This window comes from Python bivittatus, unplaced genomic scaffold, assembly GCF_059951505.1.
Source record: "Python bivittatus isolate LINGU-HERP-01145 unplaced genomic scaffold, Pbiv_v1 ctg000780_np1212, whole genome shotgun sequence".
Classification (NCBI taxonomy): Eukaryota; Metazoa; Chordata; class Lepidosauria; order Squamata; family Pythonidae; genus Python; species Python bivittatus.
The window spans coordinates 3,323,616-3,467,794 of NW_028277108.1; the positions used below are offsets into that span (position 1 = coordinate 3,323,616).

The 144,179-nt window shown below is 40.0% G+C and overlaps 1 protein-coding gene across 1 annotated transcript; it reads left to right on the forward strand.

Annotated features, from left to right (window-relative positions):
• Positions 1-15,814: 15,814 nt before the first annotated feature.
• Positions 15,815-78,249, forward strand: HTR7 (5-hydroxytryptamine receptor 7). Its single transcript, XM_007425013.3, has 3 exons — positions 15,815-17,283; positions 68,091-68,840; positions 76,138-78,249. Exons 1-3 carry the CDS (start codon positions 16,658-16,660, stop codon positions 76,178-76,180), a joined length of 1,419 nt encoding a protein of 472 aa, XP_007425075.2. The 5' UTR covers positions 15,815-16,657; the 3' UTR covers positions 76,181-78,249.
• Positions 78,250-144,179: the final 65,930 nt, after the last annotated feature.

Genomic DNA, 144,179 nt, shown 5'->3' on the forward strand with positions numbered 1-144,179 from the left:
AAGTTATTTTTCTGCTGTTATATTTGCCAGTCACCCTAGCAGCACTCCTTAAGGTGATCCATTTCTTGGTGGGGAAGAACAAGCCGCAGGACCATCTGTAGGGCTGTTGGAAAGAATGTCTTAGACTGTCCTCCGGAAGTTGCTCAGATTTGTTCAGAATTGGACTCTGATTGGCAAATTGTACTGAGATGTTGGAAGCATGGTCATGTATGTTTACCTGGGATGAATTTGAGTCTGTAAGTCCTGAAGAAGTGGGCCTTCTCTGTCATGGTGCATGCCTTTTGGAACAGCATCCCCCAGAGATTCATGTGGCCCTTTGCTTAATCTCATTCAGATGAGCCCTTAAAATCTAGCTGTACAAGCAGGATCTGGTTAGGTTAGGTGGCGGGTCCTTGTGGGAATGCTGTAAGGTGAGAAGATGTTGGTTTTACTTCTTCCAGATGTTTCACTATCTTCTTCTTTATTGTAGTTGTTAATTAGTCTTTAATACTGTACACCACCAGAGTTGCTATGGAGTTGGGTTGCATTACAAAATTGATAAATAAATAATAAATAAATGTGAGTCAAAGAGCCCTCAAATTTTTGTAATACCTGATGATTTCATTTTAAGTAAGCCTGCTCAGGGTGAGTTCCAGTCTTAGGATTAAAACACCGTAGAGGAAACACAAAGTGGTGAGAGAATGTAGCACATTCAGCAGTTTGAAGCAAAAGGCTGAATGCTAATTGAGTGACCTTTTTCAATACCCACCTTTCCCCCTTTTTGGAGTCCTGGAAACAAGTAGGTCCTAATGCAAAATACAGTAGTCATTTGAGAGAGGGACAGGATGGAAACTATCAGGAGACAAAGAGGTCAGCAACGCAAATTGTCTTGAAACTGACACAAATTCTACTCCGAGTTGGTAAGTGCTGATTGCCAAGATAACGTATGGCCAAGCATCTGCTTGTATGAGGATTAAAACAGTTAATTTACAGAAATCATACATTTTCTTCCTCAGTTTTGGGTACAGGAGAAGATATCAGTTAATACCTGTCCATGTGGAAAAGACTTACTTCTTGTTTGAGTTAAGCCCAACCAAATAAATTAAGCCCTTAATTTAACTCCCTTTTGTTTTCTAGGGAAAACATTGGATGCTTTGGGCAATTTTTTTTGCGGGCTAGAAAGGCCTGTCCTCCATTATTGCCATGACTGCTTTGGTCTTCTGGGGGAAGACAAGTTTGGCTTTGTTTTCAATTCCCATCCTTTGCTAGAAATACAGAAGGAATGTTTTGGTATGATCCCATGTTAGAAGGAAATGGAATCCTTTGAAGACCAAGCTGCCCATATATGGGGCTATACAAAAAGTTATGGGCCCTGATCTTTTTGCAGTCAGACATAAAATGGATACCTCTCAAAGTCTTTGCTCTTAACCAAAGTCAATGAACTGCCCATGACCTGCTCTTCTTCCTCATATTATCGTTAGCTGTGGTTTTCCTACATTCCAGATGTCAAAGAATAGCTTTAACTGATACTTCAAATCCTCCTCACCAGTTCTTGAAGGCTATTGTTTATTTATTTATTTATTTTAAAAATGGTGAATCATTTGAGCTGTTAGTAATGCGCGCAGGATCATACATGTCACACACACCGAAGCTCTTGGACACAGATATGTGTTTTCCTTCAGTATTTTCCCCTTTCTTCTGTTAAGGGCTAGGGTTTTGAGTGGCTAAACTTGGGTTAGGTGGCCTGCAGTAATCAGCAGTAGGGATCTGTGAACCAGTATAAATCTGACTTGTTCTACGGTCCACATTAGTAGGATAGAATTCCAGTCTGTTGTGCTTATGTATTAAAAACCAGGCCTCAAAAGATTCACATTTCCTAGCATATGGGACATCTGTAAGCAGCTTCCCTGCATTTTTTTTAATGTAAGTTCCCTCGGAAACTCTTTTGATCCAAATTTCCAATCATTCTTTTAACGCATATTTACATGCTGTGACTTTTTAACATACATTTCCCCAATGTAATCCCTCCCTCCCTTCCTTCCTTTGTTAACATAAATATCTTTTGTATGGACTTTCGATTGGCAACAGATGCTAGCTGATTTCATTTAGTGCTGCTTCCTCTCTTGCCGTAAGATTTCACTTTGGTGACTCTGACAGAAGAAGGAGAAGTCATAGATCCAAGGGTATCAGGGGTTACCAGAGTGCGAGAAGACCTTGAGTCTCAAGCAAGGCTTAATAAGAATAAGATGTTTTTCCTGTTGAGGAGTAACTCATAGACAGGCCAGCCTAAGTGAAAGGGATCATCTATTAAGCTCCCAAAACAGATGCTGAAACATGCAGTTCATTGGTTTACTGCCTGGAGCAGCTGCAAACAACTCCAGTTGGTACATCTGTTGATCAGGCAAAAGCAGGACAGGCTGCTAGCATTTATACCAGCTTTCAGAGAGATGAAGTTCCTTCTTTTTCCTCCCCTGTGCTTAACAGGGATTGGGAAATCTGAGCACAACTCATCTCACAAAACTAAACTCAAGCTCAGAACTCATGCCCAGTTAAGAAATAGTAGCAGAGAATCCTTTATAGGAAAACCATTACTTTCCTTCCAGGCAGATAAACAATGGCTCAATGGTACCATGAATGGAGCAATCCTGGTCTTCTGTCTGGGCAACAGGATGCTGGCTAGAGCATCACTCCATGCTGCATCTGCAGTGGTGTGTGCAGCACACGCTCAGAGAATGGGAACACCAAGATGAGGGCCTCTAAAAAACATCTCAGGACAGTGGGTGTTCATCTCAACTTCTAAAGGTACATATACCTGCCACACTATGAGCCATCCTATCCCCACAGCTTCCCCAGAACTTGCGAAGCTCTGTGCAATTTTTCTTCACCTTGTCCTCTTCCAGGATATCGTGCAATTATGGTAATTGTGGTCTCAGCTGACTGATCTCTGATTTGAGGGTTGGAGGCTGTTTTGTGACCCTTTGGAGAAAGAAGGGAGCCTGGGTCATTGCCAGAATGGTTGCATTTCCCCATTTTCTCTCTGTGTGGAAAAGAATGCAACCTAGGAGTAGGGTTGGTTGGCACCTCAATGCTCTGGCATTCCCAGCTGCACCATAGGCATGGCAAATACTGACAGCTGATTCTTCCAGGGAGAAAAGGGCCCAGCTCTCTTGCCTGCTTTTAAAGTGTCGGGAACAAATGGGCGACACTATCTAAATGTGCAGGGGGGGAAAGTAGAAAGTGATAGTAAGATTGGGTGCTGAGGCTAGATAGAATTTTACTATTACTATTATTGCTGTTTTTTTACTAGCAGGATCTAACTGTTGTCAAAAAATAATATGATAGAGAGGATATTGTCCAGTTACCCCATGCTGCAAATTATACTTCTGGAGTGGCTTTCTGTGATAATCCCAGAAGCTGATCGTTTTGGAAGGTAATCCCATATATAACATGTTGAATAATCCAACCTGGAGGTGATGAGGCATGGGTAACTGTAACTAGATATCTGCCTAGGAGGAGTTACAGCTAACAAACCAATAACAGTAAGGAAAAATACTCCAAGCTCATGAAGCCACCTGGGACTTCAAGTAAATGTCCAGGTAAATGCATGAACTTCAAACAGAGTAGAGAACAAGGTCAAGCGTGCGGCACTGTCTCTTATTCTCCTTGATCTCCACACATTCTCTGAAGATTTGAACGGCAGGCTAAGAACATCAGCAAACCTAATGGAACTGGAGGTCAGAGTACCTGGCAAATTGTACTTACTGTACATTCAGGTAAATGAGAGTTCAGTTCCCCCCAGGGGCATATATGGAGATTGTCAAAAGAAAACGGTGGAGCCAGCATTGTGTACCTCACTTTCTACCAATTTGAGCCATTTGAATTTTCAGCATAGTCTATGACATCCTAAAGTCAACCTAGGACCCAGGTTGTAGTTCACTCCACGGTTTCTGAAGGACCATTAAAGGAGCTTTCACTGGATTTTGCAACCTTAAGTTTCCATGAGGCTAGAAGGATGGCACTCTGCTGGAGGAGGAGAGGAAAGTGGGCTTTTCCAAGGGGAAGGGCCTAAACATGGGACTTAGTGACCTTCTCCAGGGACTCTTCATCAGCATCTTCTGCCACGTGTTGCAAAGTCCAAGGGCGGGCGCTTATGGCAGTACTTCTGAGAGTTCTCAATACTAAAAAATGGGGCCATGTGTCTACCATATAGAGAGAGTTAGAAGGTCTGTGGATGACTGCCATCACCACGGCCATGGAGTAACCATTCTTGGCTGGGTAAGTGTGTGACTAAAAAGAATTGCTGTCTTTGGAACTCTTTTCTGTCCTGTCTCATCAGAATCTTGCTTTGCTAATCTTCATCAAACTGACTTTTGTATCTGGCATAAGCTGTTATGTAAAGCTTGAGTGCCTGTAGATTTTAATGTAACCCTGGGGCTTCATTCCCTTTCTGCTCCGTGCTGAGCTTGTGTTAATAATTTATTTTTCCTTTTTATTATGCATATGTGCACAGAAACCTTTGCTATTGTGTCTTTTTTTTTTTTTTTTTAGAATTATGAGCTAAAACTTTAAATGGCTATTCTTTCTTAATAGCCATTCATGGGAAAATTAAATCTTCCCTTGACAAAATATTTAGCTTTTTGTTTCCCGTGGTGTGCTAAACTGGAATGCTTCAATGGAGAAAAAGTTCAGTTAACTGCTTTTGAGAAACAACATTTTCAACACTTTGTGGCAAAAATGGCAAGTATCTGTTTCACCCCAGATATCGGCTGTTTTCATAATTTCCTTGCCTATAAACACTTATTTTCATGGCTTGTCCTGTTTTCCAGCAAAAAAAAAAAGGAGACTGCCCAGATCCAGAAGAAGGTTTTGATTTCACATTCCAATAAAGTGAGTCAGAATGTGTTTATATCAGTAAAACCCTTATTCCTCAGCCATTTGTCAAGTTGTTACAATTTATTTTGACAGAGCTGGATAAATGAGTTGTATCACCCTCCTTCTGTTACAGAGCGACATTAAGATTTATTTGCACCAAACTCAGACATGGCAGAGGAGGAGGCAGCTGTAACAGCTCTACTACAAGTCAAACAAAAATTCTCTATGTTGAGAATCAATATCATACTAAAATGTGACATAACTTTGGAATTTACTTAAGATTTTCATAACAATGGTAAATATTTAGACACTACTGCACCCATAAATAGTACAGGCTTGTGAGTTTTGAGTTGTCTGGAGTGCTTATTGCTCAAAATGGAATGAATTTACATAATTTCAAAAGATACTGTAACAATCAGGCCTATCCTTTAAAAATGAAAACTTGAGGGGAGGAGAACACTATTAAAAGGGAAAAATGAAACATAGGAACTAATAGGCCTTCATGAACACAGAGAAGAAGAATATAAAATGATGTGGCTGGATGCTGAGATAAGAGCATAAAATATGTTAATATCACACATCAATATGATGGAGAGAAGACTATTCACCTGTCTAATGCTGAAAACTGGGAATCAGTTAAATACAGCATGGATTATGTTGATACAAATGCTATCTAAGTTCTTGATCTTCCCACATTCGTGTGCCTGCCAAGTAAGCTAATTGTTCAGAGTTCCTTAAGAAAGTTATCAGTGGCTGTGTAGTACCTGAAACCAATAGTTAAGTTTCAACTATTTGTATACTGCATATCACGGAAACCATGATGCCCCATCCTTTTGTACTTGTGAACCTATCTGACCATAAGGTCATGGTGTCAGACCCAGCCCAAGAACAATGGTGAAACAGTCCAGCTGAGTATAGTTCCTTTATTTGCTTACACCTTATAGACAGAATCTTGCTAAACTAAATCTATACTACAGCAACTAGTGGATATACCCTGGGAGATTCTAGGGAGTGGCTATCCTGAAGTTCTTTCGCTTCTCACACTCTCCCTGTGGACTGCATTGTCTCTTGTCTCCTTTCCCCTCCTGGAACGCACCCCCTCCTTGATCTCCCACATCAGTCTCCTCCTCGTAGATACATTCCATCATACATGGTAAGAGAGAGATGAGGGGAAGAGTCTTCACAGGCTGTCCTTGCATCTGTTTGTCATGTAGCCTATTAGTTCAGTGAATCTCCAGGGTGTCTGCTGGGTGTGATCAACAAAACCAAGATGGTGGCCATGAAAGTGTGATGGAAGCTCCACCTGGTTTTATGTGCTTCAACCACACTGTCATGGCCACCATCTTTATTTTTTTGACTACACCTGGCAGACACCCCTGTGAGTCTCTTGCTTAAATGAGAAGGTGTCTTTCTCTCTCTTTCTCCCCATGTTTCAAACTTCATTGCAATCTTCCCTTCTTTCAAGATGTAGTTTAGATAGAAATGAGGCTTTCCTAACTTTAAGTATTTCTTAATAAATCCAGCTGTTCCCCCAAGTACAAAATGAAGTAGCCTGCTAGCATTCATCAATAGCTGGCTAAACCCATACTCTGAACCCCAAATAACTATACTCTTTTGGTTATGAGCATTTTTTCCCAATGCGATGTTCTGCTGGTTAATTACATAATATTCTTTCAGCACTCTGCTTAGTTCAGGCACATATCTTCTACTTAGGGCTCCTGCTGAATTCAAATCCTCTATAGTGTGTGCATATGCTGTAGACCCAGGGTGCTGTAGCATTTTACACCAGGAATGGGTAACCTATTGCATGTATTATCTACAGACCTTCAGATGTTGTTGAACTACAATTCCTAGCTGTCTCAATTATTTGACCAGTGGTAAGGGCCATCTGGATGATTGCTGATTTAACACATCTTAAGTATACTGAATTAGCCATTTTGAGCCTCACTGCTGCCCTTCATGAACTGGAGTGTTCACAGAATATATCTATGCTATTTCTAATAATCTACGCTATTTCGGAGCACAATTGCAGCAGAAAAGGAACAGTGGTTGGCAAATTAGCTTTTAGGTAAACTCTGATATTACTGATCTATTTATTGGACAGTGATATGGGATGGGGTGGGGAGTTTGTGGAATGTAAACCTGAATCATTTGAAGTCCCCATAGACTGTCATAGTGCGCATTCAAGCATGGGGATAACCAGCAAGGAGTAATGCTCACACAGTCTCTCCAAAAGCCATGACAAAATCTGTCTTGCAATTTCTTAGGAGTTTTCTTCTCCTGAAAAAAAACTAAAACAAAACAAAAATTTTACTTTTACAGTGCTTGAGAATTTATTCTGAACTTTTCTTGATGGTGTTTTGGAGGTTACTTTATAGTTGGAAGTGGGAGGACACTGCGGCTGGTTATGATGGTATCTTCTGTTACATATTTTTCCATCATTTTGAAAGACTCCCTGGCTGCTTATATTTCACTATCTAAAATAATCCAGAGAGTTTCCCCATGTTCTTCTCTTGAGATTTAATGGAGATGTGGGAAGTCAGGGAGGCTGCAGATTGATGAATAGATGATTGAACCATGAAAGATGCAACATTCATGCACTCACAGGGCACCTGATAACCATGTAAGTGCAAGAACTCCACATTCCATCCTTGAGACTTTCATCAAGATTTTCTTCTCCTTTGATACTAATTTTGAAAGCAAATTATTATTCATTAAGTTGAATGAGAACTGAAAGGAAAAAAAAAAAGAGGTAGGGTCATTTTTGTACATGACAGTTGCCTCTATAAACAGCTTTGTAATTGGAAATGGGGGAACTATTGTGTATCATTCTCAGTCCTCCCCTGCTAGTCAGTTTTGCAGTCTGGCCAAGTGTTCTGCTTTGTGCAGAACTGTAAAAACTAGCAAAGCAAAACTGTGTTCTGCTGAATTTTTTTTATTTAGAACAAATGACATCAAACTGGGAATTGAGAAAAAAGATACTTCAAATGAATTGATGGAAGTTGGTTTTCGTACTTAAATGCCAAAAACAACTTATAAGGGGAAGAAGTTAAATTGTTTCCAGTTTTACTGAAAACCATACACTCAAATACCAAGCCACTGAATTTAGGGAGGCCCTCTAAAACTGTAAGAAAGCAGGTTCAAGCAAGACACCAGCAGAAACTTTCTGACTATATGAGTTCCCAGCCTTTGGAACAGGCCACCACATTCACTGCTGAGTTCTGTGCTAGAGAGTCTTTAAACAGAAGCTGAATAGTCATCTGTCAGAGATTCTTTAGCGCAGTGTTGTGCTGGCTGGGGACTTCTGGGAGTTGAAGTCCACACATCTTCGAGCTGCCAAGGTTGAGAAACACTGTTCTAGTGGATCCTGTGCTGAGCAATGAGTTGGAGTAGATTACTTCTAAGCTACCTTCCACCTCTGTGATTCCCTTCAACTTGGTGCTCTTGGTTTCCTTCAGCTTGCCAACCCGCAAGGCGATCTCTGATGATGCTTGCTAATTTGAAATGCAAGCAACTCAGTTCTTCTCCTTGGGTGAAGCTCACTGAAATTATAATTCTTGTTTATAAATCCTTCAACTATAATCATGCTCAGACAACTCATTTGGACACAGTAGTAGGGACCTTCAATTCATGCCTATTCACAAGGAGTTGGAAAGCTTCCTTCTATAGGAAGAGGCAGATCGTTTGTATTGGTTCTCCTTTCTGACCCTCCCTGTGTATTCTAGAATACCAAGGAATGGAGGTAGGGATTGAAAGGAGTGAAAGAAATCTTAAAATTTCCTCCCATCTCTTCCAACAACAGCACCCCCTGCTCAATCTTCATCTTGCCCATGAAGAGAAGGAGGTTTTCTAACTGAGGAAGCCTACTTAGCATCCAAGAAAATACAGAATTTAAATCCAAGTAAACATTAGATAGGGCTGCACTTTTACAGGGCTTCTAATGGACTTGCCTTGTTCAAGACCAATATAGTCCACACATATTTTTGGTACCATATCATCTCAATTCTAATCTGCCAAGTTCATCTGAAAATATGCAATGTGAAAAGTTAACTAAGTTTAACCTTGCATCAACAGAATTGAAAGATTCAGAGATTTGGTTATTATTTTATTCTTGGGTTTAATTATTCATTACCCCTCACATATCCAAAGAGACATCACCCAGAGAAAGAGGACATGCCTCTTTCCATTTTCTCTGTCATTTTCAGTGGCTACTAGACATCATTTTTGCTGCTTTATTGAGAACTGCCTCAGTGAAGATAAAGGAGGGAACATAAGTCCAGTGGCTGACTCCAGCTCTTAATTCCAGTCTGTCTATAGTGATTATATTTTGTAGAATTTGATTTGATGTGAGAAAGAACAGGAGATGGTAAATGTTTTCACTCCTGGGAGCCACATTTGGCATGAGAAAGAGAACAGCTTTCTGGGGGGAAAAAAATGACATTTTGTTCAAAAAAATTGAACAAAGTGTCATTTTCCCCCCCATACCGTGATCTATTTTCTTCTCCAGCATCGTAAAGTGCAACTGAATTTATATGCTAAGAGCCAGCACTGGAAAATCATTTCATAAACTTGCAGGATTAATTAACTAATTATTTTGTTTCAAAAGCCTTGCAAAACTTGAGGCTTGCAGTGATAGGGTTACATATTTTGGAAACAGGGTGGGGAAGGGGCTGAGTTGTTACTTGGAAGGGAGCAAAGGAGATTTTTGGTTTTATGGGCATTTAATGTTTAACTTTTACATGACATCTTCAAGACAAGGCCAGCAAATCATCATCTGGGGATGGTCTGTAGTTCTGGATGTCTTGTATCAACCAGGGATTTGGATTAGATAGCCTGTCAGGCTGTCTCCCCTCTATGACTGGGACTCATAGTGTGCTAAGCTATGGTTTGCTTAACCATGTTTATTTAATGAACCTTAATTGGTGGGTTCACACAACATATTAAACCAGGAGTCAGCAATGTGGTACCTATGGTTGTAATGGCATCCAAGATAGATAGATTCAAAGAACTCCCAGATTGCTACTTTTTTAATGACTCAAATCTCATAAGTACCAAATCTCCATTATCAATTAAATAGCCGAAATCTTATAATGGTGGTGATGATGATGATGCCTCCAGGATAGCACGAAACTATGCAATGGACTCATCTTGAAAAGGTTGCCAAGCCCTGTGTCAAACCCTTAATTATGCCTTACAAATCACAGAGGATGGGTTCATACAGCGTATCAAGTACCAACAAGCCACCGTCTGATATATTTCAATGTATGAGCCCATGACAACTTGGCATCCATAACTGTCTGGTTTATGGAAGGTTATTCAGTTTTCCTTTGCACAAAAAGGACTAGCTAAGAATGATTCATGGCCTCTGTATGCCAGCTTTGAGGGAATAAATGTGTAGCTTAAACATTTTCAGAGAGAGACAAAGTTTTTGGTCTGGCTAGAAAACATGCAGAAAGCTGCCTGCTTAGATTTGCTGGGACTGGAGTCAGTGACTAATGAATGCTCTTTTGCTATCTGCCTCCATCTTAATTTCTTACTCATCTGTACAACCTGTAGGCTTCTACAGAAACAGATAAGCATGACCTCTTAGAAAATAGGACCAGCCTTACATTACATGGAGTCCAGCTGTGGGGGGCCAAAAAAGGCTTAGTTACTTAGGTACAATTGTTGCATTGTTATTCCCAGGATAGGAGATCTTAGAATTAGGAAGGAGACATATTGGCCATTGAGCCAAACTCTCTGCTCAGGGTCAGGGTCCAAATCAAAGCACCAGTTTTTGCTGTGCAAAGAAAAGAAGCCTTCTTAATTCATTGGTATCTTTAGTTGTAGGATTTTGGGTTTTAGATATCAAACTTGACCAGCCTTGGGAACTATGCACCTTGATGGTGGGGGACGACTTATACCAAATTGGTGGATCACGTTTGCTAATAACAACATAGCACAACTGCAGGCGAAATTTTTAGGATCTCTTTTAAGAGTCCCAAGCTGTGTTGCAAATTTTGTTATTCTCTTGGAAACTGGACAGTGCCCTTTGGAAACACTTGGTTGGTTAAGAACTATGAAGTTTTGGTTGCAAATGTATGTTTTTAAAAACAAGGAAGGATTGCTTCAGGAAATCCCAGATGAATCCTTTGTAGATATGTGGTTTAAACAGGTGACTCAAAAGATTAGTCAGATCAGCATTGATCTTGATTATTTATTCTCCAGGGGTGTATCAACAGCATTTCATTGTATCAAACAAACACTATGGGATAATTCAGTACAGGAATTAATGGCTAAGGCCAAAGTTTCATGTTCACCTGTAACCTTTGGAATTAACTACAGATATACTTTTCAACTGCCTAAATATCTGAATAGCTTATATTTAAGTAAATACATGATAGCCTTTTCAAAAGCCATCAAATGTGTTGCCAGCAAATATGCTATATGGTAGATTTAAAAAAATTCCCATCTCTCAAAAATTCTGTCTGTGTAATGGTACTGATCTTGAAACAGTGGATCACATTTTATTGTACTGTGAATTTTATAAGAGTCTTCGGCAGGGAGTTATCTGGCCTATTTTAAAATCCAAACCAGAAAAGATACTTCTGGGTATGTAAAAATTTTACTTGGAGATGAAAGTCCTGAAGTAACAATGGCAGCAGCCAGATTTTTAACTATGGCTATAAAAACAAGGTTTTTAGTAACAAATCAATGAGTTGGGGCTTTGGGTGTATTACGTAATACTTACTAAACATTTTGTTAAACTGTTTTATCTAATGCCAAGTTCAGATTATATTTTTAACTTGCTTTTGAGCCTTTTGGCTGTAAATAAAATTGATACTAAATTGGGAAGCACAGACTCCTACTTGGTGTATATGCATTGAAATAACAACTCCCAGAATTGGTCATGCGTTGCTGAAACACCTAGCAAGACCCAAACTGAGAAAGATGGGTTTAGCTAGAACGTATTTGTTCCCCTTTTTATTCTGGCTTTTGACCTCTCTGCTCCATCCCTTAGCTCCCCTGATTACAGTTAGATTGTCAAGAGGATTCAATTAATGAACACGAAGAGCTGAGCAATGGCCAAGGAAGATGAGTCTGCAGCCCCGCGCAAGATGCAAATGACAACGTGTTGATCTTTAGCTTGGTTATTTTCTGTGACTGATGGGTATTTGGAACTGGGGCATAAATGGAAGGGGAAGAGGTTAAAGGGATGCATAAATCAATCCTTGAGTACCTCCAGTGCAGAATAAATGAAATATGAAGCTTTCAACAGTAAGTCAGACCCATTAGCCAATGCTGTGTTAATAAGATGGCAAGAAATCCGCAGGGCTTATCTGCACTCCAACCTAGTATAGCGCACTAGGATGGAAAGCAAACTCCATATTGATGTAGCAGTGGGGTAGTCAGTGCCTATTCTGTCATTTCCTGGCTTTCTTCCAGGACTTCAGGCATTGGCTAATTCTTTAAAAGGCCCAGAACAAGTTGAATGCTCATTTGAGTAGAAAGCCCTTTCCTTCAAATTCAGATTAAATGTATTTAATATGGTCAATGACCAGCAAGGTAAAAAAGAAAAAGAAACAATTAAACAATGGAACAGTCATACAAAATCTAAAAAAACTCAAAAAATACTCAGTCCTAGCCCCGCTGAAAGGAAATATGGAAAGATGTGTTTCTAAAAACACTCTTCCAGCCCACCCAGAAGAAGGGTTCTTGTTACCAATGGACTCAGCACTTCTCCAACATGTTCATTTCCTTATGGACTTGAATCACCAGTTTTTGATCTTTTTCCTCCAGTTAGTACTATAGTAGTAATTTTTTTAGTTCTTCACTGTACAGATCCTGGTGTTGGTTGAGACACATCAGTAAGTCACATTCTGATGTGAACAGGGTGCAGTAATAATATTGTCACAATGTCTTACTGTTACTTAACTTTATGGAAATTCATCAATGATAACTAAGTCCTGGTCACCACCATGCTCCAAGGCACTTGGTATGGTGAAGCCTACTATCTAATCTGCCAACTTTTAAACAGCCGGATTACATATGACTATCTTCTGTACACCGACGTTTCTCAACTTCAGCGAGTTTAAGATGTGTGGACTTCAAATTCCCAGAACGTTGGCTGGGGAATTCTGGGAATTGAAGTCCATACATCTTAAAGTTGCTGGGGTTGAGAAACACTGATCTACACTCAGTGAAGTACTTATATTAGATGGTGCAGTCATCTGACCCCACAAGGGGCACCGTTTGTCTAATGGAAATGGGACATGTTCTGAGTTCAAACGAAACTGCTTAGGACTTCAAAAGGTATAGATCCTGGTTAAAGAATTTCATGGGATGGGATAAAGGTAAGATGGTGGCATACACATTTCCATTAACCACTCAGAATGGCTTGATAGGACAGATACAAAAGCAGGAGTGTTTGCAGGAGGAGTCAGAACAGTCAAGATGGCTGCCACAACCATGCAGTTGAAGCCCTGACCCTTTTTAATGTGTACAACATATGCTTAAAAGGCTGGACTCTGATCACATGGTTGTGGCCATCTTGACTTTTGACCCCCCTTCCTGTGAACACTACTACAGGCAACCATTAAGAGCTTAAAATAATTGTGCTCTTAAGGTAATTTCAAAATGTTTTCAGGAAACCTAAATTCCTTATTCTACGCAACTAACAGAACATCTTTTAACAAAATGTTCACATTACTTTCTTTCCTTGACTAGGGCACCAAACTTTTTAAAATCATTTTTTAAAAAATTCTACACACGATCTTAGCCAAAAGGCTGAGAAGCTATGTTACGTTGTTACTACCTCAACTGCTAAAATCAGTGCTGGACTGAGGCACAAATTAGGGTCCTAGTAGAGCAGGATGACGTGATTGAAGATTTGCCTGGTTTTTACAATATGTGCAAATCACACAGTAGATGGAGCCATCTTGACTTTTTTATCACGCTCTGTGGACACCCCAGTGCAGCAAATCTGGCATATCACATTGTAAAAAAGTTGAAGTATGTTGCATTACCTTTTACAGAGTCTGCCCCCCACCCTCCCAGTTTAATAAAATATCTAAGGGTCACTGAATCTTAAACAGCACAGGTAAGGTTTGATCAGCACAGCTTAATCCTGAATTGTGGTCCTGTAGCTGAGAAAACCCCAAAATGATGAAATGAAATGAAACAGGCAACCCTATCGCTAATCCAGTTTCCTGGGCCTAACAAGCAAATCCCGTAGGAAACCTAGAAGTCACATCTTCCAATTTCAATCTCCTTTGGCCTAATCTTTGGAGCTCTTTCATTAACTTCTTTTCCTGCTGGTCTCTTGACAAACTCTGTAATCAGTAAAAGGAAGTGAAGGTTTTTGCTCACAGAAAGATTTGGAATCGTCCCCGATGAGGCTTTTACTGTGTAATCATCGACCTTACTTGTATTTGCCCACTAATTCTCTGTGGGGTTTTTGGGATGGAACAGATAGAATCAGTGCACAATGTCTTTTGGTTGATAGCACTTGGGTTCTCTTCCTATGAATAGCCACATCCACTGGATTTCTGCCTGCTATGGAACTGAAGAAGGTATTGGAGATCTGCCGTATAGTGTGTGCACATCAGGTGAGATTTCTGTGATGTTATACACATTAGAAATTTATCATGTACAAATAGAAAGCCTATCAGCATCAGTGATATACAATGACCAGAGAGGTGACTGGACAATGCACTGGTTGTATGGACTCCGCTGTGTGTCTATTGGATGTTGTGGTCAACAATCCTTCAGTGTGAGCTTGTAAGGCTGACCCACCTTTCGTGAGGGAGAAAAAACTCTTCAGCACAAAGTATCATCAGCACCCATCTCGAATCTTATCAGGCTCTCCAGTCAGGTAATTTCCACACTACAGAATATATAGTGGCATCCAGCCATCTGTTGTGGTGGTTATCAGTCATGCAGAAAACCTTCACAGTCCAGCGATGGCTGGGTGATGGGCACATCCTCACTGTAGCACAACGGCACTTCGCTCACCGTTTTGGGGGGACCCATCCCACTGCAGAGGCAGTCCAATGTTGCTTCTCGTTGTCCTGCTGTTCAAGTGGTGTTTTCCTTCTTTTGACACAAATCCTGCTATACAGACAATCTACAAGGCTTCACTGATGTTGTGGTCACTGACCAGCTCCCACTGGCTGCTTCAGAGCACTGTGGGATCGCCCTTTCCATGCTAAGCACTGCCCTTACATCCATTTTGGCTGGGGACCAGATACCTACCATGAATAGAGTGGGCCCGTCAGCCAGGATATTTCTTTTCATTTTTCCTCTTTTTTTAAATTTAGGACTTTCGATCTCCTATGATAATCCTACGACAATCCCTCCCCCATCCCAATTTTTCTGGTCAATGGGGAATGGGAAGGGGAGATGGATGAAGCAGGGCTGGATAAAGCAAGACATATATTGCAAACTCCATTTGGACTATGTATTTTTCTCTGATTTCCTTTTTTTTCTTTTAACATGGGTCCAGCTATCTCCTGAAACACCAGCTTAAGGGTTTTTAATCATTATTCTAACATCAATCTGTCAATCTCCTAAAAGACCAGTCTTTTTAAACTTCAACCAGACTGCTGTTTTTCCAAATCAAGTCAATCCATCTTTTCAACTCCTCTCCTTAAAAACTTTTTTTAAAAAGCCCAGCATCTCTGCACTGCGCGGCTCCAGGAATGGGGAAGAGCCGGAAGAAGGGACTGGAGACCCTATTAGGAGATCGCTTCTTTTCTGTAATTACAATTTAGAGAAACCCATCCTAGTGACCGCATTGGAGGGCAGCAGGCGGGGGTGGGAGAGCGCGCCCAACGATGGCCAACCCCGCCCTGCCTAACGTGACGAGCAACGGGGGCTGCTTTGCCCACCCGTAGGTGTTGCTGGGTGGGAGGAGAAATGAATCCGGGAAACCCTCAAATCGCCGGGTTGAAACTCCCGCATTCAGACTGCGAGATCGCACCGCTCTCCTGCCGCGCCTGCCTCCAGAAAGCTCGGCTGTGCGCACCGCACGATTTGCTAAGGGAAAGAAAAACCGGCTAGACATCACTGGGAAGACCGCGACTCCCGAAGGCGGCTGCAGAAATCTGCACGACTAGCGGGGGGCGACAAAGAAAGGCAGGTTTCTGGTCTGTTTGCAGCCCTCTAGTGGTGCTCCGGAGTTTTGGAGCGCAGCTCGCTACGTCCAAGAGCAAAACGGCCGCCGACGCTGAGATACGCTCGAGCGCCTCCGACTAGTCCGGCGCTGCTCTCCATCCGCGGGCGCTGAGAGGGACAGCGCCCCGCCGAACACCTGCGCCGACGGGCTCCCCGCAGGAGCGCTCCTGCGCTCTGCCAAACTTCCCGGCCTCCGGCGCGACTTCAGATTCCGGCCGTCACCGTCGAGTTAAGCGGCGCGAGCGCCGGTGCCGGCTGCGCGGGGGTCCTGCTGGGGCCGAGCCTGGCCGCCGGCGCCTGGGCAAGGAAGCTGGGCTGACGCCGAGCTCGCACTGCCCCCTGTGGAGGCGGATCTCCTCGCCGAGCGCCCCGCTCTGCGCCCGCGCCGCCGCCCGCCGGAGGGAGCCCCGCAGACTATGCCAGAGCCCTCGGCGGCGGGGAAGCGGCGCTGGCCTCTGCGCGCGGCTCGCTCTCCGGCCGCAGGTGAAGCGGACAGAGGCGCAGCTTCGGCGGCTGGGCGAGCGGCTCCCTGCGTGGGCGGGAGCAGCCCGGGGACGCCGGAGCGCTGGGAGCCGCCGCCGCCGCCGCCGCCGCGTGGAGAGGCGGGCATGCAGGGTGGCGGCAGTGGGCTTCCTGGGTAGCCCTCCTCAATATGGTCTTCGCCTGCAACGGCACCAGCAGCTGCCCCGTCTTGGCCAGGAGCACCGTGGGCTCCTCAGCGCCGGAGCCTCCCCGGCCGTGGGGCGTCAGCGGCGGCGGCGCGAGGATGATTTCTGGCTCGCTGAATCCGCCCCGTTTAGGGATAGGCGGGAAACTTCTGCAAGGGGTCACCGCCGGCCCCGGAGGGGGAGGCGGCGGTGGCGGCGGCGGCGGTGGCGGGAGCAGCACCGGCGGCCCCAGCGCGCTCGGCCCGGGCTTCGGCGACGTCGGGAACGACACGCAGTGCGGCGAGCAGATCCTGAGCTACGGCAACGTGGAGAAAGTGGTGATCGGAGCCGCCCTGACGCTCATCACGCTGCTGACCATCGCGGGCAACTGTCTGGTGGTGATCTCGGTCTGCTTCGTGAAGAAGCTCCGGCAGCCGTCCAATTATCTCATCGTCTCGCTGGCCTTGGCCGACCTGTCGGTGGCCGTGGCCGTCATGCCCTTCGTCAGCGTGACCGACCTAATCGGCGGCGAGTGGATTTTCGGCAGCGTCTTCTGCAACGTCTTCATCGCCATGGACGTGATGTGCTGTACCGCCTCGATTATGACCCTGTGCGTGATCAGCATCGACAGGTGAGGGGTGAACGCAGCCCCGGCGGGGCAGGGTGGCCGGGCGCGGCCGGGGCACGTGGAAGCTTGGCTCGCGGGAAGGCGCGCGGCCGGGGTGGGTGAAGCGCTCTCGGGTTGAGCCGCGCTGCTCCGAAGGTCGCCCTTTGCTGTTCGTAAAATCCCTTGGAGATTGCGGTTCTCGGGAGCTGGGGGGACATCACGAGGAGTAATATAAAAGGGTAAAGGAGCGAGATAAATCTTGACCCTTGGCCAGGCAGTTCAGTGCAGAGGATTGGGGACGATGCCCATTTAGGGTTCCTTAAAGGGACTAACTGTAGTCTCCCCACTTTGTACCACTTGATAAATTACGGTGTATTTATGATTGGTGCGATGTTAACATTTTTTTTAAAAAATTCCACACACAGAGGCACAGCCAGCTGATTGTGAGTGATCTAAGAATTACCTAGAATTGTATTCCGGGTAAACTATGGCCAAAACAAACAAAAAAATAAAAAAACAACAACCCTGCTTTAAATACACTTAGAAGCCAGATGCCTGTAAAACGGGCTTTGAACCTCTTTCCGGCTGTGTGAAATGCTCAGGAGCTGTCCTAAGGAGTGATGGAAAAGAGAAAAATTGTTCTGAATTCACAGGCATTAAAGATAGGCTGGCTTTGATCACCTGTAGAGGCAAAAACAAGTTTGAACAGGAAATGTCTGAGTTGGTAGAAACTGTAGAAGGCTAACTTATCTGAAGAGCTTCAACTCTTTCTAGAGGTTCCACCTAAGGAACCATTCCTGAAATCTAAGGGTGTCTTTGATGAATGGTTTTTCTTACCCTCAAATAAAGGTCTCCTCCCTCTCCCAAAACTTCTGGACTTTTTTTTTGCCACTGAGGTCAACTTTATTTTAGTTTTCTTTACCTGCCTGTAAAGGTAGAACGTGAACTTATGGTGAGGTTGGGGAGTTCAGAGAGTTTATCTGAGAAAGGTGCGAAAAGTTTGAATGGAAGTGTAAATTGTTTTGACTGGAGTTGAGAATAGATTTTGTACGCCGTCAGCAGGGGTCTCTTTTGAGTTGCTTTCTCTTTCCTTGAAAAGAATAGATACTGTTCTGTAAAAGTCAGCAGAAGAATGGATATTTGACGTGAAGAAAAAAGGAAGGAGGGAAACCCATAGTAGTTATAGTAGCTATGTTCACTTGGGATTCTTATCCATGACCACCTGAACCACCTTTACTTCATTAACCCAGTTTTCTGGCTGCGTATGACACTCAGAATCCACCGGCTGACAAGGCATTCAGATGAAATGGGGTTGGCTGATTTGTGGCTCAGTCTGTGCTATGAGCACAGCCACTTCCTGGGGTAAACTATCTCATGAATATCAAACTGTATTGTTGCAAACAGCATATCTGCCCAGTGATATGCTATAATGTAAACAGAACCCTTCTTCTCATGTAGATAGGTCCATTAGCTTGGTTCTGCACCTCCAAAGGCTGGGTGATCAACAGGTTTTCTTCTGCCTGTCCTGAAGAGCGCAACCTTGAGCTTCTTATTCTTTTGGTGTTTCTATATAGGCCACACCAAAAAATAAAATCCCATTTAAATAACATTAACATCTTTGAGTGTTTTTGACATCCACACTTGTTCAGAAGGTTTTTTTTTTAATCTTGGAGATTTGTGTTGACTTGGGGAAGGGTGTAATGCAGTAGTTCTGAGAATTATGTGAAAGGAGCTATCTGTTTTAGCCATTTATGACTGGTTAATAGAAATTGTTTCACTGTCCCACAACATTGTAAAATCAGCTGTTTGTAATTCTTGCACATATCCTGAGAGTTTTGATAACATAATAAAATAGGATAGACTTGTGTATTATCCAACATATTGCATACTATTAAACCTAATTTACAATTTATAGTGTGGGATTCGATATACCAGTCTTTCTCATCCTGGTATTTTCCCTAATTGGAGAAACTCATTGTGGCTGAGAATTAGGGTAGCTGTATCTGGAGGACATCAAGCTAGGGAAAACTTCCATCTGGATTGGGATAGAAGTGGGAAATCATGCTTCATTGTTATCCAATGAACCAAACCAAAGGATGCTTTATAGTCTCTTGAGCAAACAAACCAAAAGGGGGTTCTTTTCTTGCAAAAAAATTTCAGTCTAAGTTTTGACAGTGAGGAAAACAATAGAGGTAGGAAAGAAGGAGAGATCTGGGTAGTGAAAAGATCCCTGATGCCTTAAAAAATGAAGGAATGGGTGCCTCAACATAGGAAAATGTCTGCACCAGGGGTGTCCTTGGGATATGGTAAAAAAAAAAAAAAAAAGTCAAGATGCCGGCCACAGCGTTGCCATGAGTCTGCACATTGGCTCTTTTGAGTATTAAACTTCCCATCTGAATCAAATTCAGCTGATTTCTCATCATTTTAAGGACAGAAGATTTTTAACTGCTTCTGTTATTACTTTGGCTGTATGCACAATGAGCTGCTTGCAACCCTGTGGAGGCATTCCTTGCATGCTCATCTCTTTGTGCAAATTTCTCTCTTACATTGAAACTGAACACACAGCTGCTGTGGACACATCTGTTGGGCATACCGGAAGGGGGAACATATGGCCGCTTTTGGCTTCCATCAGTTAGTGAAGGTTACAGGTTATATATCCTCAGAAATGTTGCATAAGATTCACAAAGCCAATGTAAATTATAGCATGACCTTTGGGTAGCAATTCAGAATCCCTCACAGCGATCATGTATGTAAGGATAGAATATTATTAACCCCACAGGGCAGAACCTTATTATCTAGAAGGATTTCTCAGAGCAAGAGGCTTCACAGATGGAAGCTAAGCAGAGTCAGGCTTGATTAGAAATTGGATGGGAGACTGCCAAGGAATCCCATGTATATAGATTGGGATCATTCTGAGAGAAGGCAATACACTTCTGTATGGTTACTAAGAAAACTGTATGGATGGGTCCATGAAATAATTAGCTTGAAAGAGACTTTACTTACTGGACCTAGGAAGAATGATAATGAACAAACTGACTCATTATCCTGAAATTGGATTTTTAATATTGTAACTGGCCTCTGTATATTTTGGATTGCAATGGTGACTTTTCAGAAAATCTTGTAATTAAATAGAATTAAAATGTCATCAAAAGCTGGCATTGAAATAGGCATTTTCACTAACTGAAAGTTACTCTCATTTCTGTAAATAAGAAATGGTAAATAAGTTTTCTTTCTTAGAAGATAAAAGGGTTGCTTTAAAAGGTCACTTTTGGTTTATGGATGGTCAGCTTTTCCTCCGTCTCTTGTAGATGGAAGAAAAGCTCAGTAGATCTCAGCTCCACAGTCTTGGGCAAATTCTGTTCTGGGATATGAAGCCAGTCTCAGACACGTTCGCAGGTTTTGAACAATGATGACACGTTTTTGTTTTGATGATCTATGCAAAACAAGGACATTTTAGAACTCTAGAAACCAGGTCAGCAGAATTTTGGAGGGCAAGAAAGAGCACAGGAGTAAATAGGGAATGAGGCAGGCAGATATGAGCCAGGAGACTTGAAAGCACATTACTGCAGACGTAGCTTAGTTTCTCATATTGGAGTTGTTCCATAGTAAATCAGGTTGCAGTTACTTGATAAGGAACAACTTCAGTGAAAAAACAGGCCTAGAAAAGTACAATCCAGCCCAAGAATGTGGTTAGGATATGTCTTTCTTCAAACCCTGTCTATTCTTCCACAACAGTTCTTTCTATAATTCCTGATTCCTCCAGGAAACACCCATATTGCTACTCCTCTCTCTCATAAGAATATAAAAATCATGCTGCGTGATATTAAAGGCCCATCCGGTCCACTATTCTGGGGACAGAGGTGCTAATGCAATGTATCCTGAAAGCTTCCAAGTAGGAGACAAGGGGAAGAGCCCTTTTCTCCTATTATCCCACAGCTGCTATTATTTAAGATAAATTGTCTTTCAAGATGAGGTTCTCTTTCAGAATCACCTGAATGGGTGGCCTTTGTTGGTACCTGCTGGCAATCAGTTCCATAGTTTATGCATTGGGTGAATAAGTATTTATTTTTATTGGTCCCAAATTTCCTGGGTATTGAGATTCAGTGGGGATCTTAAGTCCTCAATGCTGTGTAAGAAAGAGGATGAAGGAACTGTCTCTTTCTTCATATTTTCCCCACTGGATGTCATATATCCTATTATGTTTTTCTTTCCAAGCTATACAGTGTCAAATGCTGTGGACATTCACGTATATTAGAGTTGCACTAGCCTCCAAATAATTTTAGTTGCCTGCTTCTGCACCTTTTTGGGCTTTACAATACTTTTTTGCATTGCAGTAATTAGAACTGTACATAGTGTACTGTTCTATGAACCCCCCCCAATCTTTAATCTTCAAAGAGTCCTGTACATTCAAATATAGTAGATTGTGTTAATAGCAGCTTCTTCAACGCTGTCATATAGCCAAGTCAAAAACATGGCAAGTCTCGGATTGTTGTTCTTAATCATCCTGCTGATTTGCTGAATGTCCTTTTGGAAATTTGCCCTGGAATTATGAGGAGCTCTGAGCCACAAATTGACCACTTCCATCTCAGTAACCCACAAAGATCAGCTACTATAACCTTCCTGGCTTTTCATTCTCTTAATTTCAGTGTGCCTTAGTGCAGTCTCTGAATGATCAGCTTCACATTCTCTGCTGCTGTCATGATTACAAATGCTGTCACATGTCTAAAATTGGAGAATTTTAGATGATCAAACTTATTTAGTCTTGTAATTTATAGCACTGTACTATAAATGCCACATGCCTGGCCTGTACAGAATTGTTGTAAATTTAAATACTACACTGCTGTCACCTGTGGGCACAACCTGGCTGCTTGTCTTTTTTCATCATTTCAGAATGTGAGATGTGTATTTGAGCAAGTCTCCTTCCAGGAGATCCATAAATGTAGACCATGCTTCTTAGCTGGCAGAGATTTTTTTAGTCTATATTGAAAGCCTATACCTTCCTCATGAAGTGAAAGCTTGGGAAGAGGGACTGGATGACCTGGGTATTTCTCTTACCACAAAGGAGAGCATGGCATGTGTTTTAGGCTGCACCCTCAGATAATTCAGCAGAAAAAAGATGGATATCTGTTGGAGCCCTGAGGAATTTTGTGTGTTGCTCAGATTAGAATACCTGTGAAATATAGTTGATGGCAAACAGGCTAGGGCGCCTGCCAAAAGTAGAATTTGAAACTCCTGATAGAGTATCTGAAAACTACTGCCTTGATTTTTGTAGAAACATGGGATTAGGTAGTTAGACCCTGCTACCTCACCTCCAGATTGGAGGAGGATGTGCTCTAGAGCAGGACTAGTTTCCTCCAGGTACCTGGGGGCTTTCTGGGGTTGAATGTACTCAAACTATCTGATAGGAACCAACCCCCTTTTTAGAAATAAGAGATCTACACTCCCTGGACAATTCTGTCATGCAATATTTATTAGATTTATATCCCACCTCTATTTTCTAAAGTCAGGGTGGTATACATAAAGCTCCCACCTCTAATTTTTCCTACAGCAATCACCCTTTAGGTGGACTGGGCTGAGAGAGAGGGACTGGCCCAAAGTTACCCAGCTGGTTTTCATGCCTAAGGGAGGACTAGAACTCACAGCCTCCTGGTTTCTTGTCCAGCATCTTAATCACTACACCAAATTGGCTTGTTACTCAGAAGAAGTTGATTGTCTGAACCATAACCTTCAACATCTGGTTGTTGTTTTTTCCCACTTTGTCCTATGTGTATACTATTGAGACAACAAATCATAGACTGACAATTCTGCTCAGTGCAGAAATACAAATTAAGGTCTTCCTAAGAATAGGATGTCCTTGCCTTTGCTTCAACATATCAAGCAATGTAGATCCCATTCCCATTCAGGAATTGGTTCCATTGTTGGGTTTTTTTTGTTCAATCGGAATCTGCCTTCCTATGACTTAAGTTCATTATTCCATGCCCTGCCCTCTGCGATAGTAGATAAAAAGTTAGACCTTCTTTTGTAGGTTCCCTTGCTGATATTTGGAAGAGGGGCATCGTGTACCCTTTACCCAACAAAATATTGAACAGAAATTATGGAAAGGGCTTGCCTGTTCATGCATTTATCTATCCATCAGCAGGATAACTCTAAAAACAGAACAAAATGGAACCAAATTTGGAACGTGAAGAGAAGCTGACAAAAGAACAATTGAGTTTGAAAAAGGGCTGGATAGGTCTGGGAGTTGGGGAGGAAAAAATACAGGGAAAAAAAATCCTCCAATGTACCCCTGTGGGAGAGGTGGTTGGGCAACAATTCAGAATGTTGCTGATTGCTTCATTCTAACACCCCCCCCCCCGTGACCCAGAATAGTGGATACTCAGCCCATCCTGTGCTTTTGTGGAATATGTGCACAGAAAAACATGCAGATGCCATATGATGGGAGAATACACGCCCACACATACAGAGATACACAGGCAATCAGAAGAAAACACTGAATACTCCTATGACTGCTGCTGATAAAAGGGTTGGGAAGAATTAAGCCATGTTCTGCATGACTTCTCCATCTTGTTATACTTTCCAACCCAACAGAATGTTGAAAATAAATTATACAAAGAGGATTGGGTAACTTTCCAAAGAATAAAGACCGTGGGGCCAAATTTAGTCTAGGGGGAGAAACTGTCAAACGAAAGATCAAGTTGAAAAATAGGCCAGAGCCGGCTTGAAGCTGTGAGAAAAAAAGATCCATAAACATTTCCTGATGCGCTTTTGCGGCTTGGAATGTTGCTGGTTTCTCCATTCTAAGCTCCCCTCCTGGTCAAGAGGCCTAGAGATGGACAAGTTTTAAGTGTCAGGTTCGGTCAGCACGAGGTTTCAGGGAAGCACGGGGCTGCAGGGAAGCTCGCAACCAGACCACGCGGAATCCACCGGCGGTAGCTAGCGGGGAAAAGAGGAACCGAAAGCGCCGCTAATTAACGAGCCACCTGCGGCCAGCTAAACAGGAAAACCGCAGCGGAAGCTTTTAATTACGAACTGATAACGGCGCGAGCAAGCAAGGAACGGGGCCGCAGGGCAGCGAAACAAGATCGCAACGCAGCACAGAACCCGCGGGTCTGCACGTAGCAGGGAGGGGCCAACCCAGCCGGAGGGGGACTGGCAATCAAGGACAATGGACTCTGACCGACCCTGCCATCATGAACGATCAGGGGGGACATTGGTGGGCCTAATTGCCCACAGCCGCAACGCGATCACGAGGCGGGAAAAAGCGCGGGAAGGGGGGAATATAACAAGTGATGCAATTGTACCAAGCCAGTCCTGGCTTTGCTTGTGACTACTACGTTACGCATGAGTAAACCTTCTTTGTGAACCACACGTGTCACGAGAGTTTCTCTGTCGAACGGGGCAAATCTCACATAAAGCCAGGACTCACCGTCAGCGCTACCCGGTACCACCGAGGAGCGTTTTCTTTCTCAATACAGGCATGACCAGCGACGAGGAATCCGTGGGTCAGCTGGAGCGCGAGGGATCCAGGCTCGCGGAAGGGCGGTCGGAGCCGCCCGGGAGCGACGGGGCAGCGGCCAGGGCCGGGCGCACTCCATCCGAGCGGTGGTCGATGGGCGTGAATCAAGGACCAGACGATTCGGGCGTTACGATGACCCGGGGTTCGGGGTTCCGGGACCGTGAGTGGAGCGAGAAATTCGCCCGACTAGAGGAGAGAGTCGAGCGACGCCTAGACGCCGTGGAGGCGATGCTCCAGACCCTACTGCAGAGAGTGGGGCCACCGGCGGTAAACGAGGAGGCGAGCGACAGGGGTGTCGGTCCGACACCCCCGCCGGCACCACCCACGGCGCCCCGGTCGGAGGACCAACGGGCGGCAGACGCCCTGAGACTTCGAGGTATCACTGGGAAGTTCTCAGGGGACCCCGAACAGCTGCCGCACTTTCTGACGCACGTCAGGGGGTTCATGCAGAGGGGTGGTCACCTATTCGCTAGAGACGAGGACAGGGTATCCTACGTGGCCGAGCTGCTAGATGGCCAAGCCGCCAGCTGGGTGATCGGGCTGTACGATGCCAACGCGGCGGAACTACGGAGTTTCCCGGACTTCATGCAGGCGCTCCGGGACAGATTCGAGGACACATTGAGCGCCAAGCGGGCGGAGGACGACATCCTACAATTCAGGCAGCGGGGCAAATCGGTATTGGAATATGCCCTGGAGTTCCGGAGGTTGGCCGAGAAGCTCGCGGACTGGCCGGAGTCCCTGAAGGTGAAGTATTTTAAGAGGGGACTCAACCCAGAGATCCTGGAACGGGCACTGGGGCGGGACGACCCGGCCACAGTGAAGGATTGGATCTGGCTGGCCGGAACGGCGGAATCGGCGTGGCGGCAGATCCAACAGAGCACAAGACGACGGGACCAGACGAGGGACCGGCCGAGGGAGAGGACCCCGAGGAGAGACGGAGCGGTCGACGGCAGTCCACCGGGAGGCGAGAGGCGACCAGAGCCCCGAATCTGTGTTTCCGATGCGGAGGCAGAGGCCACCGAGCGGCGCAGTGCCCGACGGAGCGGGAAGGCGCCCCACCATGGCCCGAAGTCAAAACCCCGCGTGCGAACGGGAAAAGGACCGGTGACCGACCGCGGAAGGGGGCAGTGGCGGCGGTGACCGAGAAAGGACGCGGGGGTGGTCGACCCCGGAGACAGCATCCTCCGGAGAGGACTCGGAGCCGGCGGGAAACGAGGCGCGCTCGCACTGAACGGCGTCCCAGTGCGAGCAGGGGAGTCGAGGCGCGCGGACCCAATAGGAGACGAGGACTGCCCACCGTTCCGGGTGAGGATACACGTCCGGGGGTGAGATCCGGAGGGAGGCGCAGCTACGGGCGCTACTGGACTCGGGCTGCACCCACTGCTTGATGCACCCAGCGGTGGTCTCGGGGCTCGGGCTACAGCTGAGGCGCCTCCGGGAGCCCATTTCATTCAGCCAGTTAGATGGCACGCTGGCAGGGGGGGGACCAGCTCAGTATTACACCGAGCCGGTCCAGAGGACGATCGGGAGTCACCGGGAAGAACTGAGGTTCGTGGTGGTCCCGGTGGCCGACTACGCGGTGGTACTCGGCTTGGCGTGGCTGCGGCGGCGGAACCCACGAGTCGACTGGACGGCGGAGGCAGTGCGGTTCGGGGTCGACAGACCGGCGAGGGGCGAGAGCAGAGGGGACCGAGCCGTGGAGACGGAGGCAGCCGCAACCACCGGCGGACAAGCGGAGGGTCCGGGACACCGGGAGACGGGGCGAGAGCAGATGGGGCCCGAGACCCGGGCGGCGACAGCAACAGCAGCAGCAGCAGCAGCAGCGCCGGGACCCCGGAGACCCGCCACGATCCCGAGGCGAGGGAGGCAGCGGCGACTGGCGAGGCAACCGCAAAGCGAGGGGCCGGACCCGGGGAACCCCGACGGGCGGCGGAATCCCGAGGCAGTATCGAGACCTGGCGGCAGCGTTCGGGGAGAAGGAGTCTGACCAGCTCCCACCACACCGGCCCAGTGATTGCGCCATCGAGCTAGAGCCAGGAGCGACCCTGCCTAAGCCAAAAATGTACTCCCTGTCGAGGAGGGAGATGGGAGCCCTGCGCGAGTTCATAGACAAGAACCTAGCACGGGGATTCATCCAACCCGCGAAGTCACCATTAGCGGCCCCGGTGTTATTCCGGGAGAAGAAGGACGGCTCGCTCCGTATGTGCGTAGACTACCGGGGGCTGAACGCAATCAGCACGGAGTACAAATACCCCCTCCCCTTGATGAAGGACTTGATGTCGCATCTGTCGAAGGGGAGGGTGTTCACAAAACTGGACTTGCGCGAAGCCTACTTCAGAGTTAGGATCCGCGCAAAAGATGAGTGGAAGACGGCGTTCAACACCCCGCTCGGAAGCTACCAGTTTTCCGTGATGCCGTTCGGATTAAAAGGGGCCCCGGGGGTATTTATGCAGCTAATTAATGAGGTGCTGCACGACCTACTCTACCGGGGCGTCCTGGTCTACCTGGACGACATCCTCATCTACACCGAGACCCTGGCGGAGCACGTGAGCCTGGTGCGCACGGTGCTCCAGAGACTGCTGAAGGCACAGCTGTACGCAAAGCTCTCGAAATGCGAGTTCCATCGAGAGCAACTAGACTACCTCGGCTACCGAATATCCAGCCGGGGAATTGAGATGGACCCGGCGAAAGTAAGGGATGTCCTGGGCTGGGAAGCGCCGCGAACCCGGAGGCAACTCCAAAGCTTCCTAGGGTTTGCGAACTTCTATCGTCAGTTCATCCCGAACTTCGCCCAAATCGCCCTTCCCCTAACCGACCTGCTAAAAACCAAGGGCACTGGGAAACCCCCAAGCCCAGCATGGCACTCGCGTGGACTGCAGAATGCCAGGGGGCGTTTGAGGAACTAAAACAGCGGTTCACCGCGGAGCCGATCCTGCGCCATCCCGACCCAGACCGGCGGTTTATAATCCAAGTGGATGCATCAGACGTGGCAACGGGAGCAGTCCTGCTCCAACCCAGCCCGGAGGGGCCATCCACCCGTGCGCCTACGCCTCCCGCAAATTCACCGAGACGGAGAGGAGGTGGATGGTGTGGGAGAAAGAGGCGTACGCGGTCAAGTGGGCGCTGGCCACGTGGAGGCATCTACTGGAGGGGGCAACTGAACCGTTCGAGGTGTGGACGGACCATAAGAACCTCGAGGCCCTGAAGACCCCGCGTAAGCTATCCCCCAAACAGGCACGGTGGTCCCAATACTTCGGGAGGTTCAGGTTCACACTGAAACACATCCCCGGGAAGCGCAACTTCTTAGCGGATGGACTGTCTCGCATGCCCCAACACGCCAGCCTACGGGAGGAGATCGTGGACTCCGTCATCCCCGCCAGCAGGCTGGCTGCAAAGGCGGTGACCCGAAGCCAGACCAAGGGGGAGCAACGGGACGCGGCGTCTGAAGTAAGGCAAGGGTTCGCGGAGGCAGCGGAGCGGGACGGTTGGCTCAAGCAGAACCGAGAGGCGCTAACCGGCCAAGAGGGGTTGTGGTGGCACGAAGGAAAGCTGTACGTGCCCGAGGGTTGCCGACGGGAGGTCATGGAGAGAGCCCACGACAGCCGGAGCGCGGGGCATTACGGCTTCGTAAAGACACTCCACTTAATCCGGCGGCAGTTTTGGTGGCCCACGCTCCGGAAGGACGTGGAGGCGTACTCGGGGGGTTGCCCGGTGTGCGCAACGGCGAAAGGAGCCAAAGGCAAACCTAGAGGCCTACTCCAGCCGGTAGCGGAACCCGACGGCCCTTGGCAAGAGGTCGCCATGGACTTCATAGTGGAGCTCCCGGAGAGTAAGGGGAAGACCGCCATTTGGGTGGTCACGGACTTATTCTCCAAACAAGCGCACTTTGTAGCGTGCCGGCGAGTCCCCACGGCCGAGGGGCTGGCGAAACTGTTCGTGCAACATGTCTACCGACTCCACGGCGCACCTCGACGTATCGTCAGCGATCGGGGCGGCAACTTCATCGCGCGGTTCTGGCGGGAGTTCCTGAAGCGGGTGGGGACGAAACAAGCCCTATCCTCCGCGGCGCACCCGCAGACGGACGGAGCCACGGAACGCCTGAACGGTGGGCTCGAACAGTACCTGCGCTGCTACGTGGGGCACCAACAGGACGATTGGGCGGAGCTACTACCATTCGCGGAGGTGGCATACAACAACGCCGTCCACAAGAGCACCGGGTTCTCTCCGTTCAAAGTAGCCACCGGGAGAGAATTCGTCCCCATGCCGGAGCTGCCTCAGCCGGAATCCCAGATCAACTCCCTGGACGCCTGGTTCGCCCAAATCGACGAGACCCGGCGAGCGGCGCACGCGGCATTGCAAAGAGCCAAAGCCGACTACAAGAAGCACGCGGACCGCAAGAGGCTCCCCGAGGAAAAGTGGAAAGTGGGGGACCAGGTGTATCTGTCAACCAAAAACCTAAAGACGCACCAGGCATCGAAAAAACTCAGCCCGAGGTTTGTGGGGCCGTTCCCCATTTCGGAGATCATCAATCCGGTGACCGTCAGGCTGACGCTCCCGAAAAGCCTCGGGAAGATCCACCCGGTGTTCCATTGCAGCCTGCTAAAGTTGCACCAGCCGGGGAACGCCTGGCACAAGGCGGAGGGAGTACCACCACCCATCATGGTCGGGGGGGAGCAGCATTTCGAAATCAACCGGATACTGGACGCCCGGAGGCACAAGGGGCAGACCCAGCTCCTAGTGCAATGGAAACATTTCCCCAAGTCCCACAGCGAATGGGTGAGTAAAGCCCACATAAGGGCGCCGGACCTAGTGCGGGACTTTTACAGTAAATACCCCGGGAAGCCGAAATAGGACCGAGGGGGGGAGTTGTCGTCAGGGGGGCGGCATGTCAGGTTCGGTCAGCACGAGGTTTCAGGGAAGCACGGGGCTGCAGGGAAGCTCGCAACCAGACCACGCGGAATCCACCGGCGGTAGCTAGCGGGGAAAAGAGGAACCGAAAGCGCCGCTAATTAACGAGCCACCTGCGGCCAGCTAAACAGGAAAACCGCAGCGGAAGCTTTTAATTACGAACTGATAACGGCGCGAGCAAGCAAGGAACGGGGCCGCAGGGCAGCGAAACAAGATCGCAACGCAGCACAGAACCCGCGGGTCTGCACGTAGCAGGGAGGGGCCAACCCAGCCGGAGGGGGACTGGCAATCAAGGACAATGGACTCTGACCGACCCTGCCATCATGAACGATCAGGGGGGACATTGGGGGGCCTAATTGCCCACAGCCGCAACGCGATCACGAGGCGGGAAAAAGCGCGGGAAGGGGGGAATATAACAAGTGATGCAATTGTACCAAGCCAGTCCTGGCTTTGCTTGTGACTACTACGTTACGCATGAGTAAACCTTCTTTGTGAACCACACGTGTCACGAGAGTTTCTCTGTCGAACGGGGCAAATCTCACATTAAGGAGGTTGGAAAGAATTCAAAAAGCCACATTCTGCACATTTTACTTTCTTAAGAGAGTCCTCATATCATCCTTGTTGATCACTTTGCTGACCTCCTTTATTCCTTTTGTCTGAATCCTTTTAAGTGTCATGTCCAGAATTGGACCTAGTACTCAAAGTGGGGGCTGGCTGGTACAGAATGGAATGGAGCAACTGCTTCTTATGATTTGCAAATTTTGGTTTCCATTGAGGCAGCCTAAAATTATATTTTTTCAGCCATGGTATGTAGCTGATTCATATTCAGTTTATGATTCATGTTCACTACAGTAGGAGAGTCCCAATACTTCTCAGGCATTTACCTTAGCCATGAATTTCTTAAGTGTGAGCTAAGATGGGAATCCATGGAATATATCTCTTGTCCCCTACTTGAAAGCATCAGTAAAACACAGTGATCATCAAATTAGATGAACTTTTGGGACCGATGTCAGGAGGGAGCCATGCTTCCTGTGTGCTACCAGTCAGCCAAACATATGTTCAGTTTCCTGTGATTAGTCTTTCTAATGCAAGTCTAAAATACATTAGTCTTTATTTAATTATTTATTTAAAATACATTAAATAAAGGTATTAATTGCATTATTTTAGGGTTCTTTTAACAGTGCTTGGATGGGTGAGGCAGGACTGAATTTGGCAAAATGAAAAACTATCATGCCCTCATTCTAGTGTACAAAAAAACCCCAAGGACAGATGCGTGCTCTCCCCTCAAAAGCTGCTTCTTAGTTAAAAAAAAAAAAAAGGAGAATGAAACACTCAGCTGTGTGCAACATAGAGTTTTAAATACAGCTAATTTCAAAAATAACCAATTTAGTTTAATTTTTGTATTTCCACTAAAAGATAAATAATGAAATGAGATAGCATAAGTGAGAAATAGATTGTTTGGAATGAGAAAATACCAAGATATGAAATGTGGGATGAAATTCTTAGTACATTACCACATCACTATGCTGCCTAGAAGTAGTTAAGGACTCCTAATGTATGGCTAGAAGTTTATTAGATTTGAGTAATGATTTCTGAACTGCAATACTGCCCCACTCGTTACAGAAATAGATGTTGAAACTTCAAATCTTTCAAGATCTTTAAATAGATGTTGAAACAAAAGGAGTTCTGATAGGTTGGCAAGATTGCTTTCTTTGGATTGATGTTTAATTTTAAGCCATAAATATGAAGTCGTTTGAAATCAAATGGAACCTGAGAAAACCTGTTGAGGTTTTTGATGTGTGAAGAATTGATGCTGGGATTCTGGGTCTTCATTTCAATTGCAAGTACAGTACTTGTTTAGGTTTTTCTAAAACTGCCAAGGAATAAGGGACCACTGAAGATTATATACTAAAGCTTTGGATCTAAATAGCTCTACATCCTTAACACCAGGCACACATCTCACATCTATAGAAAATGAAAGAGGTGATAGAAAGGCTGTGTGTTTGGGGACCAGCACCACTGCAGTTGTCAATTCCAGCTGCTGATAGTTCTGCCTTTAAATCTCCAGTCAGTTAAAAAAAAAAAAGATGCATTTTTTTTAAACATATCAAATATTATACTTCAACTCCCTATACATTTCATTTAGGATTTCTTTAAAGAAAAGAAATCCATCTGTTTTTGTCAGTGCCACATTAAGACCCACGAGGGCCTTAGTTGCGTTTATCTTTGTAGGCTTGTGGTAATAATATTTAGGGTTATAAAGGGATTTCTTGAACCTATATTCTTCAATGAGTCACAGGGAATAAGTAAAGGCTTAAGGTAATAATAAAGAAAAATAATAATATCTTAAATATGTTTAATTTTAAGATGTGCTAATTTCTGTTAATATTATGTGCTAATTTTACTGTTACTTTTCGTATTTTCATACATATGGCTTAAATCATTTTTGTAGGTCTTAGGCAGCACATATGGTTTTTATTGACTGGGGATCCCCTACTCTCTCTCCTTGTCTTACTACTTGATGGATTCACTAATCAATTTCACAACCGGATTTCATGAACTCAGGCTAGTCAGATTCATAATCCTTTAGTCAATTTTATGATGGAGAGCCATTGGCATTTGTAGGGAGACAAATGACAAAGCATATGTTGCAGTACTGCAACACAAACTCCCACTCCTTATGTTCTTCCACGCAATGTTGGGATGAGAATACAAAAGGTAGCCAAATTTATTGTTAAGATGAGGCACCAGTTAACATAAAACATCTGACTGTTTTTTTTTTAACTGTTTGATTTTATTTGGTTGTTTGTATTGCTGATGTTAAATCGTAAATAAGGAGGGAGAAATAAGCTCCGCTGAGTTCAATATAATTTTGAGTATTAAATTTTATGAGTATTAAATTTTATGAGTATTAAACAAATTTAGGAGAGGCAAAATACGCACATTCTTAGTTTTTAGATGAACATCGAAGGCTTGCTATTTGCATTTTTACAACTACAATTATTAAAATGTGTTTTTAAATCTGATGTCCAGTTGATCATCAAGCATTTTAAAACAGTAAATCTGATGGATTGAGTATGCAGTTCTCTGCCTGCCTACACAGAAGCCAGTCCTGCTGAGTTCATTTTATATAATACTTTTATTAAACATTACAATTAAAAAACTAAGACAAACTAAAAAAAGAAAAGAATAAAAAGAAAAAATAGAAAATGCAGAAAATGCAGAAAAGAAAAAAGAAATATAGAAAAGAAAGAAAAAATAAGAATATAGTAAAGAAAAAGAAAAGACATATATAGAGAAGTGACTTTCCCCTTCATCACAGCAAGTATAAACAATTTTAGTAACTTATCACCTTCTCTTAAAATACAACAAATGATCTCTTCTTCCCATATCCCATCTCTATAAACAAATCCTTAAAACCTCATCATTTCAATCCTGATCAGCAAAAATCCATTAAGGGTTACCAGAGATAACAATATATCTATTTTAACATTTTGATCAAATAAACCAATTTTATATTCCTTTCTTTTACTTTGAACAATCTTGATTTTTAGTCCCTTCAAATAATGTCCTAGAACTTGATTTCTTTTCATATTTTCTTTATCCCTTCTCACAAAATTCTTCAAAACTTTAACAAGCCTCTTTTGTAAATCCCATATAAGAAAGTTATCCAGGTCACTCTTTTGGTTTGTTATTTGTATATCCCTTTCAATTATTAAGACATCAGCCAGTTTCATTTGTATATCCAGTGTAGCATCTTTTTCCATATCATTCTTGTAGCCTGTCATTTTTAAATCCACTTTCAGATCAGTCTCAATCTTGTCCAGTAAAACTTGTTCCTCTTCCATAACAATTTTAAAACACAATCTATCTGTAATGGCAGACACTCGTAAAATTAACTTCTGGGTCCATTATTCACAAATATCCTTCAGTATGTCCAATGTTAAAATATTTTGCTCCATTCTGTATTAGTAAGTCAAATTTAAGTGTTCTTCTCCTTTAATTGTAATCTTTAGTTCCTTCTAGTTCCCTCTAGTGTCCAACCTTCAAAGTCCCATCCTATCATTTTTTTTAAAAAAAAATTCAAAACAACAGCCTTTTCCCATGGGAAGGGTCCTTATTATTAAGTTCAAAATTTTATTTCAAATCTATCTGGACCTTTAATCTATTTGTAACTTTCCAAAATCAACGTTCTAATCACCCTTTTGCTGTTTAATTTTTTTAAAAAATGAAGTCCTTAAACTTGTATTGAAAACTTTTTTTGCTAAGTATTGAAGGAAACTCACTGTAAAACCTTTCATTCCAAAGGTTCCTAATAACTGACAAGCAGTTAACAAACAATTTCCAAAAGTGATTAGAAAAGGAAATAGGCAAACCCTGTGTCTATAAAGGCACCAACTACAGTTTGGGCGAAGATGGCATTCCTCGTCTTCCAGAGCTCTAAACCTGCTGGAGACTGCTATCTTGCAGTCTCCTCGCAAGGAACAACTGTTTGGAGCACTTGTGGGCAATTCCAAGTCCTCTTCGTGTCTGGAAAGGAATCACGAAGAGCTGGTCCACTTGCCAGTTCTTCATTCTGCCATGGTCATCAGTTCTACTCTTAGCAGAGCTGCCTTCAGTTCACCATTTCTTCCCTGGAAGTTCAGTCCTGCTGAGTTCAATGGAACTTACTCCCAGGGTTCAGCCATAAATGGTTTAATTGAAATAGATAGGGCCAGTTTATTTGAGGTATTGCCTATCTCCCATGATTTCTGTGCTGGCAGAGTAGGTGCATGTAGAGACTAAGGAAGATGACCTTGATGGGAATATGCAGAAGCTGCTGCCTAGGCAAAAGGGGCTGAAGCATTTTTAAAGTCCAGAATGTGCAGATATCATTCGGAAGAAGCTCAGACAGATATCTCCCTAATTCACTGAATGATGAGGAGGAGGTACAGCACAATCAGACTTGCAAGATTCTGTTATTAAAGCCAACTTCATTAAAAGTAGTTTTAGCTTTCTGATGGAGTTGATTTCATATTCAGGTCTACCTAGAGGGGCTGACAATGCACTCCAGGTTCCTTTGATGAAACAGGGCCATCTATCAGGAAGCGCACCTTCTGTATCGCGGTGCCTTGCCCTCTGGAATGAAATCCCCCCTGAAATCCATGTGGTTCCCATCCTGTTGGTGTTCCATGAGGCCTTGAAGACCTGGTTGTTCTCCCACACTCTGAGTTAAGATGGACAGAGCCCATGGTTGGATGTGTTTTTGTCTACATTTTTGTATAGAAAAACTGTGCCCCACCTTGTTTTCTTTTGTCTTGTATTTTTATTGTTTATTATATTGTGAGCTGTCCAGAGACATTTTGGGTGGTGCTTAAATAAAATAAATGAATAAATTACAGTGGATAAGCAAATTACAGCTGTTCATTGAAGATTTTTATCTGGGAGGGCATAAATATGTTTTTTTCTCTTTTCCATGGTACCAGGTCATTTCTTATACAAATCCAGTTTTCTCTGTGTAATGCAAGTTACTTGTGCTCCAGAGGACAAGATATTTACATTACTAAGGCGTATTATAAGAGAGAGGCATAGGCTTCTTGTTCCTTGTCTTGGCTCATGGTGTATCCACTATATCCAGAAACACATTTGATAAGCTCAGATGTATTGGCTGTAATGTATCTCTCAGGCATTTAGTTTGGTTGGACTTGTTTTCAGGTAAACATGGATAAAATTAGTATATAATATATACACTCACAGATAAAAATTACGTGGTTATGAGCTTTTCATTTTCAGATTTTAGCTGTTTAGTTTTTAAATAATTAAATATATTTTTGCTTATTTTATGCTGAACAGTAGGAAGGCAGGCTACCAGATGTGATCTATTAAAATCTGGACAACAGAAATGATATCTATCTATCCATCCATCCATCCATCCATCCATCCATCCATCCATCCATCATTAGATGTGAGGCTGAACTGACTGCCATATATATCTCCTCATGGATCAAAACAGGGTTGATTCGACTGCTAGATGGCAGCAAAGAATTTATTATTTTTCTTTGCTGCCTTCTAATGGTCATCTTCCCCTTTGCAGCTCAGATCCAGACATGTATCCTGTTACTGAATAGCCAGACTCTAGCACTGTTGAACTAAAAATGCCAGCATGTGCTTAGACTTTGCGCGATTCATTCATCTGCCAGGCAGTAAGACGTAACTACAGTTAAGGCAGATGGATTTTTTTTAATGATGATAGTAATAAAAATTGATTGATTATTTATGTGCCATCAAGATGTTTTTGACTTCTAGTGATCACATAGAGATTTTCTCCATGATGATGTATCCCTAATTTGATTGTTCAGGTCTTCCAACGGTGCACTTATTGCCAATGTAACTGAGTCCATCCACCGAACTGTTGGTCATCCTCTTCTCTTTCCTCTCACCTTTCCCATCATTAGAGCCTTCTCAAGGGAGCTAGGCCTTCACATAAAGTGTCTGAAGTAGGATAATTTGAGCCTAGTCATTTGTGCCTTGAGAGATAACTTTGGGTTGATTTGTTTGATGATCCATTGGTTTGCTTTCTTGACTGTCCACAATATTCTCAGGAGTCTTCTCCAACGCCAAAGTTCAAAGGGGTCAATATTCTTCATATCCTGCTTCTTCAAAGTCCAACTTTTGAGTCCATAGAATGTCACAGGGAATAAAGCATTTTAAAAAATCTGGAGAGAAGAACTGACATCCATAACTGCCACTGAAAGGACACATGTGTCATCCATTGCTCCTTTTCCCCCCTGCAGACATCCACAGACACATGGTACTTAGAAACTCTTGAAAGGTGCCATTACTCTTGAGTGGGTTTCTCCATTTGATATTGTGGCTATCTGTGGTCCATTGCTCTTCGCTTTCTTTTGCCTTCCCTCCGTTCCCACGGTAGCAGAACACAAACATTTCACTGTCCAATTTTAGATGAAGATTGGAACAAAAAAAAAAGTCAGTTATGAAATTGAAATTCCCAACTGCAGAGGAGAAACTAAAATTACTTTCCTTAATTAAAAAAAAAAGAGCAGATTGGACTTTTCGCTAATATATAGTAATGTATGTGCATAGTGTTGGTGGCGCAAAAAACAAAAAGAAATTCAACTGCTAGCATAGAGCCTACATGCCACTAACAACTTAGCATTAATGCAGGGTTCTGTGAGTGATATCCTTGGGCCATCGATCATGAAGTTGCTGAAGTTGATGGGGCTACTTTTGGTCTCAAAATGAACAAGATCAAGCCACCGGGGCTTTTAGACTTCGACTTGGCTGTCTGCAAAGCCATGTCACGTCCTTCCACTTTGAAGGCCTAGAATGCTCATGAAGTGATACAATTTGTGATACATAAAATATTAGGAGGCCCATTTACAAGAGAGGAAAGTGGCTTGGAATATATTTGCATAATAAGCACTTGTAGCTTATTGAAGAAGAGTTTCAGGCCATTTAGCAAGTAAAAAAAAACTAATCAAAGGGGAGAGGGGAAGTGGTGGCTGAAATAAAAGGCAGTAGTCTAATGTGGCCATATATTTTATTAAAGCAACGATAGGGGTCTTTTTGGCTGTCTTGCTAGAGGCATGCAAGTCATGCATCAATTGCAAGACAGCCTGCAATTTGTCTTTTCCACGCAGGGGTCCAATTTTCTCAATTCGGGCCTCTGAATATATCTATGGCTGGTTACTTAGATCACTATGGAACCTTTGTGATGAGGAATATAACCCTCCAGCATTTGAATTCTGTAACATGGGGGCTACCAAGACTCTGAAAGGAAGCTATAGTAGCACCATTCCAAAGCCTGGAGAATAGTTTTAAAGAGCCTGTACAGTTTGCCCTCCAGGTAGCTGGAATGGAAGCATTAATCACAATACAGCTATTCAGATTATTTATTTATAGGCTGGCAATGACATTCGTAAGGTGCTTCCTTCCAGGCTGATTTATTCACAGCCTAGATGTATCTGGCATGCTTGCTGTTGGCTGGAGATTCCCAACGCTTTGGGTCAGAGGACCCATTTGATGTTTTCAGAGCATGCCAGGAGATGCTCCGATAAAAAGATGCTGTTGCTTTGTTTTGTGGTTTGCCAGCTTCTCTTTTAATTGTCTTGAGAAGTAAAGGAAATCTTTAAAAGTTTTAAAAAAGTAGAGAAGGGCAGATGCTTTGTTGGGCACCGCGGGTGGTGACTGCTAACAGGTGTACCTGTTGCACATGCAGACGTTTAATGTTGATGATCTCAGGATGTAGGAGAGAATTCCCGTAAAAGCACATTGGTCGACCTAATAGCATCTGGCTGTGCGTAGCTCTCCACAATATTACACTTTAAACACAATTTATAACAAGTTGAAGGCCTGTGTACATAGTGGTTAAAGTGTGGGACTGGAACCAGGGTGATCTTGATTCGAATCCACTCTCAGCCATGGGAATTCCTTGGGTGACTTTGAGCCATCCACTCTTTCTCAGCCCAATTGTTTTGCTGAGAAGAAAGGATTTTGTTATGGAAAATTGTAACAAAACATTTGTTATGGAGGAAAGGCAGGATCTACCTCTAGCAAATGAATTAAGTATTAATAATCCATCAGCTAGCATAACCTCACTAGTGTGGAGAGGGCTTCTGTTCCTATTTACACAAGAGTAGCCTTGCTGATATGTTTAGGTCTTTTTAAACAAGGAATGGACATTTCTTCTCCAACTAGATGCACATCTTCAGGAGGCAAAAGGAGCTGATTTCTGTTAATAATTACTTTTTATCCTCCTCTTTGACCTGTTTACATCTGAAATATGATATACTGCAATTACTGTCTACTTTGTCCTGCTGGGTAATAACCTAGGAAGGTCCTCTTCTGCTCATGTAAATGAGGCTGATGCTCCTGAAACAGAGCAGCTTCAGCTTCTGCCTTGTGGGAGTCTCTGACTGGGTCTATGGGCTGGAAGCCTTTTTCTACAGTCCTTACTCCTGCAGTGAAGTAGGAGTGATGGTAGGGGCTTCTTTCCCTCTTCTGCATCCTAGGTGACAAATTCTCTACCCATAGAAGGATTCCCTTCCATATCCCATCCAGTTCTGCCTATTCCTGCCATGCTTCCCTTCCATTTTGTCTATCCCTTCCATTCCCTTCCCAGTCCAGCTACACCTTACCTTTTACCGCCTCCTCCTCTTTTTCTATTTTGGGGGTTGGGTATGAATGTACGTCTACCTATGATTATGCATGGATGAGAGTGAGAGTGGCTTCTGTGTGTGTGTAGAACTATAATTTTTACAAATGTAGCACCTTATTTTATCAGAGTACATTTTAACCAGTACTTATTAATTCAGGTAATTTTTTAGAGCCAGTTTGGTGTAGTGGTTAAGGCACTAGGCTAGAATTGGGGAGAGTGCGTTCTTCTCCTGCCTTAGGCACAAAGCCAGCTGGGTGACCTTGGGCCAGTCCCTCTCTCTCAGCCCTAGGAAGAAGACGACAGGGGCAAATGACTTCTGAGAAACCTTGCCAAGAAAACTGCAGGGACTTGTCCAGGCAGACTCCAGGAGTCAACAATGACTTGAAGGCTGTCTGTCTGTCTGTCTGTCTGTCCATCCGTCCGTCCATCCATCCATCCATCCATCCATCTTCATATTTTTTGAAAACCACTGGTAAAAAGGAGGATTTTCCCCACTTTTCTTATTTATATGACTCAGAGTTGTAATTTTTTCTATAGAATATTATGGTTTATCACTGTCAATAGTATTTGAAACTTGAATTTTTTGGTAGAGTAATGTTGAAAGCTGTGGAGGATGGTGCTTATTGTGAGTGAAAATAATTACATTTCCCTTCCTCAGTGTTGTGGCTTGGATGAAATTAAGGCTTTTATATTTTTAATGCCCTATGTTGCCCACAGTTCTGATGCCTTGATAGCCCATAGAACTATTTGTTTTGTGTTTCTTCTCTTGAAGTAAATTAACAACTACGATTACTATAAGACCTTCTGCCTCTGGGGATTCAAGATACGTACGATAAGGTAGATGTAAACTCGATGAGGTTAAATAGAAAGATGTTCTGTTTCTTTGTATCAGAACACTTGGAGTCATTCTAAACATTCTTTCCTGAAAAGGCCTGCCAAGACTAGTTATTTAGGAAGAAAATAACATCTGCAAAGTTCTAGACTTTTGCAGGTCACTGCTTTTTTTTTAATGTTACTTTTGGACATTGCATTGTTTTATCATGCAAGGAGGAGAGAGGCAGAATGAAAATGCAGAAAATAAGCAAAAAATACATATTGATGCAACACACTGTTTGAGTTTTCAGAGTTGGTCCTCTAGTGAAGGTGTCTGATCTTTAAAGGATTGTCTCTGGTCCAAGTTTGTTTTTTCTGTAAAACACAGTCTTTGAAGTTGTTCATCAGCAGTTAGCGCTTGGACTACCAACTGAGCAGATCTTACCTAATTATACTCTTCTCGACTCTGAAATGTATTACATGACATGTGTTACATTTCTGTCTAAATGACTGTAATTATTTCTAGGTGGGCCTCCATACCTATCCATTAGCGTGTGCAAGGTTTATGCAAATTGATATCCTTTTGTAAAAAAATGTTTTGGACGATAGACTTCTTTCTCAGCCACAGGTGGCTATCCTGCCCAAAGGATTGCTAATGATACCTTCCTGGGTTTGGGGATGGAAGATGAGAGGGAAAGGAAGACCTTTGCTATGTAGCACTTGGCTGAAAGGCTGCCTTCTGGGTGGCTGGAAAATGCTCATCTGCCGGGAGCTCTGCTGAATTCTGAACTTGTATTTTTCCTCCTGCTTTCTGCAGTGAGAGAAATGGCAGGAGTTAACCTGTGTGGGAAATGCTTTTGTGTCTGCGTAAACCAGTACATTTAAGCGGAAGAAGCTGTCAGACCCTGGATTATGTAATTGCTCATCATACCCTGTGCTCAGTTACCTGGGGATAATTTTAACCAATCTTCATTTGTCTTAATTCTGAGCAAATATGCACAGGACTGCTGCCTAAAGCTTTGAAAATTGTTTTAATGTAGATGCATTAATAATACATAGGTATTATTCGGGACAGGATTTTTTTTTGCATGTATACATCTGTATTATTTACTGTGAGTTGCCTTAGGAAATAGTTGTTTTGAAAAAAGCAGGGCAAAAAAGGTGCATCTGATTTGGGCTTGTAAGGAATTTATACAGAGCTATAAGCTTAAAATGTGTGTCTGTCTGTGTATGTGCAGCAGCAGAAGTTACTGTATACCTAGCTTTGTATTAATATAGGCATACACTATATAGAGAGATGAAATCTGGGAGTGAATTTGTGCCACATTTAGTTTAGTACACATATGTTAAATATGATTAATGGCATTACACTAGCACTTATGTGAAATTGAAAATGGACCCAACACTTCTATGCATTTTTATATGTGACTTGGCTGTTTGTTTTAAGTGCCTAGACCAGTGTTGTCCAAACTTGGCCACTTTAAGATGAGTGGACTTCAACTCCCAGAATTCCCCAGCCAGCATGGCTGGCTGGGGAATTCTGGGAGTTGAAGTCCACTCATCTTAAAGTGGCCAAGTTTGGACAACACTGCCCTAGACCATTTGAAATAGAGACTGAAGCCCTATTCAAATGTTTGGCAAATGTGGCTCTTTTAACAAGAAACCAACTATGTTAACAAGGAACATCTGCGTGGAATTATCAACCTGTTCTGCTGAATATGCTTACAGGTTTTTTGCAGACTTTCTCCATCAGCTCTGGACAAAAGAAAGGGAGTGGAGCCCATTCTCTGGGCCTCTCTGCATGGAGAGTTGCTAAATGCTTAAATAAAACTGTTGTTTAATAAGTGTGATGGAATGGAATTATGAAGGCCAAGCTCAGGGAGATAAGCATTTTCTTAGCTCACCGGAACCGCGTGGGAGGAACAAAAGGATGAGACTGACACCTCCCTGAGGAATTCACACTGTTGTGGCTGGAGGACTTTGGGAAGTGGGGTTTTAGTCTGGGAAGATTCTTGCTAGAGGTTGTAACTAATAAACATAGCTGGACTGAATTTGCATGGTCTCTTGGAGTTCCTTGGGCTAGGCCTGACAAGAATCTTCCCAGACTCAAAACCCCAGTTCCCAAAGTCCTCCAGCCACAACAGTGTGAATTCCTCAGGGAGGTGCCAGTCTCATCCTCTTGTTCCTCCCTCGCGGTTCCGGTGAGCTAAGAAAATGCTTATCTCCCTGAGCTTGGCCTTCATAATTCCATTCCATCACAATAAGAGAGTAATGTTTATGCACAAACAAGTGGAAATACATACACCTAGAGTAGATTTTCTTGCTGTTATCTCTTGTTTGGTCTTATTCAAAAATTAAACTGATACCAGGTAGATAAAGATCAAGATTTTAGTTAGGACAGGGCATACCATAGCGAAATGTAGCTCTCCCCTCAGCAAAGCAAGAGTTGCATCAGATAATTGCAATATTTGTGAGGAGAAGTTAGAAGAGGGACTCCAAAGGAGTAATCCAGGAAGACTAGATATAATTAGGGTACAGTTCATCCAAGAAGTAGGAGAAACCCTTGAGGAGGGACCATAGTGGATGGAAGCACATGACGAGCACTGAACAAAACCAGTAGCTGGTGAACATATCATAGCAGGTATGTGTGTTTGGACAGAAGAGAGACAGACGACCCATGTTAGCTCTTCAGAATGAGAAAAATCAAAGTAGTTAATAATCAGGACATATCAACATGCTTTTTTAAAAGATGTATTCTTTCAAGAAGGTTAAAAAACACACCAAGTCACAGCAATCCTGCAATGACTCTCTAAAATTTCAGGTAGGACTGACCTTGCTCACCACCTTGGTATCAGAAATTCAGAAAGCTGCTTTAAATAATAGAACTTAACTCGGGTTTAGTTGAAACCCTTGAGAAATGAACTGAGTTTGGAATGTCAGACAAAAAGTATTCCAGGTGAAGAATTTCTGCTGAGATGGATGGCATTTCTTGATAATAAGTTTGGGAAATTTGGTCCTGGTTGCCTTATTCTGTAGAACTGGACATACGAAGAAATAGGTTGATATTCCTTGAGTGTGGATGGTGAAAATATCTGTCCTTATAGAGATGTTTTTGTTTCTTTATTTAACTTCTCTTGCCCCCCCCCCAAATTTTTAATAATGCTGATATGGTACACAGTTAGATAATTACAACAATTCTAAAGGCATTACAAGTTTAGAGGCATCAACTGCAACCCAAAACTCTCTTGCTACTTTAAACTTTGGTTGAAATAACACATTTCTGTGCCCTACTGAACTAAATAGGTACAGGTCCACCTTAAAATTTGAGAGAGTTTTTCATATGTAAACTATAATTGTGCATATCAAGTTCTATTAAAAAGGAATTCATACAAGTTAAATTCTTTGTTACGTGCTGAAGACGTAGGATTTTCAATACAATTAGAGCTAAGATATATCACATTTTCCCCTACAGGCCTTTCAGACCTTACCTGTATATCCAAAGCTGAATTTCTGTCAGTAAAATAGTTGAACTTTGGCGGCAGGGTGCAAATAAGAGTGTGAAGCCCCTAGGAAGCAATCTGCTTCCATCCCCGTCCTTTAAACCCACCTTTCCAAATCCCCCCAGATAGCCATAATTGGTGAGCTCCAGAGACCTCAGGCTCCCATTCTCATTCTTAAACCCATCCATCCCTCCCAAAACACGGAATAAAGGAGTGAAAAGCACCAAGCCCAATGACATCACCAGGGCACCATTTAGAGTCGTTGGGAAATAGTTCAAGGGGCTGCATTGCAGGTCCCAAACCCTTGTAAGTTGCCCCCCTAGGGATACCACTAGAGAAACCCTGGGAGGACTGAAGCTCTCAGCACAGCAGTCAAGGTATATCCTGTAGATCTTTGTCAGGCCCAGCCCAAGAACAACAGGGACACAGTCCAGTTGAGTAAAGTTCTGTATTTGCTTACACCTTATAGACAGAATCTTGCCAAACTAAATCTATACTACAGCAACTAATGGATATACCCTGGGAGATTCTAGGGAGTGGCTGTCCTGAACTTCTTTTGCTTCCCATGCTCCCCCTGTGGACTGCGTTGTTTCAAGGTGCTTTCCCCTCCTGGAATGCGCCCCCTCCTTCCTGATAGCCTTGATCTCCCACATCACTCTCCTCGTAGATTCATTCCATCACAGTCTTCCTGTATAACGAAAAGTGTCCGTGATTGCCGTAGAGTCTCAGCTGTGTGGAGCAGAGATTCTTGTTCAGTGCACCATATTTTACAAGCTACTATAAGCAAGAGGAGCAGCAGTCACTATTTGCAAGTAGAAGCACCTCTCCTGTTTAGATCTGTTATCTGTTGCAGCTGCTTCTAATAAGGTGGTCAGCCATCCAGATGCAAGTTGGTTCAGATGCTGGAATGATCTTTCAGTCCAAATATATTCAGCTTCATTATTCAGGCCTCCAGAAGTCTGTCCCCTTGCTCCCACTCACTGATATCTGCTAGTCACAGTAATAGTGGTGCTGTTTGATTCCCAAGGGTATTGACAGGTTCTACTTTGTGTACTCCTGCTTCTCTTACTTCCAAATGAAATGTTTCAGAATTTCAATAGACAAATAATTGTACTGGTTCTATAATTGGTCATGCCAGCTGATCTTCTCTAGATTTCTGGAAATGAAAGGTGGTCATTCTAAATCCCTGTTAGAACCTGGTCCAGTGTGTAATCTAATCAATTTGTTTTGAACCAAAAGAACGACAACGGAATAGAAGTTATGTAAACCCTTAGATTATGCTCGTTGAGTGGTTTGGTTTCTATCCATTCAGCTGTATGTAGACTGCTTGTTTGGTGTACAGATGTTTGCTTCTGTCCAAAACGTCGTATTTCCTTAGTCAAGACAAAGGATAAAAAGCATTCTGGAATTTCTACAAAAAGCATTGCTTAAAGGCCTTATGCCTAAAGCATTAAAATGCAGCTCTGGACATTAGCATGTTTATTGTTTTTCAGGGCTTTCTATGGCCAATGGGGGTTTGCAAAGTCCTGACGTGGCACTTGAAATTAGTGATTAGGTCCCCAATGGTCCTTGCTTTTTCCACCCTGTTTCAGGCTTTCAAAACTGGAGTCCGCACCATGTCACCACTCCAGATAAGCCCTGGGGTCATTGCTGAAATGATGTAGGCTCCTGCATATTCAACGTTGGGTACCAATTTCTGCAAAGAGAAGCTTTTGTTCGTATGACTGTGTGTTTTGGTTTTCACATGATCCAGAATCCTGTATTTTCAGGATCATTACCCCCTGCGGAAGCCAGCAGTGCCAAGAGTTCTGAACTAAGCTTCCATCTCACAAGATAACCTTGCTAGTATCTATAAAATAGACAAGGAGGCCCCTTGTCTGGATAGGCAAATATTTTGTGTTTTTTTCTATACTGAGGAAGTTGGACTGTTTATCAGTTTGGGAGTAAGGTCCAAGGTTAAATTTCTTTTTCGTAAGAATTCAAAAATTCATGTCAAGTCTCCTTAGTGGCAAAAGATCTTCAGAACAGAAATGTGCATCATGTAAATGTGCAACTACTGTACCACTAACAACTAAGCATGAGAAATGGAAGGCGGAGAATTTGTTGCACTGAGAGAAATGCTAGAAGAAAGGGTACAAGATTTAAATTAGAAAGAGATGTGATTTCTGAATCAGTCTTTTGCCACTCAGTGACTGTCAGCTAGTCAGACTGTTAAGTTACTAATCAAGTCTCTGGAAGCTTCACCCCAGTTCAGGCCTGCCTTGGAGGCCCTGAGAAGTCATCACCTTCTTTTAGGCTTAGTCTGACTTGCTCTGAGGAGAAAGTATAGCGTTTCCTTGATTTGGGGCCTATTTATTACCAAAACCTGACAGTTTTATGAGTCTTTTTTCTTTATCTTGGAATAACTGTGATAAGATGACCTGGAGAGATTTGTATGCCCACAGCTTACAAAATAGCTGGGTTTATGCTTGCTAGTTTATTTCTTTATTTAGATTTCTTAGAGTTATATCCTGCCTTTCATTCAGGAGTGTAAGAAGGCTGCTTTTCCCCACAACACCAACCCTGTGACATGGTTGGGCTGAGAAAAAGTAGTTGGCTCAAACTCACCTAGTGGACTTCTTTGGCTGAGGATGGAGTTGAACCTGGGAATTCCCTGCTTGTAGTCCCAACACCTTAACTAACACAGTACACTGGATTTCCATGGCTTTAGCTTAATGGCTTGTGTGAACCTTATAAACCATAATTTATGGCTTAGCAGAATGCATGAATTCAGTCATTGTGTCATCTCAGTTCATACCAAAGGAGGGATTCTCAGTTCCTGGTCATTACACTCTCTGACTTTGTGACAAAGTGTGCAGGATAGCAACCTGGACTTTCTGGAGCATCATGGTTCTGCACTGCAGATTTTGAGGTCTTCCTTCTGCTTAAGAAGCTTTGTGATGCTTTTGACTTGCCTTGACTAACACCATCCATTTGGATGGGGATATATTATTTTTTACAGATTGCCTCACCTGGAACAGATGTGCATGGTGCAGGAAAGGTGTTTTTTCCTCATATCAGCCAGTGTAGAAGGGTATTAGAGACAGTGGAAGGATCCATACTATGTCCTTATTTATGAATTTACCCCCTTTGGGATATCTTCACTACTTTTACACCCGTCCTCCACAGTTTGAAAAGAGCGAATCTTTCTGGAGCATGCCAATTCATATAGCAATTTGGATTTTTAGCTGTAGGTTTTCCCTTTTCATTTCAATTGAACCATAGATGGGCCTCAGGGGAGACATAGTATTGGGACATGAGCCAGTTTGGAATGGTACTAGAGATGATACAAAGAAGGTAAGTAATCATTTGGCCTTTCGGGAATTAGGAAAAGTGTCTTATACCAGAAATGGCCTTGGTGCAGGGTTGCTTTTATAATAAGCTTGGCTAATGGGAAATTGTCACAGAAAATATCCATGAGTTTGTGCTGTCTTTTTTGTTAGCTACTCAATAAACAGAAGCAGATTATCAAAAGGTTAATTGTCTTTTCCTCTAATATCACAAGGGGTGTGTATATGTGAATGAGAGACAAAGTGAAAATTGTTGCTCTGGGCAGGCACCTGCAAACTAAATACCACAGCTCAAAGACATGAGGATCCCGAGGTTTCAAAACAGCGCTGCTTTATGATGGAACGAGACCCTGTGTGTGCAATATTATCCTAACCTGTACATATTATCCTAGCCTGCTTTTTTACCATAGTCTTTCTTTATCAAAGTCAGTATTAGGATCCAGAAAATAATTTCTATACCTTGTAGTGGTTTCCCTTGTAAGTTATTGTAGGAATGGTTTTAGTGAACTTCATGTTGGATAGGAAGAAAAATGGTGTATTGAATAGTTCACCCTAGAAAAGGCTAGAATGGACATGCAGTCAAGTGTTGCTATTTGCAGTCTTTCTATTGTCCATGGAGGGGTAGCACCTCTGGTGGAGGAGCCTGCTGTGTCCTTTTTAGAGCTACTGGTTCACCTTTGGTCCCTATCTGGGGCTCAGCTCTCACCTGTGGCTCCAAGTAGCTGTAACATGTGCAGTGGCCACACCCCGGTAAACTGTTCTTGGCAGATGGGCCAAACCAGGTGTGGGTAGCTGATGGGTCTTCAACTCTCAGTGAGACAGGGGATTTGTCTACTCCAGCATGTGAATTTGGCCCTGGTAGAGTGAGCAGAGGAGACTGATCAATGGTCCAACGGCTAAGAAGGCAGGCCCAGCAGACATTGTGGAGTACTAAGAGCCCAACAAGACACTTAGACGTCCTGGTCATCCACTGCAGCAGGAGAGATCTCCAGCCATAATGGTTCTCCATGCCACTGGATTGAGGTCTCTCATGCTGAGAGAGTGGAACTGCCCCTGTGCAATGGCTGTTCCACTTAAAACTCCATCATGTGCAGGTTTCCATTGTGCCATTCGTCTTTATCTACAACTCATATGGAAATCATCTTGGTCCAAACTTAATTTGTTGAGCCCTGTGGTGATGGGGGAGTGGGGACGCAACAGGTGGAGATGACCACTGGCAGTTTTAGTCTCCGGTGGTCGTTCGTCTCAGTACCTGGGGCAGCAGAGATGTCCGGCAGCATCCAGGGTGACTGAGCAGCCCTTCTAGGATAGCACTGCCCACCCTCACATGAGGGAGGGGAATAAAAAAGATACCTTAAACATTGCTTGCCCCACAACATCTGGCTAGCTAACTGCTGTGGGCAGATCATCTCCTTAGCAGTCAAGTATCAAGAAAAAGGAATAAAAGAAAACTCATTTTTGGAGCCTGGAACGTCCGTGCCTTGCTGTATAGAGACAAGGTGTCAAGGCCTGAAAGACGAACAGCACTCATAGCAGCCAAACTTGGCTGTTATAGCATTGACATTGCTGCACTCGGTAAGACCAAGCTGGTAGACAAGGGTTCATTAGAGGAAGTAGTGAGTGGATATACGTTCTTTTGGAAAGGAAAACCACAGACTGACAAGACTCATGGAGTAGATTTTGCAATCAAAACTGCTCTGCTGAAGAATGTCTCTACTCTACCCACTGGAATAAATTAACACATTATGAAGTTCTACTTTCTTGTCAGCAAGTCCCAGTATATCACTATTGTCAGTGCCTACACACCAACTCTCATGAGTCCAGATGAAAACAAGGAAGGTTTTTATAAGGACCTGGACCAAATTATTTGAACAACCCCTGCCAGTGACAAACTCATCATTCAGCACTAGGGTGGGGACAGACAACAACAACTGGGATGGAGTCCTTGGGAGACATGGGGTGGGAAAACTAAATAGCAACGGCCTGCTGCTTCTGAGCAGATGTGCTAAGCACAGCCTATGCATCACTAACACGATGTTCAGACTTGCAAACAAGTACAAAGCTACCTGGATGCATCCCAGGTCCAAACACTGGCACCTACTTGACTATGTCATAGTACATCAGCACGACCTTAAAGACAGTCACCATCACCCGCACCATGCAAATACAGAGGTATCTCACTGCTGTCCATCGCAGGCAAGATCTTTGCCTGCATTCTTCTGAACAGACTTGTCACTGTCTCAGAAAGGAATCTCCCAGAGGTGCAGTGTGGCTTTTGGCCAGAACAGAGTACAGCAGACATATTTGTCATGATGCAAGTCCAGAAGTGCATTGAGCAGAACAAGACTCTTTACTCTGTCTCTTTGACCTGACAAAGGCATTTGACTCTGTAAACAGGGAGACTCTCTGGATCATCCTGAGATGTAATGGATGCTCAAAGAAATTTGTGAAGTTAATTCAGCTACTGCACAATGGAATGACAGGACAGGTTCTTTACAATGGTGATTCATCAACTGCATTCGCCATTTCCAGTGGGGTAAAACAGGGTTATGTGCTAGCCCCAGTCCTGTTCCATCTGTTCTTCGCTTGCATGTTGTTATGTGCTGTCCAGAGTCTGAAGGAGGGAGTGTACCTCAGGTACTGATTGGACAGTTCTGTTTTTGACCTTCACCACCTGAATGCACAGATGAAGTGCCTCCATACAGTCATTCAAGAAACCCTCTTTGCTGATTACTGTGCACTCCTGGCACACAAAGACAGTGATCTACAGTTGATGCTGAACAAATTCTCAGATGCTGCTAGGCTTTTCAGCCTATCAGCCTGAACAAAACTGAAGTACTTTACCAGTCTGTGCCAAATACCAACCCCGTAGAACCAAAAATCACTGTTGGCGACACCCAGCTGACAAATGTAAACAGCTTCAAATATTTGGGAAGCATCATCTCAAGCGATGGATCCTTGGACAAAGAAATTGTCTCCATGGTCAGCAAGGCCAGCTAGGCACTGGGGGGGTGGGGGGCTGCATACAAGTGTGCTCAGTCAACAGAACTCCACAAAGCTGAAAATCTACAGAGCTGTGGTTATCCCCTACATGGATGTGAGTCCTGGACTCTGTACTGAAGGCACATCAAACAGCTGGAGAAATTTCACACGTACATTCTCCACTCCATTCTTGGCATTCATTGGCAAGACTGTATCTCCAACCTGGAGGTCTTGGATAATGCAGAGTCCACCAGCATTGAGTCCCTGATTATCAGAGCCCAGATGTGGTGGGTGGGACATGTCATCAGAATGGATAATGATGGGTATAGAGGAATAAAATTCAGGCCCTGATGGTCTGATGGGAATCTTTCATGCAGAGAATATGAGTTTATATAGTGTTTTTTCCAGAGTATTCCAGATAAGGCCCAGGTGTTATGTAGCTGTCTCATTCTGCTTTACATAAATCTTTTTCTTTGATATTGCTGTCCCCTATTCAGGCCACTTGGAAGCTACATTTCAGGCAGGTCTGCCAACAAAGATAAATAAGTTGCAACTCCTTGGGCAAAGTAACCTTGGAAAATGCTTATGCTTTACCTTTTATCGTGCATAGGTATACTTGGAGAGGACATGACATTTCCCTAGATCCCATGGGGAATGAGACAGCAAGTCGCATTTGTCACCATCTAGCTTTAAATAATTTTAGGAGATGTTCTTCTTTCCTAGTGACATGGGATTTGGGACAATCATTTCTTATAAATGTGGATTCCGGTAGTATATATAAATGCTGTATGTAAAGAATTGGCTCTCCCCCCTTTCCTTCCTCCCATACCCCAATATAAATAGATACAAAGGATTCTTCATTAGGTACTCCATTGGTCTTCAAGATATTTATTTGGAAGCAAATTTCAGTGGAATTGCGGATTATCTGCATAGCTTACTGGATTTAGGATTCCAAAAATAAGTCTTCATAGGGTGGGAATGAGAATAGATGGAGAAGGACCACATGAAAAATGGTAACTTTTATAAAAATAGCATATACTGCAGTGATATCCTTGTATAATGGCTTAGGTTTCCTGTTATTGGGATGACTGTGAAACTTGAAAAGCTTTCAAATTTGCACTGAACACATGGCCCACAAGAATATCACCCTCCCTTTCCTTCACATATTCATTCGTTTACCCGCAAAGGAAGAACACAGACCATAACAGATTGCTAAGTCTCTGAGGTCCTTAAAATTTGTCACAAACACTCAGTAAACTGATGACAAGGCTTTGTGCTCAGTAGGAGAGGCTGCAACCTATGGTTTCACTTATCTCTTTGAAAGGTCATGATATTTTTCAGGAATGACTTCTTGATAACAAGTCTTTGTCCTTTGTTGTATCTTTTGCTATGAAGTTGTGATTGAAATTGTAGAACAGAGTGGAATGGGATACAGAATCAATGCAAGTGAGCAAAACTCTCCTCTTTCTTATGAATGATGTTATCGTCTTCCAAAATACTTCTGAGAAGAGAATAAGTTAAACATGTCTTGCAATTCACAATGGCTGGAGAAGGTTCCTCAAAGGAAAATATTTGTCATGGTCAAGTAATCAGTTACATTGATTACACGGCTGCATCCTTCACAGAATATTCTGGAAATGATGAGTTAATATTGTTAAGTTTCATTCCAGGACTCAGCAATAAATCTCAGTTCTCCAGATGCTTATTTGGGAATAGATGAACCCTGAAGAAGACTCTCAAACATGTGTTACACACACTGCTCCCAGGTTCAGCTTATGGTCACTCACTCACACACTCACAGCCTGTTGAGGTACCTGAATCTTGTCAGCCCCCCTTGCTTTCTACCTGGGTTTCCCAGATAGGTGCAGCTAGAGCAGACAAGACACACAGCCCTGGTCAACAGCCAGGAAATAATCAGTGACACACACAAATCACTTCCAACCGAACACTGAGGCACAAGAGGTTCTTTGTAATACATGGAGACCCAGTGAATTTAAAGTAACAGCAAAACTTTACTGGTTGCAAGGTACATTTGCTCTTTCTCATCCACACTTACCCACGTCCTTTCCAACTAGGCTGCCAGGCACTAGCTAGAGGGATGGAAGCTGCCAAGTCTGGATCCAAAGATGACTCAGATGACTCAGAGTGGGCGGGCTTTGGGACCCCTTTTATCCCCAAAAGTCCTTGCTTTGTTGATTCACAAGTCTGGCAACTGTTTATGGGATTGGGGTGGGGTTTTCCATGTGCTCAGGCCCAACTTCTTTTGTCTGGTTCAGGTCACATTTTTCCTTTGTTTCCTTAACGACTTGCTTCCTTCTTATCTACCTTCCCGAAGAGATCTCATAGAGGAGTCTCATTGTCCTCTCTGCTTACGTGCCTGCTCCATCTTTGGGTTATGGCAGCTTCAGCCTAGTCTCACACATGCCTTGGCTAGAGTAGAATCTTTATTGCAGACAAGAATAAATTCAAAACCTTTATCTATTCTCCAAAGTTTATTCTCAAGTTTTTTTTCCTTCTGTTTTCCAGAGTTAACAGATATTTACCGGTTCGGCTTGGTGGCCTTGGGTGGCTTAGATATATTTATATAATGGTTTGTTTTAGCCTTATTCATCCCTTACAAGGATGACATTTTATTGCATTCCTTATATCTGGACAAATATGAGCCATAGCCCAGCACAGTGAAGCATGCTTAAGTTTCCTGAAAACAGTGATAATTAACATGCTTAACTCTGTGATGGATTGTTAAGGCATGACTTTTTTTTTGAAAATAAATAAAATTAAGGTTGTGTCAGTATATTGTGGACTATGTAGATCAGAGGGGTGGAATAATTATCTCCAACTTCCTTCTACCTCATATGCCTTACCGACGACTGAGAGATGTTTGGAGTTGTAAGTCCAACAAACCCCACTCCCCCTCTCCCTGGTGTAAATCAAAGTGTCTCCAAAAGACCTGAGACCCTATGCTTTTTGGATGGTTCTGTTTTTAACTTGTACACTGCCCAGAGTCATTGTGAATTGTTGGCCTCATGACTTCAATTTACTTATGTATAAATAAATACATAAAGTATAAAACCACAAGAAAAGAGCAATAATAAAATAACGTAACTTATAAAACAACAACAAGTGTTAGAATCCAGGCAGCATATAATAAATCAAAAGTAAATTCAGGAGGAAAAATAAAACTGGGGCGAGATTTAAAATAATTCTCTTTTTACACTGCCTAGGAGAATGAAAAGAGTTTCAGTTGGCCTTGATATAATAACCCCAGGTCTCTCCTGGGTGTATGGTTGGTAAATTGGATGCTATCACTGAAAGCTCTTTTCGGGTACCCTGGAGCTTTCCTGAATTGATGGAAGCATCTAGAGAAGAGGCTTGGGCAATGACCTTAGGCTCCAGTTAGTTGAACAGAGGTGACAATACTCCTGTAGGTAAGCCAGTCCCAAGCTCTTTGGGGCTTTAAAAGATAAAACCAGCGCTTGGAAATAGGACTGAAAACAGTCTGAGGCAAAATACTGGCCTAATAAGATCGCACTGGCTGGTCCCAGGAAAAGTGTAGCTTTCAGGGTAGCCTTGGGCAAGATGTTTTGAGATGCCCTCCATGGTTCCCTGGTTAGTTGGCCATTCTCTTTTCCCTCTTTCCCTCTCCTCATCTTGATCGCTTTCTTCCCTGTCAGCTAAAAAAAACTTGGGGTAGGGTGAGGTGGGGTGTAAAACCTTTCACCAAGTTTTTTGGATTGTCTAGGAAGTGATACTTCTTGGGCAGACCCAGGGATCTCTGTAAGACATTTGAAGAAAAGAAAGGAAAAGGGACCCATTTGTGGCCCTTCTCTTCACTATCTTCCCTCAACCATTCCCAGTCCTACAGCATACAGTACACTGTGGGTTGCAACTGGTGGCAGTCCCATTTAAACCCACAGTGTACTGTATGCTGTAGGACCGGGAATGGTTTGTGTTGTATTCTTTTTTAAAGCCATTTTTATTCCTATAGTGCTGGAATGGGTGGCCTGTGGGCCAGAAGTAGCTTCCCTGCACTCAGTTTGTAGCCCTTAGCATCCCAAGATTGATTCGTTTATTCACTTGTAATTAGCTGCTTCTTTTTCTTCAGTTTGTGAAATAATCGTAAGTTATAAAATGGTGTACATCTGTTTTCTGTCTGCCTTTTGCCATTGTCAGCCAAAAAAACAGAGAAAAGAAGAAAGAAATGTACACCTTGAGTAGGATGGTTATTTTATTTCTTCAGGATGCGTTAGATTCCATTTTTCCCCCAATATGAGGGTTGAGACAGGCCATCACAGTAACGACTACTTAGCCATAAATATATAACAACTCTCCAAGTCATTTATTGGAGAAGTCATAATCTCTCAGTTTACATATCCTTATTTGTTTTTCTGAGGATAATGGAAAAAAAATATGTAGTACTATGCATTCCAGGGGGACGTGGTGGTGCAGCGGCTTAATGATGCTGAAAGTTGCCGGCCAGAAATGGTCGATGCTTCAGCGGTTCGAGTCCAGCCTTTGCGTTAGCAGGGTGAGCTCCTGTTTCCTCCCCAGTTCCTGTCAACCCAACAGTTCGAAAACTCACGTGAGTAGATAAGTGGGTACTCTCACTCCGGTGGGAGGAAAAATGCTGGCGGCGCCTTGCAAAAAGGAGTCGGGAGCAGTTGCCGGTAAGCGCGAAAAACCGCACGTGCCCGAAAAGGGCGCGAAGCAACGGAAACCCCGCCTCCTGCGCTCGCCAGCTGGGCTCTGCTCTAGGAAGGAGGCTCTGGCAAACCACTTCCGAAACAATTGCCTTGAAAACTGCAAAGGACTCGTCCAAGTAGTCACTGCAGAGTCGGTAACGACTGAGTGCAGATTAAAAACAACAACTATGCATTCCAATGAACCCCCATTTTGTGCATAATGTTTGTTCCCTTACCAGAGGCAGTCCATTCAAGACTGTAAAATGGGACCAAAAAAAATCTCACAATTAGCAGCTGTGCTGTTTTTTAATTCAGAAGGGTGAGAGGAAGAAGTCCTGAGTTTCATCCCTGAGATCATAAAAGTTATTTACATTTTCTCCCCTGCAATGGCTACTCCACTGTTGTTAATGGCTATGGCAGTGTTTCTCAACCTTGGCAACATTAAGAAGTGTGGACTTCAACTCCCAGAATTCCCCAGCCAACTTGGCTACAGCTTCATTCTTGTGTACCGTAAAAATTCTGATCTAACCAAGCTGTGCCTATGTCGGCCCCACTATGGAAACCAAATCAAGAAATCACTCCAGAAGAAGGCTAAAACCATTTTTATTAATATTGGCTATAATAACAGAATCTTGCAAGTCTGACTGTGCTTGACTCCCCACCCTGCCCCAATAATCATGCAGATTAGGGAGGTGTCTGCCTGAATCACTTGCATATGCCTTCTTCTTGTTTTGGACTTAAGCCATGTTTTTCCTCTTGTCACTTTGGGAACAGATCTGGCCTATCTTAGTCAAGGTCATCTTCCTTACTTTCTACAGTCTGTAAATATTCTCCCAAGTGTAGCCAAGAAGTCTAAGCCATGAAGTGTCAGGAGATGCACAATTTACTGCTGAGTCCTGATTGGGGAAACTTGATGGGGAGTTTTGTGGAACTAGATATGAATACAGCTAATGGCTGAGGACCAGGTTGCTCCTTGAGCTGATGGTTAAGGGATTAGCAGCTATTCCATTTAATTCAAGTGGGTTTTGGTGCCATATGTTTCTCTGTAAATATGTTTACAGAGTTTCATCCCAATTCAATTTCACTTTATAGCTGCAATTATGAAAAAGTTAAGCCTGGGGGAAATGGAGGGAATAAAAATACCCATACATTGTGCTGTGCTCTCATATGGTTTGATTGATGTTGGCTTGACATGTTATGTATACCCAGCCATTGTAGTTTGTAAATGGTAGTTTAGTGGACAAATCACAGTTTAATGCCACGTATACATCCCCAGTGTATATAAATGTGTTTGAATTTCATTGTGATTCAACTGAATTCCCAAAAAACCCCAGGAGGACAAGAATGAAAGGCGGCTCAGGAGCCCATTTCGTTCGTGCTTGTTCTGATAGCTAGCCTTTCTCCGCTCCTGGAAAATGATAGCATCCTTCTAAAGAAGTATTGGAAGATTGATGCTCTCCTGCAGATAGAGAAAATGTTCATCTCCCTTGCATCCTCTAACCCTGGTTTCTGTGCACGGTTTCCACAGCATGGGTTAGCCTCAGCGTGAGGTACTAAGTACATTTTGTGTTCTATGGATTTCACTCAATTATTTGAAATTGTAAGAGTCCCACATACTTCTCCCTCCCTTCCTCCCTACTGAATGTATCCGAGAAAAACACATACAGACACACACACACACAACACCCTCCCCAATAACTGTGCTCTTACATCATTTACTTATGATGGTGCTGGGGTGTCATTGCTTTTTAATGAGAACATATGGCAATAATTGGCACTTAGAAAATATTATGCTTTGAAGCTGCAGATAGAGCAACAGGAAGCATCACTTCCAAAAATACCATTCTTCTCCTTCTCTTCTCTTGTTTTATAAATGATGACTTTTACATAAATTTCATCCCAAATGGTAATTCTGGCTGCTATGTATTCCTAATTAGTGAATAAGTACTTTTGAGTTAATTTTAGCTTTTAATTTATTAATCATCTTCTTGTTGTTTGCCACTTATGTTAAGGATGTGCTTTCACTTCCAATAAAAATCCTGTCAAATTGTAGTACGATTCATGTGAAACAAGCTAATAAATCACGGACCTTACTCAGCTCTGAATTGCATTGTGATCAAGAAATGACCTATCCACACTTCTCTTACATAGCTTCAGAAGAATTGATGCAACCCTACTTTTAATTGGCCCCCAACTCCTTCCCATGTATGATGCAGAGCGGGAGCAAAGAGGAACTGAAATTTGAGTTTTGTTTGATTACATCTTTCATGATCCCTGATCAATTGCCACACTGGCTGAACTTGAAAAAGCCATAGTGATCATTTCTCTAGGTCAATAGAGGCTGCCAAGCAATTTGTGGGCTCCAAATTTTGCACCCTTAAAAATCCTTCTGACTTCCCATTTTGAGGCAGAAAGAATAGGACCTGAAATAGGTGCATGATTTGCCTTGTAACCCAAATGTTGCTAGTTCAAAAGCCTTCCAGGAACATAGAGAGTCAATTTGGTGTAGTGGTTAAGGTGCTGGATTAGAAACTGAGACACTACCAGCTGGGTGACTTCCCAAAAGTCTGCCCGTTGTTCACCCCTGCTCTAGGTAATTCCTGTGTTCATTTGTTTGTGAGACATTTAAATAAATGTCATAAGAAGAGTTGAGAAACTGGCTAAAAAGTACACTAAAATTTTTGCTTTTATTCCATAAAAGATAAACTAAAAATGAAATGGTTTTGGTTTTAGTCCATGAAAAGGTAGGCAAGCCTTTTTGTCCTGGGCTTGACAGTGTTGGGAGAAACAATCTGATACATCCGAAGGCATTATGTTGAAGATGACTGGTGATGGCATAATCAAATTTATTAATTGAAAGAGCTACAAGATTTGTTGCTGGTTTTGCTACAGGAAGTCAACCTGGCCTCCTACCGGGACAAAAAGGGGTAATACTCTAGAAAAATGGGACCATTTATTAGAATTGTATGTCATGTTTGGATACATAATTGTAGCTCTTCCTGATGCAATGATGTTAGATTGATGAGTTTTTCTCTGGCTGACAGTGAATTTGGCCAAGAAGCTATTTTGTAAGTGCCATCTGAAAGATATTTATCTGGAAATAAATTCCACTGAACATAGCCGGACCTCTTGCTCAGTAAGCATGACTCTTGTGAAGGTAAGCTGAAGCTAGGTTGCTCTGGGTAAGGTTTATCCCTAGTCTGTTCTCCACCATTTAAATTACACAGATTTTCTAATATATATATCTGGAGAAGATGCTGTACTCAGTGAGATGGTGGTGGTGTTATTACTTCAAGAAAGATGTATGAAAGGTGTATGAATACACACTCTGCCAACACAACTGTATTTATATTGGCACACAACATAAATTTCCGTCTTTTCTCAATCAATAATCTGTACAATTACGGTATCTTGAGACATGACAATTTGAAATTAATTAAGCTTCTATTAATGTTATGTGGATGTTATGTAGCATTTAATTATACATTTTTTATATATCTGGCAGTTAGTACATTCTTATTACAGTGACTGTAGCTATTACAATGTGGTCTGTGTCAATGCTGTTGAGGTGGTGGTGACTTATAAAGCTGATACTCATCTCAGAATGCCTCTTGCTAAGGTTGTCAGAGAGAAAAAACAGACTTAGGAGTGTTTCTTCCACTCAAGTTTTAATAGTTGGGACTTTTCTGCTTTGAAAGTAATTGGTGCCATCATTATATATTTTGTATATAGCTGTAATTAGGATAAGAGTCTTTCATTCAAGTTACAAAGATGACAGTGGATTGGAATGTAGGTTCTCCATATCTAAAATCAGCACTTAGTGGCAGAAGATGGATTCTCTCTAAATTATGAACCGTTAAACATGATTCATTTTAGTGGAATGGATGCAGGTGGAAATGCACATTAAGGCTTCATTTTTATCTAAATAACATAGCGGCTGCTTTGATATTCTTGCTTCGTTTGCCTTTTCATGTTTGAAGGGAAGCAGTTATGTGGGTGTCCTGGCTGATATGGTTGTTTAACAAGCCAACTTTGCTAAAGGGTACCCTAAAATGGTTTGCAAAAGTTGAATATTTTGGAAAAGAAGTATAATATTTATGTGGCTTAATTTCCACAGCCTTTATGCTAGCCTTTGAAGGGTTAATGGGTATTTGTTGGGTGTCAGCCTCATGTGCAATCTTTTAAAATCATTTTTATTTAATTGGGCTTCTACGAATGACTGTTAAATTACAGGCATAGTCTAGGATTCTGTATTTAATGTGCTTGCTCCCTTAGCCAACACTGAATGATCTCATAATGATCTCAGAAACTAAATAGGATTGGATCCAGTTAGGAACTGAATGGAAAATCACAAGGAAATCCTAGGGCCGTGGGCTATATTAGGACATTTTTTAAAAAATCCAGAAGAAGGCAATGTCAACTGATGTCCGTGCTGTTGCTAGGAAAACTACATGGGCATGTCAAACTTGATCAAACAAGACTTCTGAGGAGGAGGAGAAAGGCAATGAACACTGTTAAATTACTCAATTTTCCGAAGATAAACATTGTTCTTGTTTTATCATTCAAGCAGTGAGGAAGGGAGGCTGAGAAGACTTCACTGAATGTATTGTTCTCATTTAGCAGTAGGGTGAAGGAATGTACTTCAATCCATTTGTATACCAGCTCCAGACTTCCTAAGTAAGGATCACCATGCAGAAGGTTCTCCTGTTTGCTTGGATAAACTAGATAACCTGAACATAATTTAAGATTGAATGTGCTTTTGAGGCATTGCAGCCCAAATGGTGCAGGTTCCCAAAGAGATTACATGGGCAAATCTAATTCTAAACTTTCCTTACTACTATTAATTTCAGGAAAATTCATTCCTTATGATGCTTTCTAACTGCAGTGGTGCTGGCAGATGAAAGTGGTCAAGGCTGGCTGACAGCCTCTTCATTAACTTTCTGGCAAAATATACAATACAGTCATAATCTTGGTTAGCTGCTGTGGGAGAAAGTACATGTCTGTTTCACAATACTACTGCATTGAGACAATCTCTTAATAAAAGCAGCTGTTCAAATAGCCGAGTGTTCAAAAAATGTGTTTTGTAATGGATGTTTTTCTTGGCAACAGCATGCTATCTCACTTGGGCTGCCATCCATCCCATTCTCCTGCTGATTGTCACATGGCAAAATCAGCAATTTTATGTTCCCTCTTATGTTACCTAAAGGGAAGTATTCTGTATAATCTGCAGTGAAGAGTAAAAGACAGGCAGATGTGTGAAGAGATACATGTATTTGTGATTTTAACTATGACATAGTAACCAATGAGAGAAGCACAACTCAGAGGCAGAGCTGAAGATGTGGGAGGGCAGCACATCACTCTGGGGAGTTAAAACTAAACATCGCTTCGTCCCCACTCCCCAGAGAGAAAAGGGCAAAGGGAAAGGGCAAACTGTGCAAGTAGTTCCATCACCCAGTGGAAATTATAACGAACTTTGGAATGAAAGCCAGGAAAGAAGGTTCTTGAAAGGGATGAAATGACAGAAAAGAAGAAGAGTCATCTTCTGTGAGTGAGATGGAAGGAAGGAAGGAAGGAAGGAAGGAAGGAAGGAAGGAAGGAAGGAAGGAAGGAATCTGTGAGCATGACCAAAAAAAAAAGGAGAAAAATGTGAATGAGATATAAAGGAATGGGGAAAAAAACCAGGCTTTAATGGAGGAAATACATGAACGCCAAGAATGCTTTTAAAAATCCATTACCTGGAGCATTAAAAAGAATTCTAGACAATTATAGAAATAATTAAGGAGAAGACTGCAGGAAATTCCATACAAAGGCATAAGAGTAGATGGCAGTAAAGCAAGGGGAGGAAATTTTAAGTATTGAAGCGATGCTAAAAGTGAGGTTTTGAGAGAATGTGCACCCGTATGTAATATTTATAGGATCTTTTTAAGGCTTTAAAATTCAAGAATCTGGAGGTGCTCCAGCCCATCTTTTACTGGTCATCTTTCTTGTGAATAAGCAGCAAAGAAAGATTCTAGTAGGATTTACATTTCTAGTGTGTATTCCAGAGAGTTTGCTCCAGCTTGCATCTTTATGGGTTCATTAAGTAAATGTGCTATTCAAAAATAATGTGCATCACTTGGTTGTGATGAGGTGTGGGTGGGAAACCAGTTGTGCCTGAAACCTATTTTCTGGGACCACATCTGGGCGGTATGGAGCAGTCAGCCTTGGATGGGATGAGCAGGGGGTTGATGTCTTGCGTGTGGGGAGACGTGCAACTTGACATATCCTCAGCCAACCCGGATTGCAAAGATTCACAATGGTTTGTCAGATCATAGCTCATGCTTTCAGTGAATTAAGTGCCATAGCTTTGCAGCAAGGGAGAAACAACACAATGTCTGGTTCAAGCCTTCCCTTCAGCTGTGAGCTTGTGATCCTCCTGTCTAGCCAAGGGTTCTCTGAAATCCCCATTTCTAGATATCCCAAAAATCTTGGCAGTTTGGGAGCTGAGGCGTTGGCCAAGACGGATATGTCATGTTCTTTATTTGATGTATTTGTTTTTTTACTATATATGTCCCCTACCCCACTGATATAATGAAGCATTACGCAGATATGTCATAAATGTTGTAATTCCTGCAGTGGATTACTGGTGGCAGGGGGGCAAGAGGCCTTTCAGAAGAGTTTTAGGCCAAACTGCTTATTATGTTAAATGTTTCTTTACATGTAACTGGATTAAAATATATATATAATGAATTGCATGGAACAGACACAGGAGGAAAAACTGAACTACTTCCTCTCTTACTGGAGTATTGTAATGGTATGTGGGAATGACCTTGGGAGACAGGGCAAAGAGACACAGCCAAGGGAACAGTCAGATAAAAGGCAACTTAGGCCCCAGCAGGAATGTGGGAGAGACAAGAGACTCAGAAGAGACCCTCCCTAGGTTCTTGGGCTGTAAAGGGGACAGGAGGAAATATATACTTTCAGACTTGCAAGATTCTGTTAAGGTAACCTAACAATCAAGTAGAATTAGCTCATCTGGCTGTGTTTCCTGTCTGGTCTACCTTGCAAGGCTGACAAGTATCGAGGCAAATCCCTCTTCTGAAGCTAGTATTTACTTTGAAGTTAAATCCCTAATGGCTTTGTTCAGGTTTTTACACATTTTGTTCTACAATGAAGAATGTCCAGGTTTGACAAGATAAAGTCTCCAGGAGCAGAGGAACAATGTAAACAACCCAAAACATTTTGCAGTACAGCGACTAGCAATTCCACCCTGAAGTCGTGTTGTGTCGTGTACTCAGAGCCAACTAAGGAATTTGTCATGTGAGACAGGAGATCCCACAAACCCTTTTCTATCTCCCTTGCAGTCAAAAAAAGTAATGATTAAATTAAGTAACTAACAATTTGCTACCATGACATAATATTTATAGTTCACTGCCTGAGGCACCTGCCTTGGGATACCTCCACACGTAGTCTTTGCACCTCCACATTCAACTCCATACCACGGCAATCGCAGACTGTCATCTGTCTCCAGCAGCTGAGCTCATGGATTTTCAGGTCCCCTGCAGGGCCCTGTGGTGCATGTAAAATCACATTCAAAACAGTTTCTCCTTAGAAACACTGAAATTTGGAAGAACTTAAGGACAGGACATTTTCCCCGTAGCCAGAACTTTGGCTTCAGCTGATTTTCAGCTCTGGGCTCATGCTAGCCTCTCCCCTTGCTTGGAGAGCTTCAGCCACCATGATTGGCAGGTAAAGAAAAATATCTTTGTGGCTTTGCAGTTGCCTCTTCTAGCCACCGTTCAGATTTTTTTTGGGGGGGAGGGAGGTAGAATCACAAACGAACGCAACAATAACATAAATATGGATGGCGGTAGGTAACTGATTGAATATTATTCTCTGTAGTCTCCTATTGGTCATTTGAAGGGAGTAACAATAGGGTGTCTCTCAATTTCCAAGTCAAAGGCATTGCACTAGTTAGCGTCAATCTGCTTTGAGGAATTGGCAGTAGTGGCTGGGTGTGTAGGGCTGGCCCATCCTTTCTTGCAGATGTTTTCTCCTACCTCCAGATGTTTCTGCTACTCTTGTTGGTGCTGGAATATAGAACATTACAGACCGCAGATTAAAATAAAGCATTACTATCCTCTGCCATTATTTGTAAGGAAAATTATCCTTAAGGCAGTATATGAAAGATCCAATATTTTTTACTCCATGCATGGCAAAATGGCTGATTTAACGTGTTCCTCTTTCTGCACACGTCCAGCAGAAGTAACTCAGCAGTTTGCATTAAATTGAAGAAAAATCTTAAGTTTTAAGATTAAGAGAAGGTGTATATGTATATATACATATGTTGAAGGTGGTAGTTTGAAGACTACTTGATTGATGTTTGTCTAGCCTTTAGAGATCATTTGCAGCTGAAATACACTTATTGGAGTGACAACTTAGCACATTTTTATACAGATTAATGTACTTCAGTTGCAGGTTTCACATTTCATAGAACTAGTGTGCTAAGTTTGTACTGATTTAATTTTAATCATGTCCGTAAAGTGCTGCATTTTTAAAAATTTTATATTTGAATGCATTAATTTGCAGTGCTAAGCACTTTAGAAATGTACCATACACATGTCTGACCTTAACTTGAGAGTGTATTTAGCTCTCAAGCTTTATTACTAGCCTTACCTCAGAGAATTTAAAAAAAAAAAACCTGTTGGGAAGAAACATCTAGTCATAATTATTCATTGACATCAACTCTTGGGATAGAACTCTGTATGACATTAAATCAACCTTCCACAGCTTGGTGCTTTCCAGTGGCGTTGATGCTGGCTGGAGCCTCGGAGATCTAAAGTTCAACACTGGAACTGGGGAAGCAAATGATATTGAACTCTGTAAAGCAAGGAACCCCCTCAAGTCTTGCTATACTGCCTCATTGTGGCAGTGTGTGTTTGTGTGTGTGTACCGGGTAAGGATGAACAAAGAGTTCCAGGAAGGTGTGCCAAGAGAATATACTCCCAGCAGGGTCACCCACGTTGTGAAGGTCATCCCAGCTGCCCACCTTAGCAAGCAGGCATTTACATCAGGCAGCAAGCATACTGTGGGTGGATGATCACTTTAGTGACAGTGGCAATGGCCTCAGTTTATACTGTACATGAGAAGGCAATGGAAAACCATTCCTGTATGTTATCAAGAAAACAACAAGGATAGACAATATAAACAATATAATGCTGAAGGATGAGCCCCTGAACATGCTACTGAGGAAGAGCTGGAGATCTTTCAGAATGCTAATGATGATTATGATGTAGCTCAGTTAAGGTCTTTGGGACATCTAGTTGCTGATGTTGCCATTCAGAAAAAGAAATCTGAAGCTGCAAAGACAGAATTACAGCGGGAATATGAAATGTAAGAAGCATGAACATGAGAAAGCTCAACTCAGTGATAGATGAAATGAATCAATTATGCATTGACATCTTAGGCATCAGCAAAGTCAAATAGGCTGGAATTTGACACTTTCAGTCAGAAGATCATACTGCTTACTGCTCAAGACAAAAAAAAAGCAAAGAAGAAATAATTGCTTTCATAATCAGGAATGATATAGCAGACAGTACTTGGGTACTATGCAGTTAATGATCAAATAATATCTATGAACAACTTCATGGACAGCCTTTAATATGACTGTTTCCCACGTTTATGCTCCAATCACTGATGCAGAAGAAGAGGAGGTTGATGATTTTTATGGTCAAGTTCAATCAGAAATAAACAGAAAGACAAACAAGAAATGCTGCTTGTGGTTGGAATGCCTAAGTTGGAAATACTAAGGAGGAAAATATAGTTAGACTGTATGGTGTAGGAAACCAAAATGAAGCACGAGAACAACTTATCAGGGTTTTTTTTCCCCATTACTAACACAGTCTTCAAACAACTAAGTGATGCCTGTATACATGGACATCACCAGATAGAGTACAAGGAATCAAATGTTATATTATTGGGACAAGGAAGTGGAAGAACTCAATTATAACAGCAAAAACATGACCCAAAGCTGACTGTGGAACAGATCACAGACTTCTCATGCACAAGTTCAGAGTCAAATGACCTTCAGCATATATATCTCCCATTGTCAAGGCAAACGTCAGGCATCACTTTGAAGTTCTGAACTTCATTGATAGGAACCAGAGGAACTGTAGAATGAAATCAGATAAGTTGTTAAGGAAGAATGTGAACAGAGACTGCCAACGACCAAGAAACAGAAGAAAGCAAACTGGATGTCAGAACAAATAATGGAAGAAGAAAAGAGAAGCCATAATCAAGAAAGACAAAGATTTCTGGAAGGAACAACAAAAAAATTCGGAGAGCTGTTACAAGAGACAAGTAGCAGTATTACAACAATTTATAAAGACATCAAGGAAGACATGAGAGGGGCCGGCTCATGCTTTGTACCTGGTGGCATTTATCACTTTCATCTCTTAACCAACAGTGAAAGTGAGAAAACACGACTACCAAGGAAAGTCTTGTGGATGGGAGCTTTTCTAAAGCAATCCAAAAGGCCCTGCAGGGAATTGTGAGAATTCTAGCAATTTAGAGGAACTGATGATGTCATTGTGCAAGACTGAGGGCAACAGCGCTAGAGCCAGGACAAAAAGTTGTCGGAGTTTAAGGTGGCTGGGTGATTTCTGGCAGCGAGAGAGAAACCCAGCTGCTTCTGTGGAAACCATATTAATATGTGTAACTGTTTAATTGTTGGAGTGATTTTGAAATGGCATTTCCACAAAAGACTGTCTTTACTTCTGATGAAATTAAAAAAAGGTAGGGATGCCCTTGAGCTGAGCTTGACTCCTGGTAACTGCATCTGTGCAGTTTTCTTGATATTAATTTTATTCTTAGGCCGTTGTGAACGTTACCTGTCCCTAAAGAGCATAATAAATATCAGGAATAATACTGGTGTTTTTCTTTTGGTAGGAGAAGGGTGATTTAAAAACATTTCAGTGTATTTTATCTGATGTATAAAAACCACATAACCACTGCTTGTTCTTTTTTAAAAAAATGTTGTGAACTAATCAATCCATGGAAGAAATGTGGCTTGAAATGCCAAAAAATTATTATAATTTAAGCAAAATGAAATGTTTAACTGCATTTCAGACTGATACTTTAAATATCAAAAGACCAATATTTTCAAAATTGGTGTATTTAGTTAAGCCACTTTGACAGTTGGAATAATCAGAAACATGAGATATACAATCATTAATCAATAATTAAATACATAAAGTTAAAATGAACGGCATCAAAAATGTTTTGGGTGACAACTCCATGAACTCTGAACACTGGCCATCCAACATCTGGAGGACCTCAGCTTTTCTATTCTCATTTGAAAGCTATGGATGAAACATTTTGAAGAAAAATATGAGGGATTGACTCAAATCAAGATGAACACAGAAGGAAATTTGTTTCCTCAGCTGTGTTGAGACTAACAGAGGCTAAGTTTATAATGATAATTCTGACTACCGAGTCAGAATTAAGAGGGTGTTGAACTCTCAGGGATTCCAATCAGAAATAAATAATGTGCACATAATAACAGGTTTCTCAGGGTTTTTGTTCTCTGCTTTTTTTTCAAGTGCTAGGAAATATTTCTGGTTTTAAGGTTGTCTTTCAATGTAGCTGAGGACCAAAATACATGGCCTTCCATATGCCAAGCCTATATAATCTAAAGAGCATCAATAGTATGCTCATCAGGTAATTATTTGGATTATTAAGAATAAAAGAGGAACTGAGCCCTCCTCCCCTGCTTTGGTCTTGGGGAAATGCTCTGATCTGAACCTATATTTATTTTGAAGAGGAGGGAAAGGAATCAGAAAGAGGCTGAATCTTTGACTAACCAAGATTATAGCTTAATTTCTAAGCTCCAGGACAGAGAGTCAGGTGTGGGTTGGATCTAGATTAATACTAGTTTTAGGATGAGGCATTAGGCTTAACTACTGAAATCATTGGTTCAAATCTCTGCTGAATTAGGTTCCTCTTTGCATCAGGGCTGGATCATATTGAGATAGATTGCAAAATGGGAAACAGTGAAGGAAATCCATAGGCAACAAGAAAGGATGACCAGAATCCATGATAGATGATGAAGTCACAGGACATTGAGTGCTATCTGATGGTAACCCACTGTAATGGGAAGAAGGAAGGATCTTGAGGGACAGGAGGCAGAACAGCTACCAAGACAACAATCACATAAAAGAAACCTGAGTCCAGGGCAGAAATGTAGCCTGAGAAAACGTCTCAGACAAGACCTTCTCTAGTTCTCACAAAGATAAAGGGAGGGAGGGGCTTGCATTCAGACTTGCAAGATTCTGTTACTATTACCTTATAATAAAAGTAGTATTAGCTTGCTTGACTTTGGTTTCCTCATCTGGTCTGCCTTGAGGAACTGACATCCATACACTCACTAACTCTTGTATCTGGATAGAGTGGTGATGGTAGCCCCTGCTTCTGCCTCTTGCTCTTCCTGCTTGACAGAATGGCTCATCACTGTTTTTCCTGACATCACTTAAGGTGCCAGTTTCAGACCAGGATGAGGTCATCTTACAATGGGTTGATGAATCGGATTTCAATGTATCCTTTTATTTACCTTGCAAATGTTATGGAGCTATGAACGGTAAAGCATATTACATATTGAAAAAGGCAATAGAATGTTTCAGTATAGAAAATGAATTATTAGTGTTATGATAATCACAAAGGATTAATAACTTATACCATGTTTGTCAAAGGATGGCACATAAATGGATTGCATAGTACTGTGATTGGGAAATAGCCAGTATACAATGTACATTTTATCTCTCTGCAAGCAACTTGGTGTAAGCAGTTAGTAGCCACTCTAAGGAAATGGTATGGAGAGAAAACCAGGATTCCCCAGCAATAGCACAAGATGCTTTCTTATGATGGTCAGATCGCTGTTTCACCCCCTGCAATAAGTTTGACAATGACTGGGAGTATCCAGAATCTCAGGCAGGAACTTTCCAACTTACCAGGGAATGAAACTTGGACATGTTGCTTGCAGAACCAGTTCTCTACTACTGAAATAAAGACCCTTTGCTATATTAGCTGTGGAATGAAGCTAAAAGTCATTCATAGGTTGAAAGAAGATAACACAGATTAGATTTAGGCAATCTTTTGCAGACTGGGGAGAACATTTGGATTTTTAAGGGATGTTCTGGACGCTCTCATAAAACACGTTGTTGTTGTTGTGGGGAGAATAGGAGGAGGAAGGAGTATTAAGTATGTTTGCTGCCTTGAGTTATTTATCAAAATAACAAAGGTGGGATAAAAAAAAAAATCTAAAAAAAATTACCAGAAAACAAATGGGGGCAGGAGGAATTACTGTTACCCTACAGCTCTTTTGAATCCTCACTACAATCTTTTCCTTTTTGGTGGGAGGGGGGAGAGGTGGGCCCATTTTCAAACAAGACACAGAGCCGCAGCCACTCCCCATTTTTAATTTCTAGGGATGTGTATGTGGCCCATGTGGGCATTCATGTAAATAAAGTTTATGTCAGCTTTGCCCTTTTTTTAAAAAAAAAGGTAAAAAATATTCATGCAGAGCAGGGGGGAGTCTGGTGGGTACCAAATTACTCATTCCAGAAATACTGATGGGGATCCATGTTGCCCATAGCATAATTTAGCATTCTCTGTGGAGCACTCAGTTCCTTCTTCATTTGTATTTGGGGAACATCAGGCTGAAAGATAGAATCCCCATTAGGCAGTTTGTAATATGTAATCTGATCATTTAGAAATTGTGTGTCTAAAGAAGCGTGCTCATAGGGAACACAGATGTCTGTGTGGGCGTGAGAGAGAGAGAGAGAGAGAGAGATTTGTCAATTGATCTAATTATGATTTGTTCCAGTTTACCACATGGGGCATAAATGGTTCTGGTCCACAAACTGATAACGAACATGGACTAACTCTTGGTGTTTGTTTTTATCTTTCTAGGTACCTTGGCATAACTAGACCCCTCACCTATCCTGTAAGACAAAACGGGAAGTGTATGGCTAAAATGATCCTTTGTGTGTGGCTGCTGTCTGCTTCTATTACTTTGCCCCCGCTGTTTGGGTGGGCTCAGAATATTAACGACGACAAAGTCTGTTTAATCAGCCAAGACTTTGGCTACACAATTTATTCTACTGCCGTTGCGTTTTACATCCCCATGTCGGTGATGCTGTTCATGTACTATCAGATCTACAAAGCTGCCAAGAAAAGTGCAGCCAAGCACAAATTTGCTGGTTTCCCACGACCTGACGAGCGTGAAGGGATGGTTTCGGCGAACGGCGTAGTGAAACTGCACAAGGAATCTGAAGAGTGCACCAATTTTTCGCGTCTCCTTAAGCACGAACGGAAGAACATTTCTATTTTCAAAAGGGAGCAAAAAGCAGCCACTACCCTTGGAATAATTGTAGGGGCCTTTACTGTATGCTGGCTGCCATTTTTCATACTTTCTACTGCTAGACCCTTCATCTGTGGGACCTCTTGTAGTTGCATCCCTTTGTGGGTTGAGAGGACATTTCTCTGGTTGGGTTATGCCAACTCTTTGATTAACCCATTTATATATGCCTTCTTCAATCGGGACCTGAGGACCACCTACCGCAATCTGCTGCAATGTAGATATAGGAATATCAACCGTAAACTCTCAGCTGCAGGCATGCATGAGGCCCTGAAGCTTGCCGAAAAACCAGAATTTGTTCTGTAAGGTCATTTCCCTTTTATTACACTTATTTGCAGGTTCCCATAGAGGCTTTCCGTTCCAAATAAAACCAAGTATAGATCAAACAATCTAAACATAGATTGCTAGACCTTTCTTGATTTATGGGACCACTGATTAGTGGAGAAACCAAAAAGGGTCTTATGTTTGGAGAAGTTACTGGGAAGGCTGACAGTAATGAGGGACAACCTGCTTGTCAAAGCAAGTAGGAAAGTAAAAACCTAGGCTACTAGTTACTGCATATCTCTGAGATCCAGATTACTTTGTCTGCTGGTGACAGGGGATACTGTCAGAACAGACACATTAGGGGACGAAACAAGAGCATAACAGGATATTGAATGCTCCCAGGCAATATCCCAATTCAGTTAACCCAAGTGGCCTCAGTGCAGAGAGCCATGGAGATGATCTTGAGGGAAACAGAAGTCATTACCAAAACAAAAAGGGTAGAAGCATTCATTGAGTCCTGGGAAAGGAGATAGTATTAGAAAGAGACTGAGGCTGGCCTCTCCTTGACTCATTGGGGTATCAGAAGGAGGGGAGGAAAAACACAAGGCTTGCAAGATTCTGTTAATATAGTCTATCTCAATAAAGCTTCATTCTGATCTTACTGTGGAGTCAGTTTTCTGGTCTAGACAGCCTCTAATGGCTGACCCTGAAGGGCAGTCCCCGTAGATTAATGGTACTATTATGGAACATCAGTAGATTAGCAAATAGATATTTAAAACCTGAAATTACTGATATGGCCTTTATTTTAAATAGCTGATTGGAAGAGTTTGCCTGGATGAAGGTAGATCTCACCTTTGAACACTTGTAGCACCAAGCAAAACCTGAGGGGTAGACAAACAGAGTTGTAGAGGTTAATCTCTGGAATCAGGTAGTGACATTGCTTGACAGGATCTCTTCTGGGTGCTTTCTTCTGTCAGTAAAACCAACAATGAACCAATGGAACAATGACTAGAGCAACGTTAGTGAAAAACAGAATCAGATTGAACATGGTCTAGAACCCATTTTAAGGTCAGTGCTGTTGCAGTGATTGTAGTGGACACATCATTTTTTCCTGGCACCATGTCTGCACTGAGTTGTCCAACAATGCTCAAAAGCCTATTGAATTCTGGCCGTCAAGAGGAAGACATAAACCACCCAGCAGTCTATTGCAATCAATTCATACAACACTTGGTAGATCCAATTGCTTGTATTCATGCTAAACTGGACTCTTTACAGAGGTGGTAGATGCTTCATTCTTGCTCTTCCTGGCTTATGAAAGTGGCTACAAGACTGGCTGAGTAGTAACGGTATTGATGAATGCTTCTTCACAACTTTGTGTGATTTCCTTCATATTTTAAAGAGATAGCGCCAAGATTTTTGTTACAAGGAAAGAACTCTTTTACACCTCCTCTCATTTTTCATAATTTATGTCCAGTTTCCAAAATTCCACTGTTGGTAGTACTTCCACTTTGGAAGTCCTTGTTCTCTTGTGTTCTCGTGTATGATAAATACTTTGGTAACCTTGCATGAGATTCTTTTATGTCCCTTTTGGAGGAGTAATAGTTTCAGTGATGCTGGGAGGGTCTTGTTCAACGCCAAAGGTGTTGGCCTGTGGCGTTCTTAGGGTTCCAACTTCTTCCCCATTCTGTTTATCATATACATCACTCTGTCTTCAGAATCTTGCAGGCAGACTGTTGATTGGGATTCATCATAATGAGTAGGGCTGCACAGCTTTGGGGATTCAAAAAAGATCTAAAGAAAAGATGCTTTAGAGTTGTGCACTCACATAGCTACTCCTTAAATCAGCTGCAGTGTTTCACAGGATCATGGATTTCCCCTCCATCGCTGTTGCACAATCCAGGAAAAGAAGTGTTTGGTTTCAGGAGTTGCCAATGGTTGGTATGTGTGCACTGGTATATGTTCTGGAGAAACTTTTCCCCTTCAAATCCAAAGCACTGCAGGGCCTTAACATGGAGCATAAGACTTTTTGGTTAAAACAGCTCCACTGACTTGTGCTTTTTTCACTGATGATGATCTATAAAGATCTATATAGATTATGATCTTTGTGACTTGGAAGACCTGAAAGATGTGAGAGTTTAAGGGAAGGCTTAGTTCTGTCACCACTAGAGAAGGTCTTGTAGGAGTGGGAGATTTGGCCTTCATGCTGGCAGCTTTCAGGCCTTGGAAGTCCTTCTTCTCTTGTATCCTCATTCTGCTGACATGCCAGAAAGTTTTCATTCATTCAATATATAAGCTAGTTTGTTGCTGAGTTGGATGGATGCTTTCTTAATAATATGTTTTTAATCCACTTCCTTTTTTGAAAAACCTTTTTATTGTTAGTTGCCTCGAGAGATACTTGTGAGAAAGCCCAAGTAAAAATAAATAAACAATAACTGAGTTACATAATAAAAAAATTGCTTCACTGTATGTCATGGTTAATTAATTCTTTTAATTATTTCCTGCATTTCCAGATTACAAGCAGCCAGAAGATGGTGAACGATCTGTTAAAATAAATCCTTTTTTCTTTTAATACATTTTCTAGGAGTGTTTTAAATTGCCGAAGTCAAGCCTGACGTATATTCTGAAAACAGAAGCACTTCCAGACAAAAATGATGTTTTACAGATGCCAACTTCCAGATGAAACCCTCCATTATTTACATGGGATTATTCTCAAAGAACATGGAGTCCTTAGTGCTCTCTGAACTTGGTTGTTTGCTTGTAGACATTTTTTTTTCAAAGAATTTTATTAAATATTGTAAATGAAAAGAATAAAAGTCAATACAGACTACAAAAAATGCAAAGAGAAAACAATACCCTAATCAAGGAGAAGACCATACCCACCCCCAACACTGGCAGGGCAAGCTACTGTTAATAAACAGGGAGAAAACCCCACACTCACTAGCACTGCTGATGTTACCTAGTCAGGTAATGAAATGTCTGCAAGCAAACGACTAAGCTCAGAGAACACCAAGGACTCCACAGTTCAATGAGCTACATATATTCTCCTCTGTGTTAGTATTCTCAAAGAGTTGGACTAGAATTAATAGCTTTGGAAATTCCCAGGCCTGCAGACTTAACTTCTGATTTAGTAGGAATCACGCCTGCTTCTCATGTACTATAGGTAGTAAATTAAGATGGGATTCATACATCACACTAAGCCATGATTTGTTGACCATAATTTCACCTATAAATTACATGAACATTAGGTTCATGTATTGTGCTGAAGCTCAAAGCACATTAACCCTTAGCACTAATATATAAACAGAAAGAAGATTAAATAAAAAGTAATGAGTCATGGTGCTCCTTAATATGATTTGGAATCACTGAAGGGACAGCACAGGTGATAAAGTTAGCTTTGTGGGTTGAGATCCCAAAAGGCCTTTTGGCAAATGCAAAAACTTTCCTGCTTGCCCAGAGATCCCTCCCCCTTTTTTTTTATTTTGGGTGGTCTGGTCCTCATTTTGTGTAGGACCACCATTGATGTGTCCTCTAGTTGTCCAGTGGCACTGGGGGCTTTGTTTACCATTTTATAGTGGGTGGGGCCTGACTGGGCCTGGCCAATGGTTAAGGAATAAAATCACTGTCTTTTTTGGTGAGAAAAACAGCTTTTGAGACCTGTTTTGATGTTTGTTTCATGTCTCTTTGCTGGTCTTTGTTGGATTATTTTGCGGGAAACTCGATCATTGGGTCAACTCTTACACAATTATTTTTCTAAATGAAGAAAGCTCTTCTTTCTTCCTCATTGGGGCAGGGAAGAAATGAAGCAGAAGTAATGTAAAAGGGAAAAAGGTAAATATCAGGAACAAATTAAGGAGCTGAAAAGCACACATTTATTGAAGAATTTTGATCTCAGAATAATGAGCCCTACCACCCCAATTCACTCCAAAGTAAACCAGCAGTAAAAGGGTGCACAATCTTAAAAACTCAATTTCTTGGCTACCCTTTAAAAATACTTTTTTCTCTCACCTCCTGGTTCAGTCATGCCTGAATCTCACACTCCCAAAAAGAAATCCAGTGTTTGTGAATATTTGCTTTCTCATTGGACAACTTGCCCCATCCCAGAACCTTAGTTTGGGGAAATGTTTCCAAGTGAGCATTGCTGGTATTTACTATGCTCTTAGGATCCACTGCGATAAAATGCTTCATTGGCTTGTTAGGACAATACCATCACAAACTGAAGGCCGTTTCCTCTTTTGGTTTCATGGAGCAGTGGGAATTGGAGGGGCAATCAGCTGAGCAACTGGCAGAATAGAAAGGTTGTGTGCTGACTGGCTAGTCGTCTTCTTACTCTGCGATCAGGTAGCTTAGGCAAAGTAATGATTGGCTGAAGGTGCTCCAGATCAATACTAAATGCATTTGGGGATCTGTAGATGGTGAAGATGAGGTGGGAAAACATGGGTTGAAAATGCATTGGAGAAGGTGTGCAGGAAGAGTTTATAAATCTGCATTTTACTTGTGTGGAGGACTTGTAATAACATCATCTGAACTAGCTGAAAAGAATCAAACTTTGAAAAGCAGGTGCTCACTTGCCTCCATGTTTACTTAAAGTATCATTAAAAATACTTAAAAGGTCACTCAATTTTAGTAGAGTTATAGTGAATGAAACTTTTTTTTTTTTAGCTAGGAGATCATAGAACAGATCTGATATATCAATGGTGTTCTTTATACTGGCAGCATGTGTATGTCATGCTCAACTGTACTTCCTACTGTGGGTGCTTTCTATATTTGTAGACTTCCAGGTTTCACAATTCTCATCAATAGCTATGTTGGCTAGTGAATTTGGGTCATTGAAGTCTGTGCTTCTGAGGGACATCCAGTTTGGAATGGCTGTGTTAAATTATGGTAGTGCAAGAAGAACAAGTAAGAGCTAACTTCAGGCTTATGATCTCTCCTCTATTCACACAACCATGGTTTGTACAAAAACCTTGAAACCATGGTTTAAACAAACCACTTTAGTGTTTCATGTTAACCACAATTTGTAGAAAAATATGTTCTTGTTAAGCCAAAGAAAAAGTATATTTTTCTTATCCTTATTTGTATTATCTTCTGAATATGATTTGTAATACCTTTCCTAAGAGAAAGATGATCATAATGGTGGATAGAGGTGTCGGGCAGAGTGATAATCACAAACACTCCTGTTTGTGCAGAGCGCAGCAAAAACTCCAGGAAAATATTAGCCATGAAAGCAAACACAATGCAATGTCCATTTCTTGTTTCCCAAAGAAATCCAGTCAGAAAATATATACTAACTGGTGTTTATTGATAAAAATGCAAGAATCCATAAAATGCAAATATCATACAAAGTATAAAGAAAAACACATCTTCCCATGTAATGTAGCATCCAAGACTTATTAGCAACACAAGCTTAACAAAATCTCTAGCTACAAACTCTTAGAGAAGAGGTACACTACTTGGTACTTTGTTACAACTACGTAGCTCATAAAACCTACATAGTGGCTAACACTAAAACAACTAACAACTACTCAGAGAGGCTGAACATTTTCCTCCCCTTGTATTATAGCTCTATGCCACCCCCACTGAGTAACTAGCATACACACGCCAATAGGTGGCAGTAAATAGCACAACACACAATAACAGGTGTTTTTCACATGATCTCTGTAGTCAAAATATTATTTGTTATTGTTGTAAAGATAACGGGATGAATCCTTTCCCATGAGAATGAAAATCCTGACAAGAGGTAGGCAACATTTCTTGCATTCTCAATATTTGAAGCTTAAAACAGATAGTTCTGACCATTCCAGAAGTATTTTGATCTTGAAATTAGTTTTTTGGAATTTTAAAATTTTTACAGAGTGCTAATATTGGGTATTTTGATTAACGTTATATTTGCAAACACTGTGCTGGCGTGATTTTGTTGTCTTTGTGCTGGGTATGATTTATTCACAGCAAAACTATACACTATTATGAAAGTGGAACTGCCCGGGTTAATTTTTTACCCTTCTCCTTCTGTAAAGTTTTATTGAATTTGCCTCATGTTCTGACATTCAGAGGTGTCCTGGGAGGGAGGGGATGTAAAAAAAAAAAAAATCAAGATGGCAGTCACAACCATGTGAAGTCCCACTTTTTTTATATGTGCATCAACACACACATAGACAAAGGGTGGGGCTTTGATTGCATGATTGCCATCTTGATTTTATTGACTCCCCCTGCAGAGGCTGGGGGATCAAAATTTCCCAAGTTTAGGTGTGAAACTTTTCATGGAAAAACTTTTCTTTTTGATTGAGCTCTGTGATGTTGCCACAATAAACGAATGCCATACCAGTTTTTTTTTTCTTCTGTGTTTTTCCCCATCATTCTTCTCCAGTTAGATTTTTTTTTTTTTAATTTTTTTAAGTGAATATTCTGGTGAACTTCTCTTTGTGGATGCAGGATTCTTGCAATTTCCTTAATTATGAAGTGTCTGAGAACATCCTGTCTTTTATCTTGATTATCTGATTATCTCTATCCTGATAGAGAGGTTGGCATCCTCTCTAGCTTTCCAATCCCATGGCCTTCATTTCATTTGGAGAAATGGAGGCTGCCAAACTGTGTCTTTCCCCAAAATACGGCATGAGACCTACGTAGTAGTTGTGGTGCTCTGTGTCTGATTACGTGATGGCACATCTAGCAGGCCCTAGGAACATGGGGAAGGAAACAGGGCCATTATAAAAGAGATATTTCAGCCTAGGCAGGAGGCAAGTGTGAGAAAGAGTCTCAGAGTAACTCTGCCTTAATTACGCTAGGTATAAATTGATCTGGAGAATGGCTTTAGCAGGCTTTCAAAATTCTGTTATATGACCCTACTACCAATAAAGATCTGCCCAAAAATCCAATGATTCTTGTTTCCTGAGTTTGCTAGACTCACAGGGCTTGACAGATAGGCAGTTCTATCTGCTATCAGCAGCCAGCAAAACACAGTTACCCTCTGAATGGAGAAATGATGTCATGCTCCACTACTAGCAGCATCTGGAACAAGTCAGGACAGCATCAGCATGTTGACACTTGCATCATGATGTCATGCAGATGACGCAGTTATGCATTTGTGATCTAAGTATGTAATTCACATCATTTGCATCATTATGTCATTTCTTTCCTCTGGCCCCCTCTGTAGAGATCCACGTCACTAGCACCCCTGATCTCATCTGACATGGGAATCTCACTCTGCCTCATGTGAGGTTCACTCACCCTGCACTGACAATACGTAGGAGAGAATCTGCCATTTTTGCTGTGGATAGTGAACAGTAGAACATATATACAGACTGAACGTTTGTGATTTTTTTTTTTTTAACAAAACAGGAGGAACTCTGATTACTCAAGAAGGAAGAGCCACGACTTATGATTGAATGCTGATGGGACAGTCATGTATGAACAAGGGACTGTGAAGCAGTGGAGATTGCTGCAAATCCAGGCGTGGAAGAGAACCTATGAGATGAATGAAATGCTCCAAACCCACTTTGAAAGGGAATGTTGTAAAGGAAGTTTGTGAACTTGGTATATATTATTAAATGTACTTCTGCCAATCCAGTGACATTTTTCTTTTTTCTCCTCCCTACTTTGCTTCCTTTAGCAGGACAAATTCTAGCTGTGCACAGATTAGCCCTATTTTATTTGTTTGATAAAGCGAATTACATTAGCAATAAGTAGTTTGGCCCATGAGAGCAATAGCAGGTGATCAGCTATTCAAGTGTGACTTCTTCAGAAGAACATCCAACTTTGTTCCATCAGTCCTTTGACTTTACAAAGGTCCTTCTGTAAATTGTCCTTGGACCCAGTACTGTCCACTGAGAAGGCGGGGCTGGGGTGGGAGTCAGTTTTGACAAAGGCATCATCACAGTGCAATGGTTTTCTGGGTCTGTTGCGACATCACATGCAAGCCCCAAAGGAGCTTCTAGAAATTGCCACTAGGACCACTTTATAATCTTTCAGTGAGAGGTAGCATAGTAAGTTCTTCTAACAGTGCCGAGATTTCCTTTATATGAAGAGATGGTTGAATTGTATGTCAAGCAAAAGGAATAAATTATGAACAGTGTAAATTACTAAGATTTGTTTCTTTCAAGGAAGGCAGATGGGATAAGAATAGTTCAGTTCCATATTTTTGGTCCGCTCTTTTTTTTCCCTGTTGACTTTCTTTCCAACCTGCTCTTTTTTCTTTTGTCAGGGGACTGTATGGGAATTGTAGTCACACGCTAGATTTATATTGCATAAATCTTCAAGGGTCAAATTTCTAAATGCAAGATAGAAATAAACATTTCGCCATTTTGATAAGGCAGCTTCCCATATTCTTGAGATGATGATGACGACAGCAGCAGCAGCAGCAGCAGCAGCAGCAGCAGCAAAAGCTTATGTCTTTTAATAAACTTTGTCAGTCAGAAAATGCCAGTTTCCAGACTGCTTCTGGAAGGGTCATTGTGAGATCACAAATGATAAAATCTTGTCTAATCTGGATCTGGTGGTTCCAAAAGGGGCCAAGTGACACCAACGTTTTAGAAAATGTAGGGCCATAGTTAATTCACAAAAGAAGATACATTCAGCACATGAAGATGTGCATTTCAATGCAATTGGTTATTCAAGTTATCTTAAGTTCCAGTGGTGTTCATGGGAGGAGGGTCAAAAAAATCAACGTGACTGTCATATTCAAAGCCCCTCCTTTTTAAAATGCATTGTATGTAAAAAAAGGCCAGGGCTTCAGGCAGTTGCAGCCACCCTTTTGACTTCTTTGACCCTCCTCCAATTAGGCAGATACCTTGAAAGTTTTCTCATAGGAAATTTGCTCAAGACTATGTGGCAACAGATAGCTGAAAACACCTTCAGGCAGTAATTGAAAACTAGGAATATGTAAAATATGACTGCTGTTTGATAAAAGGAAAGAGATCTGACCAATCAGCAAATGAAGACCACCAACGAGCAGAGGTTCAATAAATGCCTTATTTATAGGTTGCAAGTATAGAGTTGGAAAATAAATCTGGAAGAGGACACTGAAGTGTATCTTCTGATCATAAAGTGTGCATGGTGGACTGTGTCCAGCTACTTGGACCAGGTGTGTCACAGGCCCAACCTAAGTATTTAGATTCCAGGACAGAAGTGCTACACCTCCATTCTATCCCTAAATGTTGTTCCCTCAAAAGTGTATTTGTGCTCCTGATGTTAAAAGGTTTAACAGTCATTGTTTATTAAACCCTAGGAAACCATTCATGTACATGAGAGTTTGAGACCTCTAAATCTTCAGACTCCCCACCTAATCATATCCTCAGGATGTTTTGTGGGAAGCTAAGAAAGTTAATCTACTTAGTATAAGGTAAAATATGTAAGACAGATCTGCCTTAAAGGCCAGTTGATGCAAAATATCAAAGCATGGGTTCCTTCATTTCCCTCTGCACCAACTTGTCTTTTCTGTAACTCTTGTTACAGTATGTGTTGATGTTGACAATTTTAAATAAAGTTCAATGTTCCAACATAAAACCTTACTGTATTTGTAAATGTCTTAAGAAATGAAAGCGTATTGTTTAAAGGAGAGGCTTTAATGAATTTTGCTGAAATAACTACAATCTGTTTTCGAATGGGAAAAAAGATGCAAAAGATAGTTTTGACCTACTTGAATTTATGGGATTGGGAAGGCGGGGCAGAAAATATTAGTTGAGGTGCACTCTCTGTCTGATGCATAGTCCTTCAGAGTTTTCGGGGGGTGAAATATCTTCTACATATTGTGCTAGATTACTATCTTCCTTTTGATGGTCATTTCAGAGCTTATCTTAAATTAGTCTAAGTTACTCCAGTTTATGGTCCATGTTTGGGAGCTAGAGAAGTAGAGAAAGAGTAAAAAAAATATTAGACTTTAAACTTTAGGAAGAGGAGGTACTTCATATTTTTAAAGCCCACCCTTGTGTTTCAGTTAAGTAGTGATTTGGAGTTCCAATGCTTCATCCATTTTTAGAGAAACTTATTGAATGTCATGTTTATATTCTTTATGGCTGCTACTTGGTTTGGAGACAATTCGAAGAATTTTAATATTGCAGTGTGGTTCGTCAGCTGGTCCCTTATCCTATGATTTCTCAAGAGCCACATTACGTTGGCCCCTCCACACATTAACCAAAGCTGGGAATTGTTTTTTATTAAATAAAAGAAAGAAAAGTACAGCACCGAAGAATAATAAAATAGTAACAAAAAATGTAGTGATTGTACAATGAGAAAAAAACCTAGATACCTTATAATGATTAAATGAAAGAAACTTAGACATACTAAAAAAGAGGGGGAAAGTCTAAAGAAAGAAAAAAGATCCACATAATGGTTTCAATATAAAATTAATTATTAATTAACATGTTTAATTTTAAGCCTATCATTATATCCAAATTGTTTAGAAACAGATCAGTTCCCCTTTTTAATTTTTAGAATACAAAGATTTTTCAAAAACCGATGACAGATTCATGCTCTGAACCCTTATTTAACATCAGGAGGATAAATTTCTTTCCAGTTACATACAATTAGGCCAGTAGAGCCTATGTTTTTCATGAGATGACAATTTCCACATTTTAGGAATATAATTCAACATCACGTTAAGGTTTATAATATTTCTTTCCAGAATTGTATTAGCACATGTAATGATTGGAAAGCAAAATGAAGCTATAGCTGGACAAGACCAGATCATAGGAGTTAAAGAGCTTTCACATTTCTTACAGTGCCCACATTAAAAAAAAAAAAACAATCTAATGTCCAGCCCTTTTAAAACAACATTTGAGGGGTCCTATAAACACAAAACAGTATTTTCTGATGAATTAATTTCATTATTAAATCCTAAGTACAGGTAGTCCCCGGGTTAAGAACACCCGGTTTATGGATGACCTGTAGTTAAGAAAGGAGCCTATTGTAGCAAAATTTGAGTTAAATACACAGTGATTTGAGTTAAATACACAATGGTTCGAGTTTATTACACAATACTACTTATACAGTATTATATAATAATACTGTTCTGGCTTACATACAAATTCAACTTAAGGACAGACCTTGGGAACAGAACTTGTTCTTAAACTGGGGACTACCTGTACACTTAACAATTCTTAACACATGGGCCCACTGATTTTCCAAAATTGGATATTCCAGTTCTTCATTCCACACTTCAGATCTATAACTAATGCTAACTTTCTTGTCATTTTTAAAATTCCTTATAAAATTGAATTGTTGGTTCCGTTTTAGCATTGCCCATCTTTTTTTATTATGTGCTATAAAGTTGGTGTCAACTGCTAGTAACCACATAGATTCTTCTCCAGGATCTGCCTCTCTTAAGGATCCTAAAATTGCAGGTGCCTCAGAGGCCACTAAAGCTACTGGGTGATTAAAGCAACTGGGCCATGTCTAGTTAGTACATGTTTCAGTTGAAAATACTGCCAAGTGAACGTTATAGGTAAATCATGTTCAAAATACAGTCTCCTGAAGTCTTTGAAAGAACTATTAGAAATCAACTGATTTAAGATCTTGATCCTTTGCTTGCCCCAAAGTTTCCAAGAAAACTTCTCCACTATTTTCAAATTAAGGTTATTCCACAACGTCAGTGTTTTCCTGTGATGTGGGATCAAAATGTAACTGCTTACCTATTATTAACTAAATATACCTGGCAGCTTTCAAAGTTTGAAGCAAAGACCCTGTTTAGCGTATGTGCACCCTAAAAAGACAAGATTTCAGTGATGTTACACTCTTGCTCCCCAAGTAGACCCAAGAGGAGAATATTCATCAAAGGTCTCATTCCAAAAGGATATAGATGTTAAAATAAAAGTCAAATGATATAGTTGCAAATCTAGTAGGATAAAGCTCCCATCATCATAAGGTAACAGATTGGCCAAAGATATTCAAAAGGCTTTAGCCAGCCATGCAAATGTTCTCCTAAGCTTATTTTTCGGAGCAAAACATCTAATGGAGATTAACATTGGAATCCCTCCTAAAATATACATTAGTCTTGAAGTAATATTCATTTTAATAACATTAATCTTACCCCAGAAACTTACAGGAAGTTTTAACTATTGAGTTATATCTGCTTAAATTGCATATACAGAGTTAGACATTTTTAATTCAACATACTGCAATACAGGTATATTTCAAGAAAATCATAAACCAAAGTGTTTTATAGAGTCTGTACAAACTGTAAATCCTAATTTCATGCAGTAGTCTATGAATATCTAAAGACAGCAAATTAGACTTATTCTAATTAATAGTATAACCAGAGTATAAACCAAGTTGCTGTACAACTTCAATAAGCCTTGTAAATGATATGGCATTTTATACTTGTACAGAATAGCCATAATATCAGTGTGTAAGAACAATTTATATTCAGAATCAAGTGCTACCATGCTCTTAACTCCTGAGACTGCTTAATAGAAGAAGCCAACGGTTCAAGAACCAAACTGAAGATTAAAGGACACCAGGAACATCATAATATAACTTGATAGATTGAGAAACAAATCAATTTCTGGTAACTGTAGCCATTGGGTGAAGATACCAAACTGAAATCTAATGACCAGAAGGTGTTGGAAACCCATATCTTCTTGGAACACACTCTTTGTAGATGAAATATTTATCAATTTCTCAGCATTAGAGACATCTGATGTGATAAATGCCATTCAGCAATAAATTATTAAATAACAAACAAATAAAAAGAAATGATGAAAATGAATCTGAGTTTTTAAAATGCTGAATATAATGCAAAAATTAAAACAAAAAAAGAACCTGTCCCAGCTATGCTGTTTAAAAAAATCCATATTAAACCTCCAGTTTGGCTTAGCTTACTGCCCCACCTACTCACCATCCGACTCACCCTGAGAATAAAGACAGAATAAACTTCTAAAATGCATATAGTAGCAACAACTATTAAAGAAAATGAAAAATGAAAAAACAGGCAAGGCTATTACTCATCAGATAAGTACAGAGGCTGTACAAATTCCACAAAAGCAGATGGACTTGGAAATCTTTTGATCTCAACTCCAAGAGAGAAGCAGAAGATTGCCGGATACAAATAGTATTTAACTTTCTCATTTCTTGACAGTGTATGTACCAAATTGAAGTCTTCCCTTAGATAAAGCACTTACAAAAGAACATTTGGATGGATTATGATTTTACATCCTTTTTACTTCAATTTGGTGGCTTGTCTTAAGAGTTGTAAAAGATGGTCTACAGCACTGGGCTTCAAAAATTTAACAATTATAGGAGCAGAATGGCCTCTTGCTCGTAATCTATATGCATCATGACCTCAACTTTAAAAACAACTAGCAATGAGATTTCCTGAATGCATACATCCATACAAATTAACAAAATCTTCTGCTGTTCAGTATCCAAAGGTAGGTTAATTTTTAAATTACTTCTGATGAGTTGGCCATGTACTTTAAATAGCTCAGTTTGTAAATTTGTAACGGGTTTATCATGAGCTGGTTCCTTTTCTTCTAAGGTCATAATTCTGGTTTCCTGAAAAATAATAATATTTCTAAGGTCATAAAACTGGTTTCATGAGAAATAATAATATACTGGCTGGGGAATTCTGGGAGTTGAAGTCCACATGTCTTAAAGATGCCAAGCTTGAGAAACACTGTATTATAGCTTTCACCACTACATCAGCATTTACAAAATTGCTTATAGAACATAATCATATCAGTTACTAAAATATTTCTGATGCAATAATTGTTTCAGTCAGAAAGACATTCCATTCTTCTGCTGACACACAGGTATGCATAATGAAAGCATTGCGTATATCATTCAAATTCAAGCAACACATTTTTCCTGATGGATTATTTTCTTGTCATTTCCCTGCTTTTGTTGGATTGAGACAATCTTGGTTGAAATGATTGAACCCAATCGATAGGATATGTGTTCTTAACGATACTGAAAGGAGAGTTTGTTACATAAACAAACTGAGCATTTTTCAGCTGTTTCTTGTAATGCATTGGTTTTATTGTACAGTTACCTATGCCTGTTTCTTCTTGACGGAAGTTTATTTTTTTATTTTGCAGTTATGGATGATATACTAGGTTTTCCTAACATGCACGATGCGGAGTACTGCTGTTCGATAAATCTGGTGGAAGGGAAAAGCCATTAGAATTTTGTATTTTGAGCATGGATTCACCTGAAAAACAATAAAGACAAAAATCAGCGCAGCGAGGGTATTTGCTGCTTGTTTAATGTTACGGATAAAAGTGGAACAGGAAAACATGCATTAAAGTACCACAATGCAGCAACTATTACATTATTATTCGGCTTTGAGAATCCCATTTGTAACTTGAGAAGCCCGTTCAGAAGATAGGTTGTGTCTTAAGAACAAAAAAGAGTAAGCTGATATAAGAATATTGACCAACCAGAAGAATGTATATGTGCATCACCTTCAAAGAAAGAGCAATTCACATAATTTGAACAACCAGGTCTTGCATTTCTCTGCTGTGCCATATGCATTTTGCATGCCGGACTGTCATATCTATACAGCGAAACCTAGATCGAATGCGCCATGGAGGGAAGAGGTTCCTCCTGATTGTTGATTAAATCTCAAAGCAGGTCATTGTGGCAATTACACAAACGATATAAATAATATATTTATACTGATATAATCGTTTATATTGAAATGATGTAAATAAGGTATTTACCCTGAGAATAAGGTAAATTAAATGGGCTTTTATTTGTTCTCTTAAAGTGCCTCATCTGGACTTTTTTGACTGCAACAGGCATGTATTTTATTTCAGGGATTCCTGATAGAAATTTTGTCCATTAAATTCAAGCCCACTATATCTAAGTTGTATTGTTGTCCCAAAACAGTTCCTTTTGAGGTCTGTTGTCAAGATAAGGCTTACTCAGGGAACTTTGGAACACCAACTGATGTGTCCTACTTACTTTCGATTTCGGTTTCTTTCCTATCCCTTGGGTTTATCCAAATTCTTCTTCCTTGTCCAAATTCTCTATTTGTCGGCCTGCTTTGCAGTTTTTGAGATAGATCTTTTGCCAGTCTGTTAAATTATCTTTCCACTTCACTTTAGGAAGTAGAATACAATAAAATTAGAACTTATTTTGATAATATCTTCCAGCTACGGTACTTTATTTTTAATGAAACACTTCAAAAACAAAGTGTTAAAATCTGATCTAAATGTTAAAAAATCCAATTTAAAATTTAAAAATCTGTTTTAAATTTTGGAAACCCAGCTTACATTAAAAAAAAAACCCATAGATTTTTAAAAAATATTTTTATCTGCCTTTGTGTGTTCTCCAATGAAAACACATGATTCAAGAGTATGACTTTAGGAGCTAGTGACACTTGTGTTGGAGAAGATCCTGAAGAAGACTGATTCACTTTCTTCTAAGATTATTTCACTTTGAGCAGGTTCAGGTTATTACTAACATAGTTTCCAGTGATTTAAATGGACCCAGGCTAGCTGTGCCTCAGTCTGGTGCCAAAATATTTTCTTTTCCATGTGAACAGTTCTATGTTGTAATGCTCAAGGATCCATGATTTGTGAATTTCTATATAAAATGTTCTTACTTGTCCTTGAATTTCCCTTAGCATTATGATGCATAACTGTATCAAAGCATGCAAAGAAATATGCATTTTTAGAGGAAAAGTCATTGAATTGCCTATTAAAATAAACATTAAAACTTTTTTTTGAAAAAGATGCCAGAGTTGCATTGACTAGTCACTAGTCTCATATTCTTGGTTATGGATCGTGCAAACAACCTAATTCTGGATGTGATGGTGGCAGTGAGAAAATGTTGCTGATTCCAGAATTGTTGTCAGCCTGTTTTCATAATTGGTCAATTCACACATTATGTTATTCATGTGTGGGCTTGCCTGAATGAAAAGGCAATCTGGGCACTGGTTCTTATGTTCCAGTTTGGAGTGGATTATTTTATTGTTCCCTTTTCTTCCTTTCATCATTCTTTTATGATTCCCCCTTGAGTTTCCAAAAAGATCATGGGAGAGAAAGCAAGAACTATATCAAGTCTCACATACAGCTGCCTTTTAGTTCAAATACAGCGCTGTATTTATGGACATCTATCTAATATTTAGGGATCATGAATGGAAATTGGGAACTTGTCTAAGCTTTATTGCATATTGTACTCTTGGTCCCAAACATACAAAGATGTTTTGTGTTGTTGCTGATGTTGTTGTCATCATTTTCTTTTGTATAGAACTGAAGAAAAAATAAATACAGGGAGAGATGATTTCAACATTGTCTTTACAAATAAAGTGCAAACAAAGCGATGCCAATCAGATGCAAGAGCATTCCTGCCAATCATGGATATAATGGAGTTTATGATCCATCATGTTTGGGAACTAAAGTAACAGACTAAGAGCAAAAAAAAAAAAAAAAAAAAAGGAGAGAAAGAAGAAAAGAAAGAAATTGATTTAGGATTTCATGTACCTTTAAAAGTGGTGTTCATCCTGCTGTGCAGAAATAAAACAAAATGTTAGTTTTATCTAGGAGAAAAGTTGTAATCAGCAAACAACACAATGGAATTACAGTCTTTTACTAAAGGTAAAGAGAAAGAAATGAGCAAATGCTCATTGCTATACGGCTTCCCTTTTCATTTGAAATAGTTTCCAGAAAAGTAGTTATGTTCAACTATTGTGGCATAAACACAGAAGAACCTTGTAGCATCTTAAAGACTACCAATTTCATAATCGTAGAATGCAGGCAGCACATGTTGGCAAGGGAGTCTCTAGAGATCCTAGTTTGCATAGCATAGTATAAGCACCCTTGAGTTAAAACTAGCCTTGCTTTAACTTGTGATTGTGATATATTGCTCAAAATGTATTACCCTGTCATTAACTCTTTAACATCTCCTTATCTCAATTTTTTCTGGATCCGTATGCCTACCATGTGAGACCAGGAAAAGGTACAACTTCTTCTTTAAGAAGCCACCAAGAGGTACAGCAAATGTATTTCTGATGGATTAAAGCAGTGTTTTTCAACCTTGGCAACTTTACAATGGGTGGACTTCAAATCCCAGAATTCCCCAGCCAGCATGCTACCAGAAGTGCCAAGTTTGAAAAACACTGATCTAAACCACCTGTCAACCCCACTAGATAGACTAGACCAGAAATGTGGTTCTTTTAACAGGCCTGGCAATCCCCTGGTAACAGGGACCCTGTGCACTGGTAGCATCATGAGTAACATCTTAATATATTCCCCTCTGGTGATCTTCTTTTCAGTTATGTTATCTTCCTTACTCTCTACATCATCTTTCCTGCTTCAGATCTACCTAAAATGTATGTCAGAAAGTACAGATAGGCATCTTCTAGATTTTTGTGGGCATGTATGAAAATAGGAATCTGTATGTTGGTGATATTTGCATGTTATACCACCCCAGTGAGTGGTAATAATGAAAAAGTCAGAAGAGAATCCTGTGAAAAACTGCAGTATTCTGAATGAATGCATTCCACACTGCCTTGAATACATAGTTTAATCATATGTTATTCATATTTGCCCATGGCAAATGAATATGAATCTACAAGCATGACTGATTGGATTGTTTATGATGAAGAAATGAGAGGGTGATGACAAATTCTAAATGCAGGACAGCTAACGTTTTGGTAGTATCAAGAATATATTTTGGGAAAAATGGATATGGGAGAAAAGGAAAGAAAAGAATACATGAAGCAAGGATGCAAGAATAACTGCAAACAGGACAAGAAAGTACAAGTCCTATACGAAAAAAGTATTAGAAGACGGATTAATCACCGAACAGATGAATGGGAAGTGGATTTAAGAAAAGATCTGGAAGCTACTTGAAACAGAGGGAAAATAATTCTGTTCTAGAGTGCCATAGACGTCTGTTATACTGTGCTAATGGGAAATATGAAAAAAATACTATTTGCTTAGTAGAATGATGAGATGAAACAGGATATGGGTAAGCGTGAAAAAAGGCACATAGAATGATTCTTGCAAAAACTGATGACAGAAAGCTATCGTATAATGTGCATACAATGAAAAAAGATAATAGCAATTAAGATCGTGTTTTGGGTCAAAAATTGACCCAAGAGGCCGAAGGAAGATTTCAACCCTGAATTAATTACTATAGCTGCAGGGCTGGTCCTCATCCTCTGGACATGCACAGAGTTCCAGCAAACAGCACCTGCTTTGAAGTTATATTTGTCATTTATAACTACAGCATTTTAAGGGGGAAAAAAACACCACAAGCCCATATACTAGCTAAGGCTAATATTGTGGTTTTCCTGTTTTTATTTTTTAATTTGACTCTATGTGACCTAATTTAGAAAAAAAAATGGCAGCTTTTAAACTTTATTTAAGCAGACATGCTTTATGATTGTTATTGAGGAGATGCTAGAAAGAACTTAGTTTAACATTAAAAGCATATTTTCAGCATGATGCCATCGTAGGCACCACACTAGTCAAAGAGAGCAAGGAAAAGGACGTTTAGTTAGAAACTTTTTTAAAAAATCAAAGTGTGCGAAGAGGACTGAAAAGGAGTCTCTATCAGAGTGGATGGAATTAAAAATCAAATGGATTAAATCATTTGGTATGAAATTGGAATGAGAGAATGCTGGAAGCTGCATTTTAGAGATTTGTACGGGAATGGTAATGGCACGTCAAACAGTAGAACTGAAACAAATGCTTAAAATGTTACTATCCCAAAAAGAAAAAAAGAAGTAATAAATATTTTATGTCTAAAATGGGAAGGCTGCAGATATAGATGATGTAACTGGAGAAATGTTGAAATACTGATGAATTTTGTTATGGTCTGGCTGTGTGGTATTGAATGTGTAAATGAAGCCTGCATCTGCACCTGTCAATTGGGAGAATGTCATTATTGTTCCCTTATATGTAGGGAAAGGTACCCAAAATGAATGCAAAAACTACGGGGGAATTAGTTTGTAGAATCCGTCTAGCACAGTGTTGTCCAAACTTGGCCACTTTAAGATGAGTGGACCTCAACTTCCAGAATTCCCCAGCCAGCCATGCTGGCTGGGGAATTCTGGGAGTTGAAGTCCACTCATCTTAAAGTGGCCAAGTTTGGACAACACTGGTCTAGCAGAATTCTGATTGAAAGGGCACAAGAAGTGACCATGAGCAATATTTGGGAAACACATACAGTGTGGCTCTATATCAACCAGAGTTTTACTCTTCAGACTGTCACTGAGAAATGTATGAATGTGAGACAGTTAATTGCACATTTGGTGATATAGAGAAAATATACGAAAGAGTGAATAAGCTTTCACGATGGAGCTTTTGCACAAATAAGGAGTTGAAGATTAGTTCCAATGTGGTAATAGCACTATATGATGGAAATAAAGCATGTCTGAGAATAAATAGCATATTGAGTCGATGACACACCATTGAGCATAGAGGAAGGCCAAATATGGGATGCCCTCTTCATTTTTTAAAACACATAGTTACTGAACTTGTTCAGAGGAAATAAATACCAGACCCAAAATATTCACGTTATGCATACAAAGTCAAAATAAACATTAATCTTAAAGAATATTTTGGTGACTTCTTTGACCTAACCTTTCTAACATATATATTTTCCTGAAACAGATTCCACCACCACCCCGCCCCCGGCTAGAAAAAATACTTCCCTGAAAAGGTATGGAATCAAAGTCTGTGAAAATCTAAGCCTGTCCAACAAGAAAATCTGCCAAAGAAGTTACCGGGTTGTGAAAGCAGGTTGGCTACCCACAAGAGAGGGTTTAAAATCTCATATGGTTTGGCTTCTGAATTGTGGGTTTGTTTTCAAGGCTTGAACTGATGGGGAGGCCAAAACGTTAATTTGGAAAATTGGCTAAAGGTAATTACTTTTGAGAGTTGCAATACAGCCCCGTCATTTAATACTTCTTTCAGCTGACATATGGCTTGGAAACGTAAGGACTTTGGCTTAGGTGGTTTTTAATTTAGACAGATGAGAAAAATCTACAAGTCATTCTGAACTGGGTGATATTTGCTTATTTGTTTAAATTCCTATATAATCAGAGTCCAAAATGAAGGACATTAATTTAATTGAGTGGGCTTTCGCAACAACACATGTCACTGAAAACAGTTTTCTCCATCGCAATATGGGCTGCTACACAGTTAAATATGTGGTTTATTTGTTATTTCCAGATTGGCCATGACTGAAATGCAGGCAACCCTCCACCCAACAAATAAAAATAAAGAAAATAAACATACAAAAATCATGTGTGCCACAACAATTTTGAAAGGAAGATGACTCCAGTATTTGTATTCTAGTACATGAAAAATAAAAGTGTTGTTACAGGGCAAGACATAGATACTGGTGTATTTTTAAAGAAAGAAATTATCAACAATGTTACCTATTTTCTAGTAGATTTCTGGGACTAGACCTGTCTTAAGACACCTGGCCGAAAATTCAAAGAAGTCTTAAGAGCTGGAGATGTTTGGTTGATGTGGCTTCATGTGATGGGCCTAAATGTTATTTCATACTGAACTACTCTGAGGTGCTCTGATGAGAAAAAAAAAATGTTAAGAGAAGGGAGTCACAGGTGTATCTCAAATCTCCAAACCTCCCCTGAGATTCAAGTCTGTAAAAAAAAAAAAAACCAAAGAAGGAAAAACTGACAACAAAATATTGTAGTAGATCCTCACAATTTTGCAGAAATGTCTCAGTTCAGAGCTGCTGCCAACCAGCTTCTGGTTTTCTGGTTGTCCTTTATGCTTCTGCAAACCTCAGAGTTGACTAGTATTTTAAACACAGTAGCTCTCAGCAGCCCCAAAGATCTGAGCTGGAACTATCCAGACAACCACTAGATGAAGTTGATTTTCTCTGCCTCTCTGCTGCCTTCTACAGAGTGTGCAATGTTTTCCAATCCAGAGAGCATAGCTCTACCAAAAAGGAAATACTGAATATGCTTGGAAATGGTGGCTATTAAATATAAATGAGCTGCAACAGCTCCTTCCTCTAATTGCATCCCATCCTTCCTCCTCTGCATTATGTTTTTACAGAGAATGGTGTTAATTCAATGTAGGAGGGAGGGGGAGCTTTCTGTCAAAGATCCTATTCCTCCAATGCTGATCAGTTATGATAAGAGTACATTCCTCAAGCAAGTAGTGGAGCAAGTCATTTCGTCTCTCTTCTAAGTTCCCCTTTTCCCTCCTTTTTCTGAACCACGGGTTTTTTTCTTTCTCTTTCCAGCACCCCCTTTTCCCCTTGCAAGCAACAGGATGCTGGCAGAAAGGTAGAACTTCTTATGTGGGCTGCAAATATCCAAAAGACCACTAGATGGCAGCAAAGAGATCTAGAAAATTGTAACCCTTGGCTACCATGTAAGGGTGGTCTGGATTTTTGCAGCATAGATGTGGCGTTCCTGGGAAGGGCAGAGAGTGTTTATAAGAGGTCAGAGATCAGCTGTGGAGGACTTCTGAAATGTGGCCCTGGGCTGCAGAGCTGCCTGGCTGCCTACTTGTCTAATATGAGATTATTCAGCCAATCCAAACTCACACAGCTCTGTTTCAATCAATATGCAGTGGATCCATCCATCAGTAAACCTGGAGGTGGTTTTGGCTGCTCCATGTGATTAAAAAGGACTGTCCTTCAATGAAAATAGTTCCTAGTCTTTATTAACAAAATATACTGTATATATATCAATGTCAGGCCAAATGACATTGATACAACAAATGCCAGCATTAAAAGCAGCAGTTTGAATCAATACCCATCTCTGAAATTCAGTCTTTCAAAGTCTGGGAGAATGGAAAGATCTTCACCGGCATCTGAAAAGATGACAACGGAGATGTTAAGTGAACTTCTCTGGGAAGAAGTTTTCAATATTGTCGTCGCAAAATCCACCAAGGCCATGCAACATGCTTAACCTAGTCCTTGAAATAATCCATTTGGGGTTTCATACAATACATTGAACCATAAAAAAACCAAATTAAAAAAAATCTGGCTGAAGTTGTTGAGAGCTCTATTTCAGCTATATCTGAAGAATTGTGGGTTCTTCATTCCTGTTCTTAAAACTGGAGGACTTTAAAGGCAAGCCTGGACAGTTTGAATTGTATTCAAAAACAAACCAGAAGCAGAATAAAGCTAAAAGATGATTTGATTTTGCACCTAAGATCACTTCATACTTACACTGCATCTTTCTATTGATTGTCTAAACACAGTAAAATAAAAGAAAACTCAGTGTTACACTTAAATTGCTTGTTATCAAAATGTTTTCCAATATCTACCAGATGAGTTCTCACAAACAATCCATGCCAATTAAATCACTGGAGAAGGTATTTCAGGTTTTTTCCTCAGCCATTATATCATTGTGAATGAACAGGGTGACCTTTTAAATAGATGAGGAATCTCTATCAGTCCCCATGGACACTTTCCTATTAAAAAAAAATAAAATATCAGGATGCAAGCATGCCACTGAGCTTTGAAAATTATGATTGTGTGGGGGCTGTTAACATGAAATAGATGAATTGTGTCTTGATTCAGTGATTCATCTTAATTGTCCAATTAATATACATTCTGTAGCTAATTGAAAGCCAACCTTACAGGATGAGAAAGGAGACTTGTTCCATTATATAAAAAGAGGTCCCCTTTCTCTGTATATACAGATTAGTCAATGGATACACGTTGGAAGAAAATGAACATGTATTTTGTAGTTTAGGCATTTTTCTCAAACTATCTTGGCCAGGCCATTCTTTAGCTGATGATGTAGACAAAGAAAAATATACTAAAATAAAGAATTGAAAGGTAAAACCCTATTATTATTGTTTTTGTTGTCTCAATTTAATCTAGATACAACTAATTCTATAGTATAACCATTCAGATTTTCTGCAGAAAGCAAACATCTATGACAGGCAACTCTGTGACTGTCATAATGTTGCCTTTTCTTGATAAAATTAACAATTTTTAAAAATTTCATAGCAGATCACCTAATAACTCTTTCTGAAGATAACATCTCATGATGTTGATGTCAGCTCTTCGAGGTAGTCCAGACAAGAAGCACAAACCATGAGTACTATTGCAAAGTTACAGTAACAGAATCTTGCAAGCCTGAAAGTATCTCTCCCCTCCTTTTACTTTTGCTTTCCAGAAAACTAGGGAGGGTCCTTTGTGAAATGTTTCTCATGCCCTGCTGCTTCCATACCTTTTGCATGACAATTGTCTAAGCTGTGGCTCTTCTTCCTGTCTCCCAAGGACATTCCTACAGACCATTGCAGAAGAGCAATCAGTAGTTATTTTTCTGCCAACCAATGGCTTTCCATTGGTTGTCCCATATTAAACTGCCCAGTGTCTGGTGACTGAGGGAGGTGTATAAATATTGTAATAAATAAATTGTAATAAATTACACCTGTGAACAGCCCCGTCTCTGGCCTCCTTACCAAGCAGAATATGACTTGGCCAAGAGGGCAGTGTAAAACATGCCAATGTTCTTTTGTGCTCCTCACCTATTGGGGGAATCACACTAATACACCTCTTAAAGTAGACCTCATGAGTTGCTTAAATGTATTTCAATGATGCTATTTTAATCGTCACTAAATCTGGATCCACCTCATTGTTTTAATTTACATGGCAAATTGCTCTGAAGGCCTAGCGATGGAAAGACAAGATGGAAATGTTTCAAATTAAAAACAATATTAAAAATAACATTTTATCCATTTTATCCACAAAGCCAGTATTACAATTTGCTCGTGATGCCAGTCCCTAAATTGAGAATGCCATTTCAGAATAGTCTCCTTTTAAAAATTCAGCTTAGCACCCTCCAGATGTACATAAGCCTGAGGGAGAGAAAGAAGAATCAACCTAAAGGCTTTAAAACCTAATAAAAGGGTATTAATTTTTAAAATCCTATAATTTTGGAGTGCTTGACTCACAATTTTTGAATGCTTGTGGGTAGCAGAACTGTTAATCCCTTCCCTTCCTACTTCTTTCAAGTATTGCTTAAGAGTTAATGAAGCAGAATCACTTTAATTCCTCTATATCCTGCTGGAGGGGAGGAGAAGACTTAATGAAGTAATGGATCTTCATAGCAACTCAACAGTACAGCTGTGATAATCTGCCTCAAGTATTTCATCAGACAAAACTCCCTTTCTCTTGCCCCAGTTCAGTTAAAAGATAAAACAGTCTACAATCCAGTTATTTACCATCTAGATTTAAGATGACTTGATTCCGTTGGCAATATTAAGATCAACTGAATTGGTGCCGATCAATATAAATCCTGCCCATGTCAGTGTTGCAGGTTTCAAGGTATTATTTCATTTGTGTGTGTGTGTGAAAGAGAGAAAGAGAGCAATATGCAATCAATATTTGGTATTTGACTAAGAAGGACTTCAGAACTGCTAATTAACCTGCAACTGGGTCCTTTATCTATTAATCATTACATTATGAATTTGTCGTTTTTACATGGAATTTTGTGAGATTTACTGGCAAATGTCCAGCAAACAACATTAGGTTGTTGCCGACAATATTTCAGAAGAAGTTGGCTCTTTTATTTGATTTCATCCCTTATATGCTCTATAGATAAATATATAATTTGAACACATTCAACCAATAGAAATAAAATTTCATGTGTTGGCATTATAAAGCCTTTCCTGCTAGAAATTTTTTTACCTTTTGACTACAAAGCTAGGAAAGTATACATGTGGCCCTTACTCAGAGCTTCTACAAGAAGCAGAGTCAGTACTTGTGACCTTTTTAGACCAAAAGATTAAAGTTCTGCCAGACTTTACTTGGGAATGAAATTGTTAAAAATGCTGTAACATAAACTTTATTATGGAATATAGCATGGAACAGAATCATACCTTACAACCATTATGACAAAGGGTCGCACAACCTTTCTATAAAACACTGTGAAAATGGCCTTTCAAAAAACCTGACATTGTACAAGATCTGCCAGCCTTTAAATAATAAAAACAAAAAACAAAAAACTGGAACAGACCTCAAGGCCAGCTCAAAAAACTGGAGTGGTAATATTTTTGGGCCTGTGTGTTGTGCCCTATTGGAAGCCATAATGATGCTATAACATGATGAAAAAAGGTGGATTTTGCATAGGTTAGGGATTGGGGCATTTAAAACTCTCCAAACCAGGAAAAGTAAGCACAGTTTGGGCTGTGTCCATTTTCAAGGTGCAATAGAAGAGATTTATGGCACCCATTTTACCTCTTAACTACCCAAATCCTCCAAATGCAAAAAAGGGGGGATCTTTTTGTTCTACCCATTTTGGGAAATCTCTAATGGCTTTGGATGCCAAAATGGGGCACTGAGACTGCTACATCTAGCTCATCACCGATGTTACCCATTTCTTCTGTGAAGTTTAGAAAGTAAGTGTAACTCCATGTCATGGAGAAAAGAAAATCTATCTATGTGGTCGCTAAGAGTCGAACTGACTTGATGGCCCATAATCAATCAATCAATCAATCAATCAATCAATCACCTAGCAATGCTTTTTTCTGAGGAATGATGAATATTAGTTGGATGTACTGGCAGGAAAATAGCCAGATTTACACTCAGCAGGATCTGAGATACAAATGGTGCTATCTATCTATCTATCTATCTATCTATCTATCTATCTATCTATCTATCTATCTGCATAATAGAGGTTGGGAAAGGTTACCTTCTTTCCTATTGATTGCGTGTCCAATGAAAATGCTTCTCTGCTATTAACTTTTAAAAGGTGGGAGGAGGTGGAGGAATGTGCTTTGTAATGCCATATTCTGGATCACGTCCAGTTTGGCCCTGAGTTGTTTTGCAGAAGAATAATTAGGGCTAGAATGAAAGCTCTTTGGGACTTTAGTTCCAACATTGCTTAATCAAAGCTGTGTACATTTTGTGTTTGGGGAATTGGTCACAAAATATTATGGAACTTGGAGTCTTTCCAGACTTTCTATTAATTTAGGGGATGAAAAATAAATAGTGTAAGGAATTCAAGATGTACAAATATTGATAATTTTATAAGAGATTTGGAGTAAAGAATCCAACTCTTAACAAGTCAATGATCTCAAATTTTAAAAAATATCAAATAGGTTTTTATCTTAGGATGGGACTAATTTATCAAAAAAAAAAAAATGGGGTTGTTACTGGGTCCTTAGTGGATTTTTTAAAAAGAATGGATTATTTACCTTTCTATGCAGAAAATGCAATAAAATGTAAGGTTTAACAAACATGATTTGGTCATGCTGTCTGGGTAGAAATTCTCCATACAATCAATAAGGGGTTAATGAGGCAGATTAAATATATTAATGTGTTGTTAAACTATATTCTTAAAATTCGGACTGCATATAGTTCATTGAGTTCTTTATTACTGCAGTCAGTGGGCAAAGATATGCAAACATAAAACTGGTTAAATTATTCAAAATGAGCCTCAGTAAAAATATTAATACTAATAAGGAGCCATCTCAATATTTAGAGATCTTAATAAGATTATATCATCCTTTTTTATTTTTTTTTATTTTTTTATTTTTACAACAAACACAAAACATACATGAACAAACAAAAACATAGAAAGGCATAAAAAAAGCATCTTCCATTTTATAACGTGTGTCAACCAGTTACCAACTCGTTGGTGCCCCTTTCATAATCTTAAATTCTCATATCATCTATTCAAAATATACTTGTATACTTATCAATTAACAATTATTAATCATTCATAGCTAATCTATAGAATCATTTATTACAAGAAATTTTAACTTTCAATAGGATTAGTAATACATTTTCATCTATCGATTATATGTGTATATATATAATAATTAATATCAAATTTCTATTATAAAATTTCCTAATCCATTACATTACTATATTTTCTCAGTGTCATATAAAATTACTTATCTTCTTACTCTAATTTCAAATCTCAATTTAACTCATCTCTGCACATTCCATAATTTTCAATAACTTCCTCCTGCATAAGTACTTTTTAATTTTTCCAATTCTTAAAAGTTACAGTTCTAACCAGTATCAGTTACAATATCAGTTACAGTTCTAACTGGGTTACAGTTCTAACCAGATTCTTCACTACATGTTTCAACAAAAATGTCTCTAGTTTAAAATCTATATGTTACTATATTCAACCATGTATAAATTTTAGTCTAATCTCTTGAAACATTTACAATCAAATACAATTTTTAACTATATATCTCAGATTTATACTTTATTCCAGCGCTTGCATAATTTTGAGTTCACCCTTTTCATTCAATATCCCAAAATATCTAGCTGTTTATTCCTTTTTCTATATTATTGGATAAGAGAAAGCAGTAATAAATGTCCTTTCAAACATTCTGCTTTGTGAAGCTTCGGTCAGTTCCATCATTGTTGTATTCCCCTCGTATTATCTTTAAACATCTGAAGTAGTTTCTTTCAATATTGTTTTACTTCTTCTTTTTGTGCATTCTCTTAATACGATTTTCCATTATAATCTTGTATAATCTTTTTCTCACCCTCAGTGCCAAGAACAAGTCTGTCCCTCTTCATTTATCAGTTGATTAACCCTTTTAATTCTCAGTTTATAAGCCTCACAATAATTCTGTTTAATGTTTCTGATTTCTTGTACTATTTCTTCCTTTTCCATTGATCCCGTTTTATGTTTAATTAAGTCCATTTTAGCTTTAATATCTTTTTTTCTTTTTTTTTGCGGGAATTTCTGCAGCTCTTCTTCCAGTTTTTTATAGTCATCCTCAATAGTTTAAAGATCTTTTTCTGCATTGTGTTTCTCGTATAGTTTATTATCTTGATAAACCTTCATTGAGTCAAAGGATTCTTTATCTTTGTTCTTTCCAAAAATAAGAAGAAAAAAAAAAAAAAAGCAAGAGGAGGGAAAAGACTAAGTCTCTTTAAAAAAAATCCAACTGAGGGGGGAATGGAGAGCAAAGCAGAGCTTCTAGCAGAAAGAAGAGCTACTGCCACTAATCAGGGCTCTTGTGACTAGCTCAAACTTTCCATCTTGATATTTTCAAAATCGCTTTCAACTCCACTTTCTTGTTTATAGTTACGGATGGCACCTGTATAAACATGCACATCCCACTATCTTTTTAGAAAGCCCAGGGTCCTTGAGCATGCGTCACAATAGAAGAAAAAAGGCACTATGTCGAGCCTCTAGATGGCAGTGCAACTTTCTTTCATTTACTTTCTCTTAACTCCACTTTCCCCATTTCAAAATCAAAAAGTATAAATTTCTTATAACAATAAAGAAATCTTAGTCAAAAAAAAGGCTTAAGATAAAGAGTTATTGAGTATTAAAAAGAAAAAGCCAATCCAGTTAAAAATATATTTTTTTAAGAGAAAAACATCTTGCCAATTCCACTAAAAAGGGAAAGTAGAAAAGAAAAAAAATTTCCCCCCCTTTTTTTATAAGGCTCAATCTCGCCGCTTAATCCACTTTTCTTCACTTTTAAAAATCTCTTTAAGTTACTTAAGGTGTTCTCTAAGAATAGTTGGATAGTAAAAGTCCATCTCACCCAGTTGACACCCCTCTCTTCCTTCTTCCTTTGGAGCTGTCCCGGCTTTCGCAGCCATTTTGGCTGCCTCTCCTCCGCCGGCTTCAAGAGCTTCTCCCGGGATCAATCTGGGACTTGCGACGTCCCTGAGATCCGCGGGACGCGCCCTTTGCGATCGCCATCTCTACGGGACGGCTTAGGTCCATCGGGACCGTCCAGGGGAGGAGATATCGACTGCGATCCTGGGAGCCCAGGATCGCCCGCCGTATCGCCGCGACGCCAGCTCCGCCCTCTCAAGATTATATCATCCTTATCTGATAGTCGATACTGAAGATAGAATTCATCTGAAGGCCCTGGAAATATACCTATTAATGGGAATATCTGTTGTGCTTGAATATCCTTATAAAAATATAGCATGAGTGAAAATAGCCATGGGTAGACAAAGCCGATCTTCATATGGGAGTTTATCTTCTATCTCCCTTCCGGGACAACTGTTGGCTGCCCATTAAAGCATGCTAACAATATAACTCTCCCATATTCTGGAATTTCATTTTGACTTAAATATCTGGCCACACTGGATATAATAGGCTGACTACCAAAATAAATCCTTTGCAAATGAGTTTTTTTATTCCTTGTCCCTCTGCCTTAGCATTGCTATGGCCTGATAATAGCCCTAGCTAATAGAGCTTTTCATGAAACTATGTATGGTTCAGTTTTGGATAATAAAACCTCTCCATTTAGGAATAAAATTATCTACTAAAACTAAGGAATCCAAATGAGGTGGAACTTGGGGTCTAGCATGCTCGGGCTGTTGCTTAAAAAAAAGAGGATAATGTATTTTTGGAAAGACAGTTGCATACCAGATACCAAAGGTTCACTTGAAGAAAGGCAATTGGCTCCTTATTGATACAATGGAAGAACTGGGCAAAATGGTTTCATGCAGTCAAGATTTAGTCTGTTGTTTTAAAATGGCATGGTTACTCTTTTTAAATATTTACTGTTGTCTGTTGTTTTTCCGTTAGATTTTTTTCCCCTTTCTCTCTTTTTTTTGCACCAAATTTTGTTTGCCTGATTCCCCCCCCCTTTTTTTTGCATTAAAGGAACACAAATAGTTTTTTAAAGGATATATGTAATGGTTGCACTACATGGAATCAGTCACTTCATTCAGAGATCATGACGAGCCTTGACTTCTACTCAACATATCCCAGTTCCAATATTTTATGCATTATGTTCTAATCCATATCTGCTGGGGTGAATATCAGATTCACATGAAAATGCCAAAGGATATAAACAAACTAGTTTTCTTAATGTTGCATGGAAAATGAAGAAGAATAGAATAGAATAGAATAGAATAGAATAGAAGAGAAGAGAAGAGAAGAGAAGAGAAGAGAAGAGAAGAGAAGAGAAGAGAAGAGAAGAGAAGAGAAGAGAAGAGAAGAGAAGAGAATGTGGCTTTTGTTATTGTTGTTTATGAAACATGCTACCATGGAACAACTGAGCTACCTTTATAAGATGAGAAAAAGCCCTAAACACAAGAATAATTAAGTTAGTGATCAGAACAGAATTTCATTCCATTCTTCTTTTTCTGGGAATTTCAGGCAACTGCTTTATCACTTAAGACTCTGCAATTTCAATTACCCTTAAAAATGAAAAGTTTATTGAGTTTCTTCTCCTCCTAATTTTGTTATCAAGAATGCCCTAAAAGTCAATGCTCTCATAATAAGATTGTAGCAGAATTACAGTCTCCCAATCTTTTTTTTCCACATGTGACATGTGCAAATGTGAAAGGCCAAGTAATCCTGTTCCTGCCTCCCCCTTTTTTTGCAGTTCAATGATTATGAGAAGCCTTACCTTTCTTTTTAATTATTGTGGTTCAATCAGAATGCATGCTGCCATTCACAAATGATGCTTGATGCTCTCATGAATATACATGGCATGACCTGGATTCAAAGTCCCCATTCTATGAATTCTATTATTTTTATCTCCATGATCTTCCTCATTCCAGATCTTGCACGATCAGGACTCAGAGGAAAGGTACACTCAAGAAGCTGCTTCAATAATTCCTCTTCTGTCCTTTTCCAACATAACTCTCTCTACCTCAAGTAGGTTAAAAAATGCAAAACCTCATAACTTCTCTACATCTGGCCCCCAAGCTAAAAGGGAAAGAAAGCTTGTGAAGAGCAATTTGGAGCTAAATAATTATGAAAGAAGAAAGAACTAGTCAGCCATTCTCTGCTTTGCATTTGTTGCATATGAATGTTGCCTATCTTGGGGTGTTTCACAAGAGTCAGAGGTGAGAACCATAGGACAAGAATGTTGGAACCCCATAGAATACGTTCTTTGAATCTTGGATATAGAGGAAAGAAGATGATCAGGACAGAACAATGAATGCACTGGTTGTGGTATACTTGGCATAAGGGAATGTAACCACAGCTGGAAGATAGTAAGAAATCACTTTCACAAGAGTGCTGCAAATATTGTGTGACTCTATGCAAGATGCTTTGGGCCATAGGACTCTCTCTCCCTTAATTTATATTGATAAGAGTGGGTAGAAAGGTAGCACAGCTTCACTTAATGGCAAAATGCAAAGCAGTAGAGATACATACATGCAATGCTTCATGCATCAAGCAGTTTCCATGTGTATAGCTGAATTTCTCCCAGCCAACATCCAGTTTTCTGATTAAAAAGGTTATTTCTGGCAGATCAGTTGTCCTTGGAAATAGCTGTCATTAACTGTCTTCTGCAAGTCATAGCTGTATTCATGGTTTAAATATCTCACAGTGACCTACAACATGACACCGGTGATTTCTCAGCAATCAGTTGCTTCCATGCATTCAATATCTTTAACACAATGGAAATTATTCCTAGTCTACAGCATTGTACTTTTGGTTTGGTGTAAAGATTAAGGGACCAGGCTAGAGTGCAGGAGACGTTGAGTTCTAGTCCCACCTTAGGCACAAAGCCAGCTGGGTGACCTTGGGCCAGTCACTCTCTCTCACCACTAGGAAGGAGGCAATGGCAAACCACTTCTGAAAAAACTTTGCCAAGAAAACTGCAGGGTCTTGTTGAGGCAGTCACTAGGAGTCAAAAACTGACTCAAACTCCCTCCCCACAAATCCATTTCACTATCTCAAATTTATTCAGAACAAATATATCATTTGTAGTTACAACTAAGCCCTCAGTTTAATGGATGAATGAGGGAAAGGGTGTCATATACACAGAATAGCACTATATATGTGTAAAATGGTAATTCATTGTGATGACAATAAAAAGCAATAAGAGCTTTAAGCAAGACATTTTCAGGATCTAAAAGGTTCCTAAAAAAGGCAAAATATTAGGAATTCTAGCAAGGCTAAATATCAGAAGGCTAAAGTTCATTATGAGCATGAGGCTGGCAGATGTTGACAAGTCAACAAGATGGGCTTCTTCAGTTTTATTCTTTATGTGTGTAGGTGGCCCTTTGAGTCAGTGTTGACTCCTGGTCAGTGCCTGGACTAGTCCCTGCAGTTTTTGTGACAAGATTTGCAGAAGTGGTTTTCCCTTGCCTACTTCCTAGGGCTGAGAGAGAGTGACTGGTCCAAAGGCATCCACGGCTGGCTTTGTGCCTCAGGCAGGACTAGAACTCACTGTCTTCTAGTTTCTAGCCTGATGCCTTAACCGCTACACCAAATTGACTCTCTCTTCAGATATACTTAAAACAAAAAGAAGAGAAAAGAAACAGAATAGCAGCTGCTTGGTAAAGCTGGCAAAATGCTAACATAATGAAAAAACCAATCTAGTCCTATTTTGCTTCCTTTGCTCAGTTGTGAGATGCAGGATTAATGGATTGCAGGGAACTGAGACTGAGAAAAAAGGATTGCACCTTGAGACTGATAGAAAACCAATTAGGAAATACCAGTTTCTCTTGAGTAAGTTCAGTTTCCAGGACCAGGTGAATTGAATTCTAGAATATTAAAAGGATCTGCTAAGGGACTGCCTGAACTTCTGTTATCTTGGAGGAACCAAGGAAAATGCGTGAAATACCAGATAAAGAGAGAATAATCATTTCAGTCTTCAAAATGGAAGAAAGGAGACTCCAGGGCACTACAGACCATTTAGTCTGATTAATACCTGCTAATATTTTAGAAAATAAAGCCACTGATCCATGAGCACCTTGAAAATAATGCAGTGATGACTAAAAGTCAGGGTGGCTATGTAAAGAAGTAATTCTATCACATTAACTTTATCCCAATTTTTGATTGGGAAAATTCCATAATACATTTTGGAAATGCTGTGAATATCAAATACCTTTGTCTCAGCAAAGCATTTGTGGAAATACCAAAGCTAATAAAGTATGACCTGGATAGATTGTCCATTAAGTGGCTTCACAACTGGCTTGAAAACCATACTTAAAGGGTGCCAGCAATGGATCCTCATCAGCTGGATGGAAGGATCAAATGGAGTGCTACTCGCCAATATTTTCTTTAATTACTTGATTTGCAGATGGCACAAAACTGGATAGGATATCTAAGATTTAGCACACAAGAACAAAATTCAAAATGATCTTGACCAGCTGGAGAAATGGACAGATAACAGAGTGAATATTAACAGAATTAAAAGAAATCTCTCTACTTAGGAAAAAAGAAAGCAATTACAGATATATAAGATGGCAGACACTTTCTTGAGCAAGTATAAAAGAGTCTTAAAACTATAACTGATAAAAGGTTGAATATGAAATAGTGCTAATAATCATCTAACCACACTTGAATACTTTGCCTCAGTACTTTATGACCCTTAATTTCTGAAAAGCCCATTTCAACCTTTCTATATCACACTATGAGGATTTAGGGCAAAGAAGGGGAAAATACATAAGCAATTTAGAAGGGTGTTTTTTTCCCTTGTACAGGACTGGGCATGTCATGGAATTATCTCAACTGGAATAACCTTGAAGATTACAAAAATGCACGCTGAGGTCTCCATCACTGGATTATTTGGCATTGCAAAGGATGAAGCAGAAAGAAAGGGAGTGGTTCTCCCTTCTCTGCACAGTTCTAACTAATTTCAAATATATCTCACTTGTAAATCTCTAAATTGGGGTAGGCAACCTCCAAACCCCATTTTCAGGGTCCCAGACCTATCTCTAGATTGTGGTGCCAAAATTCAGTAGCAAACCACACATTTTGATAACACGAGTTGCCTATGTGTTGTTAAAAGCTAGCAGTGGAGTCAAATGGATGCATTAAGCTTTGCAAAACTTCACAGTCTTTCTGCCCCTGAAATCCCCAGCTCATGAAAAATGGCCTCAAAAATATTGGCCATGCTCCTAGTAAAATTAATGTGTCACCTGAATGGCCACTGAGATATTTGATGTTGCTGCTGCTGCTGCTGCTGCTGCTGATGGTGATGATGATGATGATGATGATGATGATGATTCACCCTTAACTGAAAAAAAATGTTGTACACTGCTGCTTCACACATGGCTACTACTACAAGCACCTGCCTCCCTTGCTGTTTCAGATTAAGATGATAAGCCTTGTGGGAATTAATAACTGTTGGGAAAAGTGCCTCTATTCATCATACTATCATGATAAGTGTATATCAGTGTTTCTCAACCTTAGCAACTTTAAGATGAGTGGACTTCACCTCCCAGAAGTCCCCTTGCTGGCTGAGGAATTCTGAGAGTTGAAGTCCACTCATCTTAAAGTTGCCAAGATTGAGAAACACAGGTGTAGATGAATCAAATCATGACACTCAACACAGAGCAGCCAAAATAAAATTCTGGACCATTAGAACAGTGACCAGCAACAGTATAAGGAGTACAGTTGGAATAACTGTATGACATGTATAATGAGAAGTTTATCTAAGGACATTACCTGCAACAGAAGAGTGGATCATGAAGATGATGAAGCTTGCTGAGATGGCTAAATTGACAGCTTGTACTGGTCTATGACTGTAATATACTGATTGATTGACAGCTTTGATCAGAAAAAAGACACTGATTAAATTCAATGCTGATTGGAAACCCCTTTTGGACTTTTTGTGTGAAACAAAAACAACAGCAAAAAAAGAAATTATGGTATAGGGGTTGGTTAATAAAAAAAAAAAATTAGATGATAGAAAAAATGAAAGTTATGTTGCCCACAAGCCAATTTAATTCCTCCCCAAAGTTTGAGGAGAGGAGTTCAAAGTTTAGAACAAGAGTTCAATTTAAATCTATATCTATAGCTGTTGTAAAAGAAAATCAGAAGTCAAGTTTTATACTTCTTTTTTCTTTCTTTTCTTTCTGTACTTCTGGCTTTGCTCTCTCTTTCTATATTTTCTTTGCTTCCTTTATCTTAAATACTAGTTCTTGTTAGTTTTTATCTTTCTTGTTTAAAAATTGAATAGTTATTACAAAAAAAAACTTATCTAGTAAATGAAAGCAGGTTCTTCAGAGTCTGGATACTGGTACCTGTATAACTCCTCAAACTTTGGGGAGGAATTAAATTGGCTTGTGGGCAGTGCAACTGAATGTAGGTCCTTCTCCCCAAATGTTGAAATTACTTTGCTGGAGAGACCATTACATTTCAGAGCCCTTGAGCAAAGCTTTATTTTATTTCATTTCATTGCTTTCAAAGCCAGTCCTTCCATATTCAAAACGGGAGCCACTGGGAAAAGTCAGGATGGATTTTCCATGGCATTATTGCTGTGTGATTGTCTGCCATCTAGAGATGAAAAAGATAATCAGGTAAATCCATTGCAGACCGGATGAAGTGCCTCTCTGGATTTTGTTTTTTGTGGGTTTTTTTGGGCGAAGATTTAAAAGGAAATTGCTTCTTACATACTTGTTTGCTATCTCAGTTAAGGTAGTCTGATGTTTGGGAGATGATCACTGTCAAATTGATTTGCAGCTGTGAACTTAAGTATGGGGAGTATTGGATTCTGTGACACTGCTGTAGAAACAAGTACAGGTAGTCCCCACATTAAGAACACGTGGGTACAAATGACCCATAGTTAAGAATGGAGCCTATTGTAGCAAAATATGCAATGATTTGAGTTAAATACACAATGGTTCAAGTTCACTACACAATGCTATTTATACAGTATTATACAAGATTTTGTATTATACAATAATGCTGTTCTGGCTTACATACAAATTCAATCTTGGGAACAGAACTTGTTTTTAAACTAGGGACTACCAATAATGATGAATTAATACCAACCCAGTAAGCATATTCAGCTGGATAATCATTGCCAATGGATCCATTTAATACTGCCAAGTTCAGTTTAAAATGGGCTGTTTAAAAGAGAGACTTCTAAAATCCCCAATCTTGTCTTTCGATTGTTTCCATAACAGTGGTGGTATTATTATCTGGGGAGTGGACCATGAACCATCAATTTTTAAAATAGTCTTTACTGTCTATTCTTCCTGTTCTTCAAACAATACCTTAGTAGGTGAAGAAACCCTACTGGCTTGATTTCAATGTATGGACTTAGTTGCTGTGTACAGTTAAAGCCATGGAAGCTTTAAGGCCACTGAAAATATCAACCTTGAAGTGATGCTGGAGGAACTCATTAGCTTAAAAATGATGATTTCAAATGATTTCTGAAGAAGATGGCTGTCCTGCCAGCTATCCCCCACAGTGTGCTTAACAGATCAGGAAACATCTCAAAATAGGTTCAATGCCACCAGTATTCTAAATGACATGCTTCAAGTCCTCCCCACTGAAAGGTTTTCTGATTATTATATACTTGCTTGAATCTTAACCTGGGAATAGAGCATCAATATCTCTTTTAAAAATCTCACAAAAAGTGGTATTCTTATCATATGTACTGGTGATTATCCCACTGCAGGGCTCAGTGAACCCACAGCTTTCTCTTAGTCACTTATAAAAGACAGCTAGATCTGGCGAGCAGTAAGGACAACAGAAGGCAATGGCATAATCTGCCTTTCTCAGATCAGATGTAGGAGAAATGAGAGCACATCCTTTAACAGACACAATGCATTACATGCATCAGCTACTTTTGTAGACAAGTAGAAACTGGAGCTGGTCTAACGCCGGATGTGCCTTTCACATAATAAAACATGATAGCTGGAGTGCCTTTCATCCTGAAACTTCTGAAAAGAATTTACCCTTGCAAGTTTTGATTTGAAATATTCTCATAATGCTTTTTCCTCGAATTAAGATTCTACTTACATTAGCCCTGATATGGCTAATGTTTGGTCTTTTGTAATTTATGGAAGTACGGAAGCATTTTCTATGCCACTTGTCTATTTAAAAGGAAAATAAAAACAAAAAACCAACTCTGGGCATCTTACAGCAAATGCCTCCAAAGGAGATAAATCCATAATGTATTATATGTTTTAGAGAATATTTTTGTTGAACGGCTTATACAAACATATTACATAAATAATAAATACTAAAATAAAGAACAGGTTAAATCAAAACAAATGATGACCGTTTTAAAAGATAAAAAGTAGAGATCATTTTAATAAATAAATAATTTATGATAATCACTGCTGCCGCCTAAGGTACTATCCTGCACCAAGGTAAAAGTTCTGTTGAGATTAACTTCTTAATAAATTTGCATGGATTCTGTTACAGTATATTTACTTATGATCTCTAAAGATTGTGCAGCTTTTTACCTTTTTAGATAAAGCTGGTACATACCCAGCTTCTAGTCCCTGTGGATTTCCACCAATAGCCAAAAGCTAGAATATTTTTGGTTTTGCTTCAGGTACAATTTTTTCTAAAACGAATGGGTTTCTGCCTGTGCATTTTTCATCTTGTAGCAACTCACAGTGGCCTATTTTAGGATCATATTGTGCATTTATTTCAAATTGTCACCAAAAGCTAAATCTGGCTATCTTCTCATTTGATTTTAAATAGCTGTGAGGGGTGCTAAGAGTCCAGTTTCTCTAGAAAAAAGATTGTACAAGGATTAAAGAAATAATAGGAAGAGAAATTAATGCCCCCAGTGGTATGGTGCATCTGCAGAACCATCATTGACATTTGAGCAAAAGAACAGCATTCAAGGAGTCTCCGTCCATCTCACAACAATCCCGGAACGAAACATTCAGCGTGCAATTCATAACGAAAATGGCTTCTATTTCTCTCCAGCCCAGTTGTCACAGTTTGCTTTTGAATTTATTGGGTGACATCATATACATGGGTTAAACAGGGACATCCATCAAGTGCAGAGATTTATGATAGTTTGATATAATAAAAATTTGCTTAATACTGAACATAAATATTTGAGAGTTGCACAAATAAACAGAGGGATGTTGTATGAAAATCTGCTGTCTTTGAAAGATTTTATTTTGCTTATCTCAAGCCAAGTTCAACTGTGCCTTCAAGCTGCAATTACATAGATTGCTGGTGGTATTAACAACTCAGCTTCTTTCATCTGGTCTTTCCTAGATGAACATCCTGTTCTCAGTATGAAGGAAGATTCTAATATACAGTATTTTCAATAATTAGAAGTTATCCATCTTTCTAGAAGTTTTAAAAATAAGTACCTAAGACAGAATATGTTTGTTGCACATGATATGGTATAGTTGGACTGCAATCTAAAATGTATCTACTTGAGAGGAAGCATAACTGAATCTGTAGGGTTTACTTTCTCATAAGACACTACAGTATAGGATTGCAGTGTTAAATTGGTTTAACGGCCCCTTTGATGCAGCATTTTAATTTATAATTTACAGGACTTGTCATAAAACAGGCTAGGAGCCATTGGTGAAGGATAAGAATCTACGTCTAATTCACCATATCACAGAAATCTTTGGATATTGTATGATAGTTAAATTAGTACTAAACTGATAGCATGTAATAGGGATATATTTTCAGTTTATCCCAAAGAATACATACAGTACACTGGTATAAAGATTAAACAAGGGGGTTGTTTAAAAAAATGTGATCATTCTTATAGAAGAGAAAGAGCTTTTTCAGCTTGGTGATGTAGTGCCAAAATATTTTTCTGAATGACAAATACATTTGAGGTAGGCTGTGTGTGTTGATAGCTTACTACAATTTATTGTGCATTACATAGTGTACATTTCAAGGTACTTCATGAATTCTGCTGCCCAGAATTTTGTCCTGCCTCGTCGCTCAGCAAATGTCAACATCAGTCTTTGCTGTCAAGTAGTAACTAGAAGCTAAAGGTCTACATAGACGGATACTTATTGATTTCTTTCAGCTTTAGTGCATCGGATGAGTTCATCTGAGTTCTTCAAAGAAGGAAGCAGGAGGAAAAAGCACACTGCCTAAAATTATATCTATAGGGTGACAGAAAGGTCTAGAATGATCATCTTGTAAAACAGAAAACCAAATCAATATACCTCCAAGACTTGGCAAGTTGTGAAGGATTACTTGGTCAAACAAGAAAATGCAGGCCCTGCAGTAAATGTGGGCAACTCAGCCTGGTTTGTTGGGTGCTGAACATTTACTTTGAATCCATAGTCTCCATGTGACAAATGGCCTTTGGACTTCTGTGCCTTGCCGGAGGCAGAGATCATCTCCATGGCTAACCGTGCTTCTGCTTTAAAGAGAGGATATTATCACTCCAGCTTTTAAAAACTTGTTACTTTTCTAAAGTAGGATTTTTGTTTATTTGTTGGTTCAGGGCGGGGGGATGAATTTCCAGCTTTTTGGTAGCGCTGGTTATAAAATAAATGCATGAGACACAGAACCATATTGTAGTTCCCTGAAAGTTACATGTACCAGTCTGCAAGCACTTTGTTAGAAGTTTACAAGTTTAGAAACTACTCTCAGGAGGCAGACACAATCAGTAGTCAATAGGGAAACAGTCCTTAGTCAAGCTAAGCAGAACTTGGTCATTACTACTAACTGTAGCCATTTATAGGCATGGGGCTCACTACTGGAAGAACATTCTATATAGATTTTAAGTTCAAGACTTAAGCCAGTCATTTATTAGGCCTTTGTATAAAAAAAGGATGAGTAAATTATTAGAGATGCAACAAGAATAATGCTTCATTAAAGCATATATTTTTGCAATGTCCTAAAACTACATATATTAATTTGACTTTGAAACAAAATTCAGAATTTTCGAATGCCCATATTCTTTTTAACTATATACCTATTACAAGGAAATTGACAACTGGGCAACAGACATGGCTTCTCATTACCTTTCTAATTGCTGAGACTAGTCCTTCAACATTAGAAAGACAAATTCATAGCTGTTTTATGGGGTTAAAATTTAGTTTAAGGTAGGATCCACCAATTATAATCCTGCCTTTAGTTGCTTGAATGGGACTCCTATTGACTTGCAGCAGGACAATATAGAAACAATGATTTATTAGATAGATGATTGATTGATAGATAGATAGATAGATAGATAGATAGATAGATAGATGTGTGTATGTGTGTGTGTGTATTACACACACATATAATGTTATTTAAACACTAAATGAAAATCCTTATGGTACTGAAGTTACAACTAAATTGGTATTGATTACAGCTGTGCATTTAGGTTGTCACTAAGAACAATCTATCCTGAATTGTTGCTGATATCAGTCAATAGTAGACATTTTAAAGGCTATTTTGTCTGGATTCTAATCTGAAAGATTATCTGTAATGACAAGACTGTGTTTTTAGATTAGTATTAGTGAAAGGATCTGGTAGATTCATTTGGGTATTTAAATATTGATTCATCACAATGCTTCCTGATTAAATATCCATAATATTCTATTCCTGTTTAAATAAATGAGCTGTGTATTAATGCAATCAAGAATATCTAGCAATTAAACCCTGAAGATAACATTTTTATACAAGATGCAAACCATATTGGTCTCAATCAGATCTGCTTTCAGCAGGAATTAATGTGATAGACGTTGCATCAGTTCCTTTAAAAACCTTCTTGCTTTTATGTGCTTATGTGACAATCAAAATCTATGAAAGCATTGAGGGTTTTATAATGCCACCCTGGGAAAATTTAAAGCGGCCTGAAGAGTTATTTTCTGCACTTCCATTACAAATATAGCCATAGTCACAATCAATCCGTGTCTTTCAAAACTTCACTGACTTTATCCTCAGACCTCCTCCAGATATGTGCAAATGCCACGTTATTGCTTTTATTTAATCTTTCATCTTACTCACCGTCTATGATATATTCACTGACAATTCCAATTACATCGGTTTTCTTTTTATCTTGGTCAAACCCACTGTGGGGCCTGCAGCTTCCAAACACCCACATCAAGAACTGAATCTCAAGTTTTGTGTTTGTAACCATGCTTTATTTGGAAGAGGGCTATTCAGCTTTTTCAGGTCTGGGTTGAGGGGGACATGCCCTGTTAAAAATGGGTGGCACTAGAACAAAATTTAAAACTTGTGTTTTTAATTTAATTACAGTTAAATTAATTCATTAAATACAATTAATGTCATAATATACCCTTTTGGTGATATTAACGTTAAAATACTGTGACAACTTGGGGGAAAACCTGAAACTGCATGTAAAGCTTGATGGCTGCAGAAAATGATGGTTACTCAAGCTATGCTGCTCTGATTTGATTTTGGTGATCTAGGCAGCTAAGCAGAGTCAGGGCTGTTTTGAACTTGGATAGGAGATCACTTGGGAATATGAGGTACTACAGGCTTAAGACAGCCAGTGTTGTGCAGTAGTTAAGGTGTTGAACTTGGAATAGGGATATCAGGTTCAGGTCCGGCAATGGAAGCTTCCTCAGGAAGTTTAAGCTAGTAATTACTCAGAGAAATATTGGAGAAGAGAGTTTGAGCTCTTGGAGGAAAAGCAGGATAGAAATCTAACAGATAAATAACATTTTTTCCCCTTATTGCCAGCTATAAAAAACATATCAGCAGATCATAATATGCATTTTCAATCTCTGAAGCACTATTAACACAAACGTCCATGGCTGGGAAGTACTGCTTAGTTCAATACACTGTGTGAAAATTGCTGCTTCCCCCACTCCATCTTAGTTGCTGTATTTTGCACCTCACTGCTCTGTGGGGGCTGCAAACTCCGTGCTGCATTGAAAATTGGTAGCATGAAGAAAAGGTTAAATGGGTAAGAGTTATGGATCAGAGAAATGGCATGTCAGTCACTGCCATGGAACAATGGCTGGTGAGGGATATTCCCTTTGCTCTCCTGTCCTGCTTATAACTTCCCATCCTCTCTGAGAAAATAGAGGCAAGACCAAGAAGGTCTTTGGTCTAGATCTTATGTTAATATGAAATTCCTCCATCTTTAGTATCCCAATGTTTCTCCAGACTCTCCTCTCTCTCATTCAGTCCCTCTTGCCTCAACTTTTAGTCCCTTCTGCTGTTTTCCTGAGGCAGCCTTCCATCATTTAATAAGACCAGAAGAGGCAGATTAACAATGATCCTAGAATCTAGCGATTATGCAACGATTCTGTGTTATTTATCACTCACAAAGGTCTACTATTGCCCAGATGCTCTACAAAGATGAAGAAACAAACACAGCTGCAAGTTCTGCCCCTGCCCACTCAGCAGACTTAGAATATAATAGACCAGCGTGCAGCTCCACATTGCTTTTGTGCAACCTCCAGAGCTGGCATGTAATTGTTTTGCTGAAATTCAATATTACTACTTAATGCGTTATAGAAGCGGAGGGAGGAGGGAGGTCTATGGACTTTACATCCTGGATGCACCCAAGATGATATATTGCCCATGCAAGGTCCTTCTCCCCAATCCAGAGCAAGCCTTTACATATTAAAAGGTGCCCGTTCTTTAGTAAGAGGTGGGCTTGCTTTTCTTTTCCTCCTCTCTTTGTTCTTTCTCCTCCACTGCTCTTCTGTATTTTACCCTGCTCACTGGCCTCTTACCCACGTTTTCCTCCCCACATTTTTGGTCTGTTCCTTCAGAATCCTAAATCTTTTGTCCAAGGAAGCATTGCCGCTCCTAATTCCCTGCTCTTTCCCCAGTCTTCAACCTGATCCACGTTATTGCTGATCCTGCTATGTTTGACAATGTTCTGTGATGTCATGCAGTCCATGATGTCATTGTTTGCTGATTTATGCCAAAGATCTCTGTTTGAAATATATACAGAATAGATCACCAGCAAAGATCAGAATGAGATGATGTATTTGACTGACGATGCCCTAATCTATCAGCATTGTTAGAGAAGGTGACAGCACATCTGTGGATTTATTGCTATGCCTCTTTTGTACACTTGAGATGAGAATTTAAAAGGGCTGGAATCCATTCTAACTTGGAAATTGTATTTTGTGGGTTTGAAAGTGATTACTTTCCTATCAATGCCGTCCCTATTTGGATAGTTGTATCTCAGGATATGGGCAAATTCTGTTTATATAACACAAAATAAAATAGAATTGTGCCTTATTAGGGACTGTTGTTATAAAGGAATTTATTTATAAGAGCTGAATAAAAGAGTAAATTGATTCTTTGTGGGCATGAATTTAAGGTCCACCTTAAAGATGACCAAGCTTAAAACTCATGAAAATCTGAGATGTTGGAGATTGAAGGTTTTATTTTTTTTTCTTTTCTAAAATTCAATGATAAGGATATATAGCATCTTTTTTTTTTTTTCTCCAGATGAGCTCTTCAGTGGCATATTGGCTATTCTCTAAAAAATGGACAGGACTGGACAAAAAGGGAGGAGAACCAAGTCAGAACACTGAAACTTGATGTAAATTAAATTTAACCCTAACTTTAATCAGTTAAATACACTGAGTAGCATACTGCTGTCCCATGTATTTCACAATTCTCCCCGTGTGTTACATTAATAACAATAATAATTCAGAGGCTCCCTTTGGAAGGACTTTGAGGACTGAACCTAAGATTTTGGGACTCTGCATGACCACCTAAGGGCAAAATTCGTGCTCTATAAATAAAAAAACTTAAGCAAGGTGGGTGATTCTACTAGCTTTTCTCAGAATAATAGATCTGATGGCACATTGTCATCAAGAATAATATATAATTACTAGGAACAGGTCAAATTATTTGATCTGCTTCAGAGATTTGTTATTGTTAAGCATGACTTTTAAAGGTTTGTTATTGTGTAGGAAGGACAGTGGGAAGCAGAGACCTGCCACATCACTGCAATCTTTCCTCACTTGTCATTCTGACAACGGACTATTGCTCCAACAATGACTCAAAGTACACATTATGGTCACCATAGGGACACTGTCAAAAATATCTATTTTATAATGACTAATACCTGTGTTACAGGTATCATTTGCAAGTGATTGCCATATGACTCTTCATTCTTTCTATCATACTGAGATTTTCCCTAAAGTCCAACATTTCTGGGATTATGGAAAGGGACACAATGCAGAGTATTGGGAGTGAATTGTTACTTTATTCATTTAATATATTTCTATCATGTCCTCCAGCACATTATGTTCTCAGGTGGAGAACAGGATTTTAAAACAAACAATGTAGAGAACTAGGAGCTGAAACTGAACTGAGCTATACCACTTCTATGCATCAGTTCAACATTTCCACCGCACCTGACACACATATAAAGGAAAACTAGAACTGATTATTAAGAACATATTGATGTTACCACAGTCCAATACTTGAGATGATTTCATCGGATTTTGGGAAGCAATGTTATGCAACCTTACACTAAAAATTTCAAGGTCCAGCAGTCTTCCAACATCACTGACTCAAAGTAAAATGAAAGATAAGGATCTCAGCTGAGAAATCCTATCCAGAAACATACTGTGGGTAACAGTATTAGGGGTGACAAAGAGATCCAGAAGAAAAAGGAGTGTTGCCTGCCTCTTGTCATAAGTCATCCATCAAAGCTGAAATAAGTCAAGTCAAGTCTGAACCCAGATTAAAGTGGAGCCGCATAATCAGTCTTAGGGCTTTTCCACACTGCTGCTTTAAGCTGTTGGACTCCTCTGTGTAAACCAGCTGGAAATGAAGATGGCTTAAGAAATTCCTTTCTGGACTTCAACCCCCTTGCGCTGCTTTGTCCACAGTGATGGCCTGGCGTTCTGTCCATACTGCAGTTACCGTGGTCCCTGTGGGCTGATTTCACTTTTGCTTTTAACTTCCCCAGTTACAGCAAGCACTGAACGTTTTTCTTGCTGTGGGAGGGGTTTCGATTCATGGGTTTTTTGTATGAGTCCCCTTCTGTTGACACCTCATACTTGACACCTTACCCTCTGATGTGCCCATCAGTGGGCTAGTAGAAGGAAGGAAGGAAGGAAGGAAGGAAGGAAGGAAGGAAGGAAGGAAGGAAGAAAGAAAAAGAAAGAAAGGAAGGAAGGAAGGAAGGAAGGAAGGAAGGAAGGAAGGAGGAAGGAAGGAAGGAAGGAAGGAAGGAAGGAAGGAAGGAAGGAAGGAAGGAAGGAAGGAAGGAAGGAAGAAAAAGGAAGAAAGGAAGAAAGGAAGGAAGGAAGGAAGGAAGGAAGGAAGGAAGGAAGGAAGGAAGGAAGGAAGGAAGGAAGGAAGGAGAAAGGAGAAAGGAGAAAGGAAGGAAGGAAGGAAGGAAGGAAGAAAAAGAAAGAAAGAAAAAGAAAGAAAGAAAGAAAGAAAGAAAGAAAGAAAGGAAGGAAGGAAGGAAGGAAGGAAGGAAGGAAGGAAGGAGGGAGGGAGGGGGGAGGGAGGGAGGGAAGGAAGGAAGGAAGGAAGGAAGGAAGGGAGGAAGGGGGAGGGAGGGAGGGAAGGAAGGATGGAAGGAAGGAAGGAAGGAAGGAAGGAAGGAAGGAAGGAAGGAAGGAAGGAAAGAAAGAAAGAAAGAAAGAAAGAAAGAAAGAAAGAAAGGAAAGAAAGAAAGAAAGAAAGAAAGAAAGAGAAAGAAAGAAAGAAAGAAAGAAAGAAAGAAAGAAAGAAAGAAAGAAAGAAAGAAAACACCTCCATGTTACCATTCTTTTTGTCACTTGAGGCAGAAGGGAAGCTGACAGGATTTGGTAATTTCATCTGATGGAAACAAACAAACAAACAAATGTTTCATCATTCCATTAGGTAAAAAGGAAGAAAAAAACCCAGATCTTCACCATGCCACCAATGAACTGAAAAATAAACCAAGGTTCCAGCATTTCACTGATCCCCCAGCAAAACAAAAAAAAAACGACGATACAGATGTTCACCAGCTGATGTCCCTTCAGAAGGGGATAGGCAGCTCATCGCCCTAGACAAAACAGCTATGGAGCAGCAGCAACCAGGAACCAGAGTTGTCAACTGGAGGAAATTGCCCACAATGAAATGAAGAGCAGCAAGCGAAGCAGGCAGCACTTTATATCGAATGCATAGCAAGAAAAGATGGGGCAGACTTGGCCTTCCAGGCGGGCTGGGAGCTGATAGAGGATGGCATCGTGCCTTCCTGCCTTCATAAAACAGTCAGTGGCCCCTCCTTGTGTGGTAAGCTGGTTGTGCAGATCAGCCCTCGGTCAAAAGAACTGGGAGTTGCTAAACCATCATCCACTTGAGCATGTTCCCCAATTAAATGTGAAGAGCCAATGGTGTAATACTTATGGCAGTGTTGTCCAAACTTGGCCACTTTAAGATGAGTGGACTTCAACTCCCAGAATTCCCCAGCCAGCATGGCTGGCTGGGGAATTCTGGGAGTTGAAGTCCACTCATCTTAAAGTGGCCAAGTTTGGACAACACTGACTTATGGTCTAGGAAGGATTCTTCTTCTGTGGTTACCATTGAAACCCTTGCATATTTGTGAGTATACATCAGTTCTTCAACCACCCAAGATCAGAGGCTTATTATAGAAAGATAGGTACCAAAGTAAATGTGACATTCCTGATTTCTTTAATGCTGGTGTGAATGATTCTTGTCATTAATAGCTATTACAAGTAGAAATGTAATGTGTAATTTGAATCCTGCACTGGATCCAAAGTATACCCAGGAAGGTTTTTTCATACCTGATCTGATGCACGGGAGAATGTTCTTCTGGCTAGCCCAGTGTTGTCCAAACTGGGCCACTTCAAGATGAGTGGACCTCAACTTCCAGAATTCCCCAGCCAGCCATGCTGGCTGGGGAATTCTGGGAGTTGAAGTCCACTCATCTTAAAGTGGCCCAGTTTGGACAACACTGGGCTAGCACATGCACATAAACACACAGAGACATGTCTGTACTGCTAATTAATGCTTAGCATGCTTGCTGAAAAATAATTTCTTTAAAATATAAAAGGTAAGAATATGCCTTTTTCAAATTAGAAGTTATAGATATCAATAACCTGATATTTATGGGTTACTATTATCTCATTCTTTGTACTGAAATATAATTATAACCATTTCCAGTTCAGTCATAGTTCTTGGCTCCATAGCCTGAAGGAATTTACACCTCAAGTTAGTTACATCTGGTCATTTTAGTCACAAGCAATTCCAAGAACAATGACTGTTGTAATAATTGTAATGTGATGGAATTATAAGCCTTTCAAGATTACCTATTTATTGTACAGGAAGAATTTGGGAAGCAGAACTAACAGCGGACTTTACCATTTTTCTTCCAAACATTGTTACCCTAATTGCCAAACGTTAAAGGCCATTGCTTCTCTAAAAAATTGGATAATAATGCCTTCCAAAGTGCTTGCTTATGAGACTAGTAGCTCAATTGGTAGCATCTGTATCTCTGAGACCATATTTTTGTTCTACCAAAGCCAACTCATACCTCTTGATTTGTACAGAGCCTTCATAATGGCTTGGGACAGCCTTCCCCAATTTGGGGAAAGCTGGCCTCTAACTGTTAGCTGGCCATGCCAATTGGGAAGTTTTGGGCACTGTTTTTTTTCAGCATATGTGGAGGCATGAAGATTGGCATCTGCGGGAAAGGGCACAGTAGGGGCAGGGGGGCAAATGACAAATATGCATTATGACATTGTGATGCAAACTTTGTCACTTATATACTTGTGTGAATGTTGCAATGCATGTATGAAAGGCTGGGGGCTGCATCATGACAGCATAGAAGGTGCTTTATTATTTTCACATCATCATGGTCAGTAATGTATGCTTATGGACATCAAACTGGGGAAAGTTGGACCCAGGCAACACTTGTAGCTGCAAAGTTTGTGGCTAAGAAGCACATTATAGTCCCACTATACAGAACATGGAATAATAGATTTAAGAAAGAGGAAAGCAGATTCTAGTAAATATTGGGAAGAGCAGTTTGAGAGTGGAGCCAATCTGGTAGAGAAGTAGTCAGTTTCCCTCGGCTGGAATTGTTCAAAGGGAAGGTAGACAGTCAATGGTTGGCCACATGGCTCCTTCCAACTCCATCATCCAATGAACAAAGGTCTCATTTTCATTATGGGGTAGTTAATCCCAAGAGTTGTTAACAATGAATATGTGGGTTAAATATTTCATAAATAAACATTTTTTGAAACATGATACATTCAATAGGTACAAATAATATGGCCAGGAGCATGTTGAACAAACATGTCATGGAGCTGTTAGTGGCTAGTAGTCTTTCTTTCCACCTCACAGCTCCCCAGCCACCAATTTAGTAAGAGCTCCATGCCCTTTGAGTGGACCCTAAAGCTCCAAAAATAATTCTGAATATTTTAAAAATATCAGTTCATTTAAAAATGTTCATTTTAAAAATCAGTTCATCATATTTTAGAAGGTACTGGTTGATCACAATAACTGTGAATGTGCATGTCAGTTCTTACCTGCCATTCAAAACACTGATTCAGCTTAAGTGGCATTTGTATATGCCAACAACTATGTTTGAATGTGTAATGAATTAAAGTTATCTATCTATCTATCTATCTATCTATCTATCTATCTATCTATCTATCTATCTATCTATCTATCATTTATCTCTTTCTCTGGCAGGATCCTCAACATTAACATTTACATGACATGTTTGTTCAACATGCTCCTAGCCCTGCTGAGAATATTTGAACCTATTGAATGTATGATTGTTTTTACTGTTTCTGATTCTACTGGACTGGGCTACCATAACAAATTTAAATCAATCAATCAATCAATCAGTCATGATCATCATGATCATCTTTTAAAAACACAAAGAGAAAGAGAAAAAACTTGCCAACATTCACAACTGTTTTCACCAGTAGAATGGAAGGGACTTATTCCATGAAGCACATAGCCAAATATTTAAACAAAATAGCATTATTTTGTTAGTAAGTGGTATCAACAGGGAATGTAAGGAAAGATCTGGATTTAGTGCCTGATCTACAAATGACTTGCATAATGACTTTGGAACCAAGACCTTCTAAAAAAGAGGGGATGGACAATTTATAATCCACTGGTCCCCAAATTGGTCTTTTGATAGTATTTGGAACATCCTGTGACTCTGTGCAAGTGAAATTTTGTAGGTCACCACTGAATTTTTTAAAAATATATCATTACTTTGCTAATAAAATAAGTTATTAGTTTATTATATTAATAAAAGTTAGGCTGCATCAGATTTTTTTAAAAAAATCTAATTCCATTTCCCCTGTTTCTGCATGTGTTGCTCATATGCAGTACATTGGTACTGTTTTTATTTTTATTTTAATTCTTTTCTTTTGAAGTATTTATTAACCACTTCAGAGAATCTTTGTCCCGAAGGATAGCATGGACATCTAAATAAATCAATAGCATCATTTCCCCCTGTTTATATGAGTTTACGGCATTTGTAGGCTGTTAGTCTGGAATCCTGTCAAAAACTGAAAAACCCACAAAATCTCAGTTTTCTGCATCATTGTCCCAGTCACTGCACTCTCAGTGGCAAAATAATGCAAAATAAATGGAGCCCTGCCCTAGAATGTGCTTGCTCTATCCTAGCTAAGAGGGTGGGCACAAATTGTCTCAGGCAGATGGAGAACGGGGTACTTCTCAAAGAGCCTGAGAAGCATGTAGCCCAGCATGTTTCAGTCCCAGGTCCTTTTCCAAGGGCATTGAAGACTCCACTTATTCTGGTTCAGTAGAGTGCAGAATTGGGAAGAATCTGAGAAAATGAAACATATTTCTGCACTGAAGCAAAATATATTGAATATTCTGTGCTTCAGTATAAAAGGAGATAGGTAATGTGTGTGAAAACACTTGAAAGTGCTGTTGATCACAAGCCATGAATCAGCAGTAAAGTGCAGCTACAAAAAGGCTCAATGCAACAGAAACCTGCATTAATAAATGGCAATTCACAAGTCAATGGAAGGCAAAGTTCTGTTATATTTTTCAGGAGGCACATTGAAGTCTAGATCTAGAGCATCTAGAGCAATGTCCATTTCTGGCATTGTACTCATTGAGTGATACAGATAAGCTAAAATAAGTTCAAAGGGGGACAGTAAAATGATCAGATGGGAAAGAGATGTTCAAAGAAGTAAAAAAATTGAAGGAACAGTATGTTTAGCTTGCAGAGGACTGCCAGTCCTTGATGAGCTGTCATGTGAAACAGTTGAAGATGTATTTACTGCTGCCCTGTGGGCTTTCCCCTGCTGGGTTCTTCAAGTAGAAGATGAACAGCTATTGGGGATGTTCTCTCTCTGAATTTCTTCCAGAGAATAGGAATTGGAGACATTTCTGATTCTATAATAATAATACATATGAAGATGAAGAGTATTAGTATTTTAAGACAGATATGCTAGGGAACAATTCCTATAATTCCCAGCTGGCTCAGGCAAGAAATTGTAGGAGATGTAATCTAACACCCTAAGTTGGGAAGGCTGCTCATAAACCATATGATTAAATTCACCTTGATGACTCCTGGTGTAATTGCAGTGCTGCATTTTCCAGCTCACACCTGCAAGTTATCCCTTGAGGACACATCTCCAGTGGTGATCAAGCACCTCAATCTTTTCAAATAATGATCAAATGGGAGCATGTCTTTAATAAAAAATTCCCCAAATGAATAACTGTCCTACACAACATTCTCCAACCTAGCCATTATCAGATATGCTGAAGTACACATCTAGAATTCTCCAGCTAGGAATTCTAGGGACTGTAACCCCCACAAATCAAGAAGATCCCCGGTTGGAGAAGGTCAGTTTACAGCATCAAATGATCTCTCAACATGGTCAACAGAATAAAGTCTGTATTGCTATCCTTTTCTTCCAATCGACATTCACCACTGAACTCATTAGAGCACTATATGGAATTGCCACCTTTTGCCACCAAGAAGAAAAAAGACACATTAAATACTACTTATCATGCAACTGACAATGAGCCAGGCTTATAAAATTGCAAAATCAATGTTTGGCTGGCGAGGAGAGAAGATGAGAAGTTGGATAGGATAAGTGGATACATAATCGTCTCTGCAAAGTGTTCCTGAGAAAATATTTCTTCATGGTATGTAGTCATTACCAATTTTATCTGTATTGCTCACAGATTCAGTATTGCCACGCTAATTTTACTGCTGCCCACAAATATTGTTCAATCTTCCCTTTTGTTGACAACACAGAGGGATAATGGGAGCAATGCATGCATTTTCATCTATTATTAATCGCTGTTGTTTGCTGCTTTTCAGTACAACTCTTATTCCATTTTCTTACTCCAATCAATACTGTTATTAGGATGGAGCAAGTAAACAATAATTGATTGACAACTGAACAATGGTGTGATTAATCCTGCATTTAGTTTGCATGAGGGGGAACCAAGAGAGAGAGAGAGAGAGAGAGAGAGAGAGAGAGAGAGAGAGAGAGATTAAATGTTCTGACATTAAAAACTTCAAATCAAACCTGTTATTTCAACTGCAAAAGGTTCATTTTAAAATGTGGATTTTGGAGGCAATATTTGAATGCAGATGAGCTGTAGACCTATTAGTACAAATCTTTTCGGTCCTCACAAGGGCCCCAAAGGAGTTTATGTTTTAGAAAAATGCACGTCATACTCCATAATCAACACTGGCCTAAATTAGCGTGCAAAGTCATAAAAGTGGGTAGGACGTATGCAATGGCTTTACCCTCTCTTACCCCAATTTCTATGTATTCTGAAAGTGATCTGCATTCCCTTTTGCTTGCATACAATGACAGACCTTCGCATAATCCTCAGCCCTAATCAATTGCAACACACATTAAATACAGGCCGAGCTTTGATCACACTGCTGTAAATGCCATCTTGCCTTTTTTAGACCATACCCTGCAGAAACATCTGCCTTCCGTTAAGCACAGAAGTCAGAGAAGGTAGGAGATTGGATCGCATGCAAAGCCCATCTTCTCTATTCACTTTCATGCCTTCCACATCTTCTGCTGAAGGCCTGGACAGGGCTATTGAAATCTTTCTGAAAAAAAGAACCAAGTTCAAACCTATATATTACAAATGATTAAAAAGTACATAAATTTGAATTGTTTGTGTTGACATTTAACATGCTAATAGAGATGGAACTATTGGGGGAGAATTCCATATTATAAAAAAAAAGCCTAATCTTCCATTCTCCGAGAAGGAGAAGGAGAAGGAGAAGGAGAAGGAGAAGAGATCTGCAGTAGAACTACAGATGGATAGGGTTGTGTAAGAAGAGTTGGTTTGCCAATGAAAATTAATCCCACTGCTTTTTTCCCCTGAATGTTTTGGAAATCTGGAGTACCATGACCTGTAAAAGCTACCATGGCTAGAGGGAAAATATGACAGGGATTATGCTATGTTATTTTGGGGAGGAAAATGCGTATCTGTTAGATACATCATTCCCATCCACCAAATTGTTTCCTTCATGGGCAGAAATGAGAAGGATCACCTGCTGTCATCTTTAACCTGCTACTGCTATGTACATAAAAGGTTAAAGCTGGAATAACCAAAGGCTGCTCCTTTTGGGACTCTCCATGCTAGTTACCCACATTATTGTTTCAGTGACTCCGTAAAGATCTGTGCCTTTTGATATATAGATACAGATAATGTAGATTATTGATATGAAGTTCTCTGCACCTTTTATTTCTTATATGTAGTTTATGTCTCTCTCTCTCTCCGGTTTTTGCCTGCTTTTTGCCTCATTTTGCCAGATAACTGTTTTGATGTTTATTGATGGTTAATAAATAAACTTCACACCATATTTTTTTGCTAGCTGAACTGGGTGTGTGTGTTTGCTCTGATCTGGATATAGGGATTGTCTGGGTGTGTGTTGGGTGCAAACTAAACTGGAAATCATCCACAGTAATTTTCCAATATTATTAGTGCAAATGTTTCTTTCTCTCCAGATAGAAATGAATACATCACCTCTTTCTGGAGGTTTTAAAAAGTAAGCATAACTCCTTTGAATATTTTTGAAAGTGTTGCAAAAGTTATACTTAATCGCTGGCTAGAACTGATAGCAATGACAGCAGAGAAACCGTTTGACAGGGAGCACAAATTGCGATCTGCTTAAGCATAAGATAACTCAAGTTATTTATTACAGCCTACTAAATGATTGACAGATTGACAGTTTTCAGTTCCCCAAATCTATTGCATCTTGCATTATTAAATACAACTCTTGCACATCCATGATTATGGCTAAAAGTATTTTGCTGACAGGGTTGTTAAAAACAACAACACATGAGTAACAACAGAAATGCACCAAATTCAGTTGGGTAATTTCCAAGTGGGTGATTTCAGGGTTCATGGCCCTGATTATGCTATTCTTGACTATTCAGCATTATGAGTAATAACTATATTGTAATTCTGAAATAATGTCTTAGCATTAAAAGCTGGCAGGAAGATGCTATTTTTTTCATGACATTCTATTTTTTGTGTGTGTGAAGGAATAGCTACTTGTTACATTTATAAAAATGTACCACACTTGGAACTGCATCACCAAAAACAATACACTGGGGAAGGGTGGGGGAGGGAGTTATTATTCAACACTTTGGCATCCTTTGCTGTCTCAGGAAGCTCTGTGTTGAAAGTCATTCTTAGAGCTTTTTCTGTCGGACAATTCCAGCACTACTTCTTGAAACAGACAACCCTTCTAAGCCCACCTTAAAGAAATGCAGAAGCTTCTGCAGAGATGGTGAAAAATTCCAGGGGGTGACCATGCAAGCGAAGCCAATGTATGCAAAAAAGAGCAGGGCTTTGATCATGAGGTTGCAGGCACCATCTTGACTTTTGGGTCCCAGTGCTAGAAGCTCTGGCTAGTGTGACAAACAGCGCTATAACCAAGCGTGACAGGCATAGCCCAAACCTACATTTTGAATCTCAAAGGAATGAAATTCAGCCTACAGCCAGAAGAACTGAAGTAACCATCTCCTGACACCCAAATCAAAACCAGTGTTAAGGCAAGACTCCTTGTTCAAGGAGTCTGTAGCTCTTGGGATGGAAGCCCTTGATGTACATTGCCCCTGTGAAACCGTGGTGAGATTGAGACAACACTGGAGAGAGAACATTTTATCATATGTTTGGACCAGATCTACGCCAGAATTCTCCTCCCAACATGACTAAGAGGCTGCATCCATTTTGCTTTCACAAAAGGCTTTTTTTAACAAATGCCGACAAATTGGCATCTTCACTATTGCCATGCTTATTCCACATATAGGACATTCAAGTCTCAGGGGTATTATCATAGCCTATATCTTTTGCATTCCTTTTTCATTTATTAAAGACTTATTCACTATTTTCAGCTTGGGGTAGGAATGTCAGAATAGCCCTTCTGGATCAGATCAAGGTCCATTCTAGCCCAACATGTTTCTCACAATGGCCAGCCAGATGCCTGTGAGGTGTTTGTAAGCAGGAGGTGGAACATTTTTCTTTCTCTGCATCTGCAACTGGTATTTGAAGGCATGCTACCCCTAACCCAAGAGCAATTCTGACTCTTCCAAACTAAAGGTCTTTGATGTACTTGATCTCCATGAATTTATCTCACCCCCCTTTAAAGCTGTCCAGGTTAGTGGCCATCACCACATCTTGTGCTAATGAATTCCAAAGATTCCATAGATGTGCTGTGTGAAGAACTGCTTTCTTTTGTCTGTTCAAAATCTTTTTCTGGCAGCTTCTGGCAGCTTAGATAAGCCCTAATCTGAGTATTTTGAGAGGGGGAGAAGAACATCTTCCTATTCTCTTTTTCAGTGCCATGCATGATTTTATGCACTCAGTCATGCCCCCTCCACTCAGTTGCCTCTTTTTACAGGCTGAAAATCCCCAAGCATTCTAGCATTTTCTGATAGGGAAGGTGTTCAAACTCCCTGTTCATTTTGTTTGCCCTGTTTTTCCCATTCTTCTGCAAAAAAAGAAAAAGAAAGCCCAAAGCCAGCACAGCTACACCTTTGAAAAATATACCACCAGGGAAAAAGATGTCATTTAGTGAAAGTGATGCAGCTTGTTGCCAGTAAGAGTTGTTAAGATGTTGCAAAATTTGTCAGTTTTCAGATTTTGAAAAATGAAATACACCTATGAAATATGATCTACAGGTACTAAGAACCCAATTATTACCAGTTATACCTCCATCTTTTTCCTTATTCTCTCTCTCTCTCTTTGTATATATTCAGCGTAAACCATTACAATTTAAAATGTCTTGATTGTAGGGCTTCTCATACCAAGCTGTAGGAATAGCTGCTAATGGGGAAGGAAAGATCATGCAAGGAGATCATTGGTAGTAAGCAGACCCAAGGAAGATATTGTGGCCATTAGGGTGTGTTTTTAAAATCAATATTGATTGGTTTCTTCTCTCTCTGAACATTTTAAATTCTAAAATAAATATTTTCATAATGAAAAGTCAAACGCCTGGGGATTAAATCTTTTTAAAAGAAAGTATATGGAATAATAGATTCACTTTTTGTTGGGTTTTTTAAAATGTCTGTATGTGTGGTTAAGTTAGTTGCTGGGTTTTTTTTGGGGGGGGGGGTCTTTTTCATATATTCCTGGTTTTTGTTTTCTTCTTTTTTAGTACTTTTTTCTGTAAAACCTGTTAAGATAAAGAAATAAACTAACCTCCCCGCCTTTTTTTTTTTTTTTTGGAGTACTATAAGAAATAAAAGTTGAGGAAAAAAAAGATTTAAAAAGCAAGAAAGAATCCAAAGAAAAGTTAAGTAGCATCCATATTCAGTAACGGTAAAGCTGCTGTATGAGATTTACAATACACGCAGCTATACAAATTAATTAACTAACCATCCAGTTAGTTTATGTTTATGGCTCTGAATTAACAATAGGCTTGTAACTAAACCACTGATAAATATTTGCAAAATATGTTGCCATTTTTATAAAAATATAATAAACGATCACCTTTATCAACTCCCTTTTTAAGGTAATTGGAATGGGAGTAAATACCCCCCCCCCCCGAGCCTAAACAGTATGGAAATAATTTGGAGCTTCTTGAATGGTACAGTGGAATAGACTTCCATAATTGGCTGCAGTCCCATTGCCACATGATAATTTCCCATCTGGTGAAATCTGTGTCTTTGAATTAAATGGGCTCCAATTTTGGGATGCAAGTTTCACTTATGGAAGGGCGTTGACTAGTGGTCCTACTTCCTTTTGTGGATTGCTTTGTGTGCAGATCATGGACATTCTCTCCGTGCGCAGCAGCTGCTAATATAATGTACTATTAAGAGTCCTGTGAGAGAAGAATTTACCAGCTGGTCCGTAGGGTGAGATTTTAACATTCATGAATTAAAATCCGAACAATGTGGTTAAATGGTTGCAGAGTGGGGGATGTGTGCAAAGACCATTTCCAAATATCTGGATATTTTAAAAAGCATTTCCTGTGTTCCTAGATAACCCATTGGGTCTTCAGGACAAAGAGAGTTATATTATGGTTGTAATCATATGGAATAGGATGGTTAAAGATACCCAACAAGTTATCAAAGCAATATAACCATCACTTATTAAAACATTTTCTGCACCACTTGCCTTCACTAATTATGAAAACTATCATGAATAGAAAATATAATTTCCAGGCCCAGTTGTGTTCCTTTTTCTACTTTAATATACAGTACTTACATAACAAAGCCATTTAACTGAACTGAAGGCAAGGAGTACAAATTAGACCTACAGTAAGAAAGTTCAACCACAACATTAATTTACACAGTCAGGGATAGATTTATATGGATTCCATTCATGTCTGATTGGTAAGAACTATTTTAAAATGGATTTGGAGAATGTCAAATGAGTTGCCTGACGTTATTCTGTTGTATCTGTTTAAAATAATCAAGGCCTTGTTCCCTAACAGCTGCCTTCCTGTTTTGTCTGCTAAGCACTGAATTTTCCTCTCTTTACTGAGATGGGCTCCCCAAATGATATTCTGCAGCCCCCAAAGCAAATGTCAACACATCCAAAATGAGGAGACCTGCATCTTTCATGGGTCTGTATCCAAGTGTGCAGCAAGAATCATGTGTAGTAGCCTTCAGGACTTGAGTTGCTACACTGATAAATCCTGAAAATCTTCCTTCATTTACACAGACATCAGTTAAACTTAGAATATGTCATTTTAATTAATTTACATTACATCCTCTAAATTAATCAAAAACAAGATAAATATGCCTGAGATAGCATGGAACAGAGTCAGAATGATCCCTTTTTCCACAGAATGCTTTCAGTCTATAATGTCTCACAAGGTTATGCATTAAACTTAGATTCCTTACATTGATTAGGACATTTTCAGAACAGCACTTCTAGATAATGCCTAAAGATATCTTTATAATTCAGCATTAGAGAATTTGTGATGGTTTGCAATAGGAGTGCACAGCCTGAATCCACAGGGGCTCAAAAACCTAGATGTGGCCCCAGAGCCTCTACTAAATTTTCCATAGAAGTAAATATGGAGAGTAATATTACATTTAGTTTTTGTCCTGGTCTCACCTTGTTTTTGGAGTGAGTTTTCAGTATACAGTACTACTCAAAGGCCAAGTATGGTCATTAGTCCAAAAACAGTTATGCATTCTGGTTCAGATTGATGGCCTTCATGTTTGCTTTGGAAAGTTTATTAAATGGTCTGATTAAATTAGGAATTTGAAGTTCTTCAGCACAGTCAAACTGCTAACAGTCTGCCAGGGAGTGATTTGGTTGAATGCTGGGAACCAGCAGTGCTGGGGAAGAAGGTTCTGGACTTGCATTCATAAGGCTGGAATCAGGTATGACCTTTTCCTGTACCTGTTCTGCTCTGTTGGATAGAGACAATGAAGATCTTGTCTTGTCCTTTCTGCAAGAGACAAACAAGTATAAGCTCTCTTCAAGTGTCATCAAATCCTAAGCATGGATATGAACAGGAGATGGCATGCTTTGGATCCTGAAATGCATGAAGACAGCTACCAAATTATAAAGAAATAAACATGTCTGCTGAGGGAACAGTGACAATGCTTCAGTGCATTGAGAGGACCAGATTCCACCCAATTCTGACTTCATTCTTGCATATCTTTAAGGTAAACACAGAAATGGTTTCAAAGGATTTCGGAGAGAATGCAAACAATACTTTAATAATAAAAAGAGAATCCCCAAAGATTCCACACTTTCCCAGAAGTGAATGTTATTCTTTCCTTTGCAAATGCTACAGTATTGATGCTTTGAGAGCACCAGTAAAGAAAGGCTCTAAAGCAAAAGTCTATGAATCTGCCCATCTGGTAGGAACATCATAAGAGGCCCAAAGTGTGTGCAATGAGGAGGTCATGGACCAGGGAACAGTCCTCAGTTGTGGCCCTGTACTTTGGAACTTTTTGTCTCCATATATCCAAGCAGCCCCTTCCAGAATATGATTTTAGTGGGCTTTTAATCTGGATTGAATATTTTTGGTGGCCACGTGGTAGATTTTTCATTATGGTGGTGGTGGTTGTATACTTCCTATGAAGTCTATGGAATTGGGTGGGTTTAAAAAAAACTGTGAATAAATAAATGTCAATCACACCAGGACTTCTTGCCTTGTTTTGTTTTTGTTTTAGCTTTTCTTAATATCTATCTATCTATCTATCTATCTATCTATCTATCTATCTATCTATCTATCATATATTTGAGGGGGCTACTGTTTTCATTGATTTGCAACTTTGAAATGGTAACCAACCATATTGCCAATTTTCTGGTCAGAGCAAGCACTGTAAACTTCCCCAAAATTGGAAGTGTGACTTCACTTACACCAAGTCTTCAGCACCTCACAACTACTGAGTACAAAGGGCAGCGGAGTGTAGAAACAGAACTAGAAACTTCCTTTGTTTCCCTCACCATGCCTACTTTTTTCCTATGAGATATGTCTATCCAGCTCTATTGTTCTCTGACTCTTGGTGTGATGGAATTTGGCTAGGTAGAAACCAGGCTTTGCCTTCTACCGCCCCCACCCTATGTATATCCTGAAATAAATCTTCTTTCTGTTCAAGTTACAAAGAGCTGTTTTGCTAGTTCTCGCTCAGGAGTGATTTCCGCTCTGCGGAAACACATTCAGACACTTTCTCTAACAAAATAAGCATACAGAAATAACTTTTACCCCCTTACTGCCAGTGGCCATAAGAGGTCTAAGTATTTGTTTCTGTGTGAGAAAATAATGTGTTACATTTCTTTGTTTTTGCTTCCTCTTTTATGCTGCATCTGTGTGGGTTTCCTTAAAACAGGTTGCATATGTTCCATTCTGGATCATGTGACCAGGAGGGAGGCAGGAGGGAGGCTTAGAATGGAACTAACTCTCTCCTAGGGATGCATTTGATAGAAAGACTTTTAGGGGGTGCATCAGCCCCATTTCTGAATTGGATCTTTTTGTCACAATGCTTATCTATCACTTCTTCTATCTGACCAGGACCAAACAGATTTTGTGTCCCTATTTGTTCTATTCATTTGACTTATGACTGAAAATTAGCACTAATCTTGGTGATCACAACTCATATTTGTATTATTGCTATTATAGTAATTCTATTGTTATGTCATTTTATACCTACCTTTTAGTCTTATCAATAATTTTAGGTGCATGTGTTTTCTGGCCTAAAGACCATAATGAAGGTTATTGTTGAGCATTAGTTGGGCTGGAAAGACTAAATCAAATTATATCACTGATGCCTCAGGCTGTTCACCACTACTAACCTCTGCATGATTCTACCCAGCCTGTCTACTCTCCTCTTTTCTCCCATTGCAGCCTTCCCCAACCTCCAGCTGATCCTTCCCAGTCCATCTGCTTTTTTCATCTATCCACACTATATTCTCCAACCTCTACTCACTCCCTTACTCACTTACTTAAAGGCTGCTGGTTTTCTTTCCTTTCAGAAATGGAAGAGAAGAATCTGCACCATTTCTTGTCTTCAGTAGAGGAAGCTAAGATACTGAAAGCTTCTTTTTTTCCCCCTTCTCAAACAGCCAGAAGAAAGTGGCTACTTCCATTCATTTCACTCTGCAAAAGTGCTTTCCTTCCATCAATAGAAGATGCTTTGACATTTAAACAGAGCACCTTCTATTGGCAAAACCCTTACCACCATCTCCACCACCTCCTCCTCTTCCTCCTCCTCCTCTTCTTGTCTCATATGAGAAAATTTCATAGTGGACTAATTTCAAATATGTCATTAAAATACCATTAAAATGGAATTATAAGCAGGCAGGGCACATGGTATGTTTACCTGGCAATAGGTGGACACAAAAAGTAACATGGTAATGGCCCTACAATTACACTTGCCCACTCAGATGATCTCCCACAAAATTGTAGAGGGAATAGGGAATGGCCTTGAAGGATAGGAGGAAGAGCTGCTACCAAGGCAATGGTCAGATAAAAGAAACCTGAGTCTGGGAGAGAATTGTAACCTGAGAAAGCGTCTTAGACAAGGCCCTCCCTAGTTCTCATGAAGATAAAAGGAGGGAAGGGGGAAGCACATTCAGACTTGCAATATTCTGTTATTGTAGCCTTATAATAAAAGTAGCTTTAACCTGCATAACTTTGGTTTCCTACTCTGGTCTACCTCAAAGGACTGACAAATGATCAGATAAGTGGGACTTCACCATGAGCCAAGCAACTAACTTGAGAAAATATATCAGACAAAGCCCTCCCTAGTTCACATGAAGATAAAGTGAGAGAGGGGGAAGTACATTCAAACTTGCAAGTTTCTATCACTGTAGCTGTTACAATAAAAGTAATCCTGACCTATATAGCATTGGTTTCCTAGTCTGGTCTACTTGTTTGACTGATCATGGTCCCCATTGGAATATCATAGCAAAAGCCTGAATGAAATATGAGCATCTGTTGAAGTTATCACTTCAGATATCAACACATTCCAGACATACATAATGATACAATGATAAAGTAAAAATGAAGTGTGGCTCCCTTGACATGCCTTGTGAATCCCAGTGTGTTTTGAGAAGTGAATGATTGAATGTTCCTTCAGAATAGAATAGAATAGAATAGAATAGAATAGAATAGAATAGAATAGAATAGAATAGAATAGAATAGAATAGAATAGAATCCTTATCATGGAGAAGGCAAATACTGACTTTTGTTTAAGACACGGATTTAAAAAACTAAACTAAACTAGGAACATTAAGCCAAACAAACATCTTATGGTTCCTGTTTAAACATTTTTCTTGTTCTTTGTGATAAGTACCGTTCTTTGTGATAAATATGAAGACTTAAGAAAACAGCAAACAAGGAAGTTCTTAGCTATAACCAGTCCAATAAAGGAGGTCAGTGTGTGAAAGTGCTTGGATATTCTGGACAGTGCATTAATGAGTGTTATTGTTGATGCTCATGAAGAATCACTTTCACCTCTGAGATTTGCTATAAGAGAGCAACTGATGTCTCATGAACAAGGTTTTTCGGTAGTAGTACCACATCCCTCTCATATCTTTAAATCTGCCTGTTTCCTTTTTTGGCTCTGTCTCCTTATTCCAGTTGGCTTTTGAAAAGGTCAATTTTTATTTGCTTTCACTATTTTGATTTTCATTATTTATCAGTTATAACTATTTCATTCTTGACGTTCAGGAAGGCATTGAAAAGTTTCTGTTTAAATAGGCTTTCCACATTTAGATGATAACTATTGGACAATCATTTTTAAAGTTAAGTCTTAATTGTGGTTTTATGTATGGGATATGGTTACTCTTGTAGGATATTTCTTTTACATCAGGGTTTTATTGTATACTGCCCAGAGTCTTCTGAGTGGTTAACATAACTTTTCTTTTTCTTTTTCTTTTTTTGCATATATATAGGCATATATGTATATGTGTGTGTGTGTGTATTTAACTGTTACTTTAATACTGAGAACCAGTTTAATGTAGTGGTTAAGACACTGGGCTAGAAACCAGGGGACTGCGAATTCTAGTCCTGCCTTAGGAATTAATCCAGCTGGGTGACTTTGGGACAGTCCCTCTCTCTCAACCCTAGGAAGAAGAAAATGGCAAACCATTTCTGAAAACCTTGCCAAGAAAATTGCAGGGACTTGTCCAGGCAGTTCCCAGTTTTAATGGTATGTGGGAATGACTTTGGGAGACAGGAGAAAGAGTGCAGATTAGGTAATGATCAGATAAGTGGCATCTGAACCCGCAGAAGGAATGGGGACATGGCAAATGTCTCAGAAGGGGCCTTCCGTAGTTTCCTGGGCTATAAAGGCAAGGGGGAGAGATGTACTTTCAGACTTGCAAGATTCTGTCAATGTAACCTTACAATAAAGTTAGAGCTAGTACTTCTGGGTGTGCTTCCTGTCTGGACTACCTTGCAAGACTGACACCAGTAGACAAGACTGACTGGAAGGCACATACACAAAATACCTTTAACATTGTCCTTTAATCTTATTTTTGTTTTTCTGGCTATTGTAAACTACTCGGGGAAAATAATAATATAGTTTAGAAATTCTCTATCTTTCTCCCTCCCTGGGCTGCTAAACACATGGAATACACATGGCTAATCTTGGCTCAGAACATCATTTTCCAGAATTACAGTAAAAAGATTAAAAATGAATTGAACTATTTCTTTCTTCTGAAAATACACATATTGATCTCAAACAAATTATAAATTTTCTTATATTGTAACTCGTCAGTTACTTTGTGTTTCACTGTTTGGATTTCAATTAAATTCACAGATTGATACAATATTCATCTGTTAATTTTAGTGGTGAACAGTCCTATACCATTTTGACAAAATCTTCTTATTTTTGCTCAAGCCAAACAATGGGAAACGTAGTCTCTCACGAAAAAGATATAAGAGGGTTAAAAGATAGTATGCTTTACCTTTGTCATGGAGGCTATAGTTATAACCTTCATGACATTTTAAAATCCCTAGTTTATTTATCTGTATTATATTCTTTTATTCTTTTTTCAACTTCTCTGTTCATATATCTCCAAAGCATTTGATAAAATAAGAAAATATTTTTTTAAAAGAAAAAAGATGATGTACTTATTGCTTACATTTAGAAAAGGAAAGAAATTTAAATAACTCATAGATATACATTGGCAGAAAATAACATCAAAGAAAGAGTTAAAGGTTGGTTAAGGATCAGAGGGTTTTTTTTAAGTCTTAAAAAAGTAGATATGAGAATGAAACAGGTAATACAAATAGCTTCCATAAAAGGGGAAACACAAATCTGTGCTACTTTAATATTCTCACAAAACAAGAGAAAAAGTTTTGAGCATTAGTTTTGCTCAAAAGCATTAGTTTTGCTCAAAAGCTGGGAGGGATAAATCACTTGAAAAATAATGAATAATACAAGGCCTGAGCAAAGAATTATCACTTTTCTTAAGGAGCCACTATTTCAAGACCTTCTTCAAGTCACATAATCAATCTGGTGGGTGGTTCCTAAAGCAGTTTTTCTCATAAAAAAACTACTATCACGGGCCACTTGAAATGGCACACTGCTATGTTGTGCTTCATCTTAAGGAAATAGAGCGCAGCTTGAAAAAGTTGAGGAAAAGTGGCCTCAGATATGAGGATGGGAGGATAGTACCTAAATAATGATACTAAACTAATGATCTGCTCATGATAAAATGATACGCTTATTTGACACAGAGTCCTAGGTGTACTAGAGAGAACATCAGGTATTGTTTTCTGGACACATTCCAGAAAATATAGATGGTGTAGATGCCAAGATATAGGTAGTACATATAAGGAGAAGTCGACTGGGTTCAATGTTACGAAATGTTCAGGAGTCAAGAGATGGACACAGTGGCCAATTCAAAATGGGTATAGTTAAATGGGTTTAAAACTGGGCAGAAACTATGTATCTTACAACAGTTACTGAAGTTCCATACTTTTTTGTGTAATTTTGTGTGTGGTTTTGTGAAATACAAGGGAACTTGCTGTGTTTGGAAGTTGGGCGTAACATGTGAATAATTCAGGATTGTCTATTGATTCAGAATCACTTTATGGAATCTGTCGTTGTGGAGACTCAACATTCAGGTTTCCAATATGGACAATTGACAAATGAGCAAACTACTGAAATCTTCCATCCGAAGGTCAGTGCAGAATCCATCCTTGGCATTATAAGGCAATAATTCTCATTGGATGGTACATGTATTGGCTACTGATGGACTGCAGCAATAATCTTGGTGAGATGCAGTGTAAACCTTTAGAACTTTAATCTGAGGAAGAATAGCACAGCTGCTTTTTCTGCTGTGGATTTCCCTCTTACTGCAGAATTATTCATTTTGGTGATTGTTTCCAGTGCCATCTCTATGGCAACAGCTGGATGCAATTTTTGCCCCAAATGCTGCAGCCTTGTACTCTGAGTGAATATTATATTCAATATCTTTTAGGATAAATATATTAGATACTCCAATCCTTACAAAGAAATAGTGGAACAAAGCATATTTCATAGCTAGTTAATCTTCCTGCTCTGTTCTGTACATCAGCTTTTCATCTTTCTTTCCATTCCCTAAATTACTATTTATACTCTGTTATTGCTGGAAATGATAGCAAGAATAGAGTTCATGCCCTGAAAAGCCTCAGAGCCTCAACAATCCCCAAAGTTTCTTGAGAACTGCACAGTTTCAATCCAGTCACATATAATATACTTTGGGTTGATGGACAACGGAGACAGAGGGAGAGAGATGAATTCCATTAAATTTGATTTCCTCCAGTGGAAGACTTCTCTTGTCCTTACATAAATATGAAAGAGGATCTAGAGATATGACAGTATCCAATATAACAAAAAGGAAAGAACTCTCTTGATCTCACTGTATCCAGCTTTGTGAAATTTACAATTAGTGCTTGTCCTTTCCATTTCGTTTTTAAAAGTAAAATCAGAACTGTTTTCTTAGGCTGTAGCTTTTCAACATGCTCTTCTTCTGGCCATAGGTCCTTGGCTATAATGTAATCTCATGCTTATCTTCTGTATCTCAGTCATCTGCCTGCTCTTTTGTTGAGAGAACTTCTGGCAGGTTTAGGTAGAACTAACTGCAGTCCACCATTTGTCTACCTTGATACTGCTGTCCAAATCATTGCTTAATGTTTTTGGTGCAAATGAATTTATACACCAAGTGCTGGTCTTAAGAACCGGTTTAAAGTGACATTTGGAATCCATTAGCTAGGCACTGCTATAACATAGCATGGGGTACAACTGTTTTATGCTTTTTGAGAGCTCAGTAGCTTAACCTTTAATTATTAGAAATACCTAGAAGGAAGTGGCCTTCAGTATGTTCCCTGATTTTAAATTCTTCCTTTCTTCTTGAAAATAACTCCAACATTCCTTGTTGTCTTTACAAACATACAATATATGTAATTTCTTAGTTCAAGATTTTAGTTCTCAAATTCTTTTGGGAAACTGATTCTAGCTAAATCTTGTCTTTGAAGCAGATTTTTAAGAAGATATTACCCGATTTGCCTGATTTGCCATATTAGCATTTTTATATTTTCAGTAGTTGGATAGAAAGGAGGATTTTAGCAGTTCCACTTGGATTATAGTTCTGCAGCTACTGAACTCTTTCTCTTTCCATATGCATAAAGTTATGTAGACATGTTGTCCTGTGTTGTATAGAGCAGGAAATTTCATTGAATGCCTTGCCTTCCCATAGTGGTTAGTTCATGGTTGATTCAGTAGATTCCTGACATTCAAACACATGGTGCTGTGCAAAAGAAGGTATATTCTCTTAGCCCTATTCTTTACACTCTGATTCAGAGACTGGTGATCTTTGATATTCCTGGACAATTTTGCACAAATTTCAAACTACCTATCTCATGAGATTTCCACAAATTCTCATGCAAGTTACCACAAATTATATCTAATTCCATGTGGTTTCAGTTTGTATGTATGTATGTATGTATGTATGTATGTATGTATAGATACTGTATATAAGCATCAAGCCCTGCTTGGTTTCCTTGTTATCTGCAGTTCCACCAGAAGACATTCCATATTGGGAAACCACTTTCATCAGCAACGAAGTTTGTTAATAGATATCAGAACTATTTAAATGCAAACATTATAGGTCAGTCTATAGCTCTTTGGAGGATTAGGAGCTGGGTTATGCTGAAAGACCCTTTTTGTGAATGTTTTCAGCATTATGAGAAAGCACCAGCTTTTTAGCTATCCTAAATAAATTTATTTCCCCTTAATGTTGAATCTATAGCCACAATTAATTAGAATCAGTAATATGACCAGTCCATTTCTTATTTAACTCAACTCCATTTGTCCTCAGTGATGCCAGTGATTCAATATCACTTTTATTTTTATAATATGATCTTTAATTTGTTAGGACTTCTTGATCTTTAATTAGTTAGCACTTCTTGCTTGGCAGCCAACTTTCAGCTGATGGAAGGACAGCTGGTCTCTGAAATTGCACAAAATGCTTTGATGATGATAGTCAATCCTCTACTGTAGAAGTCGAGTTACCCTCACATACTCTGTGCACAAGTTTTATAGATGCACCTAGCTAGATACTCTTGGATACATAAAGTTGCACTGCATGAAATCTTGCCCTGGTTGTGTAGAATATGTTTTATTATTGGAAACTCTTGTTTGGATCTAAATATAGACAAGTACAATGAAGCCCAGGGCTTTTCTGTTTTCTTCCCTTCTGCATTTGCTGCTCTTGTAGCCCTCCTAAGGGAACTTTTCGAACATAATCAGATGTGGAGTGAGATGCACTGGATTAGAGAAATCTGCAGAATGTGACATACCTTTCTAATCATATGACACATCTCTAAATCCCAGCCTTAAGAAGGAGCTATATGTCAAAGCAATGACCTACTACTATACTGACAAGCAGCAGCTGTTAATCCAAGAGCTTCCCCCCAGATTTGCTGCAGATGCCAAAGATTGAACCTGGGTCTTTTGATGTGAAGCATGAGATGTGACATGACTTTCAGTCCCTTCCTCTTTACCTATGTGTAGATTCATAATAAAATGAATGAAATCATGTGTAGATTTGTTTTCAGAGCAGAAAACAGATTTCCAGAAGACACTCAACCTGCAAATGCTTCTATGTAGGGATATAAGAGCTGGGGGTATGAAATAGTATTCTATTTCTTTGCTTTCATGCCTAAGAAGATCCAGCTTTAAAGACAGAGCCTTCACCCTTCTCTTTTTTGGCATAATTTAATGAACGAATGAATACATTATCAAGCAAAGACAAACAGCTTAACATTCCTCCTAAAATATTCAGGAACCTGGCCTTCACACTACCAATTAAGCCAATCTTTGGGCACTTTCCACTTGAGGACTTTGCACCAATTCAAAAGCAGCTCCAGTCCTTTTTAGTTGCACAATAGTGGCAGCATTTGGCACAGAGACCATTTATTTCTGGCGCCGTTTGGGGCTACCCATAGTGCAAAAACAGCTCTGTTGAGTTTGTGGGCAGTTTATTTCTCCCCTGCAGGGAACTCTTGCTTCCCCCTGTCCTCCAAGCTTCTAAGCTTCATCTCTTTAGCCAGTATATTATGGAGAAAACCAATATCCAATTGACATCCATTTTGTTTGTTTCCTTTCCCCTTCTGAAGGGGACAAGTATGATGTAAGCATTGGGCACTTTGGTTCTTAATTTTATTTTGTTTCTTTGCGTATGTATATGGGGGAGCATTATTATTGTAACAAAGTGGAAATGGTGGTGGTATAGAAGGGCCCTTTCTGTGAATTCAAGCTCCTGCAGCCTAAATATGCATTTTCTTTCAAATGCATTACCCCGGTTTCTCCCCGCTTAGCTGTCACTGCAGATGCGGTAAGGCAACATCATTCGCCCTTGCAGCTCCCAGTGGAATTTTTAATACAAAAGGAAGTCAGCATGGGAGTCAGGCAGCTTCCTCCCCTTACAAATGCTCAGATTTATTTATTTTTGCCACTAGACAAATGCACAGAGATACTTTCATTTCCTTTTTGTGTGTCGTCGAGATGAAGGGATTTTAATTTGATTTGATTTGATTTGCTCCTGGACTAGCAGCCTAGATAGGGCACTGAAGAATGTCTTTTTGTGGGTCAGCTGGAAGAAAGTATGGATCTGGCTCGCTGTGTTCTCCACAGGTTGGCATCATTCGGAGTTTGACAGGAAGGGAAATGATTGGCAGGAGTCCTTCAAACTGCTTTGGAAGGATTAGGGTGTGGAAACAGTGTGCTGATTATAAACTAGAGCAGCCCATTTCATATTACTCTAACCTCTTTTTTTTTTTGGCTAGAAAGCAATCCTTGCAAGTTCAAGAACTTTTGCCACCCAAAGGAAATCAATAAAGGTTGCCATGGTGGTGTATTTTTACCACTGCAATTTATGAAATTGATGCTCATTTTCTCCTCTGTATTCATGGTTGAGGCTTGTGTTTTTGCGCAAATAAAAGCAAAATAATATGACCAGATCTTTACTCAAGAGGCAGAGGAAAACCTCTCCATCTGGCTGATTTGGTCCAGTGGGAGAAAATCGTGAGAGATGGGATCTCTGGATTAGAGCTCTCATTGGCTTTTCAGGATCATTTTAACATGTTTAGTCAGTTCCCCATTTCTGTGGTTTGTCTACAATTATAAACAATTAATGAACCTATGCATTAGATATATTCACGCAAAGGCTTTTAAAACAGTGCATTTTATCTACGTTGGTGATACTTATTGTGGAGTATAATTATAGGTAGTCCTCAGGCTATGATGGCAATTGGGACCGGAATTTCTGTTGCTAAGTGATGCAGTCATAAAGCATGATGTCACGTAACTGCATTGCTTAGTGACAACAATCCCAGCAGTCCCAGTTGCCATCATAACCCCAGGACTGTGCGGTTCATTAAGCAAGGACTTCACATGACCACAGTATGGGAAGAGGCAAACAGGCTGGAGTTGAGACCTACAGCGGGCAGGTGTCGCTGGCAGGTGGGGGGAGCGAAAAAGAAATGGGAGTGGGAGCAACTTGTGACCTCCTGCTGGCTTCCCCATTGACCTTGCTTGTGGGAAGCTGGCAGGGAAGGTCACAAATGGTGATCATGTGACCGCAGGATGCTGCAACTGTCATAATTGTGAGCCAGTTGCCAAGTGTCCAAATCACGATCACAGGACTGTGGTCATAAGTCCCCCTCATTCAGCGCTGTTGTAACTGAACAGTTGCTGAATGAGTGGTCGTAAGCCAAGGACTATTTATATAAGTACTCTTAAATGTACCATTTTTTTTGCCCTTGTGGTTATCTAAAAATGCACTACTGAATCATACTGATTTCTGCTCTTTAAAAAAAACCTCCAAAAAAGTAAAATTGAAATCATACTTTCTAGATGTAGGATCAACCTGCTATTCACTTTATTGACAGAAATGTAGGATACTCTCTGTTTTTTATTTGTTTAATCAAACTGATTCGATGATTCCTGGATACTTTTACTCGGTATCTGGCATCACATTCCAGCATCAGTGGAGAAGAATAAAACATAATGGTTAATTAACATTCACTATTAGATATCCAAATTTGGTCCTATAAGTACTCTGCTCAAGAAAGAAACAGAGGTGTTTCTCATTGCAAAGAAGAAATATTTATTGGGCTAGAAAATGCCATTTTTGAAATTGGTTTCTACCAGTGATTCTCAAACTGTTTATGCTGATAGCCCCTTAAACTAAAACACCACTTTCTGTAGTATTCCTGTTTCATTTTCCACTAGTACAGTTGCCTGAAGAAGTATGTTGCAGCCATGAGTTGAATTACTGCCTAAAAATCCCTTATAGATTTCCATAAGGACTTAAGCCTAAGAAAAATGTTTATTTTCAGAAGATACTTCAGCACAATTACAACTTCAAGAAAAGATGCTGCAAATAAATCCTTCGTCTTCAGAATCTCTTAATTATAGTAGTACTTGCACTACCAATATATCTCTGTTGTTAAATTACAAAACAAAAACAGAACAAAAACTTGCCAAGATTTAACTTCTCTTTGGTCACCTAGTCAGCTACCTTGGCTGGGTGAGATTTATAGAGCCTTTTAATATTAGGTGAAGTACTGAACAAGCACACTCTTTTTTTTCTCAGTCGTTTGCAATGAATCCCTTTTTGCAGTTTTTATGTTTGCAAGTACAGAAAATCACAGTTCCCAACTCACATAGGGAAAATGTTTAAAATTGCATGAGAATTATGGGAGACTTTTTTGGGGGGAAATCTGAAGTTATTTATTCTTCACCTGTATCCTCAATTCATCAAAAGAGCCTTCAGTGTGCTTTAATTTCAACTTCTGATTGTTGGCTATGCCTACTAATTCCTTCTGTTCTATGAGATTAAGCTGGGATCAGTTTGATGTTGCTTCAGTAAAGGGATGGCTTAACCAGTCATAGTTTTTAATAGGATTTATTTGGAAAACAGTAGTGATTCCCCCCCCCCCCCTCCATACTTCAGGATGCTTGGAGGTTAGTAGTATGACCTGATTATGGTTTGTTGTAACAACATTTGGGGATCGTGTCCATATTTCCCTCTTCGCTTGCATTTCACCTCTTAGCATCTCTCTCAGAGTGTTGATTTTGTCTGATAAGGGTAAGACATTTTAAACTTCACCCTGTATGCTGGGGCTTGCCTTGTCTGCAGGGGTGTCTGTGAGAGGGATATCAAAAAAGTCAAAATGGCTGCCATCTTGACTTTTTGATACTCTCCACAGATGCCCCTCTTGTCTGAATGCCCAAGGATATCCACTAAGTAAGATATATTTGCAGACCAACTCTCATCTGCAGTAACTAATAAAATTCTTCTTGTTCCTCAAGAGTAAGGGAAGGAACCATCTCATTCTTTAGTTCATATACTCATGGCAACACTTTGCCAATCAATAACTATCTCTATATGGAGGGGGAGGTTTATGTCACTCGATCCAATTTCTTCACAAAGAACAACGATGTAAGAGAAATGATTGGCAGTTTTCCCTGGCTGAAATCTTAATGTCACCACCTGTGAAAAAAATCTCCACCAATTGCCATAGAGAATGTGTGCCCCAGTGGAGTTTATAATGTCTGGATGCTCCACCCAGTCAATTGTTTCTATCCTTTCTTTTCCCCCAAAGGACAGTTGACCGCTTGACATGACAAGCTCTAGATTTTGCCTTTCTTAACTGCAATGCAATGGTCACTTGCATTTATATAGGTTAGACGTAGCTGTAATACATGTTCTTGGAACCAAAGTTCAAGAAAAGGGTTTTGTTGTGTGTAAGAGAAATGTTCAGCTGACTTAAGCGACTTACTTTTCATATGGTTCACCATTTCATGACTTTGTCTAACACAATTTTCATCTCAAGGGCAAATATTTTGGAACCAACACTTCAAACTGCAGAAAGCAATGAGTGGTTATAATATTACAGTTTACTTTTTTCACTCATGACACAAGTCCTTTTATTAACCCAGCCAGTAAAGAATCACCATTTGTATGAATTCCTATCCAGTACTTCCAGCACAAGCCAACAGATTCCAAATATAAAATCATGATGATTGTAAATTTATTGGTGTGGCAAATTAATGTCAGTAATTTATCCTACTTTGGACACATTATGTGAAGACCTAGCTCTCTGGAGAAGTCTATAATGCTGGGAAAGGTGGAAGGAAAGAGAAAAAGAGGACAACCAGCAGCACTGTTGGAAGAGCCAGGATGGGGACAGGTCCTCTTGGAGAAAATCTCTAGGTGGTTGCTAAGAGTCAACACAGACCTGATAGCACATAATCAATCAAAATCAATCAATTAAGCTTTTCTTCCAGTATCTGTTGACTAATTATATTGGGTTGTGTACATTTCACCTTTTTTAAAAAACTGAGGCAACCATACTTTGTTCAATATCAAATGAATTATCAGGAAATCGTCTGCTATTGATGTTGTCTGAGAGAGGAACTATTTTGTTGTACTGCTTTACTCCCAAATTCTGTCTTTACTATAGCACTGCACACAGCAAGAATCAGTGTCTCTTCAGCTATACGCGGTTTACAATTGAGCTATTGTTCTGCTACTAAATAGCTAGGTTCTTGAACTTTATCTGATACTGGCTGATTTAGCAAATGTCAAACACTTGTTTTCTGCAGTGTAAAAGTCTCTCAGTGAAGGACCAAGGTTTGCTAGGTCAATATCAATGTTTTAGCAAGCAATGTCCCTTCTCCTTGCTGAGGGCCATTGCTTCATTTACTAATTTATCACTACAAATGAAACTTTAAATTCATAACTCTTCAAAAAAAACCCTATAGCAGGAAACTGAACAGAAATAGTTTTTCTTTGTTTTTGTAGTTCCCTTAGTCTTGCTTACTGTGAGGCAACATTTTTCTTTTTCTCTCAGAAGGCCACCTCTGCTGTCATCACTGCCACCTTCATATTTTCAATTCCTACTGACACACTTATCCATTATGATTTTGGGACAGGTCACGGTGTTTTGCTTCCAGTTTCCTTCTCTAGCATCCAATAGAAGCCCTGTTGCTACTTGTCACTGACCAATCAAACCACACACTTTCGGTTATTATCTAGGGGATAACTATCCTTGCTCCAGGTTACTTGGCAGAAAACTTACAGAGGCCAATTTTCAAGCATTGCAACATTTTTAGCTGAGGCTTAGCTTGTCAGCAAACTTGCCTCAGAGCTGTTGGAGACACATTAACCCTTTCAAGTCTAATTTCCACAATACCTTGTATCAGTTCTGGCATTATACAAGAATGAATTCACACACAAAATCACAATATTAGTGTATATGTTACATCTATCTATCTGTCTGTCTATCTATCATCTATCTGTGTTTCTATTATCTATCATCTATCGATCGATCGATCGATTGATCGATCTATCATCTATCTATTTGGTTAGCTCTACAAGCTTAGAGTAAAACTTTTGTGGTGAAATTTTGTGGCAGCACAGAGTGCTACAGCACCTCGGTTGAAACTCACTGGACTGTATCAATCATTCAGTAAAAAAGAGGCTGACAGAACAATAATCTTGGCCACTAAAGACTTTGCCTGCAAAAGAGGGGGAAATGGAAACATGGAAGGATTCCAGAGGATCTAAGACCACAGAGATAACAGTTGTACAATAAACAGAGAGAGGGTCCTCTGCAGGACTATTTCTTGTCATGATCAAACCAGCAAGTCTGGTGTTTATGGGGAAGCACATAAAGAGATGCTCTAATTTTAACACACTGTTTATTGGTTATTAAAGGAACTATGAAAAGTAATCTCCATTACAAAGTGGTACATGGTACAGTAAAGGTACAGACAAATTCAGTACTAGTCATAATATCAAACTTACCTCCTTGAAGTCCCATTATCTTGTCTTGTCTGAAGCAGTGATGGGCAAACATTGTTCTGTAGAGAGCCATATTCTCGCAGACGTTGGGACTAGAAGCTTATCTCAGAGGAAGGAATGCTAGTAGAGAGAAACAATGAAGTTAGGAGAATTATGTTTGTAGAAAGAACTCTACAAGAAGAGAACGGTACTGGTGTGAAAAAAGGATGATCCTTATTCAGGAAGCAACATTGTGAGAAGAAAGCCTAACTTACTTGATCTATCTGTAGCTCAATACTGGCAGGGTGCTTCCTTCATTACTGGGGGCGGTAGGGGAGACAGAGAAAGAGCAAGAAAGAGAAAGGTTAAGGAAGGAAGGAGAACATGGTGACAGCTTTGAGAATATCAAGAAATAAAAGGCATATTGCATAGTGACATGCAAATAAGGGTTTTTAGACAAGGAAAAAAGATAGAAGGGCAGATTCCCTGTGCTAATTATCCTTCTGGCAAACAATCAGTTTATAGGTGCAGAAATCTGATTAATGCAAAGCTGAATCATGAGATGGGCAGAGCCAAAAATAGATGAGGACATTTATTTTGACAACCTTTTTTCTGTCACAATCCAAATAGCTTTTTCTCTCACACCCAAATAGCTTTGTTTTCTCAGACAGAGAAGAGGCAGGCAGGTTACCAATGGGATTTAAACTATTCTCTTGCACAGGGGCTCAAAATTCAAATGATTCACATATGCCTTGGAGCCATACATTGTCCACCCTTCCTCAAATGGATACTGACTTTTCCCCCCAAGGGTGTGAATTGTGATCTGACATGGAATATTTCTGTCACTGAAGAAAAATAGGTATATTTAAAAATTCTACTGTCTTCTACCTTGATGAGCTCAAGGTTTTCATTTGGTGTGTATTTCTAAGCCAGCTAACCTCATTCACACTTCCTGACTGTGTGCACTGGAACACAATTATCCTTTAGCTTTGGGACATCTCAAAATTTGATTATACACTAATCTCAGGAAATATTCTAGAATGTTATTTTATATTTATTAATTATATTTTAGATAAATCTTATATAAAATGTTATTTTTTCATTCTAAAAAATTTGTAATTGAAATAGGATGGAATGAACATATTAATCTACAATATTGGCATGGACTGGAAATACACTGATCTGTTCATCCATGGTTCCACATGAAAACATCCATGAAACTTCCATATGAAACCATTCATAATTCCACATGAAAACATGAATCTCTAAACTCCACATCATGCTTTGAGCAGAAATCCTAGGGCGCTCCTTGAATTATTTTTTCCTTACCCATACTTTAAAGGAGAATCAGGAGAGCTGGGATAAAAGTTTGCAACTGTGGTCCAAGTTTAGGAAAAAAAATCCATCCTAAATGTTCTGTGATGTGTATAAGGAAAAAATACAAATGAACACATTTGCATCTCTTTCATAGAATTATAATATAAGCCATTTGCATTGCTTCCCTACACATTCAAAAGAATCTTATTTATAGAGCTTCTGGAACTGTAAAGTTCTTAGATGGTACTATTTGGGGGGCAGTCAGGGAGATTGCCTGTTTGATTGTTCACCCACGGTCTTGATTGTTCACCCACAGTCTCTCTAGCATGAACCCTATTTAGGCATAAGCTTGAATAATGTGGCCTTAAAAAAATGAAGAGGAACATCCTTTGAATGTTGAACATATCTATCTATAGTTTTTGCATACTCACTAAGAAGGTCTAGAGGGGAATTCTAAGTGCATTCAACTGAATGCATTTAGAATCTTCCCCTTGAATGAATACCTTGCTAGGACACTTAGAATCTCCCTTCAGACCTTTGCACTGAATATAAGAAGGTCAAGACTGGAGGTGGTGAGGCTGATATAGACAAGGACATCATGTCACTTAAACAGTTTGTGTCTCATACATGGGAGTGGATGCACAAATAAAAATTGAGTGTATCAGAGACATTATTCTAGTTTGTCTTTTGCTGGCCACTTTTTAAGTTCAAGAAACTTTTATATGGAAAAGTCTTCTACTCAGGGTTGAAAAATAGGCGTCCCTTAGAATTATATTATTCCTTACTATGTAATTTATTGGTATGTGTTGCTCAACTCCTGGAACACTGCAAGCAAGGTCTTTCTGAGGACCAGTTGAAATATGGCATTTTGCTAAGGATTAAATTATTTCAGAGTGATAATATTGTGAACTTTGCTAACTTAAGGGTACAAGCTCCTGTTTTCTGCTCTTGCAAAAGGTTAAGCATTATCATCTCAAGCAGTCAAAACTTCCTTACATTATTTTGACACATCCCACATAGGCACCATTGTAATTTCTGTCATTTCTGAAAGATCAATAGATAATTTCTAACAAACATGGGAGAAAAATGTATTAAATCCATAGGAAGTACAGCTAAAGATATTAAAGAAGGCTACATACATGAAAGCTGAATTACTACTAAATTCAGAAAATTCAGGTGTTATACGGCATAATGAAAAAAACTGTTGGATGAAATGGAATGGAAATCTCCACAAGTTGTATATATTTTCAAATAGAAGGTATCTAAGAGAATCACCTACTTTTATTATCTGTCCTCTTCCTTCAGATTTGATTACTCTTTCATATAGTTTTCTGTGTTTCCTTCTGACTTAATGTAGTCCATTATTTGTCATCAATGTTTAAAGCTTTAGGGAGAAAGAAAACAGGAA

What these genes read in the sequence shown, in the direction of transcription:
- HTR7 (XM_007425013.3), top strand. Translation starts at nt 16,658, where the DNA reads ATGGTCTTCGCCTGCAACGGCACCAGCAGCTGCCCCGTCTTGGCCAGG. An exon ending in TGCGTGATCAGCATCGACAG is followed by an intron (nt 17,284 to 68,090) that starts GTGAGGGGTGAA and finishes TTATCTTTCTAG; the next exon opens with GTACCTTGGCATAACTAGAC. An exon ending in GAAAAACCAGAATTTGTTCT is followed by an intron (nt 68,841 to 76,137) that starts GTAAGGTCATTT and finishes TTAACAAAACAG; the next exon opens with GAGGAACTCTGATTACTCAA.